At 49.7% G+C, this 142,125-nt stretch overlaps 1 protein-coding gene and 1 long non-coding RNA gene across 7 annotated transcripts; one reads left to right on the top strand and one right to left on the bottom strand.

Annotated features, from left to right (window-relative positions):
• Nucleotides 1-37,683: 37,683 nt before the first annotated feature.
• On the bottom strand, nucleotides 37,684-44,315 carry LOC114092733 (uncharacterized). 3 transcript variants are annotated; one of them, XR_004618701.2, is made up of 4 exons: nucleotides 43,990-44,314; nucleotides 43,591-43,739; nucleotides 40,323-40,463; nucleotides 37,684-38,249 (listed from the first exon to the last, which is right to left on the bottom strand). It is a non-coding gene; the product is annotated as an uncharacterized lncRNA (long non-coding RNA). The 3 variants fall into 3 exon arrangements; XR_003582794.2 differs by lacking the exon at nucleotides 40,323-40,463 and having other exon boundaries at nucleotides 43,990-44,311; XR_003582793.2 differs by lacking the exons at nucleotides 37,684-38,249; nucleotides 40,323-40,463 and having other exon boundaries at nucleotides 43,541-43,739; nucleotides 43,990-44,315.
• A 691-nt stretch (nucleotides 44,316-45,006) lies between these two features.
• Nucleotides 45,007-139,023, top strand: Znf236 (zinc finger protein 236). 4 transcript variants are annotated; one of them, XR_011704758.1, is made up of 32 exons: nucleotides 45,007-49,033; nucleotides 53,423-53,565; nucleotides 54,880-55,044; nucleotides 62,167-62,345; nucleotides 63,773-63,897; nucleotides 67,716-67,888; nucleotides 69,710-69,853; nucleotides 70,333-70,536; nucleotides 71,214-71,442; nucleotides 81,839-82,111; nucleotides 83,121-83,324; nucleotides 89,739-89,880; nucleotides 90,348-90,608; nucleotides 93,630-93,877; nucleotides 94,767-94,868; nucleotides 95,341-95,492; nucleotides 97,038-97,141; nucleotides 98,754-98,905; nucleotides 100,667-100,879; nucleotides 103,132-103,414; nucleotides 105,852-105,955; nucleotides 107,542-107,910; nucleotides 108,606-108,751; nucleotides 108,842-109,082; nucleotides 109,496-109,675; nucleotides 112,314-112,501; nucleotides 122,630-122,761; nucleotides 126,619-126,813; nucleotides 130,356-130,485; nucleotides 133,341-133,517; nucleotides 134,863-135,202; nucleotides 135,850-139,023. XR_011704758.1 is itself a non-coding variant. In XM_071602626.1 (31 exons), the coding sequence occupies exons 2-31, from the start codon at nucleotides 53,539-53,541 to the stop codon at nucleotides 134,982-134,984; spliced, it is 5,346 nt and encodes a 1,781-aa protein (XP_071458727.1). In that variant the 5' UTR covers nucleotides 45,007-49,033; nucleotides 53,423-53,538; the 3' UTR covers nucleotides 134,985-139,023. The 4 variants fall into 4 exon arrangements, 2 of the variants coding, with proteins under 2 accessions (XP_071458727.1, XP_027791131.2); XR_011704757.1 differs by having other exon boundaries at nucleotides 134,863-135,982; nucleotides 137,386-139,023; XM_071602626.1 differs by having other exon boundaries at nucleotides 97,056-97,141; nucleotides 134,863-139,023.
• Nucleotides 139,024-142,125: the final 3,102 nt, after the last annotated feature.

Raw genomic sequence — 142,125 nt, 5'->3', positions numbered from 1 at the left:
CAAATGAGGTGTTTCCCTTCAGGTTGATGGTGATGAGAACACAATGACAGTGTCGGAGGTAAGAAAATGCTTTCATTCCCTTTCCTAATTTAAACTCAGGAAAGAAAATGTTTTGGGGACCCAAGATTAGCTAGCAGAGGCTGTGAGCAGCAGGTTCCACCTCTAAGGATGCTCATGGGGTGATGTGGGAGAGCCTTGAGAGAAGCCCACCCACGTAGACTGGAAACACTGCGGCACCAACCTCAGGGCCAGAGCCAGTGTCCACTTCAAGTGCAGTTGTGCAAGTACACTGGGCAGGCCCACCATTGTCTGACTACCTAGGCACAGGCAGGTGCAGGGGCACACCCACCACTGTTGTGACTACCTAGGTGTGTGTAGGTGCATGGGCACACCCACCAGTGCTGTGACTACCTAGGTGTGTGTAGGTGCAGGGGCACACCCACCAGTGCCTGACTACCTAGGTCTGTGTAGGTGTAGGGGCACGCCCACCAGTGTTGTGACTACTTAGGTGTCTGCAGGTGCAGGGGCACACCCACCAGTGCCTGACTACATAGGTGTGTGTAGGTGTAGGGGCACACCCACCAGTGCCTGACTCCCTAGGTGTGTGCAGGTGCAGGAGCACGCCCACCAGTGCCTGACTCCCTAGGTGTGTGTAGGTGTAGTGGCACTCCCACCAGAGCCTGACTACCTAGGTGTGTGTAGGTGCAGGGGCACACCCACCAGAGCCTGACTACCTAGGTGTGTGTAGGTGCAGGGGCACGCCCACCAGAGCCTGACTACCTAGGTGTGTGTAGGTGCAGGGGCACACCCACCAGAGCCTGACTACCTATGTGGGTGCAGGTGCAGGGGCACGCCCACCAGAGCATGACTACCTAGGTTTGTGCAGGTACAAGGGCACACCAACCAGTGCTGTGACTACCTATGTGTGTGCAGGTGCAGGGGCACACCCACCAGAGCATGACTACCTAGGTGTGTGTAGGTGCAGGGGCACACCCACCAGTGCCTGACTCCCTAGGTGTGTGTAGGTGTAGTGGCACTCCCACCAGAGCCTGACTACCTAGGTGTGTGTAGGTGCAGGGGCACACCCACCAGAGCCTGACTACCTAGGTGTGTGTAGGTGCAGGGGCACGCCCACCAGAGCCTGACTACCTAGGTGTGTGTAGGTGCAGGGGCACACCCACCAGAGCCTGACTACCTATGTGGGTGCAGGTGCAGGGGCACACCCACCAGAGCATGACTACCTAGGTTTGTGCAGGTGCAGGGGCACACTCACCAGTGCTGTGACTACCTAGGTGTGTGCAGGTGCAGGGGCACACCAACCAGTGCTGTGACTACCTAGGTGTGTGTAGGTGCAGGGGCACACCCACCAGTGCCTGACTCCCTAGGTGTGTGTAGGTGTAGTGGCACTCCCACCAGAGCCTGACTACCTAGGTGTGTGTAGGTGCAGGGGCACACCCACCAGAGCCTGACTACCTAGGTGTGTGTAGGTGCAGGGGCACGCCCACCAGAGCCTGACTACCTAGGTGTGTGTAGGTGCAGGGGCACACCCACCAGAGCCTGACTACCTATGTGGGTGCAGGTGCAGGGGCACACCCACCAGAGCATGACTACCTAGGTTTGTGCAGGTGCAGGGGCACACTCACCAGTGCTGTGACTACCTAGGTGTATGCAGGTGCAGGGGCACACTCACCAGTGCCTGACTACCTAGGTGTGTGCAGGTGCAGGGGGCACACTCACCAGTGCTGTGACTACCTAGGTGTGTGTAGGTGCAGGGGCACGCCCACCAGTGCCTGAGTACCTAAGTGTGTGCAGGTGCAGGGGCATGCCCACCAGTGCTGTGTCCACCTAGGAGAAGCTACATAGACAGCAGGAAGGTCAGTGGCTGCCAGCGATGGAGGGAGTGGCGGGGAGAAGGCCCGGGCACGGTGGGCTGGTTCTGGGAAGGTAGGATCTGCATGCGCTCTGCTGGCAGGCACATCTCCTTACTATCTGTCCTGTCACAGGCCACAGGGCAGCAGGCGAACCCGCGGCAGCCGGTGTGGGTGGGCCGCTGGTGACGAACGGCCACTCTGTGGGGATGGGATAACAGGGAAAGCTCTGAGTGTGGGGGGTGAGGACACTGGACACTCCCTCCAGTGCACTGAGTTCCTCGAGAGCGGCCTCTGTCTGCTACTCCTCATCCCCAGCCCCTGCACTCCCGCCTGCACTGACCAGAGCTTAATACCTATCGGCCATGACCCACCCAGAAATGGGAATGGGCAGCTGTGCCGAGGGACATCCTGCTCCCACTGGGATGACAGCTGTGGGGTCTCATGCTCGAGGTGTGCAGGCGGCTGCCCCTCACGCTCTGGTCCACACCTCAGCCTTAGCTAAGAGGAAGGAAGGTGAGACGGACCCTCGTGTTTGTTAAGACTTGGCGCTGCATGTTTTCATTTCCCTCCACCTTGTTCCATATTGTGTAGTGTCATCTGCCTTTGATGCCCCTAAAAGCCAAGCAAAGTGAAAAGTGTGTTTGCTCCCTAATTTGTTTGTCATCCTTATGGGAAGACGAACTATGCAAAGGTAGAGGCCATGGGCAGGGCGTCTACGTCTTGCTGGTGACCAAGAACACCCACCAAGGGTACCTGGGGGTGGTTCTCACCCACTTTTCATCCTCCTGCTGTTCCATGTCACTCACTCCACTGTGGTGTTTCTCTCCCACTCGCTGACCCTCAGCTCTCATGGGGACACACAGTCCAAGCTTGGCACTAGCTTGGTAAGAGGCCTGTGTGTAGGCACAGGGTCCAGAGACAGCCTCCAAGGAGTCAGACGCTGCATGGCAGAGCCACGACTGGACTCTGGTGGGAGCCCAGACCCTGAGTCTGCTGACCCAACACCGTCCCAATGCCACTCGTGTGAACAGTGCAGGCGGAGCCCGCCAGAAACTCGCAGACCCAAGTAAACGGGTGTTTGCACTGAATCCCAGAGCAGCTTCCTCCAATGCCCAGAAATTTTAGCAAAGAAGGAGGAAATAGACAAGCACCAGACCTACCTGGGGATGTGGATCAGAGCAGCAGGAGCGACAGCAGGGGTCAGGCAATTCCCGGCCCTCTGGACGCTGTTAATCTTACTTGTAAGGTGTGATGGGACCTGCAGAGGAGGAACACACTGGGAGCCAGGAAGGTGCCCGAGTCGGTGAGTGCCAGGCAAATCTGAATTTTGAAGAGGCCAAACCTTCCCGGGGGGGGGGGGGGGGGGGGGGCAGAGGTTGCTAACTCTGAAAGGCCGGCAGAGTGACAGCCTGATTAAAGGAGAATGGTGCTGTCTTGAGTCTGGGGTGGTTGTCCCAGCGGGGTTCTTTTAGCTTTGTGTCCAGGAGAGATGTGCCCAGAGCGTGCCTGGGCCTGACTACTGTGCTTCATGCCAAAGGCGGCAGTGGGGCACTGCTGGGTCTGGGCAACTGCTGCCCTCGCTCTCCTCCTCTCCTAGTGTGGACATGGCACCCTGCTGAGTCCTGCACCCAAAGCAGTGAGCCCTCGCCACTCCCCCCACCCACCCTCAGCACTGTCAGTTGCCCAGTCAGTTCCCCTGGGGTCTCCTCTAGAGAAGGCGGGACTGGCATGACTGGAGACAAGCACTCTTCACTCTTGTGCCCAGTGAATAGCTCCACACACACAAAAAAAAACAATAAACTTGGGAGTGTAGGTGCCACCCAGCCCAGGAGGCGCGTCATTTGCAGGCTCCATGCGGGTGCCCTTCAGGAGCAGGCCCACTTCTTGGCGTGAACTCTTTAGAGCCTCTCCTGTTTCTAAAGACACAAGGGTTTCACTTGAAAAAAATAGCAAACGCTTTAAACAGGTGTCTTTTCTGGAGGACGTTAAGACAATGTGGGAGAATATGAAACCTCATGCGGTCTTTAAAAAGAGGCCTCCTGCAGCCCTCCAAGGAGCGCAGGGCCTCTCACTTGTGCTGGACACGTTCCGCTCTTTCCTCTTCTACACTGTGCTCAATCTGCCTGTCCACTCTGCATTCATCCTCCTGCTGACCATTAACAAAGGCAGAAGCCAGGTGCATCATGTGGGAGCAAGAGGTCTTTGAAGTTTCTTTATAGAGGCACCAAGTACCAGGCAAGGAGGATTGATGATTCATTGATTTGATTACCATGCACAAACTGTTCTTTTCTGGATGTATAACTGAAACACTGTCCTCAAAATGCAAGAGGACATTGCTTGCAATAATAGATGAAAATGAAAAGCAGGCTTCTTAGCAGGACCTTATGAGGGTTCACGATGAAATGGAATCTGTAGACAATAGAACCTTTCACACGTCAGGGCAAGTGAAATGTCAAACAATTCCTCAAGTACAAGGAGCGTCTTGTTAATCCCTGCAAGAGTCTCAATGCTCTTTGTGCAACGGGGAAGACAGAGTTGGAGCAGGGTGGTGATGAGAAGGAAACTCTTGTCCAGAGACACATCCTCTGCCTGCAGCTCCGTGGGCACCATGTCTGTCCTGCAGCACAGGAGGATTCTGGGAAACACACACTTCCCTAGTGAATTTCAAGAGCAATGGCAAATAAAAGATGTGCAAGACCAAGCTCAGGAGTTGACAATTTCCTACCAAGTTTATAATTAGAGACAATGAAGAACATTACGTTAGTAACGTTCCTAACAATTCATGCACAAAAATGCTCTCACAAGTCAATTGGTTAAAGGTAACCTCATCACTTTGTCCCAGTAAAAATATGGCTAAGGACCAGAACCAGTGTTCCCCAAAGAAAAAGCTCAAAAGGCTAGCAAACTTGTGGGAAATATCAAATCTAAAGAAATGCAAAATAAAAATAGGATAAAATATGCCATTCTTGACTATATAAGATGCAAGGACTCCCACCCCCAAATGACAATGCTAGTTTAGCAGATTTTGGAAATGTGCAGCCTTTGGCATTTTGGTGGGCAAACGGGGGCATTGCTCTCTGGAGTGAGTCATCGTCAGGAGAGACGGTGGCTCGTGCCATGCAGGGGTGCACTAGGACTAGCCTAAATAGCATGAAAAGGGGCGCAGCAACACCTCTGTCCCCCTCCCAGCCCACCTCCGCGTGGCTGCAGAACTGGATTGTGTTAACCTTAGTCTTCCTCATTGGAGTCCTGCGCAGCAAGTCAAGTCAATCGCTATCCTTGCTTTATGAAAAATCATCATGGTGAGCCCCTGCATGAGCCTTTTAATAAATATTTATTTGTGAAAATGAAATAAGCACCTATGAGTTCATCTCCCTCCGTGAAAGCCAGGACTGAATGATGAAGGCACCTAAGGGTCCGTGTTCTGCCTCGCACCCAGGTGGCCTGGACGGACCTATTCTGTCTGATGTCTTGACAGTGGTTAGTGGACAATCGGACAGTATGGGTGATAGAGACCGGGAACCTGAGCAAGATGGGCGCACTGAGGTCCAACTACCAGGGTAGATTTGCAAGATGACAGCACTGGGCTCAGCAGGCAAAATGTGCTGAGAATGTTCTTTGTTATTTAAACTATGCATGAGTCTTCAATTATATTAATACATTTTACGTTTAAAAGTAAGGTTATCAAATTTGGCAAATAAAGATACAGAGTGAACAGTTAAATTTCAATTTCAGGTAAACATTTTTTTAGCAAATGTAGGCCTCAAATATTGATCAAATGGGTAGACCTACCCTTTAAAGTCATTGTTGTGGCTGGGCAGAGTGGCTCAGGAGGCTGAGGCAGGAGAATCACAAGATCAAAGGCTGTCTCAGCAACTTAGTGAGGTCCTAAGCAACTTAGTGAAACCCTGTTTCAAACTGAAAAATAAAAAGAGCTGTGGCTCAGTGGTTAATCCCCCTGGATTCAATCCCCAATATAAAAAAATATAGATTATTGTTTATCAAATTCAAATTTGTTTGGGCACCTGGGCATCCAGTATCATACCTGGCACCCCTAACTCAAAGGGACAGGTGACACTCTGTCTGAGAAGGAGGGTGCTGGATACCCCTCGGCCTCACTGTGCATGGCACAGCAGTGCCTGACCCTCAGCTCTCAGGCCCAGGATCCTGACTCCCCTCCTGGACCCCGGCATGACCAGCTCAGAGCGTTCAAGGTCTCAAGCACAGAGGAGGGCACCCATTTATAGTTCTGAACAGGAAACAAGACTTGTAAGCAAATAAGAAGCCAGTGAAGTCCTCTGCCCTTCGTCTCCCATACTGGAGCCGATGATGTAACGGCAGAGGGACTTGGTGGTCTAGTCGTTCACGGATCCCAGAAACACTGAGGTCTTCTCTGCGGGTACTGTCCTAGGGTTGAGTGTTCGTGAAGGTGACTTGTCCTCACAGTTCACATGTTGTGAGCTCAGAGGACTGGAAAGCAGGACGCTCACAGGGGAGTCCAGGTCATCATCACATCTGGCGCATCGAGCATCTTGTGTACTGGTTCCTGGGTGGACGGTTCCTCCTAGAGCACAGCTACATGCGAGCCAGAGGCATGGCCTGCGTACTGCTGCTGTAAGATGGTTATCCTGCTGACCCTGAGCGGAAGCCTAGGCAGGAGGAAATGCGACTCGGGACGCAGGTTGGAGGGCTGCTGAGGACAGACACCTGGGTGGGTTGCAGAGAAGGGAAAGAGGACAGTGCTGCCAAGGCCTCCCTGTCCCAGCAGTGCACAGGCAGGACGGCTCCCAAGCTTGTGGGAGGGAGCACTGCGAGGTCCACGGGTGCCAGCAGAGCCTTTCTGATGGCTGGCACCTTCGATTCCTGTCCTTCCTACCAGTCTCAGTCAAGCTTTGGTTCTGCCTGCAGACCATTCTGTCTCTTGGGTGGACTTGGGGTTTCCAAACCCCTCCACCTACAGATGACCTCCCACACCTCCTTGGCCACCGCTAATCTCCATGGCTGCATGCGCATGTCACTAGCCTAGGGCTCTGTAATTGGGAGGCAGAGCCCATGTCCCTAGCAGGGCACAGAAAGCCACTCAAGCCCCAAACAACGGCAGGACCCACATCCCTTCTCTACAGGGACCCTACTCCTCTGCCGCAGGGTCTGAGTGGCCTTCCTGATTGGTCTGTACGCTGGAGGTTTGGGGTTCAATAAGAAGCCGCCCTTTCTTTCCCTCTGAAGTTTAGACCTTGTTGAGACCTAAGACTGCGGATGAAAAAGGAGCCGGAGAAGAGGTTCTCCCACCAGAAGGCGGTGCCCACCGGCCTGCCCCTCCAACTCTGCCACCTTTGTTCTGCACAATCATGCACCTGCGCTGAGCTGCTCCTTTGTTCCGGACAGGGCAAGTACCATCAGCCCAGATGCTTAGTCTGTCTTCTTCACTGCTGAACCCCACAGCACCTGGGTTGGGTGGCCGAGCACAGGGGACAGTCTCAGTCCATAGGGCTGCTGTAACAGAAGACCACAGGCCAGGAGACTTGTAAACAACAAACTGACTTCTCACAGTTCTGCAGCTGGGAATCTGAGATGGGTTGTCAGCAGGGGAGAATGCTGTTGGGAACCCTCTTCCAGATTGAGACATTCTTTGAGTCCTCAATGGAGGAAAGAGGCAAGACAAGGGCACTGATCCCATCCATGAGAGCTCTGCCCTCGTGACCTCATCCCTCTCCAAGGAACTAGTTCTGCCCACCACAGCAGGTCAGGGTTTCAGCACGTGATTCGGGGGAACACAAACACTCAGCCTTAACTGTGATAATGGTATTGGTCCAACACAACTGGACCAATCCTGCACACTATTAAGACACACCCCAGTGTCCACTGGGGGGCATCTTAGTAAGCAGAACCCCCAGCTGTCCCCACACTGCAAGGTGCCCCTCATGTGTTCCCCTGGGATGCTCCTGCCCTGGGCATAACCTGGTTCGGCCAGGGGTCCTCCTCCAGGAGTCCTGCTGTGAGGTTCTGGCTGGAGTAAGCATCCCGAGACATGGAGAATCATCATCAGCTGTTGAAATGCTAGTTACACATCTGTCGCTGCTTCATGGGCACCACGAACCCTCGTGCAGGGTCAGCCCTCATCTTGTACTTGAACTGCAATAGTAAATGACCTCACTCATTCAGAGTTGGGATCAATCTCAAGCATTGACATGAGCCTCACCCACATGGCTGCTGTGGTCTGAATGTGTCCCCCACAATTTCATGTGTTGACCTTAATTGCCAACATGGTAGCACTAAGAGGTGGGCCTTTAGGAAGTGACTAAGAGATGAAGACAGAACTCTCCTGAATGGCACAGTGACCTTGTAAGAGAGGTTGAAGGGTGTGTATTATGCACCTTAGCCCTTCCATCTCTTCTGCCATGTGAGGATGCAGCAAGTGGCACCATCTTGAAAACAGTAGTCCTCACCAGACACCAATCTGCCAACTCCTTGATCTCAAACTTCCAGGCTTCGAACTGAGAAAGAAACGTTTGTTCTTCATAAATTACCCAGTGTTGAATATTTTCTTGTAGTAGAAATAGCCTAAGACCATGGCTGTATAAGTTTTTTAGATTACTGTTATTGTTGAAATAATAACAAGAATGAAAATGAGAATATGTAAAAATAAAAAAAATAGAGCCAGGTAGTGATGTTAGAATAAGACAAGGTGCAGCTGGGCACAGAGGGACACACCTGTAACCCCAGCCACTCTGGAGGCTGGAGGAGGGAGAGTCATGAGTTTGCAGCCAGCCTGGGCAACATAACTAAATAAAGAATAAAAAGGGCCAGAAATATAGTTCAGTGGTAAAGCACCCCTGGGTTCCCAGTACTGCAAAAATAAGAAGACAAGGTGTATCTTTCTTCATTAGCATATGTGACAGGCAGAATAATGTCCCCTGGGGTCCATGCCCAAACCCAGAATATACCACTTTCATGGTGTAATGTTAATATCTTTGTTGTGCTGGGGCCAGGAGATACCTTGCGAGACACCAGGACACCCAGAGATGGGTTCTAAGGGGGAAGGCTTATAGAGAGGTGCTTACAGGGAGCTCCAGAGGCAGTGGGCTGGGCAGGGGTGCCCTGTTCCATGCAGTGCCTCCAGTGGCTCTCCAGGACACCACACCTCCTATCCCCCACCCCTCTTGGTCTGGGCGTGGCTGCCTGCATGACCACTTTCCTTTCCAAGGTCTGAGCCACACCAGCTGCCACAGGAAAAGGGTTCCAAAGCTTGGCTCCAGAGGTGTGACAGCTTTTGTTTGCTTTGTCCTTGTGTGACCAGCATGCAGTGTGCAGCAAGAAGCAACTTTCTACAGAGAAGACGCCCTTGCCCAGCTCCCAGCTTACCTGGGAGACAGCCACTGTCCTCCTGACAGTAGTGGTGGACTTGGTGTCCCAGGCCGGCTCTCACTCTTCCCTTAACTGCTGCCCAGGTTTTGGGGAACAGGCAGGGACATTCCGGGACATGGTGTTTTTACACTCTCCCTGGTCTTTAAAGATGACACCCACGGCAAAAGCTACTTTGCAGAGGTGGTTAGGTTAGATTTGAGGTGGGGAGAGTGTCCTGGACATTGCAGTGAGACCCCACTGAATCACGAGTCCTAAAACGTTGGAGTCCTTGCCAGAGGTGACGGAGGGAGAGGTGACTAGAGAAGGCTTGTCAGAAAAGCAGCACCCTTGGCTTTGCAGATGGAGGAGGAGCCGGCACAGGTGTGCCTCCGTGACGGGATGTTTGCTTTGCTTAGAAGTCTCTCTGCCATTGCCTGAACATCCGTGTTCCCCGTGATCACGTGTTGAAGCCCTGAAGTGTATTTGGAGCTGGTGCCTCAGGGAGGCTCCTAGGGTGAATGGCGCCTGGGGGGCAGGCTCTCATGGTGGTTAGTGCTCCTGTTGAAGGACACCAGAGTCCCCCTCCTTCCTCAGGCTCTGAGCACACAGCAAGATGGTGCCAGCGGGGCCAAGAGAAGGGTTCCAGGCAACGCCGACCTCGCTGGCACCTGACCCCCAACTCTCCGCCTCCAGAGCCAGCAGGGAATAACTGTCGGCCGCACAGCCCCCACAGACTGGCATATCACCCTGCGCGCTGGCCGATGGCACAGTCTGTAATTGCTGGCACTGGGCTCATTCAGGGATGAGGTCTGAGGCCTGAAGAAGGCGTGGTCATTGGACTTTCTTTCTCTAAGATGAAGCTTATTTCTAAGAACCCAAGCTCTCAGTGTCGTTAGAAAATGTCATTGATGCTTTTTTTTTTTTTGGCAGTCGGTGATGTCACAGTAAACAGTGGCAATACCTCCGTGGCCACCCTGCAGATTTCCAGAGCATGATGGCTCACCCTCTTCCCAGCTCTAGAGCAGAGGCCTTTGAGGGCACCAGTCGGGCTTTGGAGAATGACAACAGGTCTTACCCAACCTGCTAGGAGTCAGTCTCAGGAAATGTTTCTGAGAACATCACGTCGCCCGTGTCTCCCAGCAGCCAGAGAATGACAGCCTTCCGGAATGAGCCAGAGCTGCCCTTTCTCCCTGTCGCTGGGCATTTTGTGTCTAGACTCTTCACAGAGGGTTTGAACGTCATGGAAGGTGGACTGTGGACAGTGTGGCCTTGGAGTGGGAACTGCGAGGGAATCCTCCAGCTGGCTTCTGGTACCCAGGAGGACGCCCGGCTTCCTGCACGCGGCTGCCGTCTGCGCCACAAGCACAGGCCGCGCAGGCAGAGGCGCCCAGAGTCCTCGCAGCCCAGAGAAGTGTTCTTCGGACGTCCTCTGTCATTAATCAAAGGGATTCCTGTGCTGAGGGAAAGAACATGTCGCCGAGGGCTGCTTACTCTGCTTTTCTGGTTATAAAAACAAGATTCTCACTGTATGTGAAAACTGGGAAAGTACCAAAAGATCTGGGGAGTGAATAGGAAGCTGCCCGTGGCCCAGTGTTCAGGTCTCAGTGGCCCCTCCTGGCTTGGGTCTGCACACTGTCTGCCGCCATCCCGTGCAGAAATGGAAGGCTGTTTTCTGGATAGCATCTGGAACTAGAAAGCTATTTTTTTTTTTTACCTCCCTATTCGTTTATAACTTTGTGGAAGAACCGTTTGCCATTGATATAAGTAAGCAACACGAAAATAAATACATGAGCAAATCCTCTCTCCTCCCCCTCGAGGGCTGCTCAGAGGGGTGCCAGGGAGAGCGGGGGTGAAGCGGCCACCCGTGGAACTCCGAGGGCCTGGCGCCCCACACCACTGCTGCGCTGCTCCGCCCCTGGGTCTCAGGACCTGTGGCGCTGCACTCTGGATGAACCAGGACATGGCCCGGCGCTGTCCCTCAGGCTCCGCCCCTCAGAAGGACAGCTGAGGTCCCCAGGCCCCCAGAGTTCAATTAGATGCTGTAGAGCCACATAGAGCCACCAGCTCAGGGACAAGCCAAAAAGCCGGGTTTGGGGCTTTTTGGGTCTTTTTTGTCCCAGTACAACATTAAACAGATTTAAACCTCATCTTGTTTATGGAAACATCCCCTTCTGGTGTGCATGAGCAATGTGACTTCATTCTGCTTGTGGCTGTCCCGGCCTCACAGCTGATATGAAGTAGAAACCAGCCCTGAGCAAGGAAGGCCGCACACACCTGGTGTGTTTCAGGAGGCCGAGTTCAGATTCCCTGAGGGACTTCGGTGGTTATTTATTTATTTGTTTGGTTACCAGGGATTGAACTCAGGGGCACTCAGCCACTGAGCCACATCCCCAGCCCTATTGTGTATTTTATTTAGACAGGGTCTCACTGAGTTGCTTAGTGCCTCACTTTTGCTGAGGCTGGCTTTTAACGCGGATCCTCCTGCCTCAGCCTCCTGGACATTGGGATTACAGGCATGTGCCATCCCACCCAGCTTGGTTTGCGTTTGTGTTGTTGTTGTGTGCATGGTTTTTCTTTCTTTGTTTTTGGTGATGCTAAGGACTGAAGACAGAGTGAGAGGTATGCTCCACACTCAGCTACACCCCCACCCTCCTAGGGCACCTTCCCCTCCCCAACCAGCCCCCAGCATCCATCCTGAACTGTCTCTGTGTTGTTGTAGGAATTTTATATAACAGGTAATTTGCTATAGCAAATTTGATATTACAGGTAATTTCCCTAAAGTGTCCAGGGATCCTGGTCAAGTCCTGAGTTCTAGTGGAGAGGTAGTCCAGGCTTAGCCAGGTCCCCTGGAGGAGTGTGGATCTCCTCTTCTCCCAAACCTTGGTGACTCAAGGACACCTGGGCCTCCAGGCTGGTCCAGGGTCAGTGGCATGCCCAGAGGAGGGCAGTGTTGTGTTGTGGTTCAGAGAGGAGGCATCTCCCGAAAGCTTATGAGAGAGACAATGCAAGAAAGTTTGGAGGTGAAATGTTTGGATTATGAGAGCCTTAACTTCACCAGTGCATTGATCCACTGGGATAGATTAACTGGGTGGTAGCTGAAGTGGGTACGGTGTAGCTGGAGGAGATGGGTCATTGGAGGACTTTGGGGGTTATGTTCTGTCCTGGTGAGCAGAGTACCCTCTTTCTGTGATTCCTGTTGATATGCCCGGAGCTGCCTTCCTCCACCATGTGACAGGAAGACACCACAGCGTCTGCCAGCTGTCTTCCAGGATAGGCCTAGGCACCTGGGCCCCAGGAGCTATGGGAACCAAGCAAAAAAGTGGGGTCGCCTGCCTCCTCGGCCCAGGGGGGCACCTGCAAACTCCAAGCTTCCCAGTGCCACCTCCGATCCTGCCAGGGAATAGCTTGTTCCCAAGGGATGGAGAAAACGCTGAACCTGAGCTAAGGCCACTGCCGTCCACCTTGGGCTCCTCCCTGGACCAGAGGGCAAAGACAAGATTAATGTCCTGGAAGCAGAAACAAAAACCCTGGTTCTGATGACCACATGGACTTCCTGTTGATGGGACACACGAGGGCGAGGAGGAGAGTGCCTGACGGTGACAATGTGGTGACAGTGCACGTGTGACCGTGGCACTAAGGCCTGACACAGGCAGGGCAATTAAGGACCAGCCTTTGGGGAGAAGTCTCTGTCCCGCACTAGGTGAGCAGCCAGGCAGGCAGAGGCACCAGGGTGGGCAGGGGGATCTGCACCAGCGGTAGAATGGGAAGGGGCCACCAGTAGGTAAGGCCCTGGGAGCAGGGCCACAGGGGGACACTGGTTTGTCCCACCTATTTCTAGAGTCCTTGTAAAAAGTGTAGTACCGCCCCGCTGAGTGGTCCTGTGCAGGCTGGGCTGCCGAGGGCACAAGCCAGGCCAGCTGCAGCCTCTGACCCCTCTGGCACCAGCTCCACCCCCATCTTCCTCTCCTGTTGCAGCAACAAGATCTGCCCAGCCTTTGAGGGGCGCCGCCCAGAGAGCCTGGCCCCAGTCAGACTGCGTGGCCCTCAGTGCTGCCCTGGGCTGCTGCGGACCCTCTCTGCCCTCCTCACACGCTGAGAAGAGCAGGGAGGGGGACTCAGGCAGTGGGTCGGGGCGTATTCCGTGAGGCCCTGGTGGCCCTGGGGGGACGCTCTGCGTTGGCGTCCTTCAGGTTCCTGGGCCAGCTGTCCCTGCTGCTCCTAACTGGAGGCCTGAATCCCAGCCTGCCCAGGCCCACGGTTGGTGGGACGGGCTGAGAGCCTCTCCTCCTCCAGGGCTCCTTGGGCAGAAGGCAAGGAGCCCTGGGAGGAGCACAAACTCTCATCAGGCTCTGCAGGTTCTGTCTGAGGGCTCAAAGGCTACAAAACATGCACGTTTCTCGTAGTTGGCATCTCCTTGACCTCCAGGGAGCTCGGCAGTCCCAGGTGGCGAGGGCAGAGCGAGGAGGAGGAGAAGCCAGGCTTGGAGGTGGCCGGAGGCGATGGGGAAGCTGGAGTGGGGCGCTGCACAGCTCCACTCCGCAGAAGCCTGTCTGGGCTGTGTGGCGCTCACTGTCACAGCAGTCTTGGGAGGGAGGAAGGACCCACGGTGATCCTTGACACCGCAACTCCCAGAGCTTTTGGGACAGCCAGCATGACTCAGGTGCTCAGGTTGACATTGGGCTTGCTGTCAATCACCTTGAAATGATGCTGACAATCTCATCTTAGGCTTGGCGGTTTTCATCGAAGGTTTTCCATCTTGTTTATTCACACTCGTTTCTGTGGTTCAGCCCTGCCCGTCCACTCATGTCCATCTCGCCTGCTGTCGGGGTGACCTGAAATGGGCTTCTGGTTTCTGCCCTGTTTGTTTCAGATCTCAGTGGAGATAAACTGAAAGCTTTAATTTCCTTCCTCTTTGGACTGAACGTCAGATGCATCTTGCTTCTTTTGCAGAGTTTTCTGTACAGCAATTTCCTGTGTCTCAAAAATCATAAAGTCGGAGCCAGGAGAACCTTGGCCCTCACTCCAGAAGTCCTGGGACTGGGAGGACCTGCGTACCAGGAGCTCTGCTACCTAACCCTCCTCCCCAGCGCTACTCCGCACAACTCCTGGAACCACCTGGTTTGCAAAGGAGCCGCTGGAGGGCTGGGAGGGGTGGAGAGGGGGATTCTTACTAGCTGCTCCACCTTTCTGTGAATGAAAACTATTAAAAAATAAAGCTGTTGACGTTTTTAAAACCTCAGCCCTGGGAAGGAAGGCCACCTAGTGTCATTCTGAGCACCCCGCTGAGCCAAGCCTCCACTGGGGGTCAGGCCTGTGTAGTGAATGGCGGCTTGTCGCCACCAGGGGGCGTCCTCCCAGGGCTCCCTCTCTCCGCTCCAGTCTTTCCCGGGAGGCGGCGAGGGGCGGTCCCTCGGCATTAGCCGGGTCAGGCTCTGGCTGCTTGGTCGTGGCCTGGGTGCGAGGCAGAGAATGCTCTGGGGGACTCCGGGCTGGAGTGGGCCGCTTGCTGGCAGTGCCTGGCCACCCATTCTGGCCGGCTTCGCCCCCTGCGCCTCTTCTCACCTCCGGGTCTGTCTGCAATTCCTTTGGTGTGTCGCCCCCCACGTCCTCCCCATCCCCTCTGGAGGGTGGATCCAGTCTCACTATGGGGAAGGGGTACCTTTTTTGCCCTTGGCTCTCTCCCTGGGGGCCCATTTGTACCCATCCCACCTGCCACACACTGTCCCCAAGGCAAACCTCCCCATCTGAAGGGAGGGATTAAAAACTCCAAAATGCTGTGGAGGAGAAGGAGACTCAGATCACCAAGAGATGAGGATCTTAGATGAGAGATCATCACAGTTATGGTGGCGGCTTTGCTAGAGCAGGAGCTGTCCAGTCCGCAGATGTAGAGGACCAGCGATTCCACGTGGGAGCTGCAGGACTGAGCAGCCAGGCCCAGGGAGTGGGGGGTTGGGGATGACTGGGAAAAGCAGCTCGCTGATGCCTGAGATCTCATGAAAATTGAAACTCAAATGCGTGACATGACAAGGTAAAACTGAAATAGGCCACCGAATGAAGAGTGCGCAGCACATGTGTCCCCAAGAAGTGGATCCAGAACATAGGAAGAATCACAGCAGTCCAATAAAAAATACACAGAAAATAAATAAAATAAATAGGTGAAAATAAGAACAGGCAAAATGATGACCAGGAAAGACAATGGGGCACTCACCTTGCTAGAGGTCAGGAAAACCAGAAGCCCTTCCGTTAGCAAGCACAAAGACATCTGGTGGGGACAGCCAGGCCCAGCAGCGGCGCTGTCACACCACAGCACCTCGGGGAGGCAAACACAAAGGCTCTGAAGTGACACTGTCTGTAATGGCAAAGGAAAAGAAGCCTAAAGTCAAGAAAGTAGATAAGGAAATTTCAATAATCACACAGTGGAACGCTACATAGCAGTGAAAATGAGTCATCACAAATCAGCATCACAAGATTGAAAGAGACAAGAAGCAGGAAGCCTGCCCCCCCCGTGATGGCACTTCTGTGAAGAGGCACAGCAACGCCCCCTGAGGCTCAGGCATCCTGGGGTGGAGGTTGTGAAGGGATGCCCAGCAGTGATTAGCTCCACACTCTGTCTCCGTGGGCTCTTTCCTGGAGTGGGAGATGGCCAGAAGGGTGATACACAGGCTGTCTCACAGCCCGTGGGCTCCTGCCCGCTGGCCCCTGGACCTGGGCGTGACCTGCGGTTGTGCACAGTAGTAGCTGTGACGCACAGGGCCCCTCCGTCACAGTGCAGAGGTTGGGCAATGAGGTGTGCGGGGGTCAGTGGCAGTCGTTCTTCCACGTTGTGCATGCCAATCATTGCACCACCTATTTTCAACCCAAAGTGTAGGATTACCAACCCGTAAACATATTTCCACTTTGGAATGAAACAGGCTTAAATTTGAGAGTTGTAACTCTGACGGCAGGACAAGACAGGAAGAGGAGAGTTTGCAGACAGAAATGTTGGTGAGGTGCAAAAAGCCGTGAGTAGTGAGGACACAGGCGTGCGGCAGTATCTGGGCAGCTGGATCAGAGAGGAAGGGGTGGAGGTGAAACCAGCTGGGTCTGGGGACCAGCTGCAAGGGCTGGACTGCCAACACAGACCGGCCAACACAGGGCAGCCTGTGAAGCAAGGTCATTGGTCAAGGAGAGGCAAGCCAGCTCAGGTGTGGACAGGATGTCTGAGTTGTGATGCTCAGGTGTCCGCCCAGGTATGTGGAGCCTGGATCCAAGCACCTGTCAGTGCTCAGCACCAGAGTGCACTGTGCCAGCCACTCACACCCTGGGGGCCTTCCAACAGAGAAGGGAGAAGACAGAAAGCTCAGAGAGGGCCTCCTGGGGGTGGGCAGGGTGCCAGCAGGAGGGGCTCGAGGGGAGAAAGGTGAGAGAGTACATTTCAGAGGGTTGCTGGCTGAGGGACCCAATTAGGTTGGCACAGTTACCTGGGAAATGGGGGAGGACCCTGGGAGGGAGGCAGCACTCAGAAAGTCCTGAGGTCCCACAAAGGATGGCATACCCACACAGTGTGCTTCACGGTGGCCTCAGAGAGGGGGTTTGCGCAGGTGTTCTAAGGAGAGTTGAGACATTCAGGAGAAGCTCTCCACTACACTGAGGGCTCCACCACGTCCTGATCCCAGAGGCAAGAAATGACCACAGGGAGCAAGACTCTGAGCTTAGTGGGTGGGAAGGAGGCTGCCGTCGGCTGGGAGGCAGAGAGAAGGACAGGAAAAGAGAGGATGGTGGGGACACTCTCTCCGCTGACCACCTGGCTCCAGGTTAACATCACAGACACTGGGCTGGTGGTGGCTAGGGTTGTGTTGAAGAGGAATGGAGTAGGATGCTGCCCTCTTCCAATCTGTGTTCACTCCGTCCCCACCCCCCAGAGGGCCGCGCAGTCATCAGAGGCCAGCATAGACGGAGCTGCAATCCGGTTCGCTTGTGACTCATTGGTAGGTCTTCATTTTCATCACAGCTCAGTCTGTGATCTCCTGTCTGAGAGCAGATGGATAATCAGGAACACCCTCCGCCTGTAAGGCTCCGGGGCCATTGGCTATACCTACTGTGTCAGTATTCTGCTACTGCAATCAGAGGCCCGACAAGACCAATCAGAGGAGGAAACGTCTATTTGGGGCTCATGGTTTCAGAGGTCTTAGTTCACAGAGTGCCGGCTCCATTCCTGGAGGCCTGAGGCGAGGCAGAGTGTCATGGCAGAAGAGTGTGGCAGAGGAAAGCACATGGGGACTTGGCACCAGCAAGCAGAGAGAGACTGAGCTTGGCTTACCAAGGACAAAATACAAGCCCCAGAGGCACAGCCCCAGTGACCCACCTCCTCCAGCCACCTCCCACCTGCCTACAGTTACCACCCAGTTCATCCTGGGTCAGGTTCTCATAGCCGATCATTTCACCTCTGAACTTTCTTGCATTGTCTCACACATGAGCTTTGGGAGCACACCTAATAATGAAACCATACATTCTGCCTCTGTGCCCCCAAACTCCTTCTCATCTCTCAGTGCAAAATACACTTAGTCCATGTCCAAGAGTCCCCACAGTCTCAACAGTTCCAAGACTGCCCAGAGATCCAAGTCCAAAGTCTCCACTGAGGTGAACTCTCAGCGAGAGCCCTGTAAGAATGATTTTAAAAAAGCAAGTTATATATATCCAATATATAAAGGTACAGAGTGAACATTTCCATTCCACAGTGAGAAATGGGGTCTCAGAAGGAAGGGACGAGACCAAGACAAGACTGAAATCCAGTTGGGAAAACAAGCACTGTGGTTCCACATCCAGCATCTGGGCACCAGGCATCCTGATGTGGGAGACTCCCAAGGGCTTGTGTATCTGCCCCAGGGCCTTGATGCTGCAGCCCACGTGGCTTCTCCGTTGGCTTGTCTGGCAGACAATGGTAGACATCCAGGGTTCTGGCACTTCTGGATCTCAGGGGTCTCCCCTGCAGCTTCAGCTTCCTCCTCGACTCCCATGCCCTGCCCTCTCAGGGACTCTGACCTTGGGGCACCCTGCCTGGCTCCTTAGGCCTTCCTCTGAAATCTCAGTGGAAGCCTCCAGACCCCCTCGCTCCAGCTTCCTGCGATCCTGCAGAACCAGCGCTGCATGGTGGTGAACGGCAAGGGGTACCACACTCCAGCAGCCACGAGATCTTTATTGCTGCCGTGTCTGATTAACAGGGAAGGAAGAGGAGAGAGAGAGAGAGAGAGAGAGAGAGAGCAGGGAGAAGAAGGGGGGAGAGCAGAGAGAGAGAGAGAAAGGGAGGGAGGGAGGAGAGAGAGAGAGAAAGAGACCCCTGCACAACAGAGTTTTTGTGTTTTTTTTTAAAGAGAGAGTGGGAGAGAGAGAATTTTTTAATATTTATTTTTTAGTTCTCGGCGGACACAACATCTTTGTTTGTACGTGGTGCTGAGGATCGAACCCGGGCCGCATGCATGCCAGGTGAGCGCGCTACCGCTTGAGCCACATCCCCAGCCCAGAAGAGAGTTTTTATAGCCCAAATCTAATGGGGTCTCTGGATCTGCAAGCTGCCTTGTTGGCGTACAGTGATTGGGTCATACAGTAGTTGCTAAGGGTGTCATCTTCTGCCCTCAGGCAGACTGGGCAGGGGCCTGATGTGGGTTTGCACCTGACAGGTGGGGGTTAAGTGTTCAGCCTTGAGTAGGGTTGAGTGTTCAGATTTGAGGCAAACAAGTGATTAGGAGCCAGACGGGTGAGGGTCGAGTGTTCAGCCCACCCTGCAGCTAACACTTGTTCAGCCTGCTCTTCAACTAACAGGTGACACCAAAGTCTGCCACCATCTCGAGCAGTAGCCAAGCCTCGAGGACCATGGCTGCAGGAGCCTCTGAGTGCTGGACATCTGAGCCTGGTGAAATAGCTTCCTAGGCCCCTCTGTGCCAGTGGTTGTACCCCACTGGTCTCTTCTCAAAAAAATCTTTCCTTTTACACCCTTGAGCCTGAGATGTGGTCTTGCCAATTCCGGAGATGCCCTCAAGCCGTATTTCCTACTCTCTCTGGTCAAAGTCTTTAGCAGCATCTCTGTAGTGGCTGTATTATCTTTAACAATCACAGCTTCCTTAGCCCTTGGTTTATTCACAGTTTTCTGGCCACACTGCAAGTTTTTCGTATCTTTCTGCTTTGCTTTCTGCTCCTGATTATCAAAGTAAACTTGGCTAAAAGCTGCCAGCAATATCCATGCCACCACCTGAATGCTTTGCTGCCTAAAATTTTCTTTTGCCAGATTAAGAAGTCCATCACCTTTAAATTCAGCCTCACAGGAAATCTCAGCACAAGGGCAGAACACAGACAAACCTCTTGGAACACAACATGAATCAACTGTAGTCAGTTTCCAGGAGAGTTGTCCCTCTCCTCTGAAACTGCAGTCGCGGCCACTTTATGCTTTGCTGCTCTGCCACTGTGACTTGTGTTTAAAACGGACACATTTCTTTCTCCTCCTCTCTCCTCCCTAATCTCTCCCCCTCCCTAATCTCAGGAAAACCGGATTACCTTTCTTCCCCATCCTAGGCAGAGTTATCTGTCCCTGAGCACTCACCCAAGTAATCCAGACCTTGGGGACAGCACCAGAAGCTCTCAGAAACTACCTCCCAAATTAACAAGTGAATTGCAACTCCAACAGAGAGCACTTGGAATGTAGATTTTGAGTCACCTCTTTAACAGCCCCCTGTTCCTGCTGATGGGCAGAATCACAGCCTCTGGGACAGGAGTCCCCTGTGTTTCTTTCTCCTTTGCTAGCAAAGCAATAAACCTCTTTTTTCTCTTTCTCAAAACCATGTTCTTGTTATTGGATTGGCAACAGGGACAAGGACCGAACTTTCAGTAACAAAACCACATGATCCGAATCTTTACTGGGCACAGTCCTGTTGGCAATCTAGTCTTCTAACTCCCACCAGAATCGCCCATTCCGTTAACATCAGCTTACAACACTCTAAAGCCTTTCCGGTTTGCACTGCTAAAATTTCCAAAATCCTGCCATAAATTCCAAAAACTCCAAAAGCTTCTAAACCATACGGTCAGTTTTGAAAGGAAAGTGAGAAAGCGAGAGACGGGCGAGCGAGAATTGAAGGATGGAGACCAGGCAGAGAGCCACATGGAATTTTAAAGGCCATCCCTCTGTAGAGAGGCCCGAGGCCCGAGTGGTTCCGGTGTCAGCTTTTGTGGAGTAGGGAGCTGTAGCTGAGGCACCATGGGATAGGCTGGGGTGCTTTCGTCAGAGCTAGGCGGGTGGGAATAGCAGGGGATGGGCTTAGGTCCGTGGCACCGTGGGGCTTTCCAGAGTCAAGGGTTGAGGGGTTGTGTCCTTCTGGGACTGGCTTAGGGCTATGGTACCATGGGGTAGGTCACTAATAGGGGTGGGGAGTTGGGGTAGGAGGAAGTACAGGAAAGTGAAGCTCATTTCGTAAGATGGTGGTCAACATCTAAGCTGGCTGCTCAGATGTTAAGTCAAGACCCTATACGTTTAGTCACAGCCATGAACCTACTTTTCAGTACCAATTTCTAGTTTAGTTGGCGTTTTCATGGCTGGGCCCAAAAGACCTGACAAGAACAATTAGAGGAGAAAAGGTTATTTGGAGCTCCTGGTTTCCGAGGTCTCAGTCCACAGATGGCTGGCTGCGCTGCTCTGGGCCTGAGGTGAGGCAGAGCGTCCTGGGGAGGCTGTGGTGGAGGGGAGAGGCTCAGCACATGGCCCCAGGAGTCAGAGAGAGCTCGGCTCAACAAGGACAAGAACTGCAAACCTCCAAGTCTCTCCTCCAGCCACACACTACCTGCCTACAGCTACCACCCGGTTAACCTCTATCTGAGGACTAACACACTGATTGGGTTGAGGCTCTCATGACCCAACCTCTAAACTTTCTTGCATTGTCTCCCACATGAGTTTTGGGGGAACACCTCATATCTAAAACCTAACACCCCCTCTCCAGTGGCTTCCTGGGAGAAACCATGCTCCGTGTTCATGGTGGCGCCACAGAGGTTGACAAGGTGTCAGCTGTGTGGGGGCCTCAGAGCGCAGCCCCTTCACTTTCAGTAATGTGGTCTTTTCCTGGAATCACATGGCTTGCCTCTGAGTTTCTGTGAGTGGCAGTTAACTGTCGGCATCTACTAGAAAGTGTACAGGAGAAAATCAGCCCGCTTTCTGGAGCATCAGAGAACCCCTGTGCCTCCCCGTGCTGGCTGTAGAGCCTTCTGCTTCCTATGATTCCACTGGATCGAAGTGCAGGTGAGGGGTGCGTGGAAGGAGAGTGGCCCACGGCGCAGCCTCACCATCCCACCTGGGCAGGGCAGGTAATTGGCCAGAGGAAAGACTTAGGCCACATGAGGCCTCTCACCTTCAGAGAGAATTTGTATAGATGACAGTTTCCTGACTCCAGATGTGAGAATGTGTCTGTTTCATTTACTCAGAAAAATTATCCGACTTCCGTGCCCACACCAGATAAAAACAGCTTCCTAAGAACAGACCAATCTTTGGGAGCTGGAGGTTGGCAGGCCTGGAAAACTGCTCTGGGGGACCTTCCAAGGCATGCTCAAGGGCACCACTGTTCTTGCTTACTTTCATGGAAATACACACATAAATCATATTTTCAAAATGTCACTCAAGTTCATACTGCAAAACACCCGAATGTTTTATGGAAACAGAAACTCTGTTGAGGGCCACAGCCGAGTCGGGATGACGCATGGCATTTTTGCCAGAAGTAGTGGTTGAGAGGTGACGCCAGCGAGCCATTAAGATGATGACTTTTGAATTCTCGCGGAGTTCCCGTTGAGCTCTCGCGGGGATTCCTGAAGAGTTCGCATTGGTTGGGGAAATGCCGGAGCAGGGATTTCCAGTTGGTGGTTCCTGGAGGAGCCGCGTGGCGTTCGGGAGAGTTCCTGGGGAGCGTGTGTGGAGTGTGCTGGTGGAGTTCAGAAATAAAGTTTGTTCCTCTTAAGTGGCTCGTGATTTGTGCCCAGCCAGACTGCAGCAAAACTCAGAAGATTTATTGCGTGTAATTAAACAACACAAATCTACATTTTATCTCATTAATATGGAGGTTGGCTGAAGTTCAGAAATTTCTGGACAGTAGTGCCAGAAAGGATGTGTTTTATCTTTATTAGCCTCTTTATTTTAGAGCAATTTGGGTGTGTACAACCGTGCAGGTGGCACAGAGCGTGGCTGCAGAGCCTGTGCCCATTTCCCCTCATTAGTGTCTCATATTAGATGGCACATTTGTGACAACATAGGAGCTGATTTCAATGCGTCCGTATCAGCTGAAGCCCTCAGTCTCTGAGCTCGTCCAGGACCCTGCCCTGCATTTAGCCATCACGTCTCCCTGGCTTCTCCCTGGCTTCTCCCTGACTTGAAGGAGGGCTGGCCAGATATTTTGTAGACAGTCCCTTGATTGGGATTGTCTGGTGATTTTGTTTTGATTAGACTTTTACTGCAGGGTTTGGAAAGAAGACCCAACACACGAAGCACTGTTTTTGACATCGCATCAAATTTGCGTGCTAGTCCCTGCAGGTTTGCAGCTTCATCACCTGGGGATTGTGGAGTTACTCTTCCCCTCGTTAGAAGGGAATGTTGGTCGTTTCTTCCTGTGGACGTGGTCTTCAGGGTCCTGGGACTCACACGGTGGGCAGTTCTGCTTATGACCAGTTTCAGTCAGCTCTCTCCTCACTGTGAACAAAGACCTGAAAAGAACAATTTCGGGATGGAAAGTTTACTTGGCTCACAGTTTCTGAGGTTCAGTCCATAGACAGCCAGGTCCTGGCTGTGGGCCTGAGGTCAGGCAGAGCACCATGGCAGCGGGCGTTGCAAAGGACAGCAGCTGGGGACATGGCACCAGGAAGCAGAGAGACTGAGTGTGGCTCACAGGGATGATATATCCAGGAACCTATCCCCGAGCCACACCCCACCTGCCTACAGCTATCATCGAGTTAATCCCATCAGGGAATCAATGCACTGATTGGTTTAGACTCTCATAACCCATCATCTCACCTCTAAACTTTCTTGCATTATTTCACACATGAGATTTTGGGGGACACCTCCCACCTAAACCACAACTTGACATGACATAGTGTCCCACCACCTGGAAGCCCAAAGCAATGCATCAGGAGACCAGTGCTGAACTGCTGATGCAGGAGGATGAGCCCTGGGTAAAGCAGGAGCTGCCCTGTCTCCACTGTGTCTAGCTGTGGCCATAGTGGAGACAGCCACTTCTGCCCAGTCCTTGGTGAGGTGCATAAAGGAGACACACAGGAAGGATACCTGAGGGCTCCAAGGAGCTGTTCAGGCTGTGGGCATAAAGCCAATGCCCAGCCCATGACGACCAGCAGGGGGCAGCAGACGGAGGGCCTCAGGAGAACTGCACTGCTGCCGGTTCCCAGGAATCCGAGCAAGAATGTCTCCTAACACTTTGGGTCTCAGCATCCTTGTGGATAAAACTGGACAACCCCCCTCTGTCTGCCTCAAATGATGTGAGAATCAAATGTTAACATGGTAAAACATTTTACTAAGAAGAGATAAATATCATTTGAAATTGCACATTATTTGAAATTTCACAATGAAGTTTTGCAGTGCCCCCAAATGAATTAAGATGGCACATTTGGAGCTGGAGGTTGGCAGGCCTGGAAAACTGCTCTGGGGGATCTTCCAAGGCATGCTCAAGGGCACCACGTGCAAGAGGCAAGCCATGTGATTCCAGGAAAACACCACATTACCTTCTAGGTCTCAAGTTGTTTTTGTGTGTTGTTTTTATGTTGTTAATGATATGAAATTTTATTCAGAATTTTGAAATTATATCTATTCCTTCTTTAGCATTTTTTCAGGATTAAACCCATTATTTTAAATAGTTTAAGCAAGTGAGGACTGTATTTCTGCAGATGTTTAAGTCCTCTTTGTGTGAAGTGGTTGAACTGCACACTGTCCCCAACCCTGCTTCAGCATTCTTCATACTGCTCAGCTTTCTGCTGGTCGGGTGGGAGGCTGTGGCGGGGAGTCTGCCTCCTCTCAGCTGGGCACGGGTGGCTCGGTGGTACAGAGAGGGTCAGGTGCTCATCAGCAGCCCCCAGTGACCTCACTCAAAGGATACCCAGGCCCTGGGGTCTGCTCAGGAGGGCGCTGTGCTCACCTCCTGCCCACACTCCTGACACAGGACATCTGTCTGGTGTATCTGAGCAACTCTGCCACTGGATAATAAGATGACAAGCCAATGGAACCTGGCCGAGGGTTTGGATGGATCCTGCATCAAGGAGGATGCATAAATGGCAGGCAAGCAAACAAAAAGGTACTCAGAGAAAGATTGTTACCCAAGAAAGAAAAGCACACCTGCGGGAATGGCCAAATGCAAAAGGCTCGGAGTTGGAGAGGCTGTGGAGTGGCTTGTCACCCATCACTGGTGGAAATGCACAACAGTTTCATGTCTTCTTGGAACCAAACATGCCTTCCACATGACTAGCCACTCTCCTAGGAATTTACCTAAGAGAAACAGAGCACCCATCCCCACAGGGACTCAGCACAGGTGTTCACAGCAGCTTCATCTGTAGTCAGGGCTGGTGCCTGGCGAGGGCCAGAGGGTCACTGCACTTAGGAAGGTCTGAGGGTGAGGGCATACTTGAGTGGGCACTCAGGTGCCTCGTGGGCTCACCCTCTTCTGGGACCTATCTACAATTGCCGAAGCCTGAATACAGCCTGTGTTCATCAGCATGTGGGTGGGTACACAAATCATGGGGTGCACACACCTCTTCTGCAGCAACACGGAATGAGATATCGATTCACACAACAACACGGATGAGTCTGAAAATAATTTTTCAGGGTGAAAGAAATCAGACAAACAAGATATATAGTGTATCCTCCCACTTGTATAAAATGCTAGATGAAATCTAATCTGTGCTGACTGAAAGAAGATGAGTGGTCTCCTGGACCGCAGAGCAGGGTGCAGGAGGGAGGAGGACAGCAGGAGGAGAGAATATCTGTGGGTGGCAGGAGACGTGCAGACCTTGGCGGGCGACGGTCTCACATCTGTATACCCGTGCTGACACCTGAACTGCCCTCGGTATGTGCGGATGAATGTAGGTCAATGACAGCTCATGGAAGCTGCTAAAAATAAAATAAGATTGAAAACAATTTAAAGAAGAAACCCTTCATGGATTCTAACTGGAAAAATGAGACATGGTAGAGACCATTGAAAAAACCAAATGTGGGCTAGATATTAATAATATTAGGAGTTTATTGGTATGTTTTAAAGTAATAGTGTTGTAAAAGTGAAACAAAATTCCAGTGTTAGGAAATTCATACTGAAGGAGCAAGATTGAAAGGCGAGTGACTCACCCGAGACAGAAATTCAACCAAGATATTTTATTGGGGGGTGGGCGCTGCCCGAAGGGGAAGAAAGGAGAGGGAGAGAGCAGAAAGTAGAGGGAGAGAGCAGAAAGGAGAGGGAGAGAGCAGAAAAGGAGAGGGAGCCTGCAAGCCTCAGCTCAAGAAGGGTTGCTCAGGTGACATGGCAGGTGCTGATTGGCAGGGTGACTAGGAACGGCAAGGGGACATGTCTCCTGGGGATTGGTCGAGAAAACTTTCGACTTTGGCGCCCTTGGTCTTGGTGCCCTTCCGAAAGGAAGGGGAGGGGTAGAGGATTGCGTGAGGTGATGTTATTCTCACGAGATGGAAACTTAACTTCAGCGGGGCCAAACCTGATGGGGGAAATAAAACCAAAAGGCAAGGTCTCCCACACACACCCAACAAGGATGATAGGATGTCTGGGATTTATTTTAAATAGTTCAACAAAATAATCCATAGAACAATGAGTAGGTAAAGCAAGTATGGCAAAAATATCAAGAACTGTTGGATCTAGGGGTCCATTCTATAGTTTTTCTAACTTTTTTTGTATGCTTGATAGTTTTATAAATAGAAATCTAAAAAAATTGATCAAGTATATTTGAAAAGAATCCGATTAAAAAAGAAAAAATATTTGAATTATCAAATTTAATGGATATATTTAACTAGGTACTACAGAAGACAAAATTAATGAACACTTCTATAGAAACTTACCATAGTGTAGAGAGAGAAAGAGAGAAATAAGAGTTAGGAGTATGGAGACTAAGGCGAAGGCCTATCCTATATAGGCCAATTCCAGGAGAAAGAGGGAGGAAGGTACCAAGAGAGATGTGCAGAGACTATTTCTAAGAGGGATTCCTGAGAAGGAATTCTGAGAACGGCCAAGGAATCCCCAAGAGCAGGAAGGATTTAAGCCCCCAGTCAGGCACACCAGCAATCTGCTGGTCACCAAGGGCGGGAGGGAGGAGGGAGGGGGTCTCCAAGGGAACAGACCTGATTGCTGACAACCATCTGCAGCAGGAGCCAAGTACAAGGATGTCATCAGTGGGTTGAAAGAAAAAGTCTGTAAACTTGAATACTAACGCCAGAAAAATACTTTAAGCCAAGTGAAGACATATTCAGGTAAACAAAAAAAAATTACAGTTCTGCCACCAGATAGCCTCTCCAAGAGAACTCCTCAGAAATGTTTAGGGTGTGGCAGGAAATGATCCCAGGCAGAGTCAGATCAGTAGGAGTGGAGAACAAGCACCCCAGCAAACCAGGAGTCCAACCGAAATCAGTGAGGCTATGTAAAGCACCCCCTTCTGCAGTTCAGAGCCACAGGGTTAAAACAGGACAGCAAGAGCCCAGCAAAACCCAGGAGATCAATTAACACCAGACTCTCCAGAGCATGAAGAAGCTTCTCCGTGAAGCTTGTAAGGTGCCCTTCAAACTAGTGAAGGGGGAAAAGCAAAATGACAAAACAAAGTCCAATCAAAAGAAGACAAGAATGTAAGGGAGAATAAATTTCTAATGTGGGACAAACAGAAATCATGAAATAATGTAATAGCTGTGATATTTTCACACTGTGCTTTTAAAATCAGAAGACAAGTATAATAAAACTCTGCATTATGTCATAATGAAAAAAAGTTGATGGATATAACCCAGAGGCCCATAAAAATAAATAAATTATGATATAGTCAACAATGAAAATAAGCAAACCATGGCCACGTGCTTCAGCATCAATGAATCTCATACACACAACACTGAGCAAAAAAGCACAATACAAAAGAAACCATATGAACTTTAATGAAAGTTCAAATTCAGGAGCAATGATGCATTGATTTAAGAATATCTGAATCAACTCTAAGCCACAGAGGAAAGGCCAGGAGAGCAGCACTCCAGAGGAGCAGCATGTGGGGAGGACTCCTGGAGACATGGAGGGTGGTCTGGGGAGGAGCATTTATGTGGCATACAGGACGTGGCCTAACACAATAGCATCTCTCCTGGTGGTGGTGCCAGGAAGGGCATGTTTTGAGCTGTCTTGCATTCATTAGGAATTCACTTTTAAAACAAAAAATAGCAATTAAGAAATGAAAGACAAAGCTGCTGAGCATGGTAGTGCATACCTGTAATTCCAGAGACTCAGGAGGCTGAGGCAAGATCGTGAATTCAAAGCCAACCTCACAACTTAGTGAGACCCCTGTCTCAAAATAAAAAATAAAATGGCTGGGGAGGTGGCTCAGTGGTTAAGTGCCCCTGGGTTCAATCCCCAGCACAAAAATAAAAAAAGACAGAAAAGGCAGCCCTCCGATGAACCTCACGCCCTCCACTAAAGAGGGTCTAGAAAATCACTGAGGTTCAGGTGAGGGCAGGAGGAGGGGCCCAGGAGCCAGGCTTCTGGGAGACTGGTCAGGAAGGAGTTAGGTGGTGTCTGGTCAGGAGAGCACTCAGGAAGTATCCCAGGCAGGGGGCTGGGGATGTGGCTCAAGAGGTAGCGCACTCGCCTGGCATGCGTGCGGCCCAGGTTCGATCCTCAGCACCACATACAAACAAAGATGTTGTGTCCGCCAAAAACTGAAAAATAAATATTAAAAAAAATATTCTCTCTCTCTCTCTTTAAAAAAAGATATTTAAAAAGTATCCCAGGCAGGGGTGACATGGGGTCTGGCTGTTGTTCAGGGTTCCAGAAGGATCTACCTGAAGAGAATGTGGAATAGTGATCCATTTTATGCTTTGAATATAGTAGCCCTTGCTCTGCCACTGCAACTTATTTTTAAAATGGACATGTTTCTGTATTTTCCTCTTTTCCCCTCCTCCCTAATCTCAGGGATTGCCTTTTTGCCCATCCTAGGCAGAGTTACCTGTCCTTGAGCACACACCCACCACAGGAACAAAGTAGTCCAGACTTGGGGACAGCACCAGAAACTCTCAAAAATGTAATCTCCCAGATTAACAAGTGAAATTACAGCTCCAACAGAGAGCATGTGGAATGCAGCCTCTGAGTCACCCCTTTAAAAGCCCCCTGTTCCTGCTGATGAGCAGAATCACAGCCTCTGGGACAGGAGTCCCTGTGTTTCTCCTTTGCTAGCAAAGCAATAAACCCTTTTTCCTTCCTTATTAGATTGGCATTGGGGACAAGGACCAGCTGTCAGAAACAGATTTATGGAAGGGTCTGCTCACCAGGCTTTGGGCAGGGAGGTGACAGCAGTCATGCATTAAAGATGAGGTACTCCCTCCGTGGGCCCGGAAGGACAGGCAGAGAAGGAGAGCGGAAGTCAGAACTGGGGGCTTTCGGAGACCGGGGGCATCTGGCTCCGTGTCGACGAAACGTCTCTGAGCTGGTTCTGCTGTCTTCAAGCAGCACCTGAGAGAAGTTGGGAGGGTGCTCTAGGTAAAGAGGGCGGGCCCTCTGCTCGGGAGCAAGTGGGTGCAGCCATGGGGACCAGGCGAGAGGACACAGGGGAGACCTTGCTGATCACCGGGTGCGACCCCCATCAGGCACCCCCCTCCTGCGGGTCGTTCCCACAGTCTCTGGAGAGGTGGGCTCTCGGCCCCGTGGGGGAGTCTATGGCTGGGGTCTTGGGTTGTGGGGGGGCTCTCCCGCAAAGGGGGATGCAGGGGTGGGAGGAATCTCCCGTGGGAGGGGGCCAAGGTTGGGGGCCTTCCCCTCCTGGAGTGGGCTCGGGCTGTGGAGCCTCGCTCCAGGGCGCTGGCGGGGGTCTCTCCCTCCCGAGGTGGACCGGGCCGGGCTGCAGGGCTCTCCCTGGGCTGGGGTGGGCTGGGCCAGGGATCCTCTCCCTGAGAGGGGGTTGGGGCGGGGGCGGGCTCTACCTCTGGGGGTGGTGGGCGCGGGCGGGGGTCCTGGAGCCGGTGCTGGGAATCAGTGGAGGCCAAGCCGCCGTAAGAGTGCCAGGGAATCGCTAAACCTCCGTGCAGGGTTTTATTGGGGGATGTCTATGAATCACGGAGATTAAACCGTAGGCACTTAATCTCAGAGGTCTTAACACCTAGACTCAGGTTCCAATATGAATTAAACCTTTCCTCCTTTCAGGTTCATTATCAAGAGCTTGAGAAATTTTAAGAAATCACCAAATACCTCCAAGGTATCAAGACAGTAATAAATGGCAGTACTCATAAGGATCGTGACATAATTGCCAATGTAAAATAAGTGACGTCTAGGGGGCTGTTTCAATGAAGAAAGTATTTTTCTTTAAGGGAAACATCAATGAAAATTATATTCATAGCAAAAATGAGCCTCCTGACGCTTTGCAGTGTTGGGCATCAATTCCAGGGCCTCAAACATGCAAGGGAAGCTACTCTCCATTGAGCCGCACCCCAACCCCAAATGAGCCCCTTCTACAAGATTCATTTAGAAAACTGTGAGTATAATTATTTATCACTTTTATACATAATAACCCTGTAGAAAGTTACTTTCTTTTTACTGAAATAAAATGCCAATTAAAATTGTTATTTAAATTGTTGGATACCAACCCAGAGTGCTAATTTTAAAATATTTTTTAAAACTCTTAAATGTATTTTAAATAATTTAACCTTTTCTTTGAGATTTTAAAAATATTATAAATTGAGGGAACAAAGATTTTAAATGCTTATTTTATTATTTGCATTTACTGTACCAAGTGAATATTACTGAATATTAATTACTGAATGTCCAATATGGCTCTTGAATCTCATATTCTAAAAATGACATAAATTACAGATGCAGATTGGCCAAAATTGTCACATACCAGAACACAGTGGGGCTTTCTGAAGTGTCGTCCACCCCTCAGCTGTTGATGTGAGTTGTACATAGGACATGCGGATGAACTGGATCCTTTTAAATGCAATTATGTGCAGCTATGCAGTATCATCACCAACCTTCAGCCCTGTTTCACTTTCAACATGAATTTTTAAATGAAAATGGACAATACATTGTTAGCAGCAGCTTAGGTGCAGTCAGGGGCTTGGAAGTTTATGCAACATGAAACATAGATGTCAAAGGACAGAGGGTGACATGGAAAGTACTACCACAAAAATGGGGAAACGTGAAAAAGCGGATCCTCGGAGAGAAGTGGCCTGCTGGGTACTGAGGAGTAGGGACAGGATGAGGACCCAGCCAAGAGGGCACCTGCAGGACACAGGAAACTTCTGGGCAGCAGTGAGCCGTTTCACAGGCACACACTGTGATATGCTGTCACTGCATGCAGCTAGATTCCCACAGGGCTCCCTCTATGACCCTGAATCTCTTGGTTTGACACTTGGTGGATTTTTTTAAGGTAAAACAGCTTAGTGCTTATTAATTAAATATGGATGTTTTATGCTTTTCCACTTTAAGTTCAGTAAGAGAAGGAATACAGACCCTTATACGTTTGCACTTTTGTGCATATCAACTGCCGTTGAAATAAACCTGGACACGGTGGGCATGAGCCCCTCGTGTAGTATTGTTTACCACCCCTATACACACTGCTGGCCTAAGAGGACTCCTGGGCACTGCTGTCTACCGCCAGTCATGGGACATGGTGCTCATCCATACTCAAGAGTCAAGATCAGCTGAAAAATGTGTTTACACTTTTTAAAAATTACTATGTGATTTGAATTACTTTTTAGCCACCCAAAACCTATCATAGTATGTATTACAATAAGATACGGAGCTGCAATGAGGAGGTAGCTTCCAAGAGCTGCAAAGGAGAAGGACCTGCCCCCCCAGAACAACTTATATGAGGGAATTCAGTCCAAGTCCTTGCTTCCTTCCAGAAGCCTCCAGGGAGCAAGGAGGCAGGGAAAGGGCCGAGGCAGTGGAAAAATGCAAGAAGCCTCAGTATTTCTTACCCCACTGTGATCCACGGGCTGATTAGAGCTCCGAATGCTCCTGCAGGACCCCAAGGCAATTTCGAGGTACACTTACCTGTACACTCCAGGGTTTATAGGCTACTGATTTGATTTTAAAGTTTGGGCAAGACCTAAGAAACCTTCTAGAAGACTCCTTCACTAGAACCCTTAGGACTAGCTGCTCTCAACTCTGATGCAAAGCTCTGTGCTCATGATAAAAGGCTGAACTTTTACTGCCCACACTCCTCGAGGGCTCATTGTGCCACATGACACTGCTGCCGGGACCTCTCCCAGTTTTGGAATTGCGGGACACAGCACCAAGAAGTTGTTCAGTATGTTTCTTTGAAAGCAGAGCAGAAAGAGAGTGGGAGAGCTGGGTGGGATGGAGGGTAGTCTTCTTGCCACTGGGTGCTCTTCTCAGGAGAGAAAGGCACCAGAGAGTAACACTCCAGCTCTCTTCTGCAGTGTGGCAGGCCCAGGGCTGTCTAGGCAGACTTTGCTCTTATCCATAAACAAAGCATCATTACCTTTTTATAACAGACACTGTGGTAAGGTAGGCCAGGCAGACCGAGAGCAGACTCCTGGCTGCCACATGTGGTAGTTGACTTCAGTGAGTTGAAGGTCCTTCCTGCAGGCGTTCCCCAGCAGCCACACTGCTCAGCACAGCCACAGGCACAGTGACATGCAGCACTGTCGGGCGTCTTCAGGAGCATGCCTCTGGCCCACAGGTGCCTGCTGGCTTCTCCCACCTGGCCTGCTGGTGGCTCACACCCAGGCTCAGTCGATCTCTGGTTAGCTGGCCAGCCAGTGCTACTTCACCCCCTGACTGACAGATGGCTGCTCCAGGTAAAACAAGGATCTCATCCAGACTGTGGGCCTGCTGTGGGACTCCAGGAAGAGGAGTGGGAAACAGACCCATGCTCCTTCCACCCAAGGCAGGTTCTCTAGCAAACCTGGTGGCACCTGCTTGCAGCACCATGGAAAGGGTTTGGAAAGCCAGACCAAACCCATTTAAGCAGGGTTATTTGCTACCAGGCTTTTCAAGCCTTCGACATACTAATAGATTTCTTTCCCCAAACAATTTCAGGATTTCATTTTGCCTGAACCCATCTTGTTCTCTTAACCAGTCACTCCACAGAGCTCTTCAGTCACCTCCCTCAACATTGGGACCTGCTCATCTGTGGGGGCCGGCTACCTTACGCACTGTGGGATGTTTAACAGCATCTCTGGTCTCCCTCCACTTGCCAGCAGCACCTCCCTCCAGGCTGTGACCACCTGAAGTGTCTCTGGATGTGTGTCCCCTGAGAGGCAAAGGCCTTCTGAGTTAAGAACCACTGACTACATTCGAGAAAAGCTGATCATGCCTCCCCGCTGTCTCAGCTGGCCAGTTCCCCAGGTTTGATGCCTCAGATTTTTGAACCCTGCCTTCCTTCTCTTTTGGCTCCTTATGTAAACACACACTTTAAAATTTCAACTTAATTTTCGGACAGGTGCTGGTATCTATCGTTGAGTAACACAACAGGCTGACTACACAAACCTCAAGTTAGTTGCTGCAGGTGGCCTCGGGAAGGTGCCACAGCTAGCTTCCCTGGAGGAGCGAGCCACCTCTGCCGGCCTTTCAGGGGTGTCAGCTCCCTCTGGGTAGGTCTTTGCTAGTTTATCTCTGACACCCACTCTTACCCTCACTGCAGTGTGGTGCCACATGTCCTTCCTTGCTCACCCCCCATGTTCACATGTCCTTGCGTAAAATGACAGTAAGGAGAGGCTAGGTCCAGGGCCTCTGCTCACTGCATCAAACACTGTAGTCAGGGCTGGGTTTTGTCTGATGAAAAACTAAAAGGAAAAAAATGAAAGGAAAATCCCACCACTTCAGAGGAGCTGTGGTAGAGGGAGGAGGTGCCGCTGGCCGCTGGGGCGAGGGATGGGGCGGTAAGAAGCAGTGCTGAGGCGCGGATGCCTGCTGGGGAGTGCAGAAGTAAAAGTGGGCCATCTCAGCAGGAGGACCCAGATCAACGTGGCTGAGGCTTTCAAAGCTTGTAGCCTTGGCTCCTCAGGCAAACCTATTCCTTAAGCATTCAATTTAACACCAGGTATATTGGTACATGTCTGTAATCTCAGCAACTCAGGAGGTGGAGGCAGGAGGATGGCAAGTTCAAGGTCAACTTCAGCAATTTATTGAGACCCTGTCTAAAAATAAAAAAATAAACAAGGACTCAGGATATTGCTTGGAGTAAAGCACCCTGGGTTCAGGCCCCCAAACCACCTACCCCCAATTCAATTTGACTTTCAGACAGATCCTTGAAGGCTATAGAATGCAAACTCAGTTTATCTATAGGATACAAAGCTCAGTGCTGGATCTCAGGCATTTTCCATACTTTGTTTCTATGGAAAATTGTTAAAATGAATTCCTCTCACCTCTGGAGGAGAGAGAAGTTGTCATGAATGTTCTAGCTACTAAAGCAGAGCTTGAGGTTGGGTACTGAAAACATGTTAGGTTGAAATAGTAAACAATCTAAGATCTTTCAGGAACTTAGACCAGCAGGCACAGGGATCCCACTCTGGCCTGAAAGGAGCAGGGCTAGCAGAGCAGCTAGGCCCTGGTGGAAGCGGAGACGGCTATGTTCAGAATGAGCAGGCTGGTAGGTTTCCATGGACAGTTGCGCCCTCGGCTGTCCACTGGCTGCAGGTGGGTTTGGCTGTGGTCTCACGAGTGCCCTTCCCTAGCTGCCATGCATTCTGTGCATCACTGTGGAGAAAATCAGTGACCCCAGGGTCCTGTCTGCTGTGGAGAGCAGGGACTCCTTCCAGTGCTGACCAGCCTCCTCCTGTAGTCAGCCTCCAGGTGACTGAGAAACGCCAGTCTCTGTGACCAGGAGGAGGTGGGCTTTGCAGAGTAATTTACCATGGCAGGCAGACCCTGAGCAGTCTTGGGGGTGCTGAATTTTGAAAACCTAAAAACATTTTTTTTTTCCCTTAAAGCCCAGTACATTCCATTAATTTGACATCCTCAAAAAGTTACAGGAACAGAATTTCACTGAGGCGTTTGGCCTGGACCTAGGAAGGAGGATCAGCTTATCTCTGCAGCTCCCAGCGTGTTGGCAGGTGGGCTCCTACCAGTCTCTGCGGGCCTTTATTTTCAAAACCATTATGCTTTAATCAGCCTTCTGCCCTGCCCTGGCTTTTCCACCCTCAAGTTCAGCCCAGGCCCTTAGGACTGCCCAGGACCTGGCCCTCAGCTCACTTGCTTTCCTCTGGACGGCAGCATTTGTATGCCACGTCAACCTTTCCACAAAAACTCCTCAAGTTTCTTAGATCAGATGGTTTCCATTAAAATCACAGAATAGTCCATGGAACGCGTTAAATTAACCTCAACCAGACAGCCCTGCTCAGCCCCCACCGAGCGCAGTTTAAGGAGAGGACGACTGGTACTTCAGTGTCTTTTCAGTGGCAGTTTGTTAAGATGATTGAGTTACAGTGGTGAGGTGCCTGCCTAGCATGCATGGGGCCTGGAGTTCAACCCCAGTACTACACAGGAATGATATAATGGCCGAGTTCTGAGTTAAGAGGGAGAGACAGCACTTATTTTCCACCTTTGTTCACTGCAGGCTTCCCATTAGAGCTGAGCACTGACCCCAAGGGTACTCACTAGTGATGACCATGATTTTGATTTTCTCTGGCCAAGCTCCACTCAGGCGCCTCTGAGCACATTTTCTCTTGGCACTGGAGCTTGAACCCAGGGGTGATTACACTGAGCTATATCCTCCATCCTTTTTGAGGCAGGGTCTTGCTAAGTTGCTGAGGCTGGCCTTGATCGTATGATTTTCTTGCCTCAACCTCCCAAGTCACTGGGACTACAAGCATGTACCACCACACTCGGCACTGCGCAGTTTTTCAACCAAGGCTTAATTGCCGCAGTCTGGCTGGACACAAAGAACCGAGTTGCCACACAGCCTTGTAGATTCAAACAGCAACCTTTATTCCCGAACTCTCACCGGCACTCTACACACACTTCCCGGGAACACACTGCCTCCACCGGGCTCCGTGCGCCAATTCTCTCAGAACCCAGGGAGAACTCAACGAACTCAAAAGTAGCAGGCGCCTGAGGCAGCAGGATCTGCCCTAATCCCAGAGCAGGGTCACCTTTCAACCATTCCCTCTGGCAAAAATGCCAGGCATCATTCTGACTAAACTGTGGCTCTCAACACTTAATGTTTGGACTTCATATTGTTTCTGCTGATTCAGTTTATCCAGGATCCAGCCCCCTGCCCCATATCTGATTATCCTTACATTGAGCAGGTTCCTCATCCTCCATGTCTACCGGCTCCCCACTTGAGGTCTGATCACCTAGCCTGCCCCCAACAATTATCATTAGGTTGGTTTAGCCAAAGCCCCACTAGTTTGACGTTCCTGTTAGTCCATCCACTGATCCCCACCTTGCTTCCTGACTAGAAACCCACTTTCCTTGTATTTGGTGTTGAGCCCAATTTCTCTGTTTTGCTGCAAAACCCCAAGGAGGTAGTCCCTACATCTTGAAAAAAAGCCATGCCCTGCTCCCAATAAAACTTTGTCTTTTAACAAGTTTCATTAATTTTCTTTAACAGCAAAAATAAGTCTGAGAAAGGAAAAATGAAAATGCTGGTTTTTGTAGCCCTCTTGAATTTCACGAAGATTACCATGTTAAGTCCTTTGGAGCCCAAATGTACTTTCATTTTTCTCATACTGACATTGACCCTGTAAGGCAAGTATTATTCTACTTTTTGGACAAACAGGGTTAGTGTGCTTAGATAACATACTCAAACTCAGAACCTTCTATGTGGCATTTTTTATCTTAATCCTGTTTCAATGAGTCTCCACTGTGTAGTGCAAGTTTGCACTGGTGTCCCAGAAAATTATATTTCCATGAGATTAATTACATTTAAGTTTCTAGAAAAAAAATCTCTAGTGATGTTAGAAACTCTTTCATCCAGATCATTATTCTGTATTTTAGAAAAGACTTTCAGTATTGACAGCAAACTCAGCCAACTGTATTTTAAGATGATTCGTTATTATTCCTTGGAGGCTAGTGATTTTTTTATATTCATTTTTTTAGTTGTAGTTGGGCACAATATCTTTATTTTATTTACTTATTTTTATGTGGTGCTGAGGATCGAACCCAGGGCCTTGCGCGTGCTAGGTGAGCACTCTGCAGCTGAGCCACAACCCCAGCCCGAGATTAGTGATTTTTAACTTGACAGTTTTTGTCACCTGATAAACATCAAAAGGAAGCCTCACTCTCATGTCTGTCCATCACCAGTCACCTTACCCCACACCAGAGGGACTGGAGAAGCTGCTGGCTTCCTCCCAGAGCCCAGCAATGACAGTAGCACCCATGAGTTACCTGCAAGCTCAGTGACACCACTGCTGTTTGTTGTGACCTTGATCTAGCCCTGCAGCCCTCACACCAGCCTCCAGCTCTCCAACTGTGCCACTAACCCATGAGGTCCATCCACTGCCAGGGCTGCAATTCAGTAGCCTTTAGCATGTGTGGAAAGAAACACCAATCAAGAAAAGCAGACTGTTTTTCACATGCTGTAGAAGGGAGTCAGCCTCCACTGACACTTCCATTTTGGCAGACGGAAAGGCAGGCAGAGCAGCAGCTAGGAGAAGCTTCCCAGTGGAGAAAGGCCCTCTCGACAAGACATTTCTGGGGGCCCTTCCTGTGCAGAGCCAGACATTCCAGGACTTACCAAATTTCAAGACATTTGCTTCTTTTGTGACAGCTCCTTTAAAATTAGAAGCCCCAGCCTCCCCTATTTCCTGATAATTGTTTTCTGCAACCGAGTTTCCTCATACTGAGGCTGGAAACGGAGGAACTGGCCCCAGAGCCTGGGCAGGCCCCAAGGAGGGTTGAAAAACTGGAATTGTGAAATCTCTGGCAGCAGGGTCTGGCTGCATATGCACATTTGTTTCCCGGATTTTGTTCCTATACACTGCATCATTATCCTAGGATGGGCAGAGGTAGAGTAGCTGCCTTCCTGGTTTTGGCCTAACTGGGATAAAATTCACTTCCCTTTTTGTGTTGCTTTCTCTTATTTCTGATGTGGGCGGGTGACCAAATCTAGTTCATGGGAGCTCCAGCAGGGCCTCTGGCCTGGGGTGCCAGTAAAGTACTATTCTTTCTGTTGATGAGGATATTTATGTCTCCGTTCATAGAAATCAAAAGGTATAAAATTGACGGCAGTGCCAATAATTCTCATCTATAGATCTGAAAATGAATTTTGTTAACAGGAGATCAAATTGATGTCTGCCCCCTAGGAAAGAAGACTTCAAACATTGTACTTTATTTTTATTATTTTTAAAAATTATAGTAAAACCAACATAACACAAAATTCACCATTGTGACATTTTGAAGTCATTCACACTGCTGGACAGCTATCACCATGCCCATCTCCGAAGCTCTTGTCTGGTATGAAGGACTGTAAGGGCACCGGGGCGAAGGCCTGATGTGCCACTGGTACGGAGCACTGGAAGGGCAACAGTACAGAGTGATCTTATCCCAGGATGAGCAAGTTGGTAAATTAATCATGACGCCCCCATGTTTGGAAGCTAAAAAATGTACTTCTGAAGAGCCCATGAGTCAGAGAAAAAAATGGCAAAACAAAGTGACATTCTGGATATGGCTGGTTCTGTGGTATCAACGTGTCCCCAAAGGTCACGCACTGGAGAAGAGTCTGGCCCTGGTGCTCTGGCTCGCTCTCCCTTGCCCTCAGCCTCTGGCCCTGAATGATGCAGCACAAAGGCTCCATGGATGCCAGTACTGGTCTGTCAGCTTTCCCACACTCCAGGACCACGAGTAATGTAAGTTTCTGTTCACTGTAAATCACCCAGTCTCAGGTATTCTGTTACAGTAGTAGAAAAAGGACAAAGATAGATGGTAATAAAAAGTAGAGAGGAAGGAATGGAAGGAGGAAGAGAAGAGAGGAAGAGAAGAGAGGGACGGAGAAAAAAAGAGCAAAAATTAAAGAAATAAAAAACTGTTTTCAACAAAGACTAAAACGGGTTATTCCAAAAGACTGATAAAATTGAGCCTCCTCCAAGACCTTTCAAGAAGAGACAAAAAGGTTGCATTAATCTGGGTTCTCCCAAGAGACGAAACCAATAGGACATCTACACATATAGGTACATACACACACGAGAGGGGATTTATGTGGGAACCGGCTCATGCCATTATAGTGCAGACCCTGGGGTGCTCACTGATTACCTGGTTTGGTCCAAGTCTGAAGGCCTCCAGACCAGGGGAGCCAATGGTCCTGGGAACTGGGGAAGGGCTGCTGGTGCCAGGCCTGGAGTCCCAGGACCAGGAAGCCGGGATATCTGATGTGTGGGGCAAGAGACCTGCATGCCCAGCTCACTGGGCAAAGTACCGATTTGCCTTCTGTTTCTTTCTCTCCTGGGCCTTGGGTGACTGGATAGTGCCCACCTAAACTGAGCGTGGTCTCCCCATGAGTCCATGAAGACTCAGATGCTGGCCACCTCTGCAGCACCCTCACAACACATCCCAAAGCATGCTTTCCCAGGTTTCTGGTGTTTCTGATCCAGTCAAGTCGACACCTGAAATCAGCTCTCACAAAGGCAAACACAAGGTCAGGATGGAAGGGGACGTTTGTACTTATCCCACGGGTCAAATGCGCTGAGCAAGGGCAGTGTCCGGAGTGCCACACTACTGCCCTTGAACACTCAGATGAAATGACACATCTGTAAAAGTGCTGACACTAACATGTTAAAAAAAAACCAAAACTGTCCATTAAATATTGTGAAATTGAATCTGTAATTAAAAATGTGCCCATGAAAAACCTCCCGTATCATATGACTTCAGAAGTGACTCAAAAAATAAGGAAGTACAATTCCAATCTTTGAGAACTCTTAGAGTAAAAGGTAATGGTACATTTTTTAGTTTGTTTTATGATGCTAGCATCATCCAGACAGCAGAACAAAGACACCAAGAAAAAAGAAAGTGAAAGCCAGTTTCATTTGTGATTACAACTGTACAAACTTTCAACAAAATTCTAGCAAACAAAATATAGTCATATATCAGGATACTACATTATAACTGAATTGGGTTTACTTCAGGCACACAAAGAACACATCTGGGAACTCCTGCAGGGGGCAGTACATGTGGCTTGTGCACACAGGCAGAAGCCCTGTGCGGCGGGAGGCCACACTGACTGAAGCTAAGCAGGTGGCTGGCTGCAAGTCTGATCGGGCAGAGAGAAGACACACTATTGAGACAGACAGGATGTGGATGAAGTGACTGAGGGCTGCAGTAAAGAAGGGTAAGCAAGAATGATTCCCAGACATTATCCAATGATCAAAAGGAATGAGTTATGAATCAATGCATAGATGATTTTCCAAATAACTGTGCTTAATGGAAGGGGTGACTGCCCCTCTCACCCAAAACAGAGCATGCATACAATTTGGCATATACTAAACTAGGGAGTTTTAACTCATCTAGAATCATGAGCAACTGCTTGGGGGGTAGGAGGAAGGGTGGCAGAGGCAGGAGGGCCTTTCAGGGTGACAAATGTATTCTCTTCACATGGTGATGGTTAACCCTGTGCAGGTTAGGACTTGTCAAACCATACACTTGGAGTTTATGCAGTTTATTGAATGCTAGCTATACTGCAATACACCAGCCGGGCAAGGGATCTCTCCTGGGTCTTGGGAGGTGGGATGGCAGCGTGTTAGTGGTACTCACATCCCCTTTCATGGGAGAACTTGAAGAACAGGGATGTGGCGGGCTAAATACACCTGCTTTATTCTGGTTCTGTTTGATGCAACATGCAATTGGGAATACTGAGAATGCCGTTAGAAATACATCTGATGTTTAGGAAAGAGGTCTTGGGTCACAACACAGAGAAACCCTTCCAACATTCTTCTACCAAGGGTTGCCACAAAGAAACCATCCTACAAACCTGCAAAAGGGGTGTGCCTGAGGATGGTGCACATTCTTCCAAAGCAATTTCACCAAAGTAACTTCAGTTAGGACTGGATGCCAAAGGCAGAGACCTTGATTTAATCTGGGTTTCCTTGCGTGCTCTCATTGGCTCACATAACTGGAAAGTACACAGAGAGGATTGGGATCCACCTGGTTCAGGGCTCCAGTGGTGACAGACCCCCATCTGAGCTGTGCGTTCTCTGGTTGCCTTCATTTCCAGGCCACTAATGCCTGTGGCTCCAGAATGACATTCTCATGCTGCAGAGGCTTAAGGAGCAAAGTGAAGAGCTCTCCCACCCACACACATCTTCCTTTTCCCTCTGTGACTCGAGTGTCCTCTGGTGGTAGGTTAGGATATGATAGTGGCAACCACGGTAGGTAATGGGCCTACAAGTGGAGAAGGGAAAAGGCTCAGAGGAAACACTCAGTTGCCACTGGCAACAGTTATAAGGAGGAAATGGATGATGGGTGCAGCTCAGGGGTCATTTTTTTTTTTTTTTTTAAAGAGAGAGAGAGGGAGAGAGAATTTTAATATTTATTTTTTAGTTATTGGCGGACACAACATCTTTGTTTGTAGGTGGTGCTGAGGATCGAACCCGGGCCGCATGCATGCCAGGTGAGCGTTCTACCGCTTGAGCTACATCCCCAGCCCCTCAGGGGTCAGTTTTTTCTGGACATTGGTCCAGCCAAATAAACCATGTGGGAGGTTCTTGCAATACTGCCCTTTTTTTTGGTACTGGGGAATTGAATCCAGGGGTGCTAACCCACTGAGCCACATCTCCAGCCGTTTTTGTTTTGAGATAGGACTTTGCTAAGTTGTGTGGGACCTTGTTAAGCTGCTGAGGCTGGCCCTGAACTTGCAATCCTCCTGCCTCAGGCTCACTCTTTGCTGGGATTACAGGCGTGGCTACTGTGGCCAGCAACACTATCTTTAAATGAGATGGTACCTGTGTTCTCACTGGAGAGCTGCCTATTCTGTCATGCTGAGCCTCTGCTTTCCCTTCACTCTGCTCTGACAGATCCAGGGTTCATAATCTGCTTGCCTCTTCATTCCTTGCCATTTCTAATTGCATCAAAGCAGGAATCTTAGCCTGGTGCAGTAGCACATGCCTATAATCCCCATGGCTGCGTTATATGTGTTTGAATTTAAATCATATTTTGTTCTGTGAATTTGAAGCAATTTACAAAAGTATATGCCTATCAGGGTGAATAAATAGCTGAAGAAACTATATTGAAAGGAAAAAACAGAAAAACCAAAGGCAGAGGAAGTAGCAGAATGCATCCAACAAATCCTCTAGTTACAAAAGGTGAATTTAAATTGGATTTCAAGCTCCTTAGTTGAAGAAGAGAGGAGAGCATAATTAGTTGCAAGATTCCGTTACCCAGAAAATCAAACAATTCTGTGGTTTGGATAATGTGTTTTCTTCCTAATGAGTGTTAAAAGCAGTGTCTTCAAATTTCTGTCAAGTTACCATTGTGTGTAGTTACTGAAGTTACTTTGGTAAAATTGCTTTGCAAGAATTTGCATTTTCTTCAGCCATACCCCTTTTGCAGGTTTGTAGGATTATTTCTTCATGGCAACCCTTGGTTGCCACATATAATGCAAATTAACTTAATTTATATGTCCAAGTTTTTTTTTTTTAGAGAGAATTTTTAATATTTATTTTTTAGTTTTCGGTGGACACAACATCTTTGTTTGTATGTGGTGCTGAGGATCGAACCCGGGCTGCACGAATGCCAGGCGAGCGCGCTACCGCTTGAGCCACATCCCCAGCCCCTATGTCCAAGTTTTTATGATTTGCCTCTAACCTTTATTCTCAGCTTTACATGCTACTTGAGCCTTAATATGCATATGGAAATAATACTCAGATTTTGCCCAAACTTAAGATCCCCCCCCCCTTTTTTTTTGCAGGGGGGCGGGTACCAGGGATTGAACTCAGGGGCACTTATCACTGAGCCACATCCCCACCCCTATTTTGTATTTTATTTAGAGACAGGGTCTCACTAGTTGCTTAGTACCACACTTTTGCTGAGGCTGGCTTTGATCTCTCGATCCTCCTGCGTCAGCTTCCCAGCCGTTGGGATTACAGGTGTGTGCCACTGTACCCGGCTAAGATTCCTGCTTTGATGCAATTAGAAATAGCAAGGAATGAAGAGGCAAGCAGATTCTGAACCCTGGATTTGTCTTTAGAAAATTACTTAACCTCTTTCAACTTCAATTTCTTCATCTGTAAAAGGACATCTTGCAGAACTGCTATAAGGATTAGAGATGTTTTACATAAAAGCACACAGCACTACTCAAAAACAGATGTTGATAAAACAATCATCATTTGCCATTCACTGGCTGGCACATCTTGGAAATTATCTCTGGTTTCTTGCTTTTTTTTTTTTTTTTTAAGTATGAGAAACTTATCTAATTGAGGTTTTTCAGGAATTGTATGACTATAAGGAAACATATATGGACACACATAAAGCAGCTGACATATAGCTTCCCTTCTTGACTGGTCTTCACCTGAAAAGATCTTTCCTAACCAACTCTGTTAAAATGCAAACCTTTTTCTAAGATATAGTTAAAACAGCATCCTTCCTATTTTTCTAGTGGTAATTAGTCCTGCTTTCTCAAAATTCTCTACTGGACTTTTAAAAATCTCGTTACAACTTATTATTGGTTTTGTCTTTTTTGCCCTTCCAAGTTCAAGTTTCTGGCCAGTGGATTGTTCTTACTTCTGACTCCCCTGTAACACCTTGGTATGCTCAGAGTAGTCATTGTCTATTGCTTTGAACTAACTTTGCTGAGCCTCTGACATCATGTTAGACTGCTTCTGACTTCCTTGAACAAATGGTTATTCTCTGGTCATTTATCATTTACTTTTTTTTTTGAGGTGGGGGTACTGGGTATTGAACTCAGGGGCACTGGACCACTAAGCTACATCCCCAGCCCTATTTTGTATTTTTCAAATTCAGAGACAGGGGCTCACTGAATTGCTTAGCACCTCACTTTTGCAGAGCCTGGCTTTGAACTTGCTATCCTCCTGTCTCAGCCTCCCAAGCCGCTGGGATTACAGGTGTAGTCCACAGTACCCAGCTTATCATTTACTCTTAACCTGGCCTAATACTTTGTTGCCCTGCAGGCACATCACTTAGTGGAATGACTGGGCCACACCAAAAAATGCAGGATGAACACATCTGAAACTCTTTAAGTTTTAACATATTAACATTTAATGTATCAAGGAAACATCACTGACTTCTGGCTATGTCCTCCGAGGTCCAAGGTCCACCATCTGGATGCATTTAAGTTCCAAGGCTTTTGCCCTTGCAAGGATGGTTTGGCAATGACGCTGTCTGAGGCATCCAGAAATGCTGCAGGAAGATGAGGTGCTCAGCAGAGATGTTCCTGGAATCAAACCAATGTATGTAAACCCAAATGAATACAGGATAAAGGCCTGGAACATAAACCACCCTTGGTTCAACCTGTGGTGACTCCCTAGGGTTCCAATACCTTAGGGACAAGCTGCCAAAGGGCTGGGATGATGCCACTGGCGGGCTACACTTCGGAGCCTGATCAGGCCATGGGCCCTGATGCTTGAGAATGGGCTAAGCTGGGGCCCCCAATACCCACCGACAGGATGGTTCACCCCACGGACCCAATGCCAAGGATGGAAAGGCCTCCCCACGGTCCCGGTGTTTCCGGAGTCACAGGCCGCTGTGGTCCTCGTGGCCGCTGAGGGTCCGGCTCCAAGGTCCCCCGTGCCCGCGGAGGAGACAGGCCTCGCTGGTTCCCTTGCCCGAGGAGGGACGGGCCTCCCAGGTCTAGGTGCCCGCTGAGGGGACAGACCTTCCTGGTCCCCGTGCCCACCGAGGGCCACCCTGAGGGCCCCGGGCCCGTGGACCCACAGGCCACGCGCGGACACCGGCCGCCCGCGGACCGGCAGGTGACGCCGCCGCCCGCCGGGCCGCGCATGCGCGCCGCGCCGCCCCCGCCCCCACCGCGCCCGCGCCCAACGCCCCCGCCGCGGCCCGCGGGCCATGGAACCCGCCGAGGCCGGCGCGGTGCGAGCGCTGCCGCCCGCGCGTCCGGGCGCCGTCGCCCCGTGAGCCCGGCGGGCCGGTCCGGTCCGGCCGCCGCCCCGCCGGTGCCGCGCGTGCGCGCCGCCGCCGAGCGAGACGCCAGAGAGGGGTGGCCGCCGCGACGATGCCGCGGGGCCGCCCCCCGAAGCCCCGGGACGGCGCGGCGCGCGGCGACTCCGGTAAGGCCCGCGGCCCGAGTGCCCGGATGGGCGCGGGGCGCGCCGGGAGCGGCGGCGGCGGCGCGATGGCCGGCGGCGCAGCGCGGGCGGACGGATACGGGCGCCGCGGCCGGCGCCTCCGCGCTGGGCCTACTTTCCGGGCGCCGCGGCGGCGGGGGCGGCGGCCCGCGCGGCCGCTCCGCGCGCCCGCCCCCCGCCCGCCGGGCCCGCGCCCGACCCCGGCCCCCGCCCCCGCCCCGCCCCGCCGCCGCGTGGGAGGCGGCCGCCCTCGGCCCGGGCCGCGGGGAGGCGGGCGGTGGCGGCCGCGGGGAGGCAGGACGGGGGCCGCGCGGCGGAGCGACCCGCGGGCCGCAGCCGAGCCCCAGGGCGCCGGGAGCGCAGGGCGTGCGCGCAGCGGGCGCCGGGACTGTCGCAGCCGCCCGAGCTCAGGGAGCGCCTGGCGTGCACGCCGCGGGCGCCGGGCTGACCCGGGCCCGCAGCCCTGTGCCCTGGAGCGCTGATCCTGCACTTAGTAGGTGCCGGGCTGGCCTGGGCCCGAGCTCCCAGAATTCTTGGCAGGCACATAGTAGGTGTCAGGAGTATTTCTGTTGCCTGGAACCTGAGCTCCGAGAGCTTAGTGCGCACAGTGGGTCTCAGGAACTGTTCCTCAGTTTATGCTTGTGATATGACTCGGATTCTGAAAACTGATGCAAATGTACCCTCGTCTCTGCTCTGCCATGGGGGTTTAATTTTCTCCTCACTGCAGCTTGATTAGAACAATTGGATTTTACTGGACAGGGACTCCACTTGTGGCATGGTGTTTTTGAGGTGCAAGGCTAATGGGTCTGGAGGCAAGGAGCTCTGCTTGAGTGCTGTGATTGTGATTTATTTCTGTACTTGGGAAATACCTGCCAGTACTTAGTCCCAACCACTGTGGTACTGAAGCGCCCCAGGACAGTTTGCACATTCAGAGAGGCTGTTAGTGTGTGGAAAAGACCTTGCATAAGCTGGAGGAAGGATGCATGCCTGGAATTTGTACAGGAGCGGTGGATTGCACCAGGACTTCCATTGAGCTTCATATAGCCGGTTGCTTAGGCTACTGACTCAGTGTCAGACTTTTCTTGAGTTAATACAGGCTCATGACAGAACTTGAATTAGGAGCAAAAGTGCAGGAACCCAGAATAAGGTCAGATCTGAAGATGCAAAGGAATAGTGTAAGCTGGGCATGGTGGCACATGCCTGTACTTCCAGTGACTTGGGAGGCTGAGACAGGAGGGTCACAAGTTCAAAGCCAGCCTCAGCAACTTAATGAGACCCTGTGTCCTCTGAAGCTTTTATGGAGAAAGGTGATTGTTTGGATCAGTGCGTGAGCTTAGAAACAAGACATGGAAAACCAGAAGTTATTATTGCTGCTGCACTTGACATAGTTAACAGGCATGTAATTTAGGGAGATGTCCTGGACCTGGTATCCATGAATTTCATTGAAGTTCATATACATTGTCGCCTTTTTGGATTGTGGGGAGTGATGCTGGCAGATGTAACAGGTATGTGTTAGGTAGCTGGGTAGCTGGTCAGAATTTGTATCAATGATTGGTGGTTTCTCATTCCTTTTGCTGCTTTGCTTTGACATTATTTTGTTCATTTTTTTTTTTTTTTTTTGGTTAATATGACTTATGCCAAGAATAAAGTGCAAGCTGGGCATGATGGTGCATGCCTATAACCCCAGAGACTCAGGGGGCCTAGGCAGGAGGATTGCAAGTTCAAGGCCAGTTTTAACAACTTAGACCCTGTCTCAAAATAAAAAACAAAAAGGGCTCTGGGTATGGCTCAGTGGTAAAGTGCCCCAGGTTCGAAGCCCTCACCCCTCAAAGCAAGAATAATTTAAGGTGCAGTGTCTCTGCTACGGGAAGGGCTTGGTGGAGAGACAGTGTGAACTCCCATTGACAAGAACCTGCACATCCCATCTCACCAGGTGGCAGCACTGTCCACTGGGTTTTCAGGCTCCAAAGCTAAGAGCAGTTGTTTCTCCTGTTCCCCACAGTACTTCCTACCCTAGCCTCGTAGCCTCTTTCTCAGAACTGTATTTCCAGTCTGCTCCATCCTTCCATCTCTAAGGTGGAGCTTCTTACCAACCTCTGCTGGTTGTCTCCTTCTTGAATCCATCACATGGCAGCCCGGATGATCTCTTCAGGTATACCTTGACAGCCACACCCTGTTTAAAGCTCTTGAGTGGGCTCCTTGTCCCCTTGATATAAACCCTGCACCCCCAATTGACCTTGGAGCCCCATACCCCTGTGGGATCATTAAGAAAGCACCAGGCTCAGCAGCATGCTGCTGGGCCATTGTCCAGGCCCGCTACTCTCCGGTGGGATCTAGAATTCCTTGTTCTAGCTGGAAGGCGAGATGTAGACATTGGCAGGTTTTGATTGGTTATGATTTAACATGCTGGGGTTTTGTTAAACTTGGGTAATGTGTGTAGTACCTGAATATACATCTACCTGCATTTAAAGTTTTCCTGAGAAATCAAAATTCACTAGTAGAAAAGCAGGTATTTCAAAGGAGGTCACTGTATCTCTTAGTGAGAGGGAAGAGAGCAGCACGAGGCAGGAAAAGAGAATTCACACAGGTAGAAATGCTGACAGGATGGGTGTCCACTGCCCACCTGGGTTGCGGCCTGTAGTTAGATCACAAGCTCCCCAGTACTGGGAGGACTGGTGTGTGAGTTTTCCAGTTGATTATCTTTGCTCTGGCTCATCATCACAGTAAACACTGGCGTTCTGGAAGACAGGTGTTTGTGTACATGCTGGAGCTTCTGACGAGGGCCCTCTGGCACTGCTTTTTGTGAGTCTTTTAGGCTGAAAGACCTGTGTGGCCTGGGGTTGCACCTTGAGGTACTGCAACCAGCAGGTAAAATCAGATTCGTCTCTGTCTATGTACCTGGCATGGTGGAAACTGGGGTCTTGGGCTGTCAGCTCAAGAGGAGAGGGGACTGTGCTTGATCAGGAGGGAGCCTGGAATAGTAATTGAAAATCAGTCCTCCTTCTGCCGCTGGTTGGTTGCAAGATTTTGACCAAGTGGTTCAGTCTTTCTGGGGACTTAGTTTCTGAGCTATACAAGAGCAGGGACCCTATGACTCACCCTATTTTGGGGGATTATTATTCCGTGTTGCATTTCATTTCCACATGAGTACCCACTTAGGAGCAGAGATGTTCAAAGACGAAACAGGTGACAAAGTTCAGGTGGTGCTTAGGCTGCAAACCTCTCAGCGTTTTGGCCTCTGAGGTTCTCATGGCAGCGGGTTTCACTTGGCTCCTGGGGAGAGTTAGCAGGAGAGGAAGCAGGAAGTGCTGTTCTGAGGGAATCCTGAGACAGAGGGCAGGAGCCCTGCTGCCTACAATTAGGAGCTCTTAGAGGTATTGGTCTCGGGAGCTTCAGACACCCAATTCGTTAGCTCTTCCCATCTCTAGATATTTATCAGGCGTTGGGCACGTGCTGCCTGCCAGGTCTGTGAAGGTCTGGAGAAACAGCGCTGAGGAGCAAGGACTAACAGTCAACTTTACCTGATGATGTCCTGCCCTGGGGGGTGGGAGGAGATGATGACAATGCGGGACACTGAGGCAGGGCTCAGCTTGTACAAAGCCCTGGGTTCAAATCCCAGCACTACAGAAGACAAGCAAAAGACTTTGGAAGCTGACCAGTCTGGGAGGAGGAGCAGAAATGGAAAAAGAGAAAGTAGAAAGGAATTAAGAAGAGAAGGAATGGTAGAGCTCACCTGAAGTGACAGCGATCTCCAGCAGCAATGGTGACCCGAGACTCCTGGGCTTTCTTGGGGATGGAGAACACTCGGGTGAGTGGGTGGCAGCACACCACAGGGTCAGGCTGGTGTCCTGGAGGAAGGATGGACTGTGGGACAGGGTAGGAGCCAGTGTAGTGTGTGGTGTCAGCAGAGAGAGGAAGGGAGCCGTGCTTTAGAAAACATGTTCAAAACAAAGTCAGCGTCGGCCAGTCTGGGGATTAGCTTGGCTGCTTAGAATTTGGAGCCGTTATTTCTCATTTTAACATTAAGAACATGTAAGGATCTGTGGATGACCGAGATCTTAACTGCACAGAGTTTTTCTTGAGTTAAATCCCTGCTGTGCTCTGAATGTAACAGGTTTGGTTGGAACGTGGCATCATATCCCAAAGAGGCCAGTGTGATGCCTTTAGGTTGGGAACAAGAGGCAGGGATTCAGCCTGGTGGCCTGGCATGGGGAGAAGAAGGAGTTGAAGGTAGCTTGCTAGGCCCAGGACCGTAGGATGCTGCAGGAGGTGGCTGTGGCATTATGTGACTGAGGGTGGTCCTCGAGCAGCAAGTGAGCGTCTTGGAGATGGACACTTTCTAAGTTATTGGTGGGCTCAGGACCTGCTGCTTCAGGGAGCATCATCTCACGGTTCTTCCCGACTCCAAGATACACTGTTTAAGGTCGGTATTTTCATAGAGTTAAATTAACTTTAAAAGTAGACTTTAAATTACTTTTAAAAAGTCAAAGTTACTTAAATCTTTCTGATGACTGTGTAGTTTTTGTTTAGTCTTGATGGTGAATATAGAGCCCATATTAACAGAAAGGCGAATAATGAAAGCCACCAATGGTCATGTTTTTGTTTGCCAAATGAGTGTGTGGGAACACTGTCCAGGAATTGACATACCAGTCCCCAGCAGCGAAATCTTCAGTGGTCCCTTCTGTCTCGTCGCGGGGGCAGGAGCACAGACTGAACAGTGCTGCTCTGGAGGGACTCTCAGGTCGGACAGTGGCTCAGTGATTGTGTGTGTGTAAGGGGAGTGGCAGAGGTGCACATCTGGTGGCACGTTAGGACCCTCTGCCCTGAGGCTCCTATGGTAGCTGCTGTTTGAGAATGCAGCCTGCATAAGGGACGCACAGTTGACGTGCACAGTGGAGTGTGACTCGGCCATCGCGGAAAGCAGCCCTGGCATTTGCAGTTAGACGCGTGGCGCTGGAGGACTCCGCTGAAGTGAAGTGAGCAGGTGCAGAGGACCGGCACCAAGTCGACCTGGGGTAGAGTAGTGACCACCAGGGACAGGGTGGGTGGGGGAGGTTGGAGGAGGGTGGTCCCCTACGGGGGATGCACACTGAGTGTGTGGGAACACAGTGGATCCCATCCTGGTTGTGATTAGAAGATGCAGTGGTCTTCAGGAGGGTGGGCCACAGTGAGATTGCCATTCATTTCTGCTGTCTTAGCTTATTGGTCCCTGAAAGGATCTGACAGCCTCCGTGGCTGCAGAGAACCTGGAACAAGGTCTCTAGGCACAACTTGTGTGCATGCCTTTCAGCAGGACACTGGGGTCTCCTGCAGCCCCCAGGCCCTCCTCTGGGTTAAGACCCCACATCACACTGTAAGAGACATTAATAGACCTCTTTGTGGACCACAGATTCTTTGGGGACGAAATTGGAATGGCCTTAAAGATAGGATGGAAGAAAGATGTTGCTGGGCCTAGAACACTGCCCAGGAAGGGTGGACTGAGCAGAAGGGAGTCAGGGCCACACAGACAGCAGATCTCAGCCCAGAGGAGGCCTGGGCTGAAAAGCCACCTGCAGAAGGACTGGCCACACTACTGAGGTGTGTCCCAGGCAGGCGGGTCCAGCGGGCTCTGGGCTTTAATTTATGTTCAGGTGCAAACTAAAGCATGCTTGCTTCTCTTCTTCTCCAGTCGTACTTTAATTTTAATCATTATTTTGTCTTTAAGCCAAATTAATGTTATATCATTACCGTTTGAAAGAAGAGACTTGCTGAAGACACCATTTATTATGTCTTGAACTTTGTTAAAAAAGGGAAATCTTACTTCTTAAGATACTTTTTTCTGGAAATGTCTTAGTTTTTAAGTGAAGCATTTTCAAATTTAATGGATTGTTCCATGTCTCTTAGGTTTCTTATCTGTCAGATGCAATTAAATCCCTGATCATCTTTGGTAATACATTAAGAAGTTTCATCACAGCTATGGAAATTATTTTATTTTATATCTGGAGATAGCTTTTTAATTTTGCATTTTAGAAATTTAGTTGAGGGTCCCTTTTATTGCTGTATCTAGCTTTTAGGTTAAAATGCTACTGAATTTTTAAAACAAATTTAAACACATTTGTACTTCCCGCTTCTTAGTATTCTTACCGTCACTACAGACTTCTCTGAAGGGAATAACATCCATTGATGCAGTCCCCCAAATCCTTTTATTTGGGCCTGTGGATTCGTAAACAGTTTAGTACAGACAATTTCAGTTTGTTCTATCTGGACATAGTTTAGAATAAATAGAATCAAGTTTATGTAAAATCCTTCCTCAGTAGACTTTTTAATTTTTTTTTTTTTCTGTGGTACTTTCTGGGAATTGAAACTAGGACCTCCCATGTGCACGTGTTCTACCACTGAGCCACACTCCAGCCCTTTCTAAATTTTATGCTGAGACCCTTAAGTTCCTGAGGCTGGCCTTGAACTTGTGAAGAGCTTGCTTTGTCCTTTCTCAGTTTTCCTAGCAGCTGGGATTACTGGGCATGTGACAATCTACCCAGCAGTGGACCTTTTTTTTTTTTTTAATGTATGAAATTTTGATCTTTTGAATCATTAGTATTTCTTTTCTTAAATTTGTTCTAATTAGTTATACATGACAGTAGAATGCACTTTGACACATCATACATAAATGGAGTACGATTTCTCATTCTTCTGGTGGTGCATGATGTAGAATCATACTGGTCGTGTAGTCATATATGTACAGAGGGTAATAATGTCTGATTCATTCTGCTATCCTTCCTACCCCTGTACCCGCCCCCCCATTCTCCTCTACCTAAAGTAACTCTATTTTTCCGTAGCCACCCACCATCATTGTAAATTAGCATCTGCATATCAGAGAAAACATTCGGCCTTTGGTTTTTTGGGATTGGCTTATTTCGCTTAGCATGATATTCTCCAGCTCCATCCATTTACCAGCAAATGCCATCATTTCATTCTGCTTTAAAGCTGAGTAATATTCCATTGTGTATACACACCACATTTTCTTTATCCATTCGTCTGCTGAAGGACCCCTAGGTTGGTTTTATAGTTTAGCTATTGTGAGTTGAGCTGCTGTAAACATTGATGTGGCTGTGTCCCTGTAGTGTGCTGATTTTAAGTCCTTTGGATATAAACCAAGGAGTGGGATAACTGGGTCGAATGGTGGTTCCATTCCCAGTTTTCTGAGGATTCTCCATACTGCTTTACATAGTGTTTTCACCTGGAACATTGATATTTCTAAAAGCTTGACTTTGCCCTTTACCCTAAAGATCTGCAGAAGAGTTAGTTGCTGTTGTCCCCCCACCTGCCCCTGCCCACCTCCGATGCACACACCTCCTATCCTTGCTAACAGGCAGGTTTCTGCCCAGGGCAGGAGGCTTGGCATCAGGGGACTGCGAGGTTGTCCTCTCCCCATAGGAGTGTGCAGGGCTGTGAGAAAGGTGTCATGCTTGAGCTGTCCCATCTCTGAAGGAGCAGAGCCACTCCTGAACCCAAGTTGTCTCAGATCCCAATTTTTGGAATCAATTTTGATGCAGAGTTGCATGGGATGTATTTAGTCCCTATGCAGTTCAGGTGCTTTATGTATTTATATCCTAATTTTAAGACTTGGAGTATATTTACTTATCTTAGAGAAGAGTAGTGGGGATTTGTGACATTCTTGACAAATCTTGTGATTACTCTTGGATATTCTTTGCTGTATTTATTCTTGCTGGAGGCTACCTTAAAGTTTATAGCTTTACCTGAGCGACTTCATAGGAGGCTTGGTGAGAGCAGGATTGGCTAAGCTGCCGCTTCCCTTAACTCCCTGGATGCTGGCCCTCTGAGAGGACAGAGCCTTTTCTTTTTGACTTAATCTTGCTTTGCAGCAGTTTTTAGAAATAGGTCAAATTGTAGAATTAGCATCTAAAGGCTTTATGCTTCTGCTGGAGTTTGGCTTACTGAGTGATTGAAAAAACAGTGTGGATTATTGATGCCTCTCAAGGTGATTTAGAGGTGACTGCTTTATGGTCCCTAGGGATTAAAAGGAAATTAAGTGGGTCCGTGAAGTTTAAGAAGCTTCATTATGGCCTTTGTCCGCTTTTTCGTGCTGTGACTGAAAGACCTGACAAGAACAATTTTAGAGGAGGAAAAGTTTATCTGGGGGCTTATGGTTTCAGAGGTCTCAATCTATAGCTAGCGGGCTCCATTCCTCGGGGCCCGAGGTGAGGCTGAAGATCATGCAGAAGAGTGTGGTGGAGGAAAGCAGCTCACATGGTGACCAGAAAGGGGACACATAGAGACAGACAAAACAGACACACAGAGACACTCTACTCACCAGAAACAAAATGTATACCCAAGGACACATCCCCACTGCCCACCTCCTTCAGCCACACTCTACCCACCTTCAGCTACCACCTAGGTGATCCCTGTTAGGGGATTCACTCGATGATTGGGTCAAGGCTCTTATAACCTAATCATTTCTCCTCTAAACCTTCATGCACTGTCTCACACATGAACTTTTGGAGACACCTCACATCCAAACCATAGCAGCCTTCGAGACCAGCATGCATGGTTTCAAGTCACAGGAAACTAGTTGCAGGTTTCTAGAAGTCTTATGATAATTCTCTTATCTTGTATGTCAGCTATCTCAAATTGCTCATTTCTAACTTTAAAACAAGTTCATTGTAAAAAATTTGTGCATTATTAATTTCCTCTCACATCTTTTGTAAATCTCTGGTATAGGTTGGTTTTTAAATAATAATCAAATAATTTAATTTTGTTTATGTAATGAGAATAACACCTGGTATTTATTGTCTGTATGTACACAATTGTGTAGATGGGATTTTACCACTGAACGCGGAGAACATTGATGATGACTGTCCAACTCCAAACTTCCACAAATGTGAGATCTGTCTGCTGTCCTTCCCAAGAGAGGCTCAGTTCCAGCGCCACATGAGGGATCATGAGCGGAATGACAAGGTATGTGGGCCTGAAGCTGGAGGGCTGGTGAGAATCGAAATGTAAAGGAAGACTTCTTAAAATCAGGTTCCTGAGTCATAGAACATTTATATTGTCTAAACATTTTGGCATCTTTTTTAAGAGATTGTCATAGTGAATGAGTGTATCGAAGTTATTTATAAGTGAACAATTTATTTATTAAATATGACTTTTTTCTGTAGTTTCAATATCTAATGTGACTAAGTGCAGATTTGGTGTATTTTAAATGTTTTTCTGCAGCAGGAAGTTTTACCCTATGTGCTTTTGAAAGGCATTCTAGATGTTTGATTGATTGATTCATTGATTTTTGCAATATTGAGGATCGAAACTAGGGCCTTGAACATTGAGGTAAGCACTGAGCCATATCCCAGTGCTTTTTAAAAATTTGAGACAGGGTCTTTCCAAGTTGCCCAGGCTGGCCGTGCAACTGTGGTCCCCCTGCCTCAGACTGAGTAGCTGGGGTTACGGTGTGCATTGTCAGGCCTGGATTGCATCCCGATGTTTTTGAGTTCTAGCAGGAGCAACACCGCCTGGTGGGTTGATTGGTTGGTTGGTCGGTTTTGGTGGGTGGGGTTGAGTCAGGGCCTATGCATGGTAAGCATGCCCTCTGCCACTGAGCTACAACCCAACCCCTGTACCATCCCCTTGTGGGTGTGCCAAGGATTCTGTGTAGTCATGGAAGGATTTGCCTGACGGTTGGGATGGTAGTGGTGGTCACAGCTAAAAAGTGGTTGCTGATTCTTTCGTGGTAGGGCAGTGTAAGCTGGTGAACTGTGGGGACCAGGATCCTGGGTCGGCCGCGGGAGGGCTGCCCCAGGCTCTTCTGGCCGAGCTCTGTGTGGTGCAGAGGAAAGTTGGGTTCTGGCACCTCAGTTGGACTCTGTGGCCCCTGGGGGAATTGTGTCCCTGGGAAGCAGCTCTGGCAGTCTGGAAAGGCAAGTGTGGCTTACTGTGCTAGAGGTGGCTCTGTTGGCAGCGTGAGTGCTCAGAAAGGAAGGGGAGGTGCTGCCTGCTGGGCTGGAGCTTCTCCTTATCCAGTGCTGAGACTGTGACTGGCACATCTGCAGGCACTTCACCCCCAGTGCTGTCTGTGTGGGCCATTGTTCTGCCATCCTTGCTGTCCTGCCAGTGGCTTTGCTGTGTCCCTCTGGATCTATTGACACAGGTCCCTGTGCAGCTGAGAAGTGTTTGGAAAAGGTCTGGATTGGTGCTGGCTGCTGTTTAGAAACACTAATTGAACAAGTATTTGTGGAAAGGTTGGGTTTCAGTGGCTTCTTTACTTTTTTCTCCAAATAGCCACATCGATGTGACCAGTGTCCGCAGACGTTCAACGTCGAGTTCAACCTGACTCTCCATAAGTGCACCCACAATGGGGACGACCCCACCTGCCCCGTGTGCAACAAGAAGTTCTCCCGGGTGGCCAGCCTCAAGGCACACCTCATGCTGCACGAAAAGGAAGAGGTACTGTCCTATCCTGAGCTCAGGGCCAAGTGCTCCTGCTGGTCAGCAGGGTTTTACCTGTGGACTCTATTCTATTGTGTTTGTGTGTGTGTGTGTGTGTGTGTGTGTGTGTTGGGGATTGAACCCAGGGGCACTTTAACACTGAGCCACATCCTCAGCTCTTTTATAATGTTTTGTTTTGAGACAGGGTCTTGCTAAGTTGCTTAGGGCCTCACTAATTTGCTGAGACTGGTCTTGAACTTGCTGTCCTCCTGCCTCAGCCTCCTGAGTTGCTGGGATTACAGGCTTGTAACACTGCATCTGGCTACATATGAACCAGGTTTTTTTAAAAAAATGTATTTATTTTTTCTAATTTGTTATATATGACAGCAGAATGCATTTCAATTAATAAGTAAGCCAATCCGCAAATGCCATATGTTTTCTTTGATATGCTGATCATTTCAATTCATAGTACACATATAGAGCACAATTTTTCATGTCTCTGGTTATACACAAAGTAGAGTCACTCCATTCGTGTCTTCTTACATGTACTTGGGGTGATGATGTCCATCTCATTCCACCATCTTTCCTATTCCCCTGCCCCCTCCCTTCTGCTCCCTCTGCTTTGCCCTATCTAAAGTCCCTCCATTCCTCACACGCTACCCTCCCACCCCCATCCCCATATGGATTGGCACCCACATATCAAAGAAAACATTTGGCATTTGGTTTTTTGGGATTGGTTTACTTCACTTAGCATGATATTCTCCTACTCCATCTACTTACCTGCAAGTGCCATTATTTTATTCTCCTTTAATGCTGAGTAATATTCCATTGTGTATATATACCACAGTTTCTTTATCCATTCAACTACTGAAGAGCACCTAGGTTGGTTCCACAGTTCAGTTATTGTGAATTGTGCTGTTATAAACATCAATGTTGGGTAAAAACTGAGAAGGGGGATAGCTGGGTCAAATGGTGTTTCCATTCCAAGTTTTCCAAGGTATCTCCATACCACTTTCCATATTGATTGACCAATTTGCCGTCCTACCAGCAATGTATGAGTGTGCCTTTCTCCAACACTTTTTGATGTTTGTATTCTTAATAGCTGCCATTCTAACTGGAGTGAGATGAAAACTTAAAGTAGCTTTGATTTGCATTTCTCTTGAACATTTTTTCATGTATTTGTTGATTGATTATATATCATGTCTGTTTAGTTCCTTGGCCCATTTATTGATTGGGTTATTTTTTTTTTTTTTGGTGTTAATATTTTTGAGTTCTTTATATATCCTAGAGATTAGTGCTCTATCTGATGTGTGCAGTAAAAATTTGCTCCCCAAAAGTAGGCTCTCTGTTCACCTTACTGATTATTTCTTTTGCTGAGAAGAAGCTTTTTAGTTTGATTCATACCATTTATTGATTCTTGCTATTAACTCTAAAGCTATGTCTTATTATGGAAGTCAGGGCCTAATCTGACATAATGATATAATGACTTTTTTTTTTTCTATTAGGAGCAGGATCTCTGGTTTAATTCCTAGGTCCTTTAATCCAGTTTGAGTTGAATTTTGTGCATGGTGAGAGATGGGGGCTTAATTTCATTTTGTTGCATATGAATTTTGAGTTTTCCCAGAACAATTTGTTGAAGAGGCTGTCCTTTCTCCAATATGTTTTTGGTGCTTTTGTATAGTATGAGATAACTGTATTTGTGTGGGTTTATCTCTGTGTCGTCTATCCTGTACTCTCGGTCAATAAGTCTATTTTGGTGCCAATACCATGCTGTTTTGTTACTACTGCTCTGTAGTATAGTTTGAGGTCTGGTATAGTGATGCCACCTGCTTCACTTTTTTTGCTAAAGATTGCTTTAGCTATATGGGTCCCTTATTTTTCCAGATGTATTTCATGACTGCTTTTTCTATTTCTATGAGGAATGTCATTGGGAATTTGATTGGAATTGCACTAAATCTGTGTAATGCTTTTGGTAGTATGGTCATTTTGACAATATTAATTCTGCCTGTCCAAGAACAAGAGAGATCTTTCCATCTTCTAAGGTCTTCTTGAATTTCTTTCTTTAGTGTGTTGTAGTTTTCATTGTAGAGGTCTTTCATCTCTTTCATTAAGTTGAATCCAAGTATTTTATTTATCTATTTATTTTTTTGAGGCTATTATAAATGGGGTAGTTTTCCTAGTTTCTCTTTCAAAGGATTTGTCACTGATGTTCGGAAATGCCTCTGATTTATGGATGATATTGATTTTATATCCTCTACTTTGCTGAATTCATTTATTAGTTGGAGAAGTTTTCTGGTGGAATTTTTTGGGTCTTCTAGGCATAGAATCATATTGTTGGCAAATAATGATAACTTGAGTTCTTCTTTTCCTATCCATATCCCTTTAGTTTCTTTCTCTGGCTAGAGTTTCAAGAACTATGTTAAATAGAAGTGGTGAAAGAGGGCATCCCTGTCTTGTTCCAGTTTTTAGAGGGAATGCCTTCAAATTTTCTCCATTTAGAATGATGTTGGCCTGGGGCTTAGTATAGACGGCTTTTACAATGTTGAGATATGTTCCTGTTAGCCCTAGTTTTTCTAGTGTTTTGAACATGTCAGAGTGCTGTATTTGTCGGATGCTTTTTCTGCATCTGTTGAGATGATCATTTGATTCTTATCTTTAAGTCTATTGATGTGGTGAATTACATTTATTGATTTCCGTATGCTGAGACGACTTTGCGTCCCTGGGATGAACCCCACTTGATCGTGTTGCATGATCTTTTTGATATGTTTTTGTATTTGATTTGCCAGAATTTTATTGAGAATTTTTGCATCTATGTTCATTAGAGACGTCGGTCTGAAGTTTTCTTTCTTTGATGTGTCTTTGCCTGGTTTTGGAATCAGGGTGACATTGGCCTTATAGATTGAGTTTGGAAGTGCTGCCTCTTTTTATATTCGTGAAATAATTTGAGGAGTGTTAGTATTAGTTATTCTTTAAGGGTCTTGCAGAACTCGGCTGTGTATCCATCAGGTCCTGGGCTTTTCTTGGTTGGTAGGCTTCTGATAGCAGCTTCTGTTTCATTGCTTGAAATTGATCTGTTAACTTGTGTATATCTTCCTGATTCAGTTTGGGCAAATCATATGACTCTAGAAATTTGTCTGCCTTCAATATTTTTATTTTATTGGAGTACAAGTTTTCACAATGACTTCTAATTGTTGACTATTTCTGTAGTGTCGGTCATGTAGTTCCTTTTTCATCACGGATGTTAGTAATTTGAGTTTTCTCTCTTCTTCTCTTCATTAGCATGGCTAAGAGTTTATCAATATTATTTTATTTTTTTTCAAGAACCAACTTTTTTCCCCAAAATTTTCAATTGTTTCTTTTGTTTCAATTTCATTGATTTCAGCTCTGATTTTAATTAGTTCCTGTCTTCTACTGCTTTTGGTGTGGATTTGTTCTTCTTTTTCTAGGGCTTTGAGATGTAGTGTGAGGTCATTTATTTGTTGACTTTTTCTTCTTGTAAGGATGAACTCCATGCAATGAACTTTCCTCTTAGTACTGCCTTCCCATGAACTAGAACTAGTGTCCCATGACACTAGAACTAGAACTAGTTTTATACAGATTTCCAAATTCTAATAGTTATTTTTAAATAATCTCAGTTAATCCACAGGTCACTGATGAGTGTCTGATTTTCTGATTCGGTCATTACTGTAGGTGGAGACATCAACTCTTTTTGTGTGTGTGTGATGCTGGAGGTGGAACCCAGGGCCTCTTATGTCCTAGGCAAGTGCTTTACCCCTGAGCTATATCCCAGCCATGTGCAGGTGATGAGGTAGAGCTTGGGTGGGCAGCTGCACTTCTCTTAGCCCAGTGTGGCTGCACAGGCCAAGAGCAGAACTTTCATGCTCTATGTTCTTTGGAGATGCTTTTCAAAATTTGCTATGATTTCATCCAAAGTGGGGCTTGCAGTCCTTCCTGTCCACTCCATTTGCTGGGGTTCCTTTTGCTGTTGTCTGGGGGCTGTGCCTGGAAGCTCTGGGAGTGGCACTCTGAGTGCTTCCTGGGGTCAGCACAGACCACAGAAGGGATCCAGTGCAGCAGTGAAAGCTACTCATAAAAGGGGCAGGTTTTGCGTGTGCTCTACCTCAGAAAATTGACTTAAAATAGCTTTTCTTACTATACCTGAACATACGTTCTTAGGAACATGGTTCACCTTTTAGCTGTAGGTGCTACACTCTTAGAACACCGTAGGCTGATGTTTCCATAGAGCTCTATTGAAAGGAGTAGTCTGAAATCCAGAGTGGCCAGTAGTCTATCAAAATAAATCTCAAACTCGAGAAGTCAGCCAAGAGAGTGAGCACAGCTCCAGTCACTTAGGGATGATTTCCTGAAGGCACTTTATTGTTGAGCTTCAGTGTTCACTGAGTCATCACTTCCTGTAAGGGGCTGCCACAGGCTCCCGCGCGTAGCACACTCAGACACACCTGCTCCTGGGGGCTGTGCACGCACCTGTGCTGTCTGGGCAGTGCTGCAGTGAACAGTGACATGGAGAGGGCCCAGGATGCCACGATCTCGGGTCTCGGGCTGCGGGTACCATCTGAAGTCCAGAGGTGGGTGCTTCTGGAGAGCGAGAATGGCTGCTGGGAAAGCTGGGCAGGGAAGGGCAGTGTGGCCCAGGGGCTTGCAGCCTAGAAAGGGGAGGCCCTGGGGCTCAGGTGGGTGAAGGTGGCTGCCCAGCCAGGGGCCTGGGCGGCAGGGAGCGCGACCTGTGTAGATTGCATGCTCTGGCTCCTTACTGATGCCCATCTTGAGCAGGCTGAGGTTGATCTGGATGCTGTACATTTGCCCTGGTGACCTGCTGGCCACTCAGCATCATCACTGTTACCTCAACAGTCTATTTCTAGGGAGATTGGTATTCTCTCTAGTGCGGAGAATATCTCGAAGTGAGGGCTGTGGTCCCTGTGCTGTGCATGCGTTTTGGTTCTCCTGCCTGGGACTTCCTCAGGTGTGGCCCAAGTGCAGAGCTGGAGGAAGGTCCTGGCTCCTTTGGAATGCTGGGTGGAGAGCAGAGGGACAGTGTAGTCCATCTTGGCTCTAACCCAGGGAAGCTCAGTCCTGCTTTCCAGCCCAGTGAATCGGGCACACGCCAGCGTTTTCACAATACAGAACGGACGTGTGGTGTGTCTGTACGTACATAAAAACATGACTGGATCTGTTGCCCCCTCACTCTCCCTGTGCTCCCCTCCCTCCCCAGCACTGTCTGCTCTGCTCTGCTCTTGTGGAGTCATCAGATGCTTCTGAGGAACATCTGACAGTATCCATGGAGACAGTCCCTGAGATATGTACCCCTGGTCCTTTGGTACAGCAGCTAGTGAAGAGGACGGATGTGAGCAGAGCATGAGAGAGTAAGGCCGGGAGGTAGATGTGAGGGTCAAGTTCAGCTTTGTACTTTGAAAGAGAGACGTGGGGGATCTTTGTTACGAGGATGAGCATTTCCTTCTGCCCAGCATGCAGGGATGAAGAGGGCAGGCCTTTTCTATAGAGATGCAGTAAGGGAAGATATAGATAATTGCTTCCTTTTTGGCAAGATCCTAGAGTAAATTTTCTTTATTATCAGCACATCACTAACAACCTAGTAATTAATTATTTTCTTCAATTATTATATAATAATGCTAATTTAAAGTCATTTAAGTTTAAATCATTGTTGGACTGCTCAAAGTATTTTATTCATCCTTGTCATTTCCTGAAGCATAATTCTAGGTAGGATCAGTTACAATGGCCTGATTGTAACAAGGTTTGCATACATTTACAAAACGATATCCACAGTAATTAGAAGAAATTTGAATGGAGAGAAATGCAATTTCAAAAAAAATTTTTTTTGTAGTTGTAGATGGATGAAATGCCATTATTTTATTTGTATATGGTGCTAAGGATTGAACCCAGCGCCTCACACATTGCTGGGCAAGCACTCTGCCTCTGAGCTACAGCCTCAGCCCGAGAAATGCAATTTTTTTTTTCTTTTAATTTGGAAGTAACCACTTATGTTCATTGACAGATTAAACTCACTTTTTCATGTTTGGACAGTTTGTTTGGAGGGACTATAAATACTAGCATAAATCATTTAAGGAAATGATATATTATGGAACTGCATGTGGGTACATGACTGGAGCCTGTGCCAGGCTGAGGGCCACTGGCGTGGCTGCCGAGCACTGGCTTTGTACCACAGTGCATCTTCTGCGACGATCCCAGCAGATTGGGTTTTGTCATGGTCTCCCAGGCTACTGCAGCCTGTCCCCAGCACACTGCAGGGAAGGTGGACTTACCTGCGGCTTGTGTGGGCTAGTGCCGGCCAGCTGCAATGGAGCAGCAGTAGCAATAGCACCAGCAATCCCCCAGCAGGTGAGGTGCATTACTAAAGATTACCCAAATACAGTTAACTCAGTGTTTTTCTTTTTGGTATGAGGGGTTGAACTCAGGAACATTCTACCTCTATGCCCCATACCCAGCCCTTTTAAAAAATGTTTTGAGCAACGTCTTGCTAAATTGCCCAGACTGGCCTTGAACTTGTGATCTCCTGCCTCAGACTCTCAGAAGCTGGATTACAGTGCACACCACTGTGCCTGGTGGTCAGTTCAGATCCTTAGTCTTTTTTTTTTTTTGGCGGTGGGCTTGTGCTGTCCTGTATTTTAGCCTGTTTCCTGGCACACACGCAGGGCAATTCAAGATCAACTGTGCCCGTAGATCACACTGAACAGAGGATGTAGTGTCTCCATTTGAAACTCCTGAGTCTTTGTTCTGTTTAAGTGGTATGCTAAAGCACAGTCTGTCCTTGAATTCTCTCCTGGCCCTGTTGCAGGTTGAAGTCATTCTGTTCCTTTGAGGTTTTGGGAACAGGTGGCTCAAATGCTAGCTGTTGAAGCCACATGGGTATAGAGTTCATTTGTCTTAAAAATTGTGTTGTTTCCCCATCCTTTTCTAGTCTTTCTCTTCCAATAAAGATGATTTTTATCCATTCAAATCTGGACAGTGGATTATTTGAGATATAAAAATAATGTTTGCTAGGAGGGAAGAATGTGTGTCTATTGACTGTTCAGGTGCCAGGTCTATTAGGGAGCAGTGGCTTGGCAGTGTCTGTCTCGCTCACAGCTGCATTTCTTCTTCCAGAACCTCATCTGCTCTGAGTGTGGGGATGAGTTCACGCTGCAGAGCCAGCTGGCCATCCACCTGGAGGAGCACCGGCGGGAGCTGGCGAACACCCGTAGCCACACCTGCAAGTCCTGCAAGGAGGAGTTTGAGACCTCAGCAGAGCTGAAGGACCATGTGAAGACTCACTATAAAGTTAGGTATGGACTGTCCTTTGAGCTTGGTAGAATTCTGAACCTGGCCTTCTTTGCCATGATGGATGAGAAGTACATCCTGTGCCCCAAGTGAGACCACATGACAGTGTGGCACCAGACCACTGCTCCGCACACCTGGTTCAGGTCCACGGTAGTGCAGGTCACTGGGAAGGTCAGTGGGAGGTGCCAGCCATGGTGTAAAAGTTGTAGAACAGGTCCGGCTCTGCGTTTGTGGGCTGATCTGCTGCTCTTACGATGCATTCACTACTATTAGCGTGTTACTCAGATGAGGCTTAGCACTGGTGTTTTTGATGTTTCTTCTAAAGGTTTTGGAGGTGACTGGGGATGTCCAGGTGGTAATTACACCTAGGCAGCCCTAGCTTCTAGGTCTTTGCAGATTGAGGGATGAACCAGGCAGCTGAGGCTGTGTCCTCAGGGAGCTGTCCTTTAGTAGGACCACGTGAAGGGGTCAGTCAAGGTGAGTGCCGTCAGGTCGTCTGATCAGAGTGAGGCAGCTCTTTGACCAGGTCTCCTAAGGAGGGCGTTTGAAGGAACGGGCAGGACCACACAAAGGGCAGCCAGCCTGCCGGCAGGGCGTGCAGAATCCTAGCCCGAGCTTCCTGGGTTGAGAGCAGGAAGGCGGCCAGGGTGGTGCGTGCCCCTGCAGAGGGCAGGCATGGGGGTGTGAGGGAGGCCACTGTCCCAGGAGTCAGGGTTCTCATCCCTGAGGGTGGCCCTTAGAAGACTTTACCCACAGGCCAAGGCTGACCAGGCCACTGGGAAAGGACAGTGCTGTCCGTGATGAGAAGGTGGCTGGAAGTTGAGAGGGGTGTTTCATAATAAAGCCGGTGACTTGGAGAGGGTCTTGAAGGATCCATTGTGACTTCTGAGTTTCAAATCTGTACACTTAGGAGCCTCTGGGTCCTGATGCGGAAAGGGGCAGGTTGGAAAGAATCAGAGTACTTTGTTGGATGGGTCAGGCTGGAGCTTCTGGCCAGCCAGTCACGAGGCCAGGCCAATAGAGCCACCGTCCAGGGCTGGAGTTCAGGGGGGTGGCCAGGTTGTGGGAGTTCCAAGTGGAAATCATCAGAGTCCATACACTAGGAAAGCAAGCAGACTGCAGGAGGTGGTGTGCAGTTAGTGTCCCCATGGAAATCATACCTGCCAGTGTCTCCATATTTGACCATGGCAGGCAGAGCCCGTGCCTGCCAACTGCAGTGTCTGGACCTGCAAAAACCAAGTTTCTCTTTTCAATAGAAATAGAAAAAATGAAGTTCATGATACTGAATTCACAAAACTAGGGTGTGTGTGGGCACAACTGACCTCTAGAACCTGTTTGCATGACCCGCCCGCTGGCCGCCTGGCAGTGTTTTCACTGTGAACCTGTAATGTAAAGGAGATAATCTAATGAGCACCTTCCTCTGTCACACTAGGGTGTCTGGAACCAGGTCTTATAACCGGAATGTTGACAGGAGTGGATTCACATATTCATGTCCACACTGTGGAAAGACGTTTCAAAAGCCAAGTCAGCTAACGCGACATATAAGGATACACACAGGTATGAGAAACACTTGTTTTGGGATGATGTATTATGTGGCTTGGAGGAAAGAAAATGCCCCTCAGAGATGGCTCAGCTTGTAATCTAACCCTGGCTCATCCATAGCCTGCTGTGTAATTTTGGTGAAATTACCTAATTTTTCTCTGACTTAATTTTCTTATGTGAAAAATGTGGACATAACTATATCTGTCATGTAATTTTCCTAACTTATAAATGCAAAAACTACCTGAAGTGCTCATAGAAAGTACTTGGTATATTGTGGCTGCCATTAGTTGGGAGCTGATGTTATTACTGTTATCTTTGGTGTGATATTTATTAACTTATTTAATTCAGGAATATCTGTTATGTGTCAGGTGTGACACTGGACCAATGGGGCGTAGCTCATTGGGGGAGTGCTTAGCATGCACAAGGTCCTGGGTTCAGTCCCCAGTACTGTAGGGTAAAAATAAAATATGAAAGATATCCGAGGTATGCTGTTAAGTGTGAATTAACCAAGAGCGTGCCGAGCGCTGGGTCTTCTTACTATGATAACTCTGCCTTTGCCAACCAGGCCATAAAATATCAGAGTAATGAAAACGTTTCTCTATGTCCTGCTCATTTGCTAGCTTTGCTTGAGCATTCAAACCTGAGCATAGCATTCACAGCCAAACACTCCACTGTTGGGTAAGACAGAGTCAGTGGGGAGACAGAGACAATGGGTAAAACGGAGTCAGTGGGTAAGATACAGTCAGTGGGTAAGACAGAGACAGTGGGTAAGGCAGAGACAGTGGGTAAGACGGAGTCAGTGGGTAAGATAGAGTCAGTGGGAAGACAGAGTCAGTGGGTAAAAAGCAGTCAGTGGGTAAGACATAGTCGGTGGGTGAGACACAGTAAGTGGGTGAGACGGAGTCAGTGGGTGAGACACAGTCAGTGGGTGAGACACAGTCAGTGGGTGAGACGGAGTCAGTGGGTGAGACACAGTCAGTGGGTGAGACAGAGTCAGTGGGTAAGACACAGTCAGTGGGTAAGACACAGTCAGTGGGTGAGACACAGTAAGTGGGTGAGACGGAGTCAGTGGGTGAGACATAGTCAGTGGGGAGACAGAGACAATGGGTAAGACACAGTCAGTGGGTAAGACAGAGTCAGTGAGGAGACAGAGTCAGTGGGTAAAACGGAGTCAGTGGGTAAGATACAGTCAGTGGGTAAGACAGAGACAGTGGGTAAGACAGAGACAGTGGGTGAGACAGAGATAGTGGGTAAGACAGAGTCAGTGGGTGAGACACAGTCAGTGGGAAGACGGAGTCAGTGGGAAGACATAGTCAGTGGGGAGACACAGTCAGTGGGGAGACACAGTCAGTGGGTGAGACGGAGTCAGTGGGGAGACACAGTCAGTGGGGAGACAGAGTCAGTGGGGAGACGGAGTCAGTGGGTGAGACGGAGTCAGTGGGTGAGACACAGTGGGGAGACACAGTCAGTGGGGAGACAGAGTCAGTGGGGAGACACAGTCAGTGGGGAGACGGAGTCAGTGGGTGAGACACAGTGGGTGAGACACAGTCAGTGGGGAGACAGAGTCAGTGGGGAGACAGAGTCAGTGGGGAGACAGAGTCAGTGGGGAGACACAGTCAGTGGGTGAGACACAGTCAGTGGGTGAGACAGAGTCAGTGGGAAGACCAGGACAAGCTTGTGGATACTTAACGTGAGTGGGCAGAGTAGCCCTTTGCTGTCCTGCTTGGAGTGCCCTTCACAGTGCCAGAGCACGGCCCTTACACCTGCCTAGGGGCTGTTGTTCGGGTTACTTCTTCCCTCCCCAGGGTTTCAGCAAGCGCCTGTTGTGTCTTGGAACGGTTCAGATGTCAGAGCTTGTTTGTCAGGACCAAGTGGGTATTTTCAGAGTAGCAGCTTGTGTTTGTCCTGTAGCGCAAGGGAGAGAGAAAGTACGTCTTCGGAATGGTAGGTAGTGCATTTGTATTTGTAGAAATCAAATTTTATTTTATCTCCCTTAAAGTTTTAATTAACAAAGAATAGTTTGAACTTGTTGCATGCCTTCCACAGAGTGGAGCAGGTAGAACCTCATGCCACCACCAGATGCCTTCAACAATTCAATGTCTGCCCCTTTCACATTTCCTTCATAAATACATGTGTCACACCAGAGGTCCACGCACACGCCTGTCCACGCCTTCACCACACATATGCTCTTCCTGTCCTCTGGGCTGCCTGGAGGACTGGGGGGCAGCATGTCCATCCTCTGGCAGGCTCAGGTCGGCCCGCTTCATCAGCTCACCCAGGCTGGCCCTGGAAGGAGGTGGTGGTGATCACTGCACTGTGGTCTCAGGAAAGGACAAGATGGTCTGGGCTTGGTATCTCCAGTGGTGTGCCTCAGGGTGCCTGCGATGTGATTCCGTGGCCTCCAGGTCCCATCCTGTGAAGGTGGGGAGCCTCTCAGCAGTTAGAGCTGGAACAGGAAGGATGTCTTCACCAAGTTTTCCTGTGACCACCAGGTTCACCTGTGGCCAGCACCCAGTTCCTAGCTGCTGCCCCTCGTCCCCAGCATGTCCCCGGGTGGGGGTAGGCTGCCTCCTGTCCCAGCCTTATCTCTAAGGTTGTGCTGTCTCATTTAGTTACCTAATTAACCCTGAGGCTTTGTGTGTGTGTGTGTGTGTGTGTGTGCGCGCGTGTGTGTGCGTGCGTGTGTGTGCGCGCGCGCGCTCACGCTAGGGATTTAACCCATGGTGCTTAACCACTGACCCTACATTCCCAACCCTTTTTTATTTTTTGTTTAGAGTCAGGGTCTTGTTAAGTTGCTTATGGGCCTCAGTAATTCATGAGGTTGGCTTTGAATTTGCAATCCTCTTGCCTCAGCCTCCTGCGCAGCGGGAATTACAGGCGTGTGCCACTGCACACAGCTCTCTGATGTTATTTCTGAATTAGCTCTTCTATACTTATTAGGGAATGAGTCCTTAGTGAGATCTAAAATTAAACTAGTTTGCAACTGGGTTTTAAGCTACCCCATTTTTCCTTTTCATTCATTCTTCAGAGAATGTTTGTTGAGTGTTAATCTGTGTCAGGTACTGTTCTAGGAACTGAAGGTGGAGTCCTGTGCAAAACAGATAAAGCCTGGGCTTTCCTGGAGCATGTATTCTAGCAAAGGAAGATGGATAAGAATAGGATGTGAAGAGCCATGTGCTGGGGGGATGGGGAAGGGGGAGGGGGTTCGGCATTCCCAGGATAGCATTCCAGGAAGCTGGAAAGCCATCCCTGAGAAGGTGATTTTGTACCAGGGCCAAAGAACATGAGGAAGTGAGCCTGTGAGTCCTGGGATGGATGCTCCAGGCCAAATCTCAGGTCAAGACTGGAGCTGCCTATTACGCTGGGCTATCAGCCAGAGACTCGAGGGACTGAGGAGTGGGGCTGGGAGGCATTGGGCCCCAGCCAGTTAGCCCTGGCTCAGTTCTAGAAAGGGCTCCTCCATCTGCTGAGCTGAGGGCCGCCCCTGCAGGCCACGGAGCAGCAGTGCATCCATGGGGCTGTGCAGGGGGCAGAACCAGAAGAAGTTGCTGGCAGGGAGTGTGGGCCCAAGAGGATCCTCAGGCAGGATGCCAGGCCCCAGGAGGATGGCCTTGGTCGGAGGGTTGCCCTGGAGCTTTCGGGCGATGGTCAGAGGTTCTGTTTGGGACGTGTTGCACTTTGATATATTGAACAGACAGTTGTGTGTCTGAGTGTAGAATTTCGGGAAGCAGTTTTGGCTGGAGAGAGGTTTGGGGACTCGATTTTAGGTACTTGTGTGTGTCTCTTTGCAGTCCTAAGATGCTCACACAGTGGTCCTTTTCCTCCCCATCTAGGTGAAAGGCCATTTAAATGCAGCGAGTGTGGAAAAGCTTTCAACCAGAAGGGGGCATTGCAGACCCACATGATCAAGCATACGGGCGAGAAGCCCCATGCCTGTGCCTTTTGCCCTGCTGCCTTTTCTCAGAAGGGGAATCTCCAGTCCCACGTGCAGAGAGTTCACTCAGAGGTGAGCATGCATCTGGGGGTTGCACAGCCTGTGGGAGACACCTTGCCTTAAGGGTGAACCATTGTTTAGAAATGCAGAGTGAGTTTGTGCTGAGCAACCTGTTTTAGAAGAAATGTGTATTGGAACTTTTTGGATAAATAAGTGAAAATGTATGTGGAACCTTAGATGGATAAGTATCTGAAAATAACCATAATATCTTTGTTAGTTAAGATCTATTAGCCAACAAATGTCTGTCATTCCTTTAGTGAACTCGAAATACAGATACAGTAAGTGTAAGAATCTGAAAGACAAAATATAAAGTTGAGAGGAAGAAAGCAGTGTTCCTATTGCTGACATCCTTTAACGTGAGCGTGGCCTGTGGCCTGCAGAGGCTCTCCAGCCTGTGCTGCTGGCTCTGCCTTTCTGCATGTTCCATCCACTGTGACTTCGTCCCCATTATCTTTGGGTCCCAGTGATTTGCAGATTCTCTGGCATTAGTTTTGTTAAGTAGGATAACCTTTGCTCTTACTAATTGTCATGATCTGGTCTCTTATTACTGTAGAATATAAAGAAATATTTAAGCAACACAGATACTTTTGTTACGGATGAATTTAGTCCACGAAACATCTTGAACAATGAAAACGACTGTATTTTAAAAAGTAAATATTTATCTTTTAAATTTTTCCTTGGAGTTAAACCATAAGCACCTCTTAAATGCCTAGGGAGTTAATAAAAACATAATAAAACAAAGGTAGAAATTGTCTTTGATTATAGAATAGCAGAATAAAATCTAAAATGAAGAAAGTGGAATTTTAAGTTTAAAAACCCTATATACTTCACGTAGTTTTATAATCACATTAAAATATAATTTTATAATCACAAAAAATAATAACAAATTATTTTTAAAACAATTTATTGAATTCCAAAATCAATAAATCATTTTTAGAAACCCTTTGTTATCCAAGGCCTAGGGGCAGTAGAAGGCGTGTGACGATGGCCTGGGTTGGCCCGGGAAGCCTGGCCTGGTGTTGTCTGTGGCTTGGGGGATGCCTCCCTGGGGCTCGGGACAGTGCTGAAGGATGCCCTGTGCCCCTCATATAGAGAGCCCTGCAGTGGGCAGGGACTGGCCTGTGCCTCTTGAGGATGCCCTGAGCCCTGTGCTGGGGTGGGCTGTTCCAGAGTGGCCTCTGCAGAGTGGGTTGTGACTATTATCCAGTCCTTAAATTTGGTTCTTAGTGAGGTGCCGGGAATAGAGTGGGGGTTCTTCCTCACGTTCAGCTGGGCCAGTGAGTTTTCCTTACTAATGGTCACTCACGGGGGTTTAGTGATAGTGAATATTTCGGATGCTTTCTCTATTCACAGGCGTTCTTATTACTCTCTGTGGTCTGTTTCTAGCTTTACTGTTGTTCTAAAAATTAGTCCTTGATAATGAATATCAAAATTGGTGATGAAAAATGTACACATTGTGGTCCTTCTTCTCAACCTGCATCTGAGGCCCTCAAAAGCTCGTTTTTCAGTCATGTTTCTCTCTAACCTTCATTATTGAACATTATGTTCAGCTGTTTAAGAAACTGAAAAATGTTAGATGTTTTATTTTTTATTAAATTACAATAAATGAAAAGTATGTTTCTTAACTTGAGCCATTTCTCATGTACAGAGAAGACTACAATTTCAGTTAATCTCAATATTAAAGAGTTGGGGCATTGATTCTACAGCTGTCTACTTCAAAAGAAAGAATAATGTTGAAGACTTGTTTTTTATCATTTTGAATGGAATAATAAATTATGACTTGCTATAATTTAAATATACTTTTCAAAACAACTTTTTCTCTTATTCTGTAAGGTCAAGAGTGGTCCTACCTACAACTGCACAGCATGCAGCTGTGTATTTAAGAGCCTCGGCAGCTTGAATACGCACATCAGTAAGATGCACATGGGGGGGCCCCCGAATCCCACAAGCTCTGCAGAGACTGCGCACGTCATTACGGTAAGTTTAGGGACTTGGTAATCAGGCGATTATTTATTTATTTATTTTTTTAACTAAAATCTGTCATTTTAAGTATAACCTTTAACATTGAACATTGAAATTTGTATTAGTACCAGAAAGGGTCTGTGGAGGTTTTTCTCTGGAGATAAGGTGCTGCTTTTTTTGTTAATCAGTGAAAGTCAATCTTTGTAAACTTCAGAATAATAGTAGATGATGCCATCTGAACTCATTAGAGTGAGATAAAATGTCAGTTATTCATGGAATTACAACTCCTACCATCAGTGTGATTGATAATTATTGAATATTGTTTATCTTTGCATTATAATTTAAGAATTGATTAGCATGCATAGACAGAATGTCTCTTTCTCTAACGTCAGGGTTCTGCTAGATGTTAGTGCTCTTGAGGACAGTGTGTGTGACTGTTTCTTCTGTTGAAGTTGGAAAGCTGTCTTTCTCCTGACCGTGTTGCTGCATTCCAGGCCACGCTGTTTCAGACCTTGCCTCTGCAGCAGACGGACACCCAGGCCTCCGCAGCCTCAAGCCAGCAGAACTCTCAGGCCGTGACGGATGTCATCCAGCAGCTTCTGGAACTCTCAGAGCCAGGGCCTGTGGAGTCCCACCAGTCCCCACAGCCCGGGCAGCAGCTGAGCATCACAGTGGGCATCAACCAGGACATTCTACAGGTGAAGCACGTTTGCCTGCCTGCCTGAGGTTTCCACCTTAGTGCTGTCAGAAACCAGGGTCACGGTGCCAGGTGGGCAGGCAGGCTTGCCTGAGTGAAGGCACCTGGCTGCACGTGGGCGCTGGAGGAGGAGACAGTGAGAAGTGCATGCTGTTTTGAGGCCCATGGACAGTGTAGAATTCCAGATGATCCACTCATTAATACATTAAAAACATTGAAAACCCTGTTTTTTTACTCTGAAAGAGTAAAAGTGGTCCTCCTCCTCCTCCTCTTCTGTTAAGCCAGCTTCTTCCCTGTACCTGGTGGGGAGAAGTGGGCCAAGGTGATAGGGAACCTTAGGATACCACCTGAGTGTCCTCATGCCCTGAGGTAGAGCCCCAGGTCTGCTCAGAGACCACCTGGGTTGTCTGAGGTAAGCTTCTGAAAGTCGATCGATCGATGATGTTATTTCTCTTTAATTAAGAGATGTGACTGCTTGTGGGTAGGGGTGAGGTGTCAGAAATCAAAAGGGACATTACAGTCTGTGGGAGTTGGAGGCCTCTGGTGACTAAGTGCTTGAGTTGTAGGATGAGTTCTCAGAGTGCAGTTAGACTCTGGGTGAGCTGTGTGGCACTGTGGGATTGAGTGGCGGCAGGTGTGGCTGCCGCCGTCTAACCTTCTAGTTCTCTTCTGTCCCAGCAAGCCTTAGAAAACAGTGGGCTGTCTTCACTTCCAGTTGCAGCTCCGCCCAGCGACTGCAGCCACACCAAGACGTCCACAGGGCCAACCGCGAGCCCCGATGCTGCCAGTGCGTCCCCCGGGCAAGCAGACCCCACGGACACGGGGCCAGAGAAAGGGCCAGAAAGCCCTGAGAAGTTGGATAAAAAAGAGAAAAAAGCTATAAAGAAGAAGTCCCCGTTTCTGCCTGGTAATCCTGTAGGCTTTTCTTTGAGGAGCGCGGGGGAGCATGTGCTTGTGATAGGAGAGTCGCACCCTTCCCCTCTGGGGTGCCCTGTTCGAGGCGTTTCAGGTCCAGCTGTAGTCGGTCAGTGTGGGAACTGAGAGGATGCACCCCAGGCGGCCCCAGGCCACCCCTTCTCCTGCCTTTGGTTCCTGGAGCTTGAGCTCGGGCTGCCTGTCACCTGCCGCCATCAGCTCCGGAGACTCAGACCCACTGCTCCCCGTGGCTCTGGCCTGCTGCTCCCTTGTCCCGAGCTCCTGACAGGCGCGTCCTCCTCATTACCCCAGTGCTGCCCCGGCCCTCGTCCACCTGAGCCCTCCTGCCACCTCCACTCGTTGGCTTGGTCCTCGCTCGCCTGTCTCTGGGCCACAGGCTCCCCTTCACTGTTCTGGCTGTCACCTGTAGTGACGTGGACTGCTGCCGTCTCCAGACACTCCTTCGTTTCCCAAACACCCTGCTTCTGAGGCTTTTTGGCACTAGCATGTCTTGCTCTTCACCCTCCTTCTGTACCCTGGTGGTCTCTCCAGGCCAGCCTCAGTGCTCCCCCTCCACACGCCCCCTCTGGAAACCGACACAAGGCCTGCCCATCTTGCCTCGCTAAACACGGGTGGTGGCCATGCTTGCCCTCTCCCTGGGGGTCTCTGTAGAGATGCAGCTGCCTGCCCCTTGTGGATGACCAGCCCTCTCTGTCCTGGAGTCAGTCTTTCGTCTCTGAATTCCCTGATGCTCAGTGCGCTGTTGCATAGGAGCAGGCACTTGTGAGAGAGCCCTGAACTGGGCAGACCTCACCAGTGCTCTGAGCAGTGCATGCTTTCTTGCTGCCAAGTGTGGGGCAGCTGGGTGGCATTCTTTTTCCAGAGCACATTTCCTCATTGGTGACATGACTTGGAAGCCTTTTCTTGCCCCGCATGCCCCTTGATCTGGCCTACTGCTCGCAAGTGAAAAAGGGTTTCTTGGACTTCAGAGGGGAAAGGTGGGGAGAGAGTGTTTCTGTGTACAGTGATCAGCTGTAGTGTAGCCCTACAGGTCCCGGGTGTCTGTGCCAGAGAGCTGTGCAAACATACAGCCTGTGTGGTGCCTCTCATGAGGTGCTGCTGACTCTTGTTGTTGTGCCAAATTAAAGAGGTTCTGTGGGAGAGATGGGGCACACCTGTAATCCCAGTGACTGGCGAGGCTGAGGCAGGAGAATTGCAAGTTTGAGGAGAGCCTGGGCAACTCAGCAAGACCATATCTCAAAATAAAAAAGGGCTGGGGACATGACGATGTGGCTCAGTGGAAAAGTACCCCTGGGTTAAATACCAGATACCCCCAAAAGACGCTCTTACCTGGGTGTAGGCCACAGAATGGGAGCAGTCCTTCCTGAAGCGGACTTCCCTTCCTACAGATGCCAGATAGCAGTGGTGCACCAGGTGCCGAGGTGAGCCTCACTGAGAGGCCCCTCCTGCCCACAGGTGCTGGAGGCGGTTTTCTCTCCTGCACCTGTCTCACCTCATTTCCAAAATGCTTAAGTAAATTAAGTGCACAGAGTTCTGACAAGTGGGAGCTCTTCTATTAATTTTACATGTGATTCTAAACACGTTCAAAAAAAGAAAGCCAGTCCTTCTGGTTTTAAACCTGATAACTGAGGTGAGATAACTGATGGTTTCCAGTTTCTACGCGAAGGTGTTCTTGTTTAAAACTTCCCAGGGATCAGTTCACCTTCAATATAGGAGTTTTGTCTGGAAATGCCTTGCCAAGACGGAATGTGATCACCCAGGAGGACACGTGCAAGACTGTTCTTATCTCTTAAGTTGTAATGTTTTCTTAACAGCTTGTGATTATTCTTGATTACATTCCCAGATTGAATGGACTCTACTACATAAAGTCACTGTTTTTAGATTTATTGTTTTGTCAGAACGATTTTCTCATAGAATTTCCTTGCTATATTAAGAGGTCTATATATTATTTGAAAATTTAACAAATTTTAACTATCAGCTGACTTACAATAGGTAGCTCATGGTGAATTTTCAGTGACATTTGGAGTTTACTGCAGAATAGTATTGACCATCTAGAAATTGCAGTATTGACCATCTAGGAATCACGGTGAGAGGGGTCTAGTGGGAAGCTGGTGATTATTCTTGCAAGTGTAAGAATGGTGGTTGCAGCCATTCTATGTGGAAACTCATCAGAACATGGGTACTCTGGTCTTTTTAGATCAGCATGGTTTTGCTCCATGTTTTTTGATGTCTTGGGGTCGTTGCTATGAGCTTTGGTCACTGTAGAGTGCTGTCACAGGCTGTTGACCTTGCAGCACATGGCCCCAGCATGCTGCCACTTTCAGGATCACCTGCTTTTAAAAGTACAGTCATCCTTGGCAATCTGGGGGTTCTGATTCCTTAGTCCCACAGGTACCAAAATCTAAGGGCGCCCAAATCCTTTATGTAGGACAGCCTAGTGTTTGCATATCACCTGTGTACGTCCTGTTGTGCACTTAGGCCATCTTTAGGTTATTTATAATACCAACACAATGTAAATGTGGTGTAAATAGTTGTATACTGTATTATTTAGGGGATAATGACAAGAAAAATGTCTGTATGTGTTCAGTGCGGGTATAATTTTTCCCCAGAACATTTTTGCTCTTGCTTTAAAAGCCAATTGTATACTTACTATCCCTGAGGCAGGATATTCCCTGCGAAGATTGAGTCTTGTTCTGGCTCAGTTCTGTTCACTTGCCTGTTAGCTTAGGTTACTGTTAACAGCACACTATCCCATCATTCTCTTAAAATCCGTATGACAGAGCTTATCTTTCATCCTCTTCAGGATTAACTTGATCTTTATCCAAGAATGTATTTTTCCTCCTGTTGATACCGTTTGGTTCCTTAAAGTCTGTAAATCTTTCATTACATTTGGCCTAATCTCTTCCATTGCTGTGAGTCATCTTCAGGTTGCATTTCCTGTCTGTATGGAAAGGTGATTGACTTTCATATACTGATTGTGAATTCAGACACCTCTTGACTTCTGTGGATTGTGGCGATTGTCTGCAGCTTGTCGGGCTTTCCATGTGGACACTGGTGTTCTGGAGCCCGGGGATTTCTCCTCTTGCTGGGCTAGCTGGCCTCTCGTGGAGGCAGTGCTGACAGGCCTGCTTCCTTCTGTGGGGGGCGAGGAGGCCTCTGCGCTGCAAGCTTGCACCTGGCTTTCTGTGATGGGCTTCTCAGGTGCCTGAGAATCTCCGCTTCCGGAGATTCTCACCTTTGTCAGTTTGCCAGGAGGTCAGTTCTTTCTTCAAGACTGAATATTATCAAATACTTTCTTTTTCTCTGTTGCTTTCTCATATTGTTTTCATCTGTAATGTGTGAAGTATGGTAGTTAATTTATGAATGTAAAACCACATGTTCCATCTGGGCTGTGATCTTTTTGCCTTCTTTCTCTTTTTGTCCTTTTTTCTAAGGAATTATTGGATTTGCTCAGCTGTTTTTTTTTAATTTTCAATTTTGCTATATAAAACTTATGTACATTTTTGTAAAAATTGTATATTACCAGTACTCATTTTAATTAAATTTATTCCATTGTAGAATACACACTGGCATTGAAACAATTTAGATAAATCTGATTGTAACTAGGTGTGTGATGCGTGCCTATAATTACAGGCACTTGGGAGGCTGAGGCAGGGAATCAGAGTTTGAGCCCAGCTTGATGAGGTCCTACCTCAAAATAAAAAAAATAAAAAGGACTGGAGATGTAGTTCAGTGAGTAGAGTGTCCCTAGGTTCAATCCTCAGTACCCCATCCCCCCCGCAAGAAAAAATTGATATTTTTAGTTTTGATAGTTGTATTTTATCTAAAATTGTCCATATTACATAAAAGAAAGTGAAACTTTCATGAAAAATATGTACAGTATTTTTGACTGATATGTCTTTATGAAGGACACGACTTAAAGTTTCAGATAAAGTAATTAAGAGGGCAGGGTGGCTGTGCTGTATTGGTGCTAGGGATTTAACCCACCCCTTGGACGTGCTAGACAAGTGCTCTGTGACTGAGCTGCACCTCACCCTTCATGACCTTTTTATGTACAACTTTTGAGTCATTAGGCAAGAAACTATTTTTTGTTGTCACCTATCTGTATTTAGGGGAAGTTATGCACATTTTATTGGAGATTCTCAATAAATCATTGCAATAACCTTGAAATAGTGTTAAAAAATTCCTGATTATAAATTAGGCACTCCTCAGATTTTCTCTCAGATATTCCCTGAGAGAATACTTTTAGTGACTTTTTGAAACTTTAGCCTGTTACGGCTGAAACACTTGAGAAATTCTGAGTTATGTGTACAGTGGCTTGCATAAAAGGACAGTGTCCTTGCTGATGTGCCGGATGACTTCTGGGCCCCATGGAGGGCCCGTGTCCTTGCTGATGATGCCAGATGACTTCTGGGCCCCATGGAGGGCCCGTGTCCTTGCTGATGATGCCGGATGACTTCTGGGCCCCATGGAGGGCCTGTGTCTTTGCTGATGGTGCCGGATGACTTCTGGGCACCATGGAAGGCCTTTTTTCCTTGCTGATGGTGCCGGATGACTTCTGGGCACCATGGAGGGACTGTGTCCTTGCTGATGGTGCTGGATGCACCCTGGACCATGATTGAGGGGGCTTGTTCTTAGTACTCCCGCATAGCCAGGTGAACCAGCGCCACTGCACATCTGCCAGGTAAGAGGTTCACTTTGAAGGTATCAGGTAATGTGCTTGTGAACAGATCCCCTTGGCTCTCTGTACTTCCTGAGAGTCCTGCCGATTTTGAGGGACAAACGCTTCTATGCCCTTGGATCTGCATGTCCCACTGCTCCTTGCGTGATGGCCATCACTCTCTACTCCTAATATGCTGTGACTTGCTCCTTCTTCCTGCAGACACGTGAAGAAACGTTGAAGTTGCTCCTCTGGAGAATCTGCTTCTCATGGCAGCCACTGTAGCTCTCTTCGTGAGTCTGAGCACATGCTGACCGTGTGTGAAGCAGAGGGCTGAGCATCCGTGGTCATGGGGTGCTTGTGGTTCAGACATGGCCTGGTCTGGCCAATGAGAAGAGTGACCTCCTGAGGACCTCCTTCATCTTGGAGCATGTGTCTAAGCAGGTGCTTCTTCTAGGCAGATAAACCTGCAAAGAGGGAATACGTGAACTCCAGTTTGCTTCTGTAGGACACATTGAGGCTGGCGAGAATATCTGGAGCAGTCCAGAGGAACTTGGGGTGAGCTGCTCCAGGGGGCTGGCTGGCCTGCTCGGCCTACCCAGGGGCCAGGTTGAGAGCATCTGCTGGATGCCTGCCTTTTTTCACCTTGTGCCTACAAGCTCTTCTACAGAATTCTAGGCTTTTCCATTGCTGGATTCAGCAGTACTCTTAGGAATGCTTGTTTCCTTTCTGATGGGCATTTACTATCAGTAACTAGCACCCAACTGTGTGAAAGTGGAGTTTTTATTCAACAAGGACTGGGAGCTGTTCTCAGTGGATATAGCTCCAGAAGTCAGTGTTCCATCAGAAGATCCAACAAGGAGCATGTGTTCACTGGGGCCAGCAAATATAGACAGCAGGTCCATGCACTGACGTGCCTGCACAGAAGTGTTGCTGCCCTGGGTGCTTCTGTCTGATAGTTTTGAGCAACTGCAGCACCCTGATAGGAGCTGACTCCTGATGCTGGCAGAGTCTGAGCCATGCTAGCTGTCAAGCCATGTCTGGGGAAGGGGCTCCAGGAGGCACTCCAGGGTGTCGGCTCCGCACCCTGATGGACGTCACGCTGTCAGGTGTGTCAGTGCTGTGTGCAGAACTGAGAACTCTGCGCACAGCTGGAAGCCGCCAGCCGATACCATTCCTCAAACAGGCTGCATCGCCACTGCTTTCCAAAAGAAAAATTACTTTGCTTTGACAATGTTTCTAGTTTTGTGTCCACTCCCAGAAGTCAGGCTCTTCACAGCGGCCGACCTGCCATCCTCTGCCACTGTTTGCTGATCTGAGAACACTGTAAGCTATTTCAGGTTATATAGATAACGACAGCAAAGCCCAGTGTCAGGGACAGAAACTCTGTGGTCATGAATTAACTACACTGTAATGGCCACTTTTGTTTCTGAAGCATTCTTGGTGTCCTCTTTTGAAGAAATTTAGTCCCTCTATCACTCAGTGACTGTCCTTTTATTTACCAGCCTGGACTATCAGGCCTTACCTTGGGTGGGAGCCAGAGGAAGAGTCAGCTGCTGAAGAGTGAGGAGGGGACTCTGGACTCCCTCTCCTCTGGCCTGCCCTGGGTGGGACTGACTGAGCAGAGCACAAGTAGGGCTTCCTCTCCTGGATGTGAGACTTTCCTTATTCCGGTGTTGCCCGCATTCAGGGCTTCATCTTGGGATTCCACCCAGTGTCCCTTATCCTGGCCATCTTGATGCTTAGGTCTTGGAACGCGTGTCATTGCTGGCTTTTGCTGTTTTTATCTGGTGAATGTGCCTAGGCCAGGTCCTTCAGAGTGCAGCTGAGGGCCACCTTGCTGATGCAGGAGCTCCGTGGCATTCTCCCCTCCAGGAAACTCATCTGCAGTGTCTTTGCACACTGTCCTTCTTGAGCATGAGCACCTGTCTCAGCACCTGTAGGGCTGTCCCACCCTTGTGTGGTCACACTGCCTGCCTGCCTGCCTGCCTTGAGACTGTAGTCAGTTCAGGGGCAGGGGATGACTTGAGCCTGGCTTGGTCCTTGGCACGTGGGAATGCTTTTCTTGGAGTAAAGCTGGGAGGTCAGACCTATTTGAGAAAGCACACTCGGGCTCTGGGACCACGTGGGCCCTTTGTGGACACTGGCTCCATGGCCCTGACCTCCTGGGCCAGTCTTTGGTCTTTGGGATGCCAGCTTTCCCATCTACAAATGAGGCTGATGAGGGAGCAGGCAGGAGAGAATTGAAAGGAAATCCACATAATAGTGCTTGGCACATAGTAGGCGCTTAGTGAATGTGTGTCTTTCCTGCAGTGATGGGGCATCGGGTGATGGTTTTCAGCAGGATGTGTGCATGTGTGTCTCTGTTCTCAGGTTCTTTTTTCCACCTGATGTCTTATTTTTCAAGATTCCTGAATGGTGTTCCATTTTATAGATGTTTTGCAGCTTATTTGACTAGCCTATTTATTAAATAGAGACGTTCCACTTATTTGCAGTCTTTTATTTTCACAGTGCCGCTCTGATATGTGTGTAGCTTTGTCATTTCACACATAAATTTATCTGTGGGGTATGTTTCTAGAAGTGTCAAAGGTTTCGTTTCAAAGGGTAAATTCTATAAAGATTGTTTTAAGATTTTAATTTTGAAATAATTTTGATTTTAATAGAAAGATTTCAAAACAATACAAAGAATTCTCTTATACCTTTCACCCAGAGACCCCTGAATGTTCTCATCTTAATGCATTTGCCTTCTCTACTTAGGGATTTGAATTTTCCCAGGGCCTGCAGATGTAACACTGCTTTAACTGGGAGCGTTTCCCTAATAGTGTATTGCCTAAAACCAAGGACAGCTTCATGGAGCCATAGTACATCACCACCAGTAGGAGATTGCTACTGTGCAGTCTTTACACCTCTTACAAATTTCATTTTTTAAATTAGTGTTGTGTTTGCTAACAAAAGAAAAATTACTTTGCTTTGACAATGTTTCTAGTTTTGTGTCCACTCCCAGTAACAGTGTCTTGGAGTGCCTGTTTCCTCATGGGCCTTTTCAAGACAGAGTTATAAGATTTTCGGGTCCGCTATGCTCATCTGCTTACCTGGTTAAAAACTGGTACTTTATTGTCACATAAATTATATTCTCTTACAAGGCTTAGGTTGAGACATTTTCATATTAAAGAACACTTGTATTTTTCCATTAGACTACTTCTTGATTTTCATTTTGTGGCTGTGATACATTAAAGTTGGTGATATTTTGTTATCTATATTTGTGACACACATTCTTTTCTAATGTGCTTTTCCACTTGAGGGAAATGTTTGCCTTTATATTGCTAAGTTTGTCAATTATTTATGACTTTTGGGCTTGTATAACATTTAGACTTCAGCACCAACCTTATGGAAACATAACTTCTTCTTTCACCTAATGCTTTTGAATCTTGGATTCAATGTAATTTCTCTTTGGCTGGCTATCCAGGAGTCCAAACACCATTTGTTGAACAGGTTTGTGTCTCGCGGCCTAGCTGAATGGTCAATTTTACATATACCACTCCATATCTGCCCAGGTCTTTTCCCTCTTGTACTTCACTAGTTTGCTAGTCGTTTTATTCAATAAGTTCTGGTACCTGTGCTTAGGCTTTATTGTGCATTTTAGTAACTAGGAAGCCTAGTTCTCTCTTGATACTCTTGTTTTGAAGTGTGTACTTGATAATTTTCCCATATTTATTTTTTCAGATTCACTTTTGCTAATGTTTCCAAAACTAGTCTTAGTATGTATGTATGAATGATAAATTAAACCAGGGAGAATCAATGAGTTTATAAAGTTTTATATTTATATGATTTATTCATCTTTTTCTCATATTTCAGTTGTATTTAAAATTTTTCTTGTGGCTATTGTTTGTAAATAGAGTGTTGATTTTATTTTCCTTTTTTGTGTTGTCTTGATATGTTTTATTCGCCTCTTTCTGTTTTTAGACTTAAAAAAGTTTTAGAGTACATGATCTTACGAATTCCTTTTCTATTAAATATGATTACATGTTTTTTTCTTTACAAATATGGGAAAGTGTTTGAAGGAGGGGCGCTGTTGCCCTGTGCTGGGAAACTTGCCTTGTGGGGTGTGGGTCTGGTTTTCAGGCCTTCCCACTTGTTGCAGTACAACTCTGGATTCAGCCTTTCATTTTTGCACATGCAGGTCACATTTTGAGCCAGCTCAGGGCTGCCAGTTTGGAATTTTTGTTTCAGTTTGTTCCCAGAAATAATTAGAACTTGGTGACAGTTTTATACTGTGTGTTCTTCATAATTAAATGTATATTTTAATTAAAAAAATTTTTTTAGTTGTAGTTAGACACAATATCTTTATTTTATTTATTTATTTTTATGTGGTGCTGAGGATAGAACCTAGCGCCTCGCACGTGCTAGGCGAGCGCTTACTGCTAAGCCACAACCACGCCTCTGTATTTTCGTTTTTGTTTGGAAAAAATTTGATTTTCAGAGATGAGTTTCTAATTTTAGCTACAGAAGATACAGTTATGTTTCTGATTTTCTTTTACCTAATAATTTTTCCATATGAATTGTTCTTGCAAAGACTATTATCAGAGAAAATTCACTTTCTCCTTTTACAGATTCCTTTGTATGTGTGGAAAATTCCTTGTATTTGCTGATAACAAAGAGAAAGAAGAGATTTTCCTTTTCCCTAACAAAACTATGCCTGTATAGACACAGTAAAATAAATAAGTTAAAATTTTCTGGTGGATTTCATCAACATGACCAAAATCTTTTAGAATTTACTTAAATTGAATCTACGTAACTACTGTAGATATTTATTTCATTTCAGATAAATACATGTAGTCAAACTTTTCAAAATAAAAAGTGTGCTGAATTTTATTTAAAATATACATGTGTGTTAGAAATAATTTTGCTTATTTCCATAAATTTTTATTGTGATCTTCTTCTGTTAGGAGTAGTTTTAACTTTGATTTGGAGTTGAATAATGACCTTTGTAGTTGAAGAAGGCAGGATCTTTCACATCTGATCATGGACCCTCTAGTGTCATGTACTATTTCTTGGTCAACTGTTTGTAAATTTTCTTTTGAAGCTGAACAGTCTATCATTTGCTGATTATTTGCATTCATATTACTTTTTTGGGGCGGGGGGTGGTGCTGGGGATTGAACCCAGGGCCTTGTGCATGCAGGGCTAGCACTCTACCGACTGAGCCGTATCCCCAGCCCCTCATATTACTTGTTATTTGTGGTGTGAGAGGCTCAGTAAATAGTTTTGCAGACTTCATTCGCATCTGCCAGTTCCTGGAGCTGGTGGGTCCCTGGATCACACTGGCCCTGGCTGTGGGGCAGCTGGTGCGGGTCTGTGCACTGGTTTCCGAGATGCTGGGTTCAGCTGCAGCCTCTTCCTGTCTGTCCTGGAGGCCTGCCCTCATGTGCTCATGGAAAGGCAGGGTGTCTTCTAGATGGAACATCACAGTTGGTAACTTAGCCATGGGGTCAAGGTAACCAGGTCTCTAGTAACTTAGGTAACTTAGCGAAGGGGCCAAGGTTAAGCTGTTCGCTGGGTAATCTAGGGGTGGGGTTCAAGGCCAAGCTGTGGTAACGGCTGACGCTGCGCTTCCTGGGGCGGGCACACGAGTGCGGCGGTGCATCCATCCTTCATGCGCCCGCGTGGTTTCTGGGCCTCTGGACTGCCCTCCTCTCCTTGTCGCTCCAGGCTCCGTTCGGGAGGAGAATGGCGTGCGGTGGCACGTGTGTCCCTACTGCACCAAGGAGTTCCGGAAGCCCAGCGACCTGGTGCGCCACATCCGCATCCACACCCACGAGAAGCCCTTCAAGTGCCCGCAGTGCTTCCGCGCCTTCGCCGTGAAGAGCACGCTGACGGCGCACATCAAGACGCACACGGGCATCAAGGCCTTCAAGTGCCAGTACTGCATGAAGAGCTTCTCCACCTCAGGGAGCCTCAAGGTGCACATCCGCCTGCACACAGGTGCGCGGGCGGGGTTCCGAGAAGAGCTGGGCGTGACCGGCCCGCACGCACACCGCGCACGCACACCGCACACCGCGCACGCACACCGCACACCGCGCACGCACACCGCACACCGCGCACGCACACCGCACACCGCGCACGCACACCGCACACCGCGCACGGGATTGAGCGGGGGGCTGAGCTGGGGTGGGAGGGGACCTGCTGCCTGCTGCTGTGGGAACCTTCTGCAGTCACTGGTAGGGCATAAAGGGGTCGCACTTGAGGTCCACATCTTTTAAAATAACAGCCTTATTGAGATGTAAATCACATACCATAACATTTATAAGTGCACAGTTCAGAATGGTGCAGCTACCCCTCCCCCAATTGGAACATGTTTGTCACCCCTCCCAACTCACCACTCACTGGCAGGCCCCCTCCTGAAGCCTCAGGCTCCCTGCCGGGGTGGCGTTGTGTGCCAGAGGTTAAAGACGTTGGAATTAGTGTTATGTCCTTCTATGGAATCTGCATTTTTATTTGCCAAAAAAATTATAAAAGGAAACAAATTCGTTCAGAAAAGGGGAGACAGGAGAGGATGTTAGGATGGTATTACTTGGTTGTTACTTACCACCCAGGAGCTACAGCTAACTGCTTGTCAAGAGCTGCTGACAGCTCTTCAGGCACTGGGGTATAGGACCCAGGGTGGGTCTTGCCATCAGCCAGCAGTGGGCGGCTTGAAGGGATGAGCACTCTGACACAGTGGCTTGAACACCCGTAGTGTACAACTTAAGCCTTTGTCCTGGAAATAAGTGGTCTTTTTCATGTAAAATGCTCTTATTATGTTTCCCACATTTGTCATTATGCACTGTATAAAAACAAGAGAAGATAATTTATAAAATCCATGAAATTATAAGCATGGAATAACAAATGAATATTCAAATCAATACTGGAATTACTAACGTTTTATGTTGGAATTTTTTACTGAAATCTGATTCCTTGAACTAATTTTAAACTGTGCTCTCATTTTTATTAGGAGTCAGACCTTTTGCTTGTCCTCACTGTGACAAAAAGTTTCGCACCTCAGGCCATAGGAAGACCCACATTGCTTCCCACTTCAAACACACGGAGTTACGCAAGATGAGGCACCAGCGCAAGCCTGCCAAGGTCCGTGTGGGCAGGACCAGCGCTCCAGTCCCCGACATCCCTTTGCAGGAACCGATTCTCATAACTGACTTAGGTAAGAGGCACCCGAGGAGTCAGCACGGGCTCCGATGTGCATGTTTAGTGTGTCAGCCACGGGCTGAAGACACCTTTGTTGAGCACTGTTTTGTCTATGAGCTAGTATTTTTCACAGTCAAGGTAAAAATCATAAACTATTGCTCAAATTATGTTTTGGTTCAAAGAGAAGCACTGTGTGTGTGGAGGTATGCCAGTCTTCATTAAATGTTCTGCCTTGCTGACACCATCAAGGTGACAAGGGGTTTTTAATGTAAAACATGTGGCATGTTTTGTGTTCATTTGTGAAGTCCCACAAGGTGTGTGGCACAGTGAAGCAGTTTGGGCTGCTTTAATCTTTGCATTGAAAAGAAAAACCTGCCTGCTTTTAAGTTCTCTTTAGGCTCAGTATATTATATAATCAAGCCAAATCATGATTTTGTTAATTCGCCAGAAAGAGAACACTGTTTACCAGTATCCTTGGGAAAATGATCTTTTTAAGTACTAGAGGAAAATATAAGAAACCTCATTTTAGTGAGGTTTGGTCTGCTATAACAAAAATAGCGTAAACTGACCCCTTCTAAGTAACAGACATGTACTTCTCCCACTTGTGGCAGCACCTCTGGTTGGTCTGGTGTGCGTGTGCACGTGGAGGAAGGAGGGGCAGGCAGCTACCCAGGGCTTTCCATAGAGGACCCTGATCCATCCAGGAGGGCTCCCCCGCAAGGCCCCATCAACTTCTTAAGGCCCCCCCCCCTCATTGTACTGTCCCATTGGGGGCTAGATTTCAAAATATGGATGTTTTGAGGGGACACAAACATTTAGACTATACCACTAATTAAATTCTGTGTATGAATTCAGATTTTTATGCAGTCCCTGTATAATTTCCTAGGTAAGATAATCTAGTCTATAAGCAAAATTAGTATCAGACAAAATATAATTTAGAATAAAAAAATTTAAATAGTATGTAGAGATATATTTTAGATATGAATTATAGACCTTCAATAGCTGATCAGTAGTCATGAACGCTATATATTTAACAGCATGACATTAACACGTATTAACTAAAGTGATCAGAAGGAAAAAGTGTTTAAGTTGTTAAGTATAATGAGAGATTCGCAACTACTAAAAAGATCAATTTTAGATAACACAGTAAGAAGATTTGAATACACACATTAAAAAGGATATTTTAATACTTTGTACAATCTTTTCCCTTATATTACACATTCTCAAATATACATGAAATAAAAGTCCACATTGTAGGGTTCAGGAAAATTTCACTCAAAAGTGGATGCTGATTACAATTCCATGAAAACACGAATTAAGGAAATAGCTATCTAAAATTTAATTTTAAGGAAAAGAGACTCAAAATTGAAATCATGTTTATAAATGGGAGCAGTATATAAACAGATCAGAGAGACCAATGGTGTTCTCAGAAAAATTAAGGCTTTTGAATATTTTCTATTAAAAAATAAGAATGAAAATAAATAATAGTTAACTCATCAGCTAGAAAAATGGGGGGTGAGTTGGGGGAAGAGAACAAAGGAATTAATACATATAAAAGAATTTAAAACAAATTTGATAATTTTACAAACTTAAAAAAGTGAGCCAGGTGCAGTGGTGCACACCTATAATCCCAGTGGCTCCGGAGGCTAAGACAGGAGGATTGTGAGTTCAAGGCCAGCCTCAGCAACAGTGAGTTTGCTAAGCAACTCAGTGAGACCCTGTCTCTAAATAAAATACAAAATAGGGCTGGGGACGTGGCTCAGTGGTTGAGTGTCCCTGAGTTCAATCCCCAGTACCAAAAAAAAAAAAAAAAAAAAAAAGTGAATAGTAAAATAGATGACTTGTCATTGATAAAGTAAAGGGAAAGTGAAATATTGGGAATGAAAAATTGTATCTGTAAACAGAGATACAATTGAGATGAAAATTGTTTGCAAACACGTACAATTAGTTGCTAAAACATTTGAAAATTTGGTTGCAGTGGCTCTTTTCCTGGATAATGTACTGGCCATAATTGACCTTAGAAGAAACAAGAAACTTGCACCATAGGCAGATGGGCAGGTGGTGATGGCTGGGGTGCTGCAGCTCCCAGCTCCGAGATCAGGAGGGTGTGCTTTGCTCACCTCCCGGGAGGCACAAGTGTCAGGGTGCGGTTGTTTGATGTTGTGGAGCATGAGCCAGACTCCCTGGGTGTCTGGAGGAGGGGTTTTCATATCCTCTTCTAGCTGAGCGGCTTACAGAAGAACAACCTCCTTTTGGGTCAGTATAAGTTGAATCAAGTGCCTGTGAGTTTGTGAACCCTTAATTGAATTCTGTTACAGTTTTTATTCTACATTTTTTCTGGGTTAAGTGGAACCTCTGCTGGGTGCCTTCCTAGTGCTGCTCCTTGACCCATTATGGCAGCTGAACTCTGCTGCCTGGGCTGTGAGGAACACAGGAAGCCTTCCCCAGAGGTGGTGTCATGCTGCAGGGTGCAGTGTCACACCTGTTTCTCAGCTCGTGCTTTTGGAGGTTTACAGCAAAGACCTGACGGGGTGGAGTTGAGGAGAACATGTAGGGAGGGTGTTAGCATCAAGTACTCAGGTCTTTGACTTGATGTAGTGATTTACAGCACAACCGGATGTCTTACACCGACACTGTCATTTTAAAAAGCATTGGAACGCGTTACAAGTACGGTGGCCAGTGTTTAGCCTCTGACATTAAGGAAGAGGGTTGGATGCATGGTGTCACGTGGCACCTGTGTTTTAAAATGTGTACCACTGCCAGGGAACATAAACTGTCTTCCACAGCTGCCCACACTCGCTCTTCCTCATTGCTGTGGATGGAAACTCCTGTCTAGGCGGGTTTGCAACTTTGTTTGGGTCGTGCCGCTTGCTCATGCCCATGGGGTACCTAGAGCCGAGTCTTCTGGCTTCTGGGTTCATCTGAGACAGAGTCCTTTCCACATCCTCTGCCAGTGTACTGCTGCTTGCGAGGCCAGGGAGGCGTGCACTGAACCTAGAGAGCATGACTTACAGTTCTGCAGGATGGCATCTGCTGCACTCTCAGTGTGCTCTTCCCCGAAGCCAGGGACTGCAGTTCAAATACTGTAAGGTACAGACAGGGATGTGAGTCATAACCCAGTCTGAGAGTCTCTCGTCCGTAGTACTTGGGAACAGAAATGTTTTGGATTTGGGGTGTGTGTGTATGTATGTGTATACATATGTGCGTGCGTGTGTGTGTATATATATATAAAGTGAAATGTTTGGGGATGAATCTCAAGTCTGAAGGTGAAGTTCATTTATAGTTCATAGGCACATTACACACATAGCTCTTGGGGCATCCTGTTTGTTGGTGCTCAGAATGGTTCATATTTTAGAGTATTTTGGATTTCAGATTTCCAGATTAAAGATGTTCAACCTGTATTCTGTTCTATAGCTGCTTTTTGGTTTTCAAATCATGTATGTTATGCCCATTTCAACTATTTTTCTACCTTATATGACTATACGTGTGTGTTTATAGGTGTATAAAAATGTCACATGTGGGAGATGTCTTTCATTTATGTGAGCCAGGCTTTTATTATTTATCATTATTGTTCATTTATTTTTGTGGTACTAGAGATGCTTTGGGGCCTGTGCATGCTAGACACATGTTCTGCTACTCAGCTACATGCTCAGTCCTTTTTATTTTGAGACTGGGCCAAGTTGCCCAGGCTGGCCTTGAACCTCTGACCCTGCTGCTCAGCCTCCCGTGCAGCTGTGATCATAGGCGTGTGCGACTACACCTGGCTTGTTGTCTGTTATTTTAAACCCCAAGGCTGTACAGGGTGATCTCAAGCTCATATTTGATGTTTTAATCATATTAATTCACTGATCTTGCTTGTCACCTACACACTGTTCGAATGTGTGTCACATTTGCAGCACATGTGCTGGTGGCATGTGTGTCATGGTTTCCCACGATCCCCCTTCTGTGGCATCTGTACGGTTGCTTCTCACCGTGCGTGAAGTCTGTTGTAAGGTCAGTTATGAGGCCAAGCTTCCTAACGAGATAAAGCTCTTCTGGGTCTGTTATGATAGAAGGACTTCTATGATAGTTCAAGGATGTTTCTAGTCTAGTTAGTTTTGTTACATTCATTAAATAAAGTGTAATCTTGCCTTTCTTTGAGATAAGTTGTTGTCTTCTCAAGATCAAATATATTAAAGGACTGCTGGTCCAGTAGAGATGACTAACATAGTCAGCATCTTAGCACTTACATGTTTTATTTATTCTTAATTTGTTTCTTTAAAGAATGAAACCTCATAATTAGCCTAATTATTAATTTTACTAACTTTGTTTATTCAAATTAGCAAAAGTAAAAATGAAGCATTTGAAAAATGACTGTTATTTTACTTAATGTATCAAATTAGGAACTTCTGCCCCAGAAGGGCTCAGAATCACATTGGGATCTGTTTAAAAAATGCATGTACCTGGGCACCATCCCAAAGATGAAAATTGCATGCTTGGGAGGAAAAACTAAAGCAGTTGTGTACCCAAGGGTTGTTGTGGTGGTGTTCATGCTAGTGGAAATATTCCTCCTACCGGCGTTCAGTGCATCTGGCACCTCCACACAGCGCAACCTGTGCAGATGTCCAGAGGACAGTGTGGAGCGGCCTGGAGAGGTGTCAGGTGTCGGTATGGAGTGTGGCCAGGTGATTACAGAACGGAGCGTGTGGAGATTTGCATAGAACTCCACGTGACTGCCTGCTTGCTGCTGTCTTGCATCATTGGTGGTCCTCTGAGTAAGCATTGGAACTGTAAAGTTTGCCAAGCCCAATAGTGACCAAAGACATCACCTTAGTTGCATTTTGTTTTTTCTGTTTGTAGTTTTTTGGAGAATAGCCACATTAGTTTTTTTGTTCACCTTCCTGAACCTACTGTGGTTCCCTGAACCGAGTGAATATCAAATAAATGTCAACCAAAAATTGTGAAATATGATATATCAAGAACTATGTAATGTTTTGAACAGCCAACAATAAAAAATTAAAAAAAAAAAAAAAAGACCATTAATAAATGAGCCTGGTTTGAATTTGTACTTAACTGAATTTTCCTAATATCTTAGATGCTGAGAACAAGAGTTAGTTCATTCAGTTATATTTGTGTGTCCTCCTATTTGACAGTATTATGTGAACTCACATACTTGACTTAGGGTTGAAAACTTATGGCCTAGTGGAGTGGAGAAAAGATGTGATACCAAGTGTGAGTGACAGGTACTGAAGTAGGAATAAGTACAAATAAAGAGACGAGAGGAGTGGGGTTTGCTGAGGGAGTGGTGAGAGCATAAAGGTACAGAGGGTATGGTAAGGTGCGTAGTGGGTCAGCAGGTGATTGGATGGTCGTGTGAGTGGGTGAAGGAAGAGATGGTGGGTGGATGACTGCATGGATGGATGGGTGATAGTGGAAATGGAGATGAAGAAGCAGGTTCAAGACACAGTGGGACAGTGTGATCTCCGGGACTGCGAATGGCAAATGGCACATGCAGTCAGACAGGGAAGGGAGTTCTCAAAGGTTCTAAAAACCTAGCCTCGTGGACGGGGAGAATGGTGTTCCACGCATTCACTTGGGAAAGTGTGGGAGCACTAGGTTCTAGGGAAAAGAACTGAAACAACCTGTACTTCTGGGAGAGTCAGGAAACTATCGTAAGTGATGTGTCATTATCACATAGAAACTAGTGTTCCCGCTGGAAGAGGTGGAGGAGGGAAAGGGAGAGTTGGAGCCAAGGGCAGAGTGTGGGCAGGAGGAAGGATAGTCCAAGACTGGCCAGAACTGAGTGTTAGGTGACTATGAAGTGACCCAAAAGTTGACATCTAAGTTTGTCCTGAATGACAGATATAACCCACAGGCTTCCTTGAATCCTATTTATAAATGAGCAAACCAAGAGAACCCTTTCTCGAATTAAAAGCATGTAAATTCGGAAATAATTCTTAGTAATTTTGCTATTTGCAGATTTTGTAGAAGGAAATTTCTGAGACGATGCTGATGTTTTTAGAACAGAAGATCGTGTTAGAAGCAGTGGTGTTTTGAATTCATCAGAGGAGCTCATGGGCAGCATACATATTGAATAAATAAGGGGTCTCACATCCTGACCTAAATTTAGGATATAGCTATGTAAATTCCATGTCAGCCAATGCCTTTACAGCACATAAATAAAGGTATTCACAGGAAACTGGCCGCAGACTCCAGTGAAAGAATTGTGACAACAGACAGACTCCTCATGTTGGTACAAAGCATGTCCATGTTTTCCTCTTTCTCCTAGGTGTTTGCATAGTTTCTAACACATCACAGTAGCACTTGGCTGCAGCACTGGCTCTACAGCACATTCATGTTTTCACCTTCAGGGTAACAGGTGCCTTTTGACATTTAATTTTATTAGTGCCGACACTGAATGATTTCTGCTTTTTTTTTTTTTGGTTTGCAGGTCTTATCCAACCCATTCCAAGAAACCAGTTTTTCCAAAGTTATTTTAATAATAATTTTGTAAATGAAGCGGATCGACCATACAAATGTTTTTATTGTCATCGAGCGTATAAAAAGTCCTGCCATCTTAAACAACACATCAGGTAAGTTGTAGGTCAGAGAGGGAGTTCACTGTAATCCGGAGATTTGGTGGTCTGGTGATCTCTAGAAGTAATTGGAATAGTACTGCTAGGTTTTAGTATTTAAAATGTCATATTTCACCCCCAAATGTTGCTAATTGATATTTTTATTCTTTAGTGTCTCAACTAAAATATTTTACTCAGAAATTACCACTGAATTCTATTTGTATTCCCATTATATTTTAGTATTTGCAGCTTTCAGGAAATATCCAAGAAGCATCTGTTTTATTTGATGAGATTGCAGTCAAGGTTTTCCAGCGCATTCAGTGGAGCTTTATTCTTGGTGCTAGCTGGAGCACAAATAAAGATCCTGCAAGGGGTGGTGCTGGAGGAAGGCTGGAGCCCATGGAGACGGCGTGGCAGCTGTATGCCCTGGGCTCCTCTGCCGCTTGGCCTGCAGCATGGTGAAGGGAATGCCATCTTTCTTTTAGGTCACACACAGGTGAAAAGCCTTTCAAGTGCTCTCAGTGTGGAAGAGGCTTCGTGTCTGCAGGAGTGCTCAAGGCGCACGTGAGGACGCACACGGGCCTCAAGTCCTTCAAGTGTCTCATCTGTAATGGAGCCTTCACCACTGGGGGCAGCTTGCGCAGACACATGGGCATTCATAACGACCTCCGGCCCTATATGTGTCCCTATTGCCAAAAAACCTTTAAGACCTCGCTGAACTGCAAGAAGCACATGAAAACCCATAGGTAGGTATACTTCTGATTGTAATTCCCTGGTGGTGGGGCGTCTTTTTAATTTTGAGTCCGTGCTGTTATTTCTCACCTTGAGTATGTGGGCTAAAGAAACTGAACTGTCAGTAACTGGGGACCTGCTGAGTGCCACACGCACAGCGCCAGTGTTTTGAGGCAGTCTGTGTTGGGCTAAACCCCTAGTGTGGCTCCCTCTCAGAGATGACCTCTGGTACTTAGATGAGATCTTGGACCCTGCCTATCACAGTCAGGAGGTGAAGTTCTGATCAGCGCTGTGCTTTCTAGGAGTGTGATTGGTGAATCTTGGAGGTGATTGTTCTTCACTTGCACTTGAACATGTATCTGGGGCAGCCTGCGGAACCTTCGTTGAGTAGCAGCTGCTCATCTCCGAGGGGTCCTTTCTGGCTAGAGCTGGGCTTTCACACAAGGGCTCCTGAGGAGTGTGGTGGTGTGCAGTCATGTCGAGCCATGAGGTGGCCGCCTCTGGCTTACGTGAAATTAAGTCCTTGGCACCCAGAGAGTGCTACGCTCTTTTGCCCGGGGACATTTACTCTAGGAGTCCCAGTAGTCTAACCCAGATGTGACTGCCTGGTGTCCCTGTGACCCAGACCCTAGTGTTAGAGTGACTGGACTGTGCTGGTTTGGTGGTGTTCGGTGTCTTACGGATCTGAGAGCCGGGCTTGCTTGTCAGCTTGGTTTCCTTGAGGCAGCACCGTCGGTCTTAGCCTGCAAACTCACCTCTGCTGGGGACTCTCAGGGAGCTCCATATTGGTGGTGCCACTTAGTGGCCCTCACAGCAGCACGCTCTGTCGTACTGCACTGTGGGTGACGAGGACATTCTGTGATGTGCATGTGTTTGAGAACTGGATGTCTGTGTTGGTGTAGACACTCGGGATGCTTGGCTCTGCTCGTGCAGCAGGAAGATGGGTCCCCATGTGGCTAGGGGGCTGTGCCATTAGAGAGGACAGGAGCCGAGTCCTTGTGTGCCCCAGCGGTGTGTTGAGTGCCATTTTCCTCCATCAGGAAGCCTGGCCTTGCGGTGTTCCTCCTGGGATAGGGCTGGGAACATGGGGCCTGAGCCCTCGTTGGTGCGGTTATAGGGCCAGCTGTGTGACATGGAGCCTCGTGTAGACAGTGTTTGTCATGGTGACACTGAGGGCTGCCTGCAGTGGGTCTTTGCAGCATTTGACTTTGTGGTGACAGTGTGCTGGCCGGTTGGCCTGCCGTGGTGCTTTCCCCTCTAGATCATGTGCTTTTGGATCTTCCCATAAGGAGGGTCCCTTTGACATATTGCAGAAAGTTCCCAGAGTACTACATGTTACATGAAAGATGGGTGCACATAGTTACAGTCGTCAGGTTGTGGGGAAGAACCCAGGCAGACAAGCATTAAGCGCCTCTCCCACCCACCATGTGAGACCCACGCCCTTGGAATCATGGTGGAGTCTGACGTCTCTGCGTCACTGCCCAGAACTGTGGCGGCAGAGGCTGGGTAGCATGCTTTCTTTTCTTTCTTTTTACTTGTTCTTTTTTAGTTATATATGACAGTAGAGTATATTTTGACATATTATACATGCATGGAGTTGAACATTCTAGTCAGGATCCCATTCCTGCAGCTGTATATGATGTGGAGGTCACTGCTCCTGTATTCGTATGTGAACATAGAAAAGAGGTGTCCAGTTCCTTCTACTGTCTTTCCCATTTCAATCCCCGCTACCTTCCCTTTATTTCTCTTTGTCTAATCCAGTGAACTTCTATTCTTCCCTACCACCCACCCTTATTGTGGGTTATTATACACATGCTAGAGAGAAATTCAGCCTTTGGTTTTTTGGGATTGGCTTATTTCACTTAGCATGATGGTTTCCAGTTCCGTGTTCACCAGCAAATGCCATAATTTCATTCTTCTTCATGGCTGAGTAATACGCCACTGTGTATATGTACCACATGTTCTTTATCCATTCATCCTTTGAAGGGCATCTAGGTTGGCTCCATAGCTTAGCTATTGTGAGTTGAGCTGCTGTAAACTGCATGTGGCTGGATCACTGTAGTATGCTGATTTTAAGTCCTTTGGGTATAAACCGAGGAGTGGGATAGCTGGGTAAAATGGTGGTTCCAATCCTAGTATTTTGAGGAATCTCCATACTGCTTTCCAGAGTAATTGCACTAATTTGCAGACCCACCAACAGTGTCTGAGTGTGCCTTTTCCTGCAAGTCCTCGCCAGCATTCATTGTTGCTTGTACTCTTGATGATCACCATCTGACTGGAGTCAGATGGAATCTCAGTGTAGTTTTGATCTGCATTTCTCTGATTGGTGATGTGCTTTCTGACTCCTGACCTAGATGACTGAGAATTGACTCCAGGAATGACTGGAGGTAGGGAGGAGCATCTGAGGAGACAGCCTGTGGTGGTGCTCAGGGCGTCTGACTGCGGACGTAAGGAAGGGCGGAGCGGATAGCCCCTTGGTCAGGTGGCAGGTGTGCTGTCAGTCGGTCAGTCAGTCACTGTTGATCTTTCTCTCTGAAGGAGAAGTACCATGATGAATACATACTGGATGGGTCTTGTGCGTGCAGATGTTGCTATGAGCAGCATTAGCACCAGGCCATCTGGGAACATGGCTCGGGTCCTGGACCACGGGCTGAAGTGCCCTTGCTTGTAATTCTCAGGTTGGTCTAGAGAGGCGCTGGCCAGGATGGTGGGGTTCTGAGAAGTTGAGCCCACGGCAGAAGTGAGTTGGGAGTTCCGGTGTTAAGCATGTTGCCACTTTGAGTTTCTGGTGTGTCTTGGGCCCCCTCTCTAGGAGCCTCTGTGTCCTGTGGTCTTCGACGGCTCTAGAAGTAGTGCGACTCCCTTCAGAATGATTAGCAGTGTGTACATGTTAGCTGGGTCACTGTCACGACTTCAAAATGAAGCAATTTAAGAATAAAATGTTTTTTTTAATAAGTCACAACTTTTGTGGTCAGATCCTCAGGCAAGTATGGCCAGGTGTCTAACTTTGTGAATCGTCGTTGCTTTTTCTGAAGATATGAACTTGCCCAGCAGCTGCAGCAGCAGGCCACCTCGGTGGACGACAGCACCGCGGACCAGCCGAGCCTGCAGGTGTCGGCTCCCATGCCAGTGGAGATGGAGGGGGCCGAGCTGCAGCAGTCGGCCGAGCCTGTCTCCACTGACCCTGAGGCTATGCTGGACCTGGGGTCGCAGCACGTGGTGGGCACAGAAGAAGCGGCCCTGGGGCAGCAGCTGACAGATCAGCCTTTGGAAGCGGATGAAGGTGAATTTCGGGAGTTTCAGCCCCCGCAGGGTTTTGCAGTGCTATTGGGTATTTTACATTTCTCCCTGTGCTCTCCAGTCGCTCTTTGCCCTTCAACTTTACTAGGTTTTTAAGGGCAAGGATTTTTGTTGGTTTTAAACACAAAGAGCATTTGAAATCTTAGGGCTACAGCAAAGTCTACTGACCAGTTCTAGTGCAGTTCCTTTCAGTTTTTTCAAGTGAATGCACAGACACTCTGTTGAGTGTGCACCTGTAATCACACTCCACGGTCTTCCTGTGTGTGCTTTATGACCTACCCGTGTCACTCATATGTCCCGCACCTCCTTCCTCCTAGTGCGTGTCTGCACATCAGTTGATTTCTGTGACAGTTTCCGGGCACAGAGTCATGCAGGCTGATGCAGCTCAGAGAAGGGTCCATTGCTGGTCTGCAGAGAGGTCAGGTGCCTGATTCCTGATATAAAGCAACACATGGCTTCCTTCGTCAATATAGTCTAGTGCAAAAAGAGTCACCTCGGCCGCGGCAGTGTGCACAGTGCTGTGACGGTTTGCTCTCTCACACAGCTCTTGCCTCACACGGGCCTGTCAGCCTTCAGTTTGCCGACCTCAGGGATGTCTCCGTGTTCCTGAGGTCTGTGGGCAGGATTACACACTGTTTGCCCTCCGTGACGCCTGGAGTAATGGGTACCCAGCAGGGTTTCAAGTGGTTCTGGGGGCAGTTGCTTTATAGAAGTATCACAGAGCAATGTCCACAGCCTCCCTATTGCTTTTTCAAAATAAAGAGGCTAACTTTTGAAAACGCAGTGAAATACACCTTTGAACAAATTTATGTGTCCAAAAGTGAGTGGCCTCAGCGTATAAACTGCCCTTTTCTTTGTGTTCTTATACTTAGATGGGTTTACAGCCGCCCAGGACCCTCTCCCAGGGCACATGGACCAGTTTGAAGAGCCGACTCCCACACAGCAGTCCTTTGAGCCATCAGGGCTATCTCAAGGTCAGTGGGTAGGGTGAAGTGGACAAACCAGCTGACCTACATGGGGTTCACTTTCACGAACCACATTTCTGTGTTTCTCTGAAGTCCCTTCTAGAATTTATGATTTCAAACCAAATAACTTTAGCATATATTATGTAATATTTTAAAATTGATAATATACCATGTTGTGGTGTGGTCAGATCTTCTGCAAAATGACTTTCACAACCATTCCACGAATGTTCTAGCCAGAGAAGGCGATGAGTGGGAGTCAGGATGTGGTAGTAGGTGAAGTCGGTGACTGGTTCCCAAAGCCTGCACCAAAGTGATTTGGGGGGATACAGACCATCCTAGAGCTGCTGGCACAAGTGGATTCTGATTCTCAGAAAGTAGAAACGTACCTTTAGACGTTTTTTATTTATAACTCAATTTAAAATTTTTTTTTGTATAAAAACTGTCCTATTTTCTGTAGAGCTCTCTTTGTAATGCATTTCAGGTTTCACAGTGAGCGACACGTACAATCAACAGGCTGAGTTTCCACCTGTGCAACAACTACAAGATTCCAGTACTCTCGAGTCCCAAGCCCTGTCCACGAGTTTCCACCAGCAGAACCTGCTGCAGGTTCCAAGCTCTGGCGCGATGAACGTAGTGAGTGTTTGCAGAGGATGGCGCCAGTCATTACCTGGTGGATACTGGTCTGTCTTCTCTGTGGTTAGAGTTTGCCTACTTACAAGGGCGTGCCCACTTCTGGTACTTCTAAGACTAGTGCATCACCTGGGGAACCTCAGTGTGTGGCATGCAAGCTTTCTCCTTAAAATGTCTCCACTTGCTTAATGAGTTCAGCACCATGAGGTGGCTTTACCTTTTCAGCTAAAAGCGAGGAAGTCAGTAAGAGTGCAATAAAATTTGAAGGATATGGCTTTTGCACAAAACCTAAGTATTTTTGTTTGTGGAATCTTAAAAGGAATAAGTTAGAAATCAAGTATTACATAATTAAAATTTTTAATATCTTATTCAAATTGGAGATGTTTAAATTTGATTTTTCTGTTATTGGAAATTTTTTAATAGTGATGAAAATAATTGACCTATCAATCATTGTCTTTTTTCCTTAAAAGTCTCATAGTAGCTTTGCCCAGTGGTAGGCCTGAAGACGGCAGAGTGCTTTCTCATGGGCAGACACTGTGTGGCTGGCGCAGGAGCTCAGCCTGGTGGAGAGCATGCTGCTCAGGAGCTTCTCCTCATCCAGGGCCCTCTTAGGAAGCTGCTCGCACGGGGCGGGGCGGTAGCAGAGTGCGTTGTCCCATGTGGTCATGGACGTCAGGCAGAAATCAGAAGCAGCCCTTACTTCCAGCACCACTAGTGGGCTCCACTGTTTACTCGCGGCCCTTGCCGTCCCGGTGTCCGAGGCCTAGCTCACCCTCTGGGATCCGGAGTGGTCAGCGAGCCTTAGCCAGGCTGAGCTGTGACCCTGTGTTGGGGGAGGGGTTACCGTGACTATTCCCTGTGTGTGTGACTATTTCTGGGGTGGATGGTGGGTCCTTTTTCTTCCCTTGTGGCTTTTGTGACAGGAGAGACAATCTTTTCAGAAAGTGGGATTTTCATTCACTGCAAGTGTGTTAGTCATCTCTCCATCACTGTGACAAAATAGCTGAAAGAAATCACTCAAAAGGCTCCTGGTTTCAGGGGTTCAGTCCCTGGTGGGTGGCCTGTCATTCAGGCCTTTGCTGAGGCACAGCATGGGGTGGAGCGTGGTGGGGCCACGCCACTCACCTCATGGTGGTCAGTAGGCCGAGGGCTGGGGAGGGGCTGGATCCAGTGTCCCTGCCAGGGCACACTCCCAGTGGTCTCATTCCTGCCACCAGGCCCACTTCCCAGTGGCAGCACAGGCTGGAGACCATGCCTTTAGCACGTGGCCTTTGGAGGGACATCTGCAATCTAGACTGCAGCAGCCAATGAGAGTCCAGCTGACTCGAGTGTCTCTCCTCAAATAAGTCAGTCTGGGCATCAAGGAGACCGTGCCTTACCACGGGCCAGAGAAAGCCAGCACTGCTGCTCAGGGCTGTCCGTGGTCTTGTGGCCGCTGCAGCCCAGCTTCTGCAGGGGACTGTGCATCCTGTCCACGCTGCTGGCCGCTGCATCCCTTTCATGTTCACAGACTGCTAAGCCGTCTCCTCCTGCCTCTGTTCACTTCAGACTGCTCGCTTGATTCAGGAGTCGTCCCAAGAGGAGTTGGACCTGCCGACACGACGCCCCCAGTTCCTGGAGGACGGCGAGGACCAGAGCCGGCGCTCTTACAGGTACAGCCACCCAGCTGGCTTCTAAGTGCAGTGTGGTCACCTGCGGGCTTGGCTCCCTTGGACCCTGTGAAACAGGGTGGGCTGTCACCCCGCTTCCTCTGGGGTCTGGGGCAGCAGAGGCGACCTTGACACAACACTGCTAGTGAGGGCCAGGGCAGTTTTTCTTCAGCATGTGCACACTTGGAATCCTTTGCCACAGCTTCCTGTCACCATTGTGATCGTTGTTATGTGGTAGCACGTTTGTGCTCAAGACTGTGCATTCTAGGAACAGCTGTGCCAGGGCACGGGGTTGATCTGTCTCCAGGTTGTTGGCCCTGTGGAGCACCATGTGCCCACTGTACCATGGAGGGCCCTGGCAAAGGTCCGACAGGGAATAACACAGCTATCTTACAAAATCAAAGGTGAATAAAACTGAAATGAGCATCGTCCATAGAGATAGCCTAGGTTCTGTGATATTTTAATAATTTTATTATTTTCTTAAAGTACTTTTTTAAACTCTTAAACCTTATTTTCAGAGTCATTTGACAACAACAACAAAAAGAGGACATTTAACAACAACAGCAACAAAAAAAAACACACCAGGTCATTTAATAAAAAGCCCCTCTTTTCACCTGAGCACCTGCCAGGCCGAGACTCTTGTCCCTTGGAGAGGGGCAGGTTTGGGTCTTTGTTGCTGGGATTGACGGTTGGGAAGAATGGCATGCAGGTGGTCCTCTCCACCAGGCTGGCATGGGGGCGTTCAGGCGAGAAGTCCACATTTGAGAGTTATCAGTACAGAGACTAGTACTTCATGCCCCAAACAGAAGGGGTTCAGGCTTGTGCCCTGGCCACTCACGAGGAGGTGAGTGGGAGAGGAGCAGCTAGGGGTGGGCGGGCTGCCCGAGGGTGAGTGGCAGGAACTTGGGTAGTGCCGAGTGCAGAGTCTTTCTCTAAGACGCTGCAGAACCCAGGACACGTAGCTGTCCTTTCCTGTAGTGGGACCAGTATAGGCAGCAGCACGCCTCCCTGGGGATGGGGTCCCAGGCAGACTTGCTCCAGGTGGGCTGGGCCCCACTGTGCACCTGGTTTCACGGGGAGACTCCTCAGAGTCATGTCATGGTGAGTTGACAGGCAGCTGCTGGATGGTAGATCTAGGCAGTTGGTTAGACATGTTAGAGAAACAGTAATGTTAATCTCTTTAGTAACTACTGAGAGGGAAATAATACCGCATAGTTACAGACTCAGAATAACTCTAGTATAATCCGTTTCCTTAAAGTTTAACCAAAAACATATGTGGATTGGCATTTCTGGAAATCTAGTCTTGGGAGTAGGAAGCACCAACTTTGTGAGAGCAGCAGCTCACAGTGATTGTGCTACTGTTGGGTTTGGGAGAGTTTCTGATGAATCGGGTATTTTGTCTGTCGGGGAGTCATTGCAGGAGTTGTTAATTTGGAAAGAATAAAGCACGTTAAGACCCCGACACCCCCGCAGAACCTGATGTGGCAGGTTGTCCCGCCATTGGTGCTGTCTGTTGTGTTGTCCAGGTGGGCAGTAAGCCTGACCTCAGTGCGCTGCGGCTCCCTCTGCAGCGGGGCCTGGTGACCGTGCTCTGAAACTCTCTGTTTGGTTGCAGATGTGACTACTGCAACAAGGGCTTCAAGAAGTCCAGCCACTTGAAGCAGCACGTGCGGTCACACACAGGAGAGAAGCCCTACAAGTGCAAGCTCTGCGGGCGCGGCTTCGTCTCCTCCGGCGTCCTCAAGTCCCATGAGAAGACACACACAGGTCACTGTCTGCTTGGCACGCAGGGACTAGGCCGTCTTGTTTTTAGCACGACAGCTCTGCTGAGATGGGACCCTCGTGCCGCCATTACACCAGCTCCTGGTTGCTGTTGGGGGGTTCGGTTTGTCCAGAACCCTGCAGCCCCCGTTTCAGTTTAGAACTTCTTTGTCTCTGACCCTGGAGGTCCACACTTTCTCCCCTTGACCTGCCTTTGTCTTCACGGACTGGTCTGTGTGAGCATTCCGTGTAAGTGGCTCGTGCCACCTGTGGTCTCGTGACTGGCTTCTTTCACTTGGCCAGCACGTTCAGGGTCATCCATATTGTGGCACGTTTCAGTACCGCTGTCCTTTCTATGGCCAGCGTATCCCTTTCTGTGGCCACTTTTCATGCACATGTACCACCTGTCGTCAGGGGACATCTGGATCGTTTCCATTTTTTGACTGAAGAATCATGCTCTTGACCTCAGAACCTCTGTTTCTATGTGGCCACGTGTCTCTACCTGGGAAAGGAATCTCTAGGATGTAGGATGATGCTTTTTAAGCTTTTGAGCATATTCAGCTCTTTTCCAAAGTGGCTGCACGTTTTGCTTGTCCACCAGCAAGCGCGTGTGGGCCTGGCCTGCTCCACGTTTACACCAGGCTCACTGCCAGTGCCTTTTACTGTGACCATGCGGGGCAGGTGCAGCGCCGGCTCCTTGTGGTTTTGATGTGCATCTTCCGTAGCTCATGTGCTATTTGAGAAATGTCAATGCTAATCCTATGTCTACTTCAAAGATTGCTTGTCTTAACAGTTACTGAGTTGTAAGAGTTTTTTTAATATATTTTGGTCACTGGACCTTTATCAGATATATGGTTTACGATTGTATATCTTGAGTGCATTATATTTATCCGTTGAGCACATCCAACATACTTAGTCAACATCAGTAGTGTACACGTTTAATATAGGTATGGATTCTGTAGAGGGCTTTGTTTGAGAATGAAGGTGTGTCACTTAAGACATATCCTCGCAAGCAAAGAGGAGAATTCTCAGGAGTGCCTCCATAATGTAGAGGCTGGGGAGTGGCGTCGAGGCTGCTGGGAACACTGGTGTAGCAGAGGCCCAGGAGCCGCCAAGGGCCAGGGCTGGGGTGGCCACACTCCTTTCTGGATCCTTCTTTGAATTGCTGGAAAGGAGGGAGGGGCTGGGGTCGGCCTTCCCAAAGGTGAAGCCACAGATGCCCAGTAGACTCTTCCTAGGGCCTGAGGCATTTGCTGTGGCAGTGAGGTGAACACGAACTCGAGGAAAGGTCACTTGGGTCAAACTGTACACACTGTGTCAGCTTCAGTGAAAAGGCTGACGATGGAGAACACTAGGTGTTTTTGTGTGCTGGGGATTGAACCCAGTGGTGCAGTACCACAGAGCCACATCCACAGCCTTTTTTGTTTCTTTATTTTGAGACAGGGTCTCGCTAAGTTGCCGAGGCTGGCCTCGAACTTGCGATCCTCCTACCTCAGCCTCCTGAGTAGCTGGGATCATACTGCGCCCGGTGACTTGGTTTGTTTTGAGAAACGTCTTCTCAGAGGCTGTTAATGTCAGTAGAGAATATGGTAAGATGTGCTCTGTCAGTTTCCATGTTCCTAACACAGTCCAGTTCCTAAAGCTCGGAAACCACAGCACACCACACGGTCTGAGTTGTAGCTTACTGAACATGTCTATGCTTTGCGTGCATATGGCCTGAGGCGGTCGGATTCTCCCCAATGGCTGCTGTCTCCTCTGTCGTCACAGGGGTGAAGGCGTTTAGCTGCAGCGTCTGTAACGCCTCGTTCACCACCAATGGCAGCCTCACGCGGCACATGGCCACACACATGAGCATGCGGCCGTACAAGTGTCCCTTCTGTGACGAGGGCTTCCGCACCGCGGTTCACTGTAAGAAGCACATGAAGAGGCACCAGACGGTCCCCTCTGCTGCGTCGGCAGCTGCAGAGACTGAGGGAGGAGGTATTTTCCATTTGTTGCTTCAAGGTTTATTAGCCAAATGCTGATTTAGTAATAAAGTCACATACGAATCTCCTGGAATGTTTAAACCTGTATATAGATTAAGCTTGGGAGCACCCTCAACTTTTAAAAAATAACTGTTTTCTGAGTATGAAACCCTCCATGTCTTTGGAAGAAGTTGAGAAAGGCCCTGGGCCGCCACAGGAGGTGCTGGCACGCGTGAGCTCAGGCACACGTTGACAACGTCTACTCCAGCCGTGTGACGTCTGTGCGTGCTGTTGGAGTCCACCTGGGCTTCTTTCCCAAAGCCTGCCGCGCAGGCGTGATTAGGTGGCCCAGGCCGTGCCAGGCGAGGCAGCTGCGTGGAGCAGCCAGCCTCCACCTCCCCCGAAGTCCTCGTCAGCTGTCACGGCCTCTTCTCTGGTTGGCCCAGGACCTGTGCAGTGAGGGCGGCTGTGCCATGAGACTTCGCCCTCCCTCCCCCAGGGCCGCCCTCCTGAGGCCCTGGCCTCCGAGTTCCCGCCTTCCGAGCTCGCCAGGGTCCGTCCTCAGCAGGTCCCACTAGCGCACGCTGGCAGCACGGAGAGCGGCTCCCTGGTGCTGCCTCGCGGGTGCCTGCAGGCTCTGCTGAGGTTCCCCCTCGCTGTGCATCCCACAGGCCTGCTCATCCTGTGGCCATGAGCGCAGCGCTTACCGCGGGGCTCTGTGCTTGCTGAGGGCGTGCTGTGCTGATGAGGGCGCCAGGTCATTTGGTCAGTGTCTGGGGACCAGGTCTGCTTAGGACGTGGACCCCTGCCCCAGGGTACTGGTCCTTCCATCTGCTTGTAGCCAGCTGCTCACGAGGTCTCAGACCCTGACGGCCCCTGCATGTTCCCTTGAAGTGAGAGCAGCGTGGTTTTCTTCAGAATCCACCTTGCTTGCCTTCAAGAGGCAAAATCTGTGACCTCCACGCAGTGCAGCGGCCGCTCTGGGTTCCAGCTTCTGACCTCTGAACCTGGTGGAGTGGTCATGTGCTCGGGTTCAGTGCTTAGTAGAGCCTCTATTTCCACAGGTTAAATTCTGCCGTGAGGTTTAGTAAGGTGTAAAAAGCAACGGAGGTTTGCTTCAGGTGAATAAAGAACACAGGACATGCAGGCATTCCATGTGGCTTGGAGGGTGCTCACTGGTCAGCCCGTGGGTAAAAGCCCTTGGTCCTGTCGTGGACACTCAGCATGCTGACGAGTTGGTGCCTTGGGATTGGCGTGGGTTCTGGAAGGCTTTGTGCCACTGCCTAAGTGCTGACGAACACCAGGACAGACCTGTTGCTGTCTCCTCCCATCTTGTGTGTGAGAAGCCACCTGTTGTCTGTTCCCGCACAGCTGGACTCCTGGGACAAGGCCTGACCCTGGGTTTCCTTTGGCAGTTGCGCTGTCAGCCTGTGCCGTCGATGCTCTCTTTTGCTTACCATGCTGAATCTCCTTGCACTTCTCTCCTTCCGTGGCTGGTGCTGTGTCGACATGTTCTTTTGATCCCTTAAAGTCCTCAGTCGTCCTCACTTGCATTGCCAGCCTCACAGGACCGTGTCATCCTGAGCTCAGCTGCCGGCCTTCTCCTCCCCGGGCCCCTGCTGCCAGCTCTGAGGACCACCAGTTGGTCTTCACTGGCTCTCTGGGGTTGGCACTGGCCTGCTATTCATGTTTCCGTTGAGTTCTGAGTGTCAGTCGTGCATGCCGCTGTGGTCTCCCCTCCCGTCACACGTTTTCCTGTTACGTTTTGTCGCGGCTTCTTCTTACTCTACACTTCACTCAGGCTGCCCAGACATACACGTATGGGTGTATGTATTGCGTTTCACCTTGTTCTTTGCAGTGAGTTTCTTAACTGGGGCTCTGCTGCTTTATCAGCTTGGTCTCCCGTTTGGGGCTTCTGGTTTCCCTGCTGATGGCAGTTTGCTCTTGGCCTGTCCCTAAGTGACTGCATTTGTGAGCACTGCAGGCTCGTGCGGTTCCAAGCCGCCGGCTGGCCTTGTGTTGGGGTCAGTCCCAGCATCCTTGGGGTCAGCAGGCCCTCCCCAAGGCATGTCCTTCACATGCCGTTTTCTTCCATGATCTTGCCTGACTTTTCAGCAGGATCGTGGTGGGAAGGGCAGCCCTTACGTCCTTCAGCACAGCTCAAGTGGACTGTCCTGAACGTTACAGGCACAGCCAGTTGTCATTGACTTGTTCTGTGGAAACCTGGGCTTTGGTGAGGTTTTGATCCGTCTTCCTGTGTTTGGGTAGACATGTGCCTGGAGGAAGAGGAGGAAAATTCTGACAGAAGCGCATCGAGAAAGTCCCGTCCTGAGGTCATCACCTTCACCGAGGAGGAGACGGCCCAGCTGGCCAAGATTCGGCCCCAGGAGAGTGCCACTGTGTCTGAGAAGGTCCTGGTGCAGTCGGCCGCAGAGAAAGACCGCATCAGCGAGATGAAGGACAGGCAGGCGGAGCTCGAGGCTGAGCCTAAGCATGCCAACTGTTGCAGCTACTGCCCTAAAAGCTTCAAGAAGCCCAGCGACCTGGTGAGGTGAGGCACCTTCAGCCTTGTGGGCGGCTCTCAGAGACCTGAAAATACCCGCTGGGATTTCTGTGGCACTCCTCACTGCAGTGAGGGAGGTTGGCTTCTGCACCGTTGCCCTGTGTGCAGGAGTTACAGTAGTGTTCCCTGCTGGAGTGGCGGGTTCCAGCCATGTTAACTCAGTAGTGACCTCATTCAGGATAGCAGCGGGAGGCCTGTTTCTCCATGGTTTGCTTGTGCATATTTCTGTGTGATTGTGGTCATAGCAGGAAATAAAAATATTTTTATATCGAGGAAGACAGAGTGCCGGGCTTTGAGGGTGTGCAGAAGAGCAGCAGATGCCCTCCTGCCTGGGGTTGCTGGTCTGTGTGAGGAGCACACCTCCAGCTAGAGACCAAGGAGTACTCAGGCCAACAGCCAGAGATGGGCAGTGGATGCAAGAGATAGAGCATGGCGGGTGGTAAGGAGGCCAGAAAAGGCGGAGTGAAGTTAGGAGGAGCTAAGGACTGTGCACCTGGGGAGGTCTAAGTCTAGACACGCTCCCCAGGTTCTGGAAGTTTCTAAATCTGAAGCAGGGCTGCTTAGTTGTACCTCCTAGAGCAAAAACTAGACAGATAGGCATAGAGCAGCTTGGTAAGTCCAGGTGGTGAGTGTGCAGACTGCTCCAGAACATAGATGGCGCATTTTCCACGTGCTCTGGACCCTCAGTGTGCTCTGCAGGGCTGTGGGGGCAAGGCGGGGAGGGGGCGTGGGTGTGGGTGGCGCTGGGGACATGTGTATCCTGAGAGAAGGGGACGTGTGTTCAGCCAGAGTGACGACAACGGTGCAGGTGGAGAAAGCCCAGAGCTGGCTCGTGTGGGCAGAAGGGCCTTGTGTGGTGAGCTCCTTGGGCCTTGAGCTGCAGCTCAGGATGGGCATCCAGGTGGTGTGCTCTGAGGTTGGGGGACACGGCACTAGAAAGTCAAGCCATGGAGGGAGTAGCCAGGAGAGTCTAGGTTTTAGGACTGGGACTGCAGCCTGGCCAGCAGTGTGGGGGGCCGGGAAGCTAAGGAACTGGCTGGCAGGGACAGTTCTGTCACCGAGGGAGTTGGCTGGGGGATCATGGATGAGAGAGTTGACCTGACACCTGTGTGTGGGTGTTGTTGAGATGGTGTCTAAGTCTGCACCCCACTCAGAAGCCCCCAGGCCTGTAGGGAGGAGGTAGATGGAAACTGGGCCCTCCCTGGGACTGCGGGTCCATCATGAAGACCAACAGGACAGGAGCCAGTTCTGAAAATAAGAGTGCATGGTGGACGGGGGCCCGTCCTTCCCTCAGCAAACTTCCAGGCTCAGCCTCCCCTCCTGCGTCTGAGTCGGGGTCACCATGAGGCAAACCAGGCAGGAGGAGGGCTGTGCTGCTCCCCAGAGACAGCCGCTGTCCCGTCTCCTGTGCTTTCAGAAATGTGCCTGCACTTTGCCTTCAGTTCTGTGGTCTGCTCCCCGCTGGCCGCCTTCCGTGTCCCCACGGGTCTGAGGTGTCTTTCTGTCAGCCCCGATCTGCCCTCCTTCCCTGTAGTGTTGACCTAGTGTTCCGCTGCACAGCATCCTGGACCCTGGCACCCCCGTGCAGAAGGCCACGTGCTCCTGCAGGCCTTAGGACCTGTGTCCCCTGAGCGCCTGCTCACTGCCGGTGTGGTGGGAGTGTGTCCCCCGGGCCCCGGGGCTACGCTGTCTCCAGCAGGAGGGCAGGCTTTGGCTCTGGGTGGGGCCGCCACTTAGCCTGGGTCTTGGGCTTGCTTTGTTCTTTTTTGGTACCAAGGATTGAACGCAGGGGCACTGACCACTGAGCATCATCCCCATCCCTATTTTGTATTTTGTTTAGAGAGAGGGTCTCACTGAGTTGCTTAGTGCCTCGCCATTGCTGAGGCTGGCTTTGGACTCATGAGGCCTTAGCCTCCTGGATCACAGGTGTGTGCCTGCGCGCCCGGCTGCTCAGTCATTTCTTGTGTGAAATTCACCTTGTCCACTTGTCTACGCTGATGTGGGCTGTCTTCTTGCTGATTGACAAGAGTTCCTTGTTGTTTCTAAGAAATCAGCCTTGTTTCCATTTGTCTTGCAAATATTTTTATTGTTATTTACATTTTAATGGTATTTTTCACGTGTAGAGTGAACCTCAAGATTTTTATTTGGCGGGGCTGGGGCGGTGGCTCAGTGGTAGAGCACTTGCCTAGCATGGGTGAGGCACTGGGTTCAATTCTCAGCACCACATATAAATGAATGAATAAAATAAAGGTCCATCAAAATCTAAAAAAAGAAAATATTTAAAAAAATTTGTTTGGTCAAACTTAATCAGAACATAGGAATATATGATTTTTATTTATGTGGTCATAAATTTCAACTATGCGGCTGTTTGTAAGTGTATGTATATTTAAAAACAAAATCCCTGAACTACAAGTGTCTTTGTCAGGCATGTTCGAATCCACACTGGAGAAAAGCCATACAAGTGTGAGGAGTGTGGCAAGAGCTTCACTGTGAAGTCCACTCTCGATTGCCACGTGAAGACCCACACAGGTAGGTCAGCCCTGGGCAAGGCCTTGCTGCGCTCGTGTTTTATTCCCATGTATTTCCCACACTTTGATACTTTCAGCATCATCGAAAGCTTAGAAATCAGGAACCATGAGAAAGTAGATATAAAAGATCATTTTTTTCTAATCCTGACGTAAGGAAAATGATCTCAAAAAGAGGATTAGATCTCAGAATCGAAGTCACAGGTTGTCTGTATTCTTCATGTGACCTAAATGGCTGTTGAAAAGATGGCCTCTGGGTCTCGTTTGGCTGTCGGAGTCGCCTGCAGCTTGTTGAGGCTTTTTTCAAACTGGGACTGTCAAGTCCTACCAAAGTGTCCAGGTCGGCATACTTTCTGTGTGAGGAGGGGACAGTTAATGTCCAGCGTGCCTGGCCTTTTTCTTTCTTTTGTCTGGATTGAGGCCTGAAAGTCGGTGGTCCCCTCACATCCCTGGCTGTGCCTGCCTGCCTTCTGCACTGTGGGCCCTCCTCCTGCCCAGGGTGGGCTCCTGCTCCTCTGAGCTGCAGGTCCCTGCGTGTGCAGCAGGCACGAGGGTGGCACTTCCCTCCCAGGCAGTTGAGGAGCGTTGGCTGCGTGGGAAGTGCTGGGTGGACCTTGGAGGTGCCTGCCCTTACTGTGACGCTCGGGGTTGTGACTGCCACACCCTAGTGTGCTCTTCATGATGGTTGTGAGCAGAATTGAACAGTGTGTGGCGTCCTGTGGTTCTTTTCTGACGGCGTCATGTTTAGAGCTAAGCAGACACGTGAATTCGCGTGCAGTTTTCCTTTTGTGTCCTGGGGGTCTTGTGGTTTTCTCTTGTGTCACTCTGTGAACTTGGGGGGGGGGTGAGGAGAAATTGGCGCTGCCTGCCTTGGCACCCCAGGGCTGGTGCACTATCTTCAGCCTGGTGGGTGCTGGGAGGGGCTCAGGGTCCTCAGCACCTGCTTGGCGGACTTCCTGCAGCTCACGTGGACCGGAAGTAGAGAGGCGTCTCTGAAAATGCTTCCGGTGCACCTTTCTCCACGTGAAAGACCCCAAACAGTGTAAAATCTCGTCTTCCCATGGTCCTTGCCTGCACATCCCTGGTGAATCCCGGTGCCTGGGCAGCAGAGGGCAAGAGGGGGCAGGAAGCTTTTCTGCCCAGGCTCCTCCAGGGCAGAGCCTCTGCTGTGACACTTTGCCCTTGTGGCCTTTGTTACATGGATGATGGTAAGAAGGGTAAGGAAGGAAAGAAGTGGGTCCATGATACCAGACACATGGCCCTGTGGACATTTCCCCATGTGTGGCATTACCCTATGCCAGCCACTTTGGTTGTCCCTGTTTATGCTAAGATGCTAAAGCACCCTTTGTAAATCAAAGAGAAGCACATACAACAGCCTTGAGCTTCCAGTGGCAGGCCGTGGCTCAAGGGCTAATCCTGGGGGGGTGAGGAGCCTCACAGTTCACACGGTGGCAGCCTGCCCCAAGGCTCTGCACCTGTCGGCCAGGTCTGCAGGGTCTGGGGAAGGTTCCCTGTGGAGCACTTGGGTGGGCTGCCTCGCTGCTGAGCAGGGTCCCGGAGCCCCGCTGACACTCGGCTGGCTCTCTGTAGGCCAGAAGCTCTTCAGCTGCCACGTGTGCAGCAACGCCTTCTCCACCAAGGGGAGCCTGAAGGTGCACATGCGCCTGCACACGGGAGCCAAGCCCTTCAAGTGCCCTCACTGTGAGCTCCGCTTCCGCACCTCGGGGCGCAGGAAGACGCACATGCAGTTCCACTACAAACCAGACCCAAAGAAAGTCAGAAAGCCTGTGACACGCAGCTCACCAGAAGGCCTGCAGCCGGCGAGCCTGCTCAGCCCCTCCTCCACGGACCCCAACGTGTTCATCATGAACAACTCTGTGCTGACAGGACAGTTTGATCAGAATCTGCAGAATCTGCAAGGACTGGTGGGCCAAGCGATTCTTCCTGCCGCCGTGTCAGGTAAGAGTCGAGCTGGGGAGCGGCCCAGTCCTGGCACACTGGGCGTCCCCTCGTGCCCGGGTGGGAGGACTGCCATTTCTGCAGCAGGATGCCCTTCCTGGAGCCCCTCCCTCCGAGGCCAGAGGGTTAGAGAGTTCACCTCCCCTTCCCCTGCTGTTAGGTCGCTTCCCAGCGCCTCAGCCCTTTGGGTGCTTTCATTTTTAATGGGCTGAGCCTAGTCTCGCTGCTTGGCACCCTTTTAGATTCAGTGTGAGGGTTGGCTCAGGAGCACTCGTTGACATAGCTTCTGGTACAGTGGCGTTGCCATGTTGCTGGGCCACGGTCCGTGGAAGGCGTCCAGGTCTGACCCACTGGGCTGTGAGTTCTTACTGCCGCAGACATGCTGGCGCCTGGCAGCAATCCACGCTGGCCTGGCACTTCTTGGGCACTGCTGTTCCGACCTGGTCTTACCTGAGGACTCTCTTTGAGCCAGTTGGGTATGTTCAAAATGGATAGTCCTATTATTTATCTCACAGGATTTGTTCTTTGGTGATTAAATTAGGTCGTGTATGGTGTGGTGAAAACACAGGATTACTGTAGTGTGTCCGGCATTTATAAAACCTGCCTATTTAGAAATCCCTATGTAAACATCAGCTCCTTCAGATTTGAAAATCATTTGTGGTGTTTGACTGTCCCTTCATTCTTTTCTTGGGCAGCTGGTGGTGACCTGACCGTGTCTCTGACAGACGGGAGCCTGGCCACCCTGGAAGGCATCCAGTTACAGCTGGCTGCCAACTTGGTTGGGCCAAATGTTCAGATTTCTGGAATCGATGCCTCTAGCATCAACAACATCACGTTGCAGGTGCGGTGACTGTGTGGTTCCTGTGCTTTCATGTTGTCTACACTACGGGACGGCACGAGATTTCCCTGACGGGCGTCTGTTACTTTTCAGATCGATCCCAGTGTTTTGCAGCAGACACTGCAGCAGGGCAACCTGCTCACCCAGCCACTCTCGGGAGAGCCCGGCACCGCCCCTCAGAACAGCTCCCTGCAGACCCCTGACAGCAGCGTCCCAGCCAGCGTCGTCATTCAGCCCATCTCAGGCCTGTCCTTGCAGCCCACAGTGACATCTGCCAATCTGACCATCAGCCCACTGTCTGAGCAGGATTCCGTGCTGACCACCAGCAGCAGTGGTGAGAGTCGTGCTTGTGTCATGGTCATTTCCTTCCCTGGGCAAACCCACCACGTGAGCCAGACATCCTGGGGATGGAGGGAACCTGTCTGTGTCCTCAGCCCTGCTTGCTCTGTGCGTCCATGGGGCACTCGTTCTGGCTGTCACTTGGCTCATGCCGCATCAGGTTCCCTTGCAAGGCTGTGGCACATGTGCACGTATGTTGTATCTCTGTGGTGCTGTGGATCAGACCCAGGGCCTTGCAGGTGCTGGGGCACGGCTTATCTTAGAGGAACTAACTAGAGGTGACGGATAGGTCATTTTGAATCTTTGTCTTGTTGAAATAACAGTTTAATTAAATTGTTTTTAATATATATGAGGATAAATGTGCAGTTTTAGATCTCAGCTGTGCTTTGCTTTTGTACTGATGAGCAGGGACCCAGGACCTCACTCAAGTGATGACTTCTCAAGGCCTCGTGTCCACATCCACGGGCCCGCACGAGATCACCCTGACCATCAACAACTCCAGTCTCAGCCAGGTCTTGGCCCAGGCAGCGGGTCCCACTGCCACGTCCTCCTCAGGGTCCCCACAGGAGATCACGCTGACTATCTCTGGTTAGTAAGTGGGTTTCCGCCTCCTCGCCCTGCAGCTCAGGTCCACGCTGTTGTGGTCCCTCTCCCAGGACAGCTTGGCGTAGCACCAGGGTTAGGTGTGAGGAACACGAGCCTGGGAGCTCCTGCCAGAAATCAGGACGTGGTTTCTCCTGTCACTTCCTGCACTTGGAGTCGACTGTGTGATGCACTGATTGGTCTTGAGAGAGCCTGTGATTCTGCAGTGTTGTGTTCAGTGAAGAGCAGAACAGATAGCTTTGTGATTCTTCTCATGCTCTGTAAACCGAAGGCAGTCACTGGGTGAATTGTGTCAACAAGGACATCTTGGAGACCCGTTGTGTTCACCTGCTCTTTGTCTTCAGAAGCCTACTCAGATTATACAGAAAGAATTAAAATATGGTAGAACATTGTAAAGCAGGTAAACAGGCCAAAAATGTCGTTGGGCAGTGTAGCTCACGTAGGTGTACAAGTTGGTCATAGCCCAGGTCAGTTGGTGAGCAAGCACCCATCTCCGGGTGCGCGCCTGCCTGGTCCTGGCATGGCCACAGTCCTCACAGTGTGCTCTGGCCTAGGGGTGCTAGCGTCACGTGTGTCTGGCACGCTTCATCCCCGGGATTTTCAGCCCTGAGCTCTTCTCCATGTGAACTAGAAGTCACTTTTAATGTGACGATTTTTATAGCCCCGTCCACGTGCCAGGTGTTATTCTAGTAACTTGTTGACTATTGATGCCTTTATATTAGTTCACTTAATCCTCATAACTACCACATGAAGTTGTTCTTGGAGATAACAGAGCCATTTTACTGATAATAAAAATTCCTTCCGTGGAGATCTGGTGTGAGGGAGGGCAACACCCTGTTTCCCCTTAAGCAAGTAAAGGGGAGCACAGCAGACCAAGTTCCCGCCAACTCAGCCATGAGGCCACCCGCGGTGTTTTACTTTTATTTCAGTGAGATCTTTGCAGAAATTAGCAGTGGGATTAAAAGAAAGGCTATGTTGTGAGAACAGAAACCTTTGTTTTCCAGTATGGTGTCTTTATTCCTTTGTTTGTTTTCATTTTGAGGTACCCGAGATTGAACTCAGGGGCACTCGACCACTGGGCCACATCCCCCGCCCTGTTGTGTATTTTGTTTAGAGACAGGGTCTCACTGAGTTGCTTAGTGCCTAAGTTGCTTAGTGCCTTGCTTTTGCTGAGGATGGCTTTGAACTCGTGATCCTCCTGCCTCAGCCTCCTGAGCTGTGGGATGACAGGGTGTGTGCGCCACCACGCCCAGCCTTATTCCTTTTTTTTTTTTAATGTGAGAATTTTAGATGCTCTTAACATTGACTTTTATGTAACTCAGTAATTTCCTGATGTGTAGCTGACTTTTAATATTGGAACCGTAGATGGTTATTTAAAGAAAGCTGTTTTGTTGATGAGATTGACTTTGAGGACCCCAGTATGGGTGGCGTTGAGCGAGGCCCCATCAGAAACACTCGATGCATGATTCTCACTTTCAGTTCAAAAGTCTTCTTGGCCGCTGTATTCCACGGCACTTCTTAATATAGGCAACAACAGTCCTTTGCTTCCCCAGCCCAGCCCAGTTGTTAATAAAAAGTGGTTCACCTTCCCCTGGAGCCTGCTCTGCAGACGGTGAGCAGATCCCAGCCTCTGTGGTCCTCCTGCTCTGAGCGCTCCAGGCTGTTTAGCATAGGGAGGCCTCCACAGTGTGGGTCTTAGGGACTTTGTGTTTGCAGAAGGCAGCTGCAGGTGAGAGCTGGCTTTGCTGCTGGCTGTGGCTCCAGGGCAGGCTCCTGGCCGATGCGACCGCGCCTCACAGGTGTTGGCAGAGGGTTTTGTTGTTTTTCTCCATAATTGGGGTGTAGCTTTTTGAGCTTTGGTTGCCATCTTGGGATGCTCATGGCACCCATTGAAGGATGAGTGGGAAGTTGAGGACGGAGCCTGGGTGCCACCAGTGCCCGCGTGCCACTTGCCTGTGCCTGCGTGCTTGCGCTCACCAGTAGCGCTGTACCAGCCTCTGCGTGCTCTCATAGGTCGGGCAATCCCTCTGAGACCATCCTGCTTGCCAGGAGGAGAAGGCATCCGCTGTGTCCAAGAAAGGCCTGACATTACCGATTCTGTCCCAGACAGCTTTGTTCTCCTAGCACCGACTGCAAGGGAAAGCATCTAAAAGTTCTGTTATCTTTTGCTAGAGAAACTTAAGAAAGAGTCAGCTAATGTTGAAGGACTGCATGAGGGTTCCTCTGACTCCCGTGTTTCAGAGCAGGAGGCACTGAGGTGAGGAGCCTCAGCGGAGCAGCCGTGGGAGTCAGTTTCTCCTGCTGCGCTGTGGACCAGCTGCTACTCAGTGGGTCCTGTCTGGTGGCTTTCTCCAGTGGTCCCTCTTCCCGGGAGTCCTCACCTGAGTTTTCTCTCTACAGTGGCGGCAGTGACTGGGCTGTGGGTCTCATTTTCACTCTTCTTTTACTCACGTTTTTTAGTACTACAGTAAGCAGCAGAGCATCCTCACCTTAGATATATAGAAACTAAGAAGAACCTTCTCAAAAAATTGGGTTAAAGGCTCTGCCTTTCCTTTGTGAACTTCAGGACCAGCGCCCTTCCTGCCTGCTTTGCACTGACCTCTTTCTCTTGCCCACCTCGCAGAGCTTAATCCTACGAGTGGGAGCCTGCCTTCCACAACACCAATGTCACCATCAGCCATCTCCACTCAGAACTTGGTCATGTCTTCGTCAGGCGTGGGGGGCGATGCCAGCGTCACGCTGACCCTGGCCGACACTCAGGGCGTGCTGTCAGGAGGCCTGGACACGGTTACACTGAATATCACCTCTCAGGTGAGCATCATGGGGGAGGTGGGGACCTTTTCAGAGGGTGACTGTGGAACTTCATGAACTTGCTCGTTCCCAAATGTATAATGTTTCTGAATGTTTTCTTTCAAAATTAAAATTTGGCCAAATAAAGTAATTATGTTAGACCCAAAATGGGGGGGAAATTCAGGCAACACAGGAAAGCATAAAAAATAAATTTAAAAAAGTCTTTAATCAATACCTAAGTGGAATTATGGTGAACATTTTCATTTACTTGTCCTTCTAAATCTTTGTAGTCCCACATACAGATGCATATTTTAAAAATTTTTACAGAAATAGGGCCTATAATGTACTGTGTGGTGTAAACTCGTATCGTAGATGTCTTCTCCTATAATTTTAATACTGCAAAACCTGATAGGAGGCCTTACAGTATTCACTTTTGCAGGCAAGCCTTGCTGAGGGGTATCGTGCTGTTTGCAGGGGTACGGGGAGGGGTAGGACCTTGGTGCCCTTATCACTGAGGTTCCTGGTGCATGGCTGGATCCAAGGCCTGTGCGTTTTCACAGGATGCTGGAAAACTGTCTGGCAGTACCTAAATCGTTACAGTTATTTACTGTCATAAAAATATGACCTGAAACTCTATTGGTGGTCATGAAAATTAGCAGTTTGTGATGGTGATGGAGAGACAGGTGATAGGAGTCAGTCTAGACTTGAGCATTGGGGGTTTATGTCGGTCCTGGAATCTCATGTGCTCCTTGGGTTTGGTGTTTTAATGTGGTGCTGGGGTCACTCCACCACGAACCACAACCCAGCCCTCCTCAGGTTTAGCGAGGAGATGGAAGAAGAGCACCAAGAGGGGTCAGAAGTGAGGAATCTGTTTTGCGCAGTCAGAGGAAACTAGGGTCCCAGGGACTAAGAGGAAGCAACAACTAAGCATGTAATTATTATAAATGTTTGTAAGTTTTGAGAGTCTCAGATACTTATTATATATTAATATTTTTGTTTCTTTTTATAGTTCATGAAATAAAATGGTTTTAAAAGCAATAGCACTCTTAAGTAATTTACTTAAATAATATTCTTATGTAGTTTTGTCCATCAGGCAAAGTTGAATCTGTAATAGCAAAACATTTGGAAAAAAAATTTTATAAATCCATAGTTAACCCTAATATAAAGTATAGTTTTGTCGTAGTTGAAAGACAGCGATGTGCAACATCCTTCAGTGTAGAGCAACCTTGTGGAGAAGCCCTAGAACGCTCCCGAGGCAAACGTGGGAAGGGAGACACTGGGCCGCGGGCTTCAGAGGAGCAGAAAGGTGCGCCAGACGTCTGCTCAGAGAGTGGAGGCGTTCAGCGCGTACTCTGAAGAGAAGTGTGGTATACATGAATAATTCTCAGTTTATATAACTCTGTTGTTCCAGGCAGTTGTTGGGTACAAAACACCTGAAGCTCAATTGTTCAGGCATGTAATTATGATTTTTTGAGTCCTGGTTAAGTATCAGACTTTGGCCTTGGAGTGAGTTGGCAGTGGGACAGTCCCATGAAGACCTGTGTGTGGAGAGGGCCTTTCTCTCAGTGTAGTGCTGGCCTTGGCCGCCCCTGCTGCCGGGAGCTTCCAGAACTTCCACCTCTCTCCACTTCCTCCTCCTCCACCTCACTCCTGGGGCCCTCTCTGGTGCTGACCCCTGTGATGTCTCTATGGAGGCGGTATTTATTTAGGACCATTGAGGGCAGTAAAGTTACATGCGCTGCTGAGAAGAATGTTTCTGATGAAGTTTTAGTGAACTAGATTGACTCTCAGGGGCCTGGTGGTGATCTGGGAAACTTGCTGTCACGTCAAGCGTTGATCACTAGTGTCAACTCTTGGTCATTTCTCAGTATTCCCCAGCTGGGTTCACCACTGGCATTCCTGGGTCTCGCCAGCCCCTAGTGGGTTCGGTGGCCTCCTCTGGCTCAGGTGCAGTAGCCAGGCTGTCCAGCACCAAGCCTCCCTGCAACTATTGTGGGCGCAGGTATTGGGCTTGCATGCGCCTGTGGGAAGTTCCTGTGCATGTGGGGAGCACAGAGTCCTGTCGTTTCTCCCTAAGTAGAGACTAAGTATAGAAAAGAAATAAGTAGAGTGTAAGTAACAGTATCCACCAACAGGACTTTTGGGTGATACCATCTAAGTGGGTTCACGTGAGACATGTGGGTTCTCAAGTATAGAATTTACCGGACTCTAGATTTTTTATTTGGGGCATTTGTGTTAAAAATAGTTACTATTTGCAATTAAAACACAAAAAAGCAGCCAGTAAATGACATTGTGTTTCTTTGTAAAAGCTTCTGTTTTTAGGGGATTGTGGGCTCTCCAGCATTGCAGTAACTAGGAGGGGGGGCCTCTGTGCCCTTTCCTCCTCCTCCTCCCCGCATGGTGGTATCTTGGAAAGACAGCAAAATGCAGGCACGTGCTGCAGCCTGGTGTCATCACCACCGAGTGGGGCAGACGGTCCACTCCGGACCCCTCGTGCTGCCCTTTTATAGCTACTCACCCTTCTTTATCCCTGACTACTGCTAATGTGTGTTTTATGTCTACGATTTTGTCATTACAATCCAAAAGGAATCGTGACTTTTCCCCTGTGAATGCTGGGTGCCTCAGCTTCAGGCTGGGAGTATTTCAGTTTATGACCCAACAGTGATTCCGGTGTACCCCAGAACTTCTGCCCAGCAGGTTTTCATTTTTTATCTTGCCTTTGATTAAAGAACCTGAATTAACAAGTCCAGTTTGACACCATTTTTCAAATACGATAGGCAGGTGGTAGCTGCAGTGAGCCACAGATACCAAGGGAAGTGTCATTGCTGTGGGCCATGTGAGAGCAGCACTGCTCAGCGCGTGCCCCTGCAGGGCGGTGAACACAGGACTTAGTCCATGCCCACGTACCAGCCAGACTGACTGTGGAGATAGCCCAGAGGCCTCCGTCGGCTTTGTAAAAAGACACCTGTGGGAAAGGACCCCAATCCATTTAGAAAGCTTCTCTTTCTGGAATCACTGAAGAGCCTTTGCAGGAGTCGGTCTGTTCTGGTACCTGCCGTAGGCAGTGTCTTTCCTGTGAGAAGAGAAGCTGGTCCTCCACAGACGGAGTCTCCATTTAAACGCCAGCTGAGGCCGGCTCTCTTCCCCTTGCACTTTCCCCACTTCCTGTCACCGCTGCTGAGAGGCTCAGCTACTAAACACAGGGAGCAAGCACTTACCTGAGTGGCAGGAGCCAGAGACCTCCCTGGGTGCTTTACCACCTCGGCCTGTTAAGATTCATAGATGTATAGAGGGAGTTTATTTATTTATTTATTTTTGGACTAGGATTTGACCCAGAGGCAATTAACCATTGAGCGACATCAAAGCCTTTTTTTTTTTTTTTTAATCAGAACAGGGTGTCGCTGAGTTACTTAGACCCTCCCTAAGATGCTGAAGCTTGCTATGAACTTGTGATACTCCTGCCTCAGTTCCCAAGCTGCTAGCAATATGGGCATGCACCCATGGCGTCTAGACTGAGATTGATGTCAGACATTCAGGCTGTCCTGGGTTACTGTGTCAGTCAGACATGTGCAGTGTGTGAGGACATTCAGGCTGTCCTGAGTTACTGTGTCAGTCAGACATGTGCACTGTGTGAGGACATTCAGGCTGTCCTGAGTTACTGTGTCAGTCAGACATGTGCACTGTGTGAGGACATTCAGGCTCCCCTGGGTTACTGTGTCAGTCAGACATGTGCAGTGTGTGAGGACATTCAGGCTCCCTGGGTTACTGTGTCAGTCAGACATGTGCAGTGTGAGGTCATTCAGGCTGTCCTGGGTTACTGTGTCAGTCAGCCATGTGCACTGTGTGAGGACATTCAGGCTGTCCTGGGTTACTGTGTCAGTCAGACATGTGCACTGTGTGAGGACATTCAGGCTCCCTGGGTTACTGTGTCAGTCAGACATGTGCAGTGTGTGAGGACATTCAGGCTGCCCTGGGTTACTGTGTCAGTCAGACATGTGCAGTGTGTGAGGACATTCAGGCTGCCCTGAGTTACTGTGTCAGTCAGACATGTGCAGTGTGTGAGGACATTCAGGCTGCCCTGAGTTACTGTGTCAGTCAGACATGTGCAATGTGAGGACATTCAGGTTGCCCTGGGTTACTGTGTCAGTCAGACATGTGCAGTGTGTGAGGACATTCAGGCTGTCCTGGGTTACTGTGTCAGTCAGACATGTGCAGTGTGTGAGGACATTCAGGCTGCCCTGGGTTACTGTGTCAGTCAGACATGTGCAGTGTGTGAGGACATTCAGGCTGCCCTGGGTTACTGTGTCAGTCAGACATGTGCAGTGTGTGAGGACATTCAGGCTGTCCTGAGTTACTGTGTCAGTCAGACATGTGCAATGTGTGAGGACATTCAGGCTGTCCTGGGTTACTGTGTCAGTCAGACATGTGCAGTGTGTGAGGACATTCAGGCTGCCTGGGTTACTGTGTCAGTCAGACATGTGCAGTGTGTGAGGACATTCAGGCTGTCCTGAGTTACTGTGTCAGTCAGACATGTGCAGTGTGTGAGGACATTCAGGCTGTCCTGAGTTACTGTGTCAGTCAGACATGTGCAATGTGAGGACATTCAGGCTGTCCTGAGTTACTGTGTCAGTCAGACATGTGCAGTGTGTGAGGCCCTTCAGGCTGTCCTGGGTTACTGTGTCAGTCAGACATGTGCAGTGTGTGAGGACATTCAGGCTCCCTGGGTTACTGTGTCAGTCAGACATGTACAGTGTGTGAGGACATTCAGGCTGCCCTGGGTTACTGTGTCAGTCAGACATGTGCAGTGTGTGAGGACATTCAGGCTGCCCTGGGTTACTGTGTCAGTCAGACATGTGCAGTGTGTGAGGACATTCAGGCTGTCCTGGGTTACTGTGTCAGTCAGACATGTGCAGTGTGTGAGGACATTCAGGCTCCCTGGGTTACTGTGTCAGTCAGACATATACAGTGTGAGGACATTCAGGCTCCCTGGGTTACTGTGTCAGTCAGACATGTGCAGTGTGTGAGGACATTCAGGCTGTCCTGAGTTACTGTGTCAGTCAGACATGTGCAGTGTGTGAGGACATTCAGGCTGCCCTGGGTTACTGTGTCAGTCAGACATGTGCAGTGTGTGAGGACATTCAGGCTCCCTGGGTTACTGTGTCAGTCAGACATGTGCAGTGTGTGAGGCCCTTCAGGCTGTCCTGAGTTACTGTGTCAGTCAGACATGTACAGTGTGTGAGGACATTCAGGCTGTCCTGAGTTACTGTGTCAGTCAGACATGTACAGTGTGTGAGGACATTCAGGCTCCCCTGGGTTACTGTGTCAGTCAGACATGTGCAGTGTGTGAGGACATTCAGGCTCCCTGGGTTACTGTGTCAGTCAGACATGTGCAGTGTGTGAGGACATTCAGGTTGCCCTGGGTTACTGTGTCAGTCAGACATGTACAGTGTGTGAGGACATTCAGGCTGTCCTGGGTTACTGTGTCAGACATGTGCAGTGTGTGAGGACATTCAGGCTGCCCTGGGTTACTGTGTCAGTCAGACATGTGCAGTGTGAGGACATTCAGGCTGTCCTGAGTTACTGTGTCAGTCAGACATGTGCAGTGTGTGAGGACATTCAGGCTCCCTGGGTTACTGTGTCAGTCAGACATGTGCAGTGTGTGAGGCCCTTCAGGCTGCCCTGGGTTACTGTGTCAGTCAGGCATGTGCAGTGTGAGGCCCTTCAGGCTGTCCTGAGTTACTGTGTCAGTCAGACATGTGCAGTGTGTGAGGACATTCAGGCTGCCCTGGGTTACTGTGTCAGTCAGACATGTGCAGTGTGTGAGGACATTCAGGCTCCCTGGGTTACTGTGTCAGTCAGACATGTGCAGTGTGTGAGGACATTCAGGCTCCCTGGGTTACTATGTCAGTCAGACATGTGCAGTGTGTGAGGACATTCAGGCTCCCTGGGTTACTGTGTCAGTCAGACATGTGCAGTGTGTGAGGACATTCAGGCTCTCCTGGGTTACTGTGTCAGTCAGGCATGTGCAGTGTGTGAGGACATTCAGACTGTCCTGGGTTACTGTGTCAGTCAGACATGTGCAGTGTGTGAGGACATTCAGGCTCTCTGGGTTACTGTGTCAGTCAGACATGTGCAGTGTGTGAGGCCATTCAGGCTGTCCTGGGTTACTGTGTCAGTCAGACAGGTGCAGTGTGTGAGGACATTCAGGCTGTCCTGAGTTACTGTGTCAGTCAGACATGTGCAGTGTGTGAGGACATTCAGGCTGCCCTGGGTTACTGTGTCAGTCAGACATGTGCAGTGTGTGAGGCCCTTCAGGCTGCCCTGGGTTACTGTGTCAGTCAGGCATGTGCAGTGTGAGGCCCTTCAGGCTGTCCTGAGTTACTGTGTCAGTCAGACATGTGCAGTGTGAGGACATTCAGGCTGTCCTGAGTTACTGTGTCAGTCAGACATGTGCAGTGTGTGGACATTCAGGCTGCCCTGGGTTACTGTGTCAGTCAGACATGTGCAGTGTGTGAGGACATTCAGGCTGCCCTGGGTTACTGTGTCAGTCAGACATGTGCAGTGTGTGAGGACATTCAGGCTGCCCTGGGTTACTGTGTCAGTCAGACATGTGCAGTGTGTGAGGACATTCAGGCTCCCTGGGTTACTGTGTCAGTCAGGCATGTGCAGTGTGTGAGGACATTCAGGCTCCCTGGGTTACTGTGTCAGTCGGCCATGTGCAGTGTGTGAGGACATTCAGGCTGTCCTGAGTTACTGTGTCAGTCAGACATGTGCAGTGTGTGAAGACATTCAGGCTGTCCTGAGTTACTGTGTCAGTCAGGCATGTGCAGTGTGTGAGAACATTCAGGCTGCCTTGGGTTACTGTGTCAGTCAGACATGTGCAGTGTGAGGACATTCAGGCTCCCTGGGTTACTGTGTCAGTCAGGCATGTGCAGTGTGTGGACATTCAGGCTGCCCTGGGTTACTGTGTCAGTCAGACATGTGCAGTGTGTGAGGACATTCAGGCTCCCTGGGTTACTGTGTCAGTCAGACATGTGCAGTGTGTGAGGACATTCAGGCTGCCTGGGTTACTGTGTCAGTCAGACATATACAGTGTGAGGACATTCAGGCTGTCCTGAGTTACTGTGTCAGTCAGACATGTGCAGTGTGTGAGGACATTCAGGCTCCCTGGGTTACTGTGTCAGTCAGACATGTGCAGTGTGTGAAGACATTCAGGCTGCCCTGGGTTACTGTGTCAGTCAGACATGTGCAGTGTGTGAGGACATTCAGGCTCCCTGGGTTACTGTGTCAGTCAGACATGTGCAGTGTGTGAGGACATTCAGGCTCCCTGGGTTACTGTGTCAGTCAGACATGTGCAGTGTGTGAGGACATTCAGGCTCCCTGGGTTACTGTGTCAGTCAGACATGTGCAGTGTGTGAGGACATTCAGGCTGCCCTGGGTTACTGTGTCAGTCAGACATGTGCAGTGTGAGGACATTCAGGCTGCCCTGAGTTACTGTGTCAGTCAGACATGTACAGTGTGTGAAGACATTCAGGCTGCCCTGGGTTACTGTGTCAGTCAGACATGTGCAGTGTGTGAGGACATTCAGGCTGCCCTGGGTTACTGTGTCAGTCAGACATGTGCAGTGTGTGAAGACATTCAGGCTGCCCTGGGTTACTGTGTCAGTCAGACATGTGCAGTGTGTGAGGACATTCAGGCTCCCTGGGTTACTGTGTCAGTCAGACATGTGCAGTGTGTGAAGACATTCAGGCTGCCCTGGGTTACTGTGTCAGTCAGACATGTGCAGTGTGTGAGGACATTCAGGCTGCCCTGGGTTACTGTGTCAGTCAGACATGTGCAGTGTGTGGACATTCAGGCTCCTTGGGTTACTGTGTCAGTCGGCCATGTGCAGTGTGTGAGGACATTCAGGCTGCCCTGGGTTACTGTGTCAGTCAGACATGTGCAGTGTGTAAGGACATTCAGGCTGCCCTGAGTTACTGTGTCAGTCAGACATATACAGTGTGAGGACATTCAGGCTGTCCTGAGTTACTGTGTCAGTCAGACATGTGCAGTGTGTGAGGACATTCAGGCTGCCCTGGGTTACTGTGTCAGTCAGACATGTGCAGTGTGTGAGGACATTCAGGCTGCCCTGAGTTACTGTGTCAGTCAGACATGTGCAGTGTGTGAGGCCATTCAGGCTGCCCTGGGTTACTGTGTCAGTCAGACATGTGCAGTGTGTGAGGACATTCAGGCTGTCCTGAATTACTGTGTCAGTCAGACATGTGCAGTGTGTGAGGCCCTTCAGGCTGCCCTGAGTTACTGTGTCAGTCAGACATGTGCAGTGTGTGAGGACATTCAGGCTCCCTGGGTTACTGTGTCAGTCAGACATGTGCAGTGTGAGGACATTCAGGCTCCCTGGGTTACTGTGTCAGTCAGACATGTGCAGTGTGAGGACATTCAGGCTGCCCTGGGTTACTGTGTCAGTCAGACATGTGCAGTGTGTGAGGACATTCAGGCTGTCCTGGGTTACTGTGTCAGTCAGGCATGTGCAGTGTGAGGACATTCAGGCTGTCCTGAGTTACTGTGTCAGTTGGCCATGTGCAGTGTGAGGACATTCAGGCTCCCTGGGTTACTGTGTCAGTCAGGTATTTAGTGCTTGGGGCCATTCCAGCTGCTGTTGCCTGCTGTAGTGTTCTTCCCCACAACTATCTCTTTGCGATGGCTGTGTTGTCTGGTGAGTCTTCTTTCCACACTCTCATAGCTAAAGGTGCTGGTTTCACAGAGACTCAGCCATTTTGTGTAGGATAGCAAAATTGAATCTTTTTCTTAAAACAAACGAACATCCATTTTTTTGTGTAGGTTGTTAGTTAATACTTAAATTGCAGTATTACTGGCATTCCACTGGGTCTACCCACTTATATAACGGACAGCTTTTGCCTAGCTGAATTCCACTGTGTCACCATGAAAAAGAATGCCCTGTGTCACCTGAGGTGACATGTGGGCCTGGGTCATCAAGCACTGGGAAAGGGGAATTCTAGGATTCTCAGGAGGAGGAAACAGGATGTCTCCCCTTGATCATTGCACATTCTGTTCTCACACTCCTATGTCACACACTGTACCCCGTCAACTCATAGTTACGGATATCTGGTTTAGAAGAAAAAATCTGCCCAGGTTCCAAAGACATAGGTGTCGGGATGCTCACTGCTCATCTGTGTGTAGTAGATCCTCTCGGCAACCAGTTGGATGCCCCTCGACAGGGAGCAGCACACGTGGGCATCGTCACTGGTCTAGGTGGAGAACACTTCCCACCCCCCAGCATCCTGGTGCACTGTCCTTCGCGCCCTGCTCTCCCTGCCAGGCTCCCAGCCCTCTCCTAGCCCTCTCCCCTGGTAGCCATTTGGCTCCTCCGTTTCTACCTGTTGATCACTTGTGGAATCCTAGGGCAGGCAGGCTTGTGTGACGCTCTTCTTCAGTTTGCATGGTTTCCAGGTTCTTCCATGTTGCTCCGTGTCTTTTTACTGCCCGGTGACGTTCCGTTCTGTGGAGAGACCCCTGTGTTACGCTCCGTCACTGCGACAGAACACCTGGGAGAGCCACTCACAGAAGGCAGATTTGTTTTGGCTTTCAGGTCCCCGTGCTGGTGATGGACATTGTGCGAAGGGCAAAGCACAGCTGCTCACTGCATCCCAGCTGGGAAACAGAGTGACGCGGAGGGGCAGCAGTGTCCACCACCTCCCAGGAGCCCATTTGCTTAAGAATCCCTCAGTGGGGAGAGAGGAGATCCCTGTGATCCAGCTGCTCCCTAAGCTCTACTTTGGAACGTTGCTGCACTGGGGACCAAGCCCTTATGCAGTCCATGAGCCTCTGGGGAACATTGTGACCCAAAACTGTCACCACCACATATATGCCTTTACGCGTCCGTGCGTTCCTCAGTTGGTGGCGTCTGCACTGTGTTCCCTCTTTGGCTGTCCCAGTGCTGCCCTGACCTCTGTCCACAGGAGTCCAGTGGACTAGGTTTCTTTCTTTGCGATGGCTGTGTTGTCTGGTGAGTCTTCTTTCCACAGTGGCTGCACCGTGAAAGGCCTTTTGAATTTCTGCTTATTTGGTAATGGTCTGAATGAGTAATGAAATAATACCAATTCTTCTAAAGTGAAAACAATTCTTTGCCAGGGTCAGCAGTTCCCGGCGCTACTCACGGATCCATCTCTCTCGGGCCAAGGTGGAGCGGGCTCACCGCAAGTCATACTGGTGAGCCACACCCCACAGTCTTCATCAGGCACATGTGAAGAGATTGCCTACCAGGTATGCGTGTCCTTTTACCCACATGCACGGACCTCGGGGTGCCCATGTGGTTGGGCTGACCTTGAGGGGGCATGCGTCCGTGAGCCCCAGGTCTGTGTGCGAGTCGCCTGGTGGAGGCCAGTTCTATCCTTGGGGCTGTTTGTAAGACTGGTTTGGCACCTCCAGCCTGGATGTGTCCTTGGGGACAAGTGGCCCTCTCCAGCCCGCCCTTGCAGCCTGCCCACTGCGGAGCACAGGCAGCACTGGCTTGCCTTAGGGCTTGCAGGGGCTATTTCTGCTCTGTCACTCCACTTTTCCTGAGAACTGGCGGCTGGTGAGTCTAGGGCTTCTTCCAGCAGGAGCCTCTGCTTTCGCACCTGGGCACTGGTCCCCTGCTCCCGCCTGAAGGCCCGTCGCCCTGTGTCCACATTGCTGCTTGTGGACATTTGCTGCCCATACTGAGCTGGCCCTTCCTGGCGCTTGGCCTGCGTGACCGGTGCCCTCACCTCAAGCCTGTGCAGTGCCCAGCCCCTTGCCACGTTGCACTCGCGGGATCAGGAGTAAGGCGCAGGAAGGCTTTGGGTGGCGGCGATGCCCTGGTAGATCTGGAGCTCCCTTGCTCCGCTCCGTGACCGAGAGCAGGAATGAGGCTCTGGCATTGTGCCAGGCTGCTGGCCCTGAGCTCAGCTGGTCCAGGGGGAGTGTTTGGCAGGGAGTGAGGTTGTTGGAGACCTAGGGTCAGCAGATCAGTGCCGTGCCTCGGGTGCACGCGCTGGCCTTCAGCTCCACTCACCTGGCTCCTGCTGGGCGGCCCTGGGCCTTTGACAGCATGACCCAGGGGTCACTGGGTTCCCCTGCTGGCCTCTCCTCTTGAGGGCCAAGCACCTCGCGCTTCTGCCCTAGGCCTCCACTCCCAACACAGGCACATCCCACACATACGCCACACGTGCACACACCACACACACACCAGACATCACACACACATACCACACACCACACACACACACCGGACATCACACACACGTACACACACCACACACACACCAGACATCACACACGTACACACACACACCAGACATCACACACACGTACACACACCACACACACACCAGACATCACACACATGTACACTCACCACACACACACCAGACATCACACACACATACACTCACCACACCCACACACACCACACACATACCAGACATCCCACACACACATACCACACACACCAGACATCACACACACATACACACACCACACACACACCAGACATCACACATACCAGACATCACACACACGTACACACACCAGACATCACACACACACCAGACATCACACACACATACACACACCACACCCACACACACCACACACATACCAGACATCACACACACATACCACACACACAAACCACACACACATATATATCAGACACCACACACACATACCACACACCACACCCTCCACACACACACACACACACACACCACACCACACACATACCAGACACCACACACACAGTAGACACCACACACATACTAGACACTACACACACCCCACACACACACTAGACAACACACACACCAGACACACACCACACACACATACCACACCCACACCACGCACACATACTGACACCATACACACACTAGACACCACACATACCCCACACACACACACTAGACACCACACACACACACACACCACACACATACTAGGCACCACACACACCCCATACACATACTAGACAACACACACACACACTAGACACCACACATACACACCACACACACATATTAGACACCAGACACCACACACACCCCACATACACACTAGACACCACACACACACACCACACACACATACTAGACACCCCACACACACCCCACACACACATACTAGACACCACACACAGACACCACACACCCCCCCCCACACACACTAGACACCACACACCACACATGTACACTAGACACCACACACACACCACACACACATACTAGACACCCCACACACACCCCACACACACATACTAGACACCACACACAGACACCACACACCCCCCCCCACACACACTAGACACCACACACCACACATGTACACTAGACACCACACACACACCACACACACATACTAGACACCACACACGCACCACACACACATACTAGACACCACACACGCACCACACACACATACTAGACACCACACACACACCACACACACATACTAGACACCACACACGCACCACACACACATACTAGACACCACACACGCACCACACACACATACTAGACACCACACACACACCACACACACATACTAGACACCACACACACACAACACATACACCCCCCCACACACATATACCACACACACATACCCCCACACATACCCACACACACACCATGTGCCCACACACATTCCCCCCACAGATTGGAAGTGCATGAGGCCTGGCTCCAGTGGCATGTGTCTCTGTGACGTGGAGATCTCGTCACACTTGCTGTGTCCTGTGTGTCCTTCCCCTCCTGGCAAAGGGGTTTCAGCAGGTGTCTCCCAAGCCCACTGCGCTGCCGGGGGCCCTGCACGCCCTGTGGAGTCGGTCAAGCTCTGCGGAGGTGCCTCCGAGGCCATCGGGCACCTGTGGCCCAAGGTGGAGTGAGGACCTGGGGTGCTTGTGCCCTGGTGGCCTGCTGCCTGTTGGTGTGGGGCAGGGCTGGTGTGGAAGCTGTTTTTACAGTCAGTCTCTGTTTTCCCCAGTCCTGGGGCTTTACCCTGGGGCTTCCAGCCTTTTCCAGTTTTTATTCTGAGACAAGGTCTTTCTCAATGACAAACCTGGCCTTGAACTGAGGTCCTCCTGCCTCAGCCTCCGGATGAGCTGGGGCCACAGGCGTGCGCCACTGCGCTGGCGGTTTCTCCTGAATGAAGTGGGTCAGGTGCTGGCGTCTCCCTCTACACGCCAGGCACTCCGCCCGCTCTGGGTTCTGTGCAGTGCTCGGCGCTCGGTGCCAATTCTGCCAACCACGTGGCGGGTTTTTATCTGCAGTTATAGAGTAGCAGCTTGGAGGTCATTTTTTACAGGAGTCTTTAGCTTCTGTGCAGGCTTTTTATTGGTTTCTTCACAGACAGGTAGACCACGCCCGGCTTGCCATGCATTTGCGGTGTCTCTGTTTGGCTCCCTCCTCCCTCCATCTGTTTTTTAATAGCACAAATTAACCACCTCAGAGCACCTTTGAGCCCTTTGCTGCTGTGGAGCATGTTTCCTTAATGAGGGTCCGTTTCCCTGTGTCCCGTGTCTGTAAACCAGCGTAGGTGAACCAGGACGGCGCGCTGACAGCCCTTCGTCCCTGCCAGCTCCGTGTCTGTCGGGGTGTGGCAGTGGGCCTCCTCTGCACTCACTGGTCTTCACCCATGGAGGTGCCCGGGACCCCCCGTTTGGGGGAAATGCCTTATTTCACCACAGGCTGGAAGCCTCCCTGCGGGCTGTCAGGCTGTCTGCTGAAGCAGTCGTGCTGCGAAGCCGTGAGGCTGGCCCGTGCCCAGGCCGCGGCTCTTCCTGCAGGCAGCGTGTCTGCCTGCCCGTGCCTTTGCCCAGGTGGGGTCCCGGGCTCCCTGCATCGCTCAGCCGGTCTTCACCTGCGCTGCGTCAGGTGCCTTACTGCTCGTCGCTAGGCTGAGGAAGGGGCTTGTGTGGTGGCTGCCTGGCCCAGGTGGCCAGAGAGGACGGTGGGGCTGATCTGCCCTTGGCTGGGGATTCGAGTGTGCCAGGCAGCCGTGCGGAGGCAGGCGGGAGCTGGCTGCGGTGCACGGCCGCTGTGTGGTGTGGGTTGCTGGGTTGCCTTGCTTCTGTGTCTGGCAGTCACAGGCCCCGACTCCTGCAGGTGGCCGATGTCTCCGCCCTGGCCCCAGGCAGCCAGCCCGAGAAGGACAGCCTGGCGCACCAGTGCCTGGAGTGTACCCGCACCTTCTCCTCGGCCGCCGTGCTGGCGCACCACAGCAAGGAGGCGCACGGCCGGGAGCGCATCCACGGCTGCCGCATCTGCAGGAAGGCCTTCAAGCGCGCCACGCACCTCAAGGTACGTCCCTGGGACCGCAGCCGCGGGCAGCACACACGGGTCCTACTGGCGGAAATAAGTGCGCTTCTCCCATTTTTCTCCAATGAGAAGGACAGTGACGTGAGTGTGCATGCCCGGGTGCTTAGTCCCAATAGGTGTTGTGCACAGAGAGCTGACTGTGTTCGTGTGCAGTTCAAGTCCGTCTCCGCCAGGCTGAGGAGGCGCTGGAATGCCCTCCCCCCTGTCGGGCTCAGGGCTGAGAAAAGCTGCCAGCGTGTAGCAGGAGTTGGAGCAGCCGGTGACTGTGCTGGGTAGGGCGTCCCGCTGGGCTTAGCAAGTGTGCGCCTGCTCACCAGCGGTGCCCTTCAGCACAGGTGAAGAGCTGCGCAGCCACAGGGCCGGGTGGTGGGGTGAAGGGTGGACGTCCAAGGGAGGCCTTCGCAGGTGGGAGGCAAGAGGAGGGCTCTGGGGAGGGGCTTCTCACGCACCCCCTGGCGTTCCTCTCCGAGGGGCTGTGCAGGGTTCAGGTTAGGTTGGCTCTGCTGTGCTTGGCGTCCACGTCCTTGGTCACACCTCCCACGACGTGCCTCCTTGCTGCAACCTGCCAGAACCCTGTCATCTCTGCCTAATCACAAGTAAAACATTAAGCAAATCCCAGTGAGGGACATCCTGACCCCTCAGCTGGAGGTCCTCAGACACAAGGAGCGTCTTGAGAGCCTATGACCGCCATGAGGAGCCTGAGCAGACATGGGACAGAAAGTGGGCTTAGGGAAGCTCGTTACCGTGAGTCGACGGCTTGTCCACACTCTGGTTCCTGTGACACACCCCGGTACTGATACAGAATGGTATGGGGTGGGTTTGTGGGGCGCTGCCCAGTTTTTCTGTAAACCTAAAGTTGTCCTAAAAATCTCCTGTTAGTAAACTCGGCAGCGTGCACAGGGCCGTGACCACAGCAGTGGTGCCTGGAGGGGGTGTGGCATGAGCGCAGAGGAGGTGGCCCGGTCTCGGGCTCCAGGGGCCTGTTTGCACTTGGTGCTGTGGTTGTGCTGCTGGGAAAGGGAGAAGGCAGAGGTCTCAGCTGCAGCGCGGGCTCCTTGCCGCCCGCATCTTCCTGAGGGTGGAATTGTGGAGGCAGGCACAGGCAGAACGGGGTCTGGTGTCGTCAGCCATCGCTGGCCTCTCAAGGGACTGGCTGCCTGTGACCTTCGCTGTGGCTCGATGGCTGCATGGATACTGCAGGTGGATCCCACCTGCAGCACGTCTCTGCCCAGTGGCCAGCAGCATGTGCTTTCCCAGGTCCCCTGACCTCGTGCACTGCCCAGCGTCCTGGAAAGCTGGGCCTCGCTGTGCTGGGTGGAGACGGGGCAGGGCAGTGAGAGGCACGTCACGTGTAGTCAGTCTTGACTCTGCCTGAGGGGTCTTTCCTGGGGGCTCCTTATTGTTCTGGAGAAATCGGGCTCTGGCAGATGATTGCTGCTTCTGTGACAGTGGCTTTGAAGCCTTGCTTTGACCTGGTTTTTCTGGCTAACTCACCTGGCAGCTGAATGTCCTCACTCCTAAGATCTCTTCTAGATTCAGACTAACCCTCCCTTTTTAAAGAAGGGTTTCTTGAGAGCTAGAGCAATGTGGTTGCTGATGGCATCTGCTTGAGTGCCTCTGGGGACAGGCCTGCCCCAGAGTTGGGCGTGGATGCAGTCCCTGCTCACCCACTGCAGGCTGTCAGCCCCCTGGGTGTCTAAGAGCCGTCCTACCAGAGCAAGCTGACCCCCTCCTCATGCTGCAGCATGCTGTCCCCACCCCTGGGGGCAGGTCCCTCCACCTTCTGACGTAGGTGACAGCAGCTCAGTGTCATCTGTCAGAATCATGGCCAACATCTGTTCAACATAAATGGGCTGGAGATGAGAAGCCACGGACTTCCAGAGAAGACTCCAGGTAGAACCCCTTCTTGGGAAAGAAGAGGGTACTGACTAGAAGAAACCGGGCGGGCGCGAACTTAACAGCTGGCGCCCACTTCTCCAGGGGTCCGCTTCACAGGGCTGTTGGGATCTCTCCTTTTAGATAGATGGATAGGTCCTAACAGGCCCTGAGGAAGTGATGGGAATGAGGTGCTTTACCAAGCACTCAGTAGGAAGGTGCAGGAAGCAGGTGTCCCGTCCAATCTCTACCCATCCTGCCCCTGACCAGTCCAGCACTCGCGACCCCACAGGGAAAGCTGGACCTCTGCCCGTCAGAAGGAGGAAGCCCGTGCTGATGTCCTGCAGGCCCCCTCAAGCTGGGTGCTCTGCCTCCACTAGGCCCCAGCAGCCCCTGCGCTCACCTCCTGGCCCTGGATGCAGGCCTCGCTCCCACCTCCCACTGTCAGCAGAGGCAGTGTGCCTCCTGTGTGTGCCCTGAGCTTCTGCCTTCTGTCAGGCTCCGCCAACAAGGGAGTGCTGAGACAGACAGACAGACGTCCTTGTGAGGAGAGGCAGTGCTGTCCAAGACATGGAGGGAATGGGGCCAGCAGACGTCTCTCTCCATGGTCCCCTGACAGATCACTCCAGGAGTCTGGTTCTGCTCTGCCCTAAGTTGACGTAGGAAACACCAGGTGCCTGTGGACAAAGAAAATGGCCCCAGAAGCGGTGGCTGTGTCCTCAAAGGCTGAGTCCCACGGATCATGTGTAGATAGGACAGAGACTGGAGGACAGAAGCCCAGACTGAGCAGGGAAGGGCAAGCCCAGCTGCTTGCAGGTGAGGGTGGTGCAGGTGTGTGGAGCTGCAGGCGTGTGGAGTGCTGTGGGTGTGCCTGCCTTGTGGCCAGGCCCAGCTGGAGTCCTGGCTCGGGGCGGCTCTGAGGCTGGGACCCAGCTTCTCTGGGACCTGGTTCTTGTCCCCTGTTGCCATCAACCCACCTCCCAGTGGTTCTGGGCATGGGCTAGCATGGCGTGGGAGGCAGTACGCAGGGCACCCGCACAGCAGACTCACATAGGATTCCTCACATAGGATTCTTCCTTGAATTCTGCCTTAGGGCAAGAGGCAGAATGACCACACTCCTGTGACAGGCTGGAGAAGGGGGCAGCAGGCGTCCTTGGGAGCCTGCAGCCCGGCAGCTGCCAGATCTCTCAGAAAACACCAGCACGCACACGCAGTCACTGACAAAGGGGCAGATCTGCAATGTTCAAGGCCCCAAATGACATGGTGGCTTCAGACACCCAGAGTTCCCTGTGAAGGGATAGTTGTGTCCTGGAAGAAGTTGCCCAGAGGTGCAGGTGTTTGGGTGGGAATCTCCTGGGGTCTGTAGGCGGGGGCCACAGGCCTTTGGGGAGCCAGCCGTGGGCCATGACTTCCAGATGGACTTGTGTGTCAAAAAGAGACGAGGGAGGCTTCTGGGGGCTCTCACTAGACTCACTGTTGATGTCCCGAGTCTCCCAGGGAAGCCCCAGCCTGTCACCGTCTGGCTGCCGACCACCTCCATCCTCGGCAGACCTTGCCACGCACTTGCGCCTTTGTGGTGATTTGCCCTGCTTTGCTGTCCTGAGCCCCTGAAGTTCTGCTGTGGTCTGATGTGCCCTTCGTCCCTCCAGGAGCACATGCTGACGCACCAGGCCGGCCCCTCCTTGAGCTCTCAGAAGCCCAGAGTGTTCAAGTGTGACACTTGCGACAAGGCGTTTGCCAAGCCAAGCCAGCTGGAGCGACACAGCCGCATCCACACAGGTGAGGCGCAGGGGTGGCCTGCTCTGTTGCTCCTGAGTGGACAGCCAGTGTGAAAGTGGACTCGGTGTGCAGCGCCAGAGCGGTGCTCCGCGATCTTCAGGAAGCAGTGTCTGCACGCTCACCTCTCCCCCGACTTGGGATGGATGGGTCAGCATTCCTGGGTTCTTCAGGGGAGGTCTCGCTACTGGCATTGTCACCAAAGGAGTGGAGGCCATCGGGAGTGAGCTCCGGGCCGTCACCTTCCCTGCCTCTGCTGAGAATCGCAGAGGGCTCCTGCCAGCCCTCCTGCCACACCCCATCTCTCTGCAGTCTGCCTGTCCCGCCTCCCTCTGCTCAAGCCTCGTATCCCAGGGAGAAACAGCGCAGAGACAAGGCCTCCGTGGCCCCCCAGCCTGAATGACCCCTGTGCTCACCCGTCCTGCCCCCATCGCCAGGGTATCGCTCTGCCCCTTCTGACCCCAGAACCCCACATCTGCCACCACCAGGGCAGGGTTCCCTCTGGCTGTGTCCACTGAGGGCCGTTCTCTGCTCAGGCTGGGACCTGCAAGGCAGACCTGAGCCACTCATCCCCTCCTCCACCTCCGGGTGTCCAGCGTCCTCTGTATGGCACCCCTCCTAGTGCGCAGCTGCCCGCCTGCCCTGCTCAACCTGCAGGTGTTCTCCCCGCCTGCTGCCTGCTGCCCCTGACGTGTCTTCAGGGGCATCTCGAATATCTCTTCCCCAAGGGTCCCCGTAGCTACCTGAGCTCAAGGCCGGCCTGGGACACTCAGGTGCCACCCTGGTCCATGGCTCCCTGGATGGGTCCTGGCATGCAGGCTCCGGGCACATGGGGCCACATGTCTTGTTGTAGGCTGTGGCCTGGATGGTAAGCTCAGAGGCCACACCCACCAGGCGTGCAGCACAGAGCTGCTGAGTGGGACGCCGACGTCTGTGCTGTGGCTTTGAACAACCAGTAGACCGTCGTCTTCCTTTAGAATGAGGTAGATGCCCCGCGAGGGCGGGGCAGAACCACGCAGCACCACTTAGTGTGGCATCAGGGTGAACAATGGAGTTACAGTCCCTTCCAGTCTGCAGTGAAGGTTTGTTAGGGTTCCAGCAAGTGGGCCTAGTGGGCTGTGTGACAGGGAGGTGACTGTGACCTTCTGCGTCCCCAGGAGCCGCAGCTCAGTTGGTCAGAGTGCTGAGTCCACATCAGCCAGATCTCCGTCCATCTTAAGGTCTCTCGTGCTTTGTTAACTATTTCTGTTACATTTCTAAAAACTAGTGACTGAATTGTACGTGTCCCTGATTTTAATGTGAGTCTTTCCATTTCTTCAATTATTTACTACTAATCAACCTGTGGACCATTAAGGATTTAAATGTTTTTGATATTTTGAAAGTACTGTTTCTGTCTCCACGTTCCCCCATTCTCTCTGCAGTCAGGGGGGAGTGGCAGCAGCCCTGAGGCCTCTCAGTGGTGGGGGCGTGGAGACGGGTGTCTAGACTGAGAACCATGTCTCTCCACTCAGCACCCTGGCCTGTTGGTGGACAGCAGGCTGCCTCGCACCATCTCGTGTTCCTCGTGCTCTCACCTACGTCCTCCCCAGAGGTGACTGAGCCTGGGAGGCGGAGACGACATGCAGCCCTAAGCCACCAAGGGCGCACACGCTGAGGCGTGCTTCTCCAGCAGCCTCTTGCTCCCCTCCAGGCCCGTCTGACCCTCAGTGCTCTGGCAGTGTTTCCTAAGTGTTCTAAATCACACTGAATCATCTGCGATTTTAGGAGATGCGAGGCGTGGGAGTGGGTGAGCTGCTCTGCCATAAGCAGGTCAGTGGTGCTGGTCAGCCATGTTGGCCCTCATAGCGCTCAGGGCCAGTGGTGCTGAGGCCAGAGCACAAGGCCTGGGAGGGTCGCTGCTTGGGCCCCGCAGGCCAAAATCAGGACTTCGCCTGGGCCTGGGTGCTCTAGAGAGGCTCACTCCCGGGGTCATCCCAGCTGGGCGGAACCTCGCTCTTTGTGGCTGTGGCTGTGCCCACAGAGGAACTACTCTAAGAAGCTGCATGGTTAGATAGGACGCCCTGCCGGTCTCCCTTCTCATCAGACTGCAGCAGGGATGGGGCCTCACCTAAGTCGTCCCTCCTTGCAGCCCACGTACTTGGAGGAGTGAAGTTACTAGAGTCAGGGTGAGGCTGAGGGCAGAGGCCATCTCTGCTCCGCCATAGGCTGTTGGGGCACAGCCTCATCTGCCATGGCCCCCGGAAGGAAGAACAGACGCCGCGCAGCGTGAGTCAGCATGTATGAGCACACGGCGATGCTTGAGGGCAGCAGCAGGGCCACCACACAGAGTGGGTGGGGAGGAACCCTGTGGGCAGAGGGGAGAGGCCATGCCCCACTCAGGGCACTGGAAAGCTGGCCCCAGGGAGGAGGATTGTGAGGGCCCACGGGCAGGACAGCGCGCCCGGCCTTCCTCCAGGTGGCTCCCGGTAGGCAGCAGTGTGGCCACTCTTCCTTCCATCCTGTATTAACGTCAAGGCATTCCGTGGAATACGAAAAATATTGCATATATTTTACTTTATATTAAATGGATTTGATTCTCTGTCTTCGATATGTCTCTGCTGCACAAAATGCATCGGAGGTGTTTTGTGTAAACTACATGTGTTCTGCTTTGATTTCTGGATGCTTCTGTGGCTTTCAATAGCTTTTGATCAGCTTTAGTTTGTGTCTCAACACAAAGTAGATTTGCCAGAATCCTGCTAATTAGCAATCTGAGTGACAGTAATAGGAAGAACATTGCTGTGGTCTTTTTAAAAATCGTGCATCTTCTTGAGAAGGGGTTCTTTCACATCTGTGGCATTGACGGTGGCTTTCCTGTGCAGGGGAGCGGCCCTTCCACTGCACTCTCTGTGAGAAGGCCTTCAATCAGAAGAGCGCCCTGCAGGTGCACATGAAGAAGCACACCGGGGAGCGGCCCTACAAGTGCGACTACTGTGTCATGGGCTTCACGCAGAAGAGCAACATGAAGCTGCACATGAAGCGGGCCCACAGCTTCGCAGGTGAGCCCTCCTCAGAAGCAGCCCTTTGGCTGCGCGTTCTGCGTGTGCTGTTCCCCGCAGTGTGCACGGTGGCTGTGTGTAGACCTGAGCTATGGGGGAACTTAGCTAGAAGAGGTTGGAGAGGCCAGAAGTGGTGAGGTCCAGTGGGCGGGGCAGGCCTGGAGGCCTGGACGTTGCTTACTCCAGTGCCTGGTGTGGTCCCATGCCAAGTGAGGAGGCTTGGATCAGTGACAGGTGGCCCCTGCTGATATCTCAGTCATTCTAGCTCCCAGGAGCAGACTGGAGCAGGCTGCACACTGACGCACCCTGGGGAGGAGCGCCACTCAGTGCACACGGAATCGGAGGAGGTGAAATGTCCCGTTTATTTAGACAAGGACGTAGAAGTGCCTCAGGAGCCAGGTGCCACCCAGAACCTGCACACATGCAGCACTCCTGGTTGGCTTGCTTCTTACTGGACAGAGCTAGCCATAGTGAGCAGTCAGGGCCTGGCACCCCGAGCAGCAGCTCCATGTCTGTCTGCAGTGTTACTGGAGGCTTTGCCCTGCACTCAGCAGGTCAAGGGCTGTTTCAGGGCCCAGGGGTCAGGGTCAGGGTCAGCCTGGTGGGGGCACACAGAGTCTGCAGAGATCAAGGTCAGCCTGTCCGCTTTCTGTCTACTCGGTGCAAACCACATGTGGGCCTCTGTTTCTCTGCGCTGATCCACGAGGTTCATTCGTAGCAGAGCAGCTGTTGGGGTGTGATCTGAGGCTGCTCCTCCTGGTCTTCATTTCCCACACAGAGCCTAGCATCAATGTCTATTTAAGGACGAAACGATGACAGAGAGCCACAGTTGGCTCACGGTAGTGGTAGCTGTGCAGAGGAGTGTGGAATGTTAAATCTGTGAAGAGCCCTGGGTGTGACCAGGGGGTTTTGCGTCTGTGTGTTTCGAGTGTGGCAAGGTTATGAAAGAGAGTGTGCTCTGAGAGTGACAGCAGACAGGCCTTCCTGTGCCTGGTGGGGCTGCATCTAGATGTGTCTGGGGTGTCTAATAGAAAGCAGCTCATGCTATAGGGAGTTGTTCTTTTTAACATCTGCACCGTAGAGCTCCTGCTTTCCTTCCTGTTAGAAAAGTCATCTGTGTTGTTGACATTAATTGTTAGTCACTCATCACGGATCCCGTGTGGACGTGTGGACGCACTGAGTGCCCGTGTTCGTGTGCGTGCCATGCTGTCTTATCAACAGACTGGTTCACTGGATGGAGAGCAAGGCAGGGTGGTGGTGTCTGTCTTGGTTCCTGTGAGGCTCTGAAGGTGGACCCTGGGTGCTGCTGAAGGTCTGAAGCTATTTTCTCTTTGCTGTCTTGCAGGAACCTTGCAGGGCACAGCTGCTCCCCCGCAGCAGGATGGGGAGGAGCTGAGGACCCTGCACCTGGAGGAGGTGGTGCAGGATGCTGCGGGCGAGTGGCAGACCCTTACCAACGTGTTCTGACGCAGCGAGGGCACCTGAGCTGGCTCTGCAGCTACGTTTATGAAGAACAGAGCGCTTGGAATTTCTATTTTAAAGCTTCAAGTGTTAAAAATGTACCACAATAGTTTTTTAGCTATAAAATTATTTAAAGAATCATTGTCTTTCAGAGACTTAGAGGAAAAAAACTGGGAAAAATGTAAACACGTTGTTCTCATTTGTCTACGAATCACTGAACTCAGGTACTACAATAGTCAGCTTCACCTTCTCCATGGCCAGTGTATCTAGTTAAAAGAAATTAACTGGATCTTACTATCATTGTAGTGTGATTTCTTTGTATTAGCAAAGACAAAAGTTAACCTGGAAAAAGTATGTAAGATTTTCCTTCATGCTTTCTGTTATAAGAAGCATCGCTTACAAAACAAACCTAAGATAGGTGCATGAAGTTGAGAAAAATGTCGTGACACATGGGAGGTTCTTCACTTTTTACTCTGTGCATTTTGGAAGTTAGTGGTAGTCGTCTCTTTTTAACCTTCCCTAAGTGAATACAGCTGACACCCTGAGAGATGGCTGGACCAACTCTCCCTCACAGGCATCTGGTCACCAGCTGGAAGAGCCAGGGTCTGGGGCAGCAGGGAGAGGACACCTGGCCCCAGGAGGCCCAGCCGTCCCACAGGTGGTGAGAGACCTGCTGTGTGCATCTGCTGAGGCTCAGGGTGAGGCCACTGCAGAAGCACAAGCCACACCGTGGTAGGGAGGGCAGGGTGGTCTCCTGGGAGCAGGTCTCCGCCCTGCCTTCTCCACGGGAGGCTTCTTTTAGGTTAAGGGTGAGGACCCCCAGACCCCATGATTCCTCTTCATGCATAAAGAGATGTGTCTTTTATTTCAGGGAATTCTTTATTGTCCTCAATGGTGCCCGCTAGACACGTCCCCACCAAGCCCCATCCGGCTGGGGCGGAGCGCGGACGCTGCGTCCGGCAGCATTCCAAAGGCCGAGGTTCGCCACGCCGTGCTGGTTCCCTGTGGGTTATTTATATGTTCTATATATAAATGCGATGTACATAGTATGGGCCTCTGTGTGGCTGAGCAGTATATTTTGTAAATAGAAGCACTAGTCCCCGTCCCGAGTGCGCATCTGAGGCTCCTCCCACGAGCACTTCAGACCCCTGGTCGTTGTTAATAAATGGATACCTTTCCCACCGTAACACAAAGCTGGGTTTTATTTTCTTCTGAAAGATAATTGCCTTTGTTTTTCTCTCCGCCTCCCTGGCTCCAGAGGAGAGTCGTGTTGTTGTAATATCGTGTGGATTTCGTATATCAAGAGGAGTCGCTCAGACTCCTAAAGAAAGAGACGTCCCAGTGTTCTTCTTGAAGGGCATCTGACTTTGCTGTTCACCTCTGTGTCTGTATATACGTCACACTGCGCTGACATGAAGACTTGTTATTTTGTGAAAATATTTAAGTTAGAAAACTGTTGAATAATATTACCTTTTCCCCCAAAACTGCTTTGTGTATTGTATATTTTTTTAAGAAGAGAAAAGCCTTATTTGACCTCTTGTGAAGCTGGACTTGTGACCCCGTGGCCCCCAGAGGCCAGCCCGCTCACTGGCGTGGCAGCATTTTCAGAAAAACTGTAACTGTGCAAGAGTTTTAAAGGCTCTGCTTTTAATGCACTTTTTCTTTTATAATTTTGTATTAAAATATTTTAGATATGTTGATTAATTTTAGTGAACAAATATCCCCAAAGTTGAAATTATTGGAATTTAAAGTTTTTGTTCTTGCTGGTTTATTTATTTTGCTTTTAACATTAAATGTCATCTCAGGACATCTCCAAAAGGGGGTGTTTAGTTTCTAACTATATAGAGAGCAGAGTGTGTGACTGTGTGGTTCATTGCTGTTTAAGTAAGGCCTTACCACATAAATCTGAAACCTACTTTTATTTTGGTTAAAGAAAAAGAAAAAAATTTATCAGTAGTCCATTCTGTGTCTTTTCTCAGTTTATTAGCAGGCAAACACAAGACGTGTATGTATTATTTGGGTTTACTTTCTAATCATAAAAGCTGCTCCTTTGCAAAACATTCCTTGAAAATACAAGGTTTTAAAATGATATGATTTCACTTGAATGTTTGTGGTGTACAGGTTGATCTTTGTATTTTACTGGCTGATTAAGAAGTTGTTTTAGGAAAGAGATTTCTAGCCTCATGCGTAACCAGGGTTTTGAGGATAGAGAGCTGTATTTTTAGAACTGTCTCACCAGGGCATATCTGCTTTGGAATAGCTATAAATACAAAATGACATTAAGAAATGTGATTAATTTTTTTTCCTTTAGAAATATTTAAGATAAAATTGTTTGGCACATGAATTAATTTCAAGTTCAGATATGTTTACCAGAGAAGAACTTAGTGATATTTCTTTTACCTCTGAGGCCCAGACCATGGGAGGTAACCCTCGCAGTGTCTACCTGAAGAGCTTCGGACCGAGAATCAGGGTACGGCGTGGAGTAGGTCCTGCACAGCACCACCAGGTCACCTGCACCACAGCCACGCAGGCTGCTTTTGAGAGTTTGTAACTGCCTTTAACCCGCTCATGGTAAAGGAACTGCTAAGCACTTACACGGGCTGAAAGAAAGGATTCCGTTTCCAAAGATGTGAGCATGAGTCTGCTGCGGCTCGTGCAGCCAAGACAGCGGGAGTGATCTGGTGGACAGAACACCGGGAGGGCGGTAGGTGACAACAGAAGCCGCTTTCACCTGCTCAGCAAGTGCCACTCAGCCCCGTCCGCTCCTGGAGGTGATGGCCACGGCTCAGCACCACCGTCCCTGTGCCATGGGACGAGCCCCGTGCTGCTGAGGCAGCGTTTGCTGGGGAAAGCATCTGCAGTCTGTTCCTTTGTGTCCTCCCTCGCCACGTTCAAGGAAATTGGAGTCTTAAAATCATAGCTGCATTTTGTACCTTCCTTTGAACTTGGGTGCTTTTGTGTGTGAGAGGTTCAGGCCGCAGAGCAGGGGCAGATTCTGAAAGTAGATCTCGGTTCTTCCTGTGGATTTCTCTCTTATTGAGAAGGATGTTCGTAGCTCATGAAGATCCACATTTCAGCATTAACGACCACCACAGATTTATGTAAATAACATTTATAGAGAAGTATGTAAGATGTGTAAACTGCTTGCTGGTCCTGACTTGGAGGGGGTCTCCCACCTGCTTCTTAAGTTCTCCCAAAGCTGATTTCAGTGGGCGTCTGCCCTCCCCCACCGAGAGCCGTAATGCCTGCTGTGTGCCTCAGCCTCCTGCAGAGTGGGGGGCAGACTGCTGGACCCAGAGCCCTCTTTCACACTTAATTTATTCGTGCAATGTGGGTGCTTTAGGATTTTTAGAGTAAAATTTCAAAAGAGCCTACATATACATAACCCAATTTAGTGTTACATATCTGCTTGGGCCCCTGGAAAGCAGCATTTTGAAATCTGGTTACGTCTTTTGCATTGTCTGGTAATGGGTCAGCAGAGCTTCGTGAGTCCAGAAGCCCTGCACACCCCCTGACAGTGACGTTTCTTCACCTCGGTGAGCACGAAGCCACCGTTACGTGGTCTCTGTGCTCCTAGTTGCCCTTTCCTCCGACACACGGTCCACTCGCCCACTGCCTCCCAAGGCGCCTGGTGGTTTCTTAGTGGATGACTAATAAGCATTTAAAGCACTAAAAAAAAAAAAAAAAAATCATTAGTATCAATGTCAGCAGCAATAGGCAGTGATCATAAAAGATTTTGCTATTTAATCTTTTCTATGTGTAACGCTTTACAGCATGAAGACTTTTGTATTAAATCCAAGTTTTGTATTATATTTGACAAGTTCTAAAATGCCATAGTGATTGTTCTTGAGTCACCACTGAAGAAAATTTAATTTTTTAATTTACAGAAGAGTCCTCTTTTTATCTTCGGAATTGTCTCATGGTCTATTTATACATTGGATGATATTTATTTAATCCAATTTTGTATTAGAAATGCATAGTTATGCCAAAAGCCACTGTGCTGGCTTTTAAAAATAATAAAGATAGTTTTTGTATTATTTTAAAACTCCTGTATATTTGCTTCTTGGGGTTTGGGGCAAGTGGTCACCGTTTGGAGTTGGTGGTTTTCTCTGGCTGTCGCCCAGCGAGGGTCCGTGCAGTGCAGCAGGGTGGCTGTGTTGCGAGGCCACCAGGCCTCCTGCTAGGGACGACCATGCTCCCTCTCGCTCAGAGGGTGCTTGAAAGCAAGTGGGCACGACGCCAGCTTATCTGCTTACAAGGGTGCAGATGCTGGCTTTCTGGAAATACAGTGGAGTTGGGTCACAGCTTCTCCCCCTTGGAGACAGCGTGGGATCTGGGTTGCTGTGTGTCACACGGCCGGCCAGCCGTGGGGAGTCTGGGTTGCTGTTGCCCTCCTGCCTGTGTGGCACGTGAAGAACACCATGCCTTAGACCACTCTGCTCCTCACTCGGGAGGGAGCAGGCCTGGTGTGGGCCAGTGTGGGCAGACGCCCGTCTCTGTCCTCAGCCCGCTGTCTTCAGGAAGCCTAGGCTCAGATGGGTCCAGGTGTGCTGGTGGGGAGGGGCTTTTCACATGGGCAGCTTATCAAACCCGTCTTGGATCGTCTCTGCCCTTTAGCCTTCTCAGAGGCTCCACTCTCCAGGAAAGCCAGCTGCTTCCTTGGGTTCTGGCAGAGGACAGGAGTGCCCAGGACCAGAGACAAAGGGGTCTGCTACCCTTTTCTGGGGGTGGGGGGTGGGACCAAAGCTCCTTTGGGGTTATTGATAGAGGTTCGTTCACTCCAGGTTCTGGGACAGATGTCCCTGGCTCAGGTCACAAAGTGAATGGAAATGTTTCCACAAATGTGATTGGCTTACTCCACACCGAGAGCTTTCCGTGATGTCTGGTACCTTTGAATATTAAATCAGTCCCCAGGGAAAGTACACACTCTCCTCACGCGATGCTTTCCACCACTAAACACGTTTCCCGTTTCCATTTCTCAGGGCAAAGCAAGAGTTACTAACAGTGTTAACAGAGTCACATGCTGTTTCAGTAACCCTGGCCAAGCGGTCCCTGGTTCCCCTGGCCTAGCCAAGCTCGGCAGGGGACTGTCTTCCATGTAACACACGCAGCCCTTGGCCTGACTCTGCCTGGGTCCCTAGTGCTGGGTAGCCACGGACAATGGCTGCCGCTGCTTGGGCCTTTTGATTTGGCCATGTAATTATTTTGAGTATTTTCTTACTTTCTGGCCCAATGAATTGTTCTTCCCCAGCTCTGAGATCACCCATTTTTCCGAGGAGCCCTACTTCCTCTTTGTGGAGAGAGTCATCAGAATCCAAGGCCAATCGTAGGTGTGCTTCCTGCCATCTAACCAGCGGGCAGCGCTGGGGAAATCTGGAGAGGGACATCATCTGCAACTCCTTGTTTCTTTATATAGAACCATGCTCCACAAAGGCGCCCCTCGTCCCAGCCAACACAGAGTCCCCCAGCTCCCTTCCACATCTGCCTCCCCTCTCCCCCTGCAGCTCTGTTTGCCTTTTCCTGCCGTCTGTCTCCAGTTCCCGCGTCAGCCCCTGTTCAGGCCCCTTCGCTCAGCCTGGGCCCAGCCTCCATGGCCCCTGGGGAGGGGGAGAGAGCTGTCTCCTTCTGTTCGTGCACAAGCACTTGGGGGCCTGCTGTTTGCACGGCCTTCATTGCTCATTGCCCTGGAGCTTGCCTGTAAGTTAGGGATGAGAGTGTCCCAAGGGGACCATGCAGCCATGCAGCTAAGGTTGTCCCTGGGGCCTTGCCCTTGAGTGTGGTAAGGAAGGTGGCAGGTGCTGCCGCCTGAGGCTGGCATGGGCTGGGACGGGGAAGGACCTGGCCGGTGCTGGGTCTAGCTGCAGGATTGTCCCTCTGTTGAGTCCCAGGAGGCTGTGAGCTTCTGGAGCCAGAAGCATGTGTCTGCTGCTTCACAGCAGGGAGAGCTGAGCAGAAGAGACTCAGCCCAGGGGCCTCCACCCTGCCTCCGAGCTGTGTGGGAGGCCCGTGCGAGCATGTGAGTCCAGTGGAAGAACCAGAGGACTGATTCGGCGTCCAGTGTAGACACTGCCAGAGCGTTTCGGAAACCGTAATGACAGATAAAGCACAGCCTGGACTGCACTGGTGGATTCCACCTTGGTTTCGATTCATTTGGAATCCAGTAACTGTTCACTGTAGAGAGAGACCACCATAGAAAAATGCGCTGATTCATTTTACATTACCCTTTTGGAAAAAGAAGCACTGATACTGCAGAGTCTTGGGATTTACTCTTAGTATCCTTCCGTGTGGGGTTTAGGAAATATTTGTTGCATGTGAAAAACAGGCACCCGTTGTGCACTGACTTGTCCTCAGAAGCAGGATTTGAAGCTCTAACTCCCAACGCGCCTCCTGTAGAGACGGACCTTGAGGAGCCGCTGAGAACGGTAGCAAGGCAGAGCTGGTGTCATTGTGAGAGGAGAGCGCCTGTCTTGGCCACCGTGGAAACAGTGATGAGAGGCCCACCGGAAACCAGCCCGCCAGCACCTGGCCGTTGGACTTGTAGCCTCCAGATTGTGACAGCTAGGACTTCATTGCTTAAGCCCCTGGCCTCTAGCGCTCTGATCTGGCAGCCCTGGCAGACCCAGCCAACACCGAGAACTAACAGATGGCTTAGCCCTCGTGTTAGTGAATCGTGACCAGCAGCTTTTCCTCAGCCCCTTTCTGTCTCTCATGGTCTCCCAGTTCCAGTGTCTTGTGCGTGGCCCAATTTATGAAGGCCCCTTCACTATGTGGGAGTGCTCATCTTCTGAGCCAGGTCCCCTCCAGCCTGGCCCAACCTCCACCCTCTCTCCAGAGGACTTGCTCTGTGCCTGGCTGCCCACAGCCCAACCTCTGGGCTCTACCACTCACTCGTGAGTAAGTCCTGCCCCGGGGCCGTGTGGCTGGCATTCTCCCTGGGGACTAAGCAGCATGGGTGGCTGTGCGGCTTGATGACGAGTGTCCACGGGGCTGATTCTGATGTGCAGTTTCATGCCCTCACCCCATCACCTCTAGATCACGGCAGCATCCCCAAGCCAGCTCTGTGCCACAGGAGAGCACCCACGTCCGTGAGGAAGGTTCTGGAACCCTTCTCAACAGAACTCAGCCTGGAAATGGATTTTTGTCAGCT

Source organism: Marmota flaviventris, chromosome 16 (genome assembly GCF_047511675.1).
Source record: "Marmota flaviventris isolate mMarFla1 chromosome 16, mMarFla1.hap1, whole genome shotgun sequence".
NCBI classification, from domain to species: domain Eukaryota; kingdom Metazoa; phylum Chordata; class Mammalia; order Rodentia; family Sciuridae; genus Marmota; species Marmota flaviventris.
This window is presented reverse-complemented; position numbering and strand designations above follow the sequence as displayed.

Bases quoted from the DNA above. Each gene is read 5' to 3' on its own strand.
- Znf236 (XM_027935330.2), top strand. From the start codon at position 53,539: ATGAGGGATCATGAGCGGAATGACAAG. The intron at 89,881-90,347 runs GTAAGTTGTAGG...TCTTTCTTTTAG, and splicing joins CATCTTAAACAACACATCAG to GTCACACACAGGTGAAAAGC. The intron at 109,083-109,495 runs GTGAGAGTCGTG...ACTGATGAGCAG, and splicing joins GCTGACCACCAGCAGCAGTG to GGACCCAGGACCTCACTCAA.